The sequence below is a fragment of the Castanea sativa genome, chromosome 12, assembly GCF_040712315.1.
Source record: "Castanea sativa cultivar Marrone di Chiusa Pesio chromosome 12, ASM4071231v1".
NCBI lineage: Eukaryota > Viridiplantae > Streptophyta > Magnoliopsida > Fagales > Fagaceae > Castanea > Castanea sativa.
Genome location: NC_134024.1, coordinates 35,085,795 through 35,214,952, shown reverse-complemented (window position 1 = coordinate 35,214,952; position 129,158 = coordinate 35,085,795). Strand labels below are relative to the sequence as shown.

General features: G+C 36.8%; 5 protein-coding genes, 2 non-coding genes and 2 pseudogenes across 7 annotated transcripts; 7 read left to right on the top strand and 2 right to left on the bottom strand.

Moving 5' to 3' along the window:
• The first annotated feature begins 8,397 nt into the window (after positions 1 to 8,397).
• Positions 8,398 to 14,683, top strand: LOC142619491 (TOM1-like protein 2). The gene is made up of 3 exons (XM_075792610.1): positions 8,398 to 9,103; positions 13,285 to 13,560; positions 13,996 to 14,683. The coding sequence occupies exons 1-3, from the start codon at positions 8,591 to 8,593 to the stop codon at positions 14,437 to 14,439; spliced, it is 1,233 nt and encodes a 410-aa protein (XP_075648725.1). The 5' UTR covers positions 8,398 to 8,590; the 3' UTR covers positions 14,440 to 14,683.
• On the top strand, positions 10,478 to 10,574 carry LOC142621419 (small nucleolar RNA snoR99). Its single transcript, XR_012841798.1, has one exon. It is a non-coding gene; the product is annotated as a small nucleolar RNA snoR99 (small nucleolar RNA).
• An 8,863-nt stretch (positions 14,684 to 23,546) lies between the features above and the next one.
• Positions 23,547 to 23,619, top strand: TRNAE-CUC (transfer RNA glutamic acid (anticodon CUC)). The gene has a single exon. It is a non-coding gene; the product is annotated as a tRNA-Glu (tRNA).
• Positions 23,620 to 24,120: 501 nt separating this feature from the next.
• LOC142619163 (structural maintenance of chromosomes protein 1) lies at positions 24,121 to 49,297 on the top strand. Its single transcript, XM_075792242.1, has 18 exons — positions 24,121 to 24,826; positions 26,617 to 26,853; positions 27,896 to 28,129; positions 29,169 to 29,407; positions 35,743 to 36,009; positions 36,203 to 36,473; positions 36,883 to 37,007; positions 37,321 to 37,430; positions 37,519 to 37,626; positions 37,748 to 37,887; positions 39,903 to 39,992; positions 40,090 to 40,298; positions 44,239 to 44,408; positions 45,879 to 45,988; positions 46,086 to 46,462; positions 47,884 to 48,135; positions 48,716 to 48,943; positions 49,044 to 49,297. The coding sequence occupies exons 1-18, from the start codon at positions 24,389 to 24,391 to the stop codon at positions 49,090 to 49,092; spliced, it is 3,654 nt and encodes a 1,217-aa protein (XP_075648357.1). The 5' UTR covers positions 24,121 to 24,388; the 3' UTR covers positions 49,093 to 49,297.
• A 12,954-nt stretch (positions 49,298 to 62,251) lies between these two features.
• LOC142620584 (patellin-4-like) lies at positions 62,252 to 64,220 on the top strand. Its single transcript, XM_075793940.1, has 4 exons — positions 62,252 to 63,184; positions 63,275 to 63,399; positions 63,491 to 63,632; positions 63,957 to 64,220. Exons 1-4 carry the CDS (start codon positions 62,381 to 62,383, stop codon positions 64,218 to 64,220), a joined length of 1,335 nt encoding a protein of 444 aa, XP_075650055.1. The 5' UTR covers positions 62,252 to 62,380.
• A 19,630-nt stretch (positions 64,221 to 83,850) lies between these two features.
• On the bottom strand, positions 83,851 to 113,695 carry LOC142620583 (11S globulin seed storage protein Jug r 4-like; annotated as a pseudogene).
• LOC142619394 (uncharacterized) lies at positions 84,905 to 87,544 on the bottom strand (annotated as a pseudogene).
• Positions 113,696 to 115,141: 1,446 nt separating the features above from the next.
• Positions 115,142 to 116,494, top strand: LOC142618890 (uncharacterized). The gene is made up of 2 exons (XM_075791931.1): positions 115,142 to 115,452; positions 115,921 to 116,494. Exons 1-2 carry the CDS (start codon positions 115,283 to 115,285, stop codon positions 116,243 to 116,245), a joined length of 495 nt encoding a protein of 164 aa, XP_075648046.1. The 5' UTR covers positions 115,142 to 115,282; the 3' UTR covers positions 116,246 to 116,494.
• Positions 116,495 to 118,908: 2,414 nt separating this feature from the next.
• Positions 118,909 to 119,744, top strand: LOC142620001 (uncharacterized). Its single transcript, XM_075793433.1, has one exon. The coding sequence runs from the start codon at positions 118,974 to 118,976 to the stop codon at positions 119,538 to 119,540; it is 567 nt and encodes a 188-aa protein (XP_075649548.1). The 5' UTR covers positions 118,909 to 118,973; the 3' UTR covers positions 119,541 to 119,744.
• Positions 119,745 to 129,158: the final 9,414 nt, after the last annotated feature.

Here is a 129,158-nt window from a genome sequence, read left to right as displayed (position 1 = left end):
GAAAAAAAAAAATTTGTGTTTGATTTACTACATCCTTAAAGTATAGGGCTTAAAATGATCACCTTAAAAATTATTTATGTACTCTAAAATTTAGAAAATATTCCAGTTATTAGTAAATTGTTTTTAAATTCTTCAAATAGAATATGAAATGAAGATCCAAATATTAACCTGTAATTTGAATTATCCAAATATGTTTCTTTATAATAGTAATAAAAAAAAAACCCATATATTATTTGACGTAATTTTATTTTCTAAGGTGCCCTTATCAATAATCAAAATATGTAGACCTATATGGTGAAAGGTATCTCCTAAGACCATGGTTTTAAAAACCGGACTGGATCGGCTAGTCCAACCGGTTGAACTAGGAACCAATCACCAATCAAAACCGATGAAAATTGATCAAAACTAGGAACTGGAGGCAAATCCAATTTTGTTTCAGTCCCCTTTTTAATACCATGCTTGAGACCTTATTATTAGATATTTTTCCTCGAGTGGAATTGAAAGTTCCATAAACATCAAGTGTTGAGCCCAATAGTATAAATCAAATAGTAAAACAACAAATAGTTCACACTTCCCATGAGAGGAATTTTTTTTTTTTTTGAGAAGGAAGACATCAAACTTTATTAATAAAATTAGCCATGATGGCCTAGAAAAACAGAGTTCAAGTGTGGAGGAACATTCTCAGTCCACACTGAAATACCTCTAACATGTCTAGCATGTATAGCTAGGTTATGAGCTACTTTGTTACCTGAGTGGTGTACGTGGGAAAAAGAAACACAATTGCCTGCCACCAATAAGTCTTTTGTTGAGTTGAGTATGTGACCATAGTTAGATAGGGACTTCTCATCTGAGATCAGGGTGTTTATTACGTTAACTAAGTCTCCTTCCAAGATGAATGAAGTGAAACCAAGGTCTTGTACAAAAGATAGTGCTCTTGCTGCAGCCTTAGCTTCAGCTATCTCCGGGGAAAAAGGGAGGCTGGTTTGTTTGGACAGAAAGGCTATTGCTTGCCCATTATTATCTTGAACAATCACTCCTATGCCAGCCTTCCTTATATCTTTGAATAAAGCCCCGTCGAAATTAACCTTGATCCGTCCCACTGGAGGAGTAGACCACCTAATCGGAGTTGAGGAGTGCTGTCGGATCTGTTTTGAGGCAGTAGAAACTAGTGTTATGAATACCGTTTCGGACCCCGTTTCGGTTTGTCTAGTGGAATGAAATATTTCGGTACCGGCTTATTTCGATGTACCGTTTTAAGGTGTTTTGGGGTTCTTAAAAATTTATTTATATATATATATATATATATATATATATATATATATATATATATTCTTATACAACATTAAATTATCAATTCACAGATACCACAAATCAAAATCATTACACAAATCACAGATACCACAAATCAAAATTCAAAATCAAATGTATACCATTTCTTTTAAAAAGATACATATACCATATTATTTATTATATATATATATATATAAGTTTAATATTAATTAATAGAATATCTTATATATTTTACAGTCAAAAATCAAAATATATTTAAAATAAAATAAAATAGTATAATAAATTATAGTGCCTGGAGAGGAAAATTAATTGTAACTTGATAAGTTCTTAGGCTTTTAATTTTTTAGAGAAAGAGGAAACAAGTATAAAAAATACAACATTGCTACGTAAGACAGAGAGTAAGGAAAAGACAAATGAGAAAGAAGCAAATAAAAGGCAATAAATGAGAGAAGATGAGTAAAAAGTAAAGTTGTAGTACCAAACAATATGACGTGTACGGGAGAAACAAGCAAAAGAGAAAAGTTAAAAAAGCAAATGCAGTGTAACATTGTTTCGCCCGAAATTCAAGTTTCCGCCGGAATTGGCCGTAACAGTCCGGAATGGCCAGAATGCACCGAAATTCACTGGAATTGAAGCTGAGGTGGAACAAGGGGGTTTAGTGTGCTGGTTTCATGACTGTAATGGAATATTCCGCCCGTTCCGGCCGGAACATAACGGAACGGAATTTACAACAATGGTAGAAACAGAGTCTTGGAATGTGGTAAGGGCCTATGATGCTGCATGAACAATTTGTGACAGCGGATAATCTTTGGAGGAAGTTCGCACCCGGTTTCGTCGATGCCAAATAGACCACATAATTGATGCCATCAGCTCAACATTTGTCTGCTCTTCATAAGTGAACATAAGCACTTCTCGGATTGATGAACAGGCTTTTGATTGTCTAAAGGAGAACGATGGAATGGAATCCCATACTTGTGAGAGCTGATTACACCCCCACAATGCATGATGTATATCTTCCACCTCCACCTTACATAATTCACAAGTATCTTCACTCAATATGTGCCACCGTCGCAAATTATATTTGACAGGAAGGGCATTTTGGCAAGCCCTCCACAAGAAATTGCGGACCTTTGGTGGAACAGAGAGGCCCCATATCATCTTCCACAATCCTTTTTCATTAGGGATAGAACTTGGTAGTTGGCTTCCGAGGTGCTCCTCGACTAGGAACTTTGATCCTGACTTCACTGTGTATCATCCTAAAGGAGTGAACGGCCAAACCACTACATCTTCTACCTTATTCAAGCAGAGAGGGATGCTTGCAATAAGCTCTGCCTCATGGGGTATGAAAAGTCCATGTAGTAGATTTTGATCCCATCTATGTGTGACTGGATCAATGAGATCTGAGACCTTCATGTCTTCAAAACCATGTACTACTTGTGAAATGACCCGAGGCTGTGTTGTTGAGGGCAGCCATGCATCATTCCACACACTTATGGCCTTTCCACACCCAACCCTCCATCTGATCCCCTTCAACAATAAATCCCTTTCTTTTAGAATACTCCTCTATGCATAGGAACCAGTGTTTGAATAAGGCACTTCCATGATAGAGCAATGAGGAAAGAACCTTGCCTTAAAAACTCTATAGAATAATGAGTTTTTTTGGTGTAGTAATTGTTGGGGTTTATACCCTAAAATCAAATTTATTGGCATGTTATTAATAATTAATTTGTTTAATTATATGAAACTATTTATAAATGAACTAATGGGACATTATCTTAGTTCATGAGATGCATTGTATGTGATTTATGTGATTTAGTCACAGAAGATGTAAATCACAAGTTCCTTGTAAACTCAAAATGTAGTTCGTAGTCAATGATGAAATTGAGCGTTTCATCTGTGAAGACTATAACATATCAACTAAGATGATTTGTCTTGATCATGGAAATAAAGATTTCTAGTTAGTATGTTTATTTATTTTAAGAGTTAAGACATATTGAACTGGACCGCTGTGAGATTTATTATTCTCCTAACGACTGTCAAATGAATAATAAATCTCACAATTTCTATTTACATGAACTCTTAATTCTGAGAGAATAATGGACCTGGTCATGAGATGTAGGTTGCTTTGATATATCAGGAGTGAGATCTATTAGTCACGATCAAAACCTCAGTATGTTAGGCAGCCATATTTAGTGTTGATGGAACATGTATTCTCAAGATGGAATTCATAGTCTTTTAACGGAGATACAAAATATTCCCTTGAGATAAGTTTAATGGGTTTAGTTATTCAGAGAGTTGGACCCAACCACTTTAGTAAGAAGTTCCTAAAGTATATATTTGTGGAATTGGATTTCATAAATATATAATGAATAACATAAAGGATTAAATCGGGTACTCAAGGATTAAGATGTAGTAATCTTCAAAGTGGTGAGTATGTGAGTGTTGGACACTCTCCTATTCTCTCATTGGAAACTGATTGAGAGACCACACATCTTGAGCATTAAGTGGAATTGGAGTGAAGATTAAAAGTCTTCCCAAGTGCTTCTGATCTTCGGTTTTGAATTTCACCGCACCAAGGTACGCTTTCTTGTTCTCTAATTCTGAAACTTACATAGTACATGTTATCAATTGCGAGTAAAGTAGATCCGTTAATTTTTTCGCTGCGCATGTTTTGGATGAGATACAAACAAGCATTTTTCTTGCATTTTTCCAACAGTAATCTCCACACCTGCTTTGCCAAAAGTGCATCATTGAAATTAGCTAGGTCTTTAAAACCCATACCCCCCCCAGACTTGGGTTTGCAAAGAGTGTCCCATTTCACCCAGTGTACTTTTCTTCTATCTCCTTTCTGCCCCCACCAAAATTTTCTTGTGAGGCTCTCGAGGTCTGTGCAAAGTTCCAAAGGTAGTTTGAAGCAGCTCATTGTGTAAGTTGGTATTGCTTGAACCACAGCCTTGATAAGAATCTCCTTGACTGCCTGAGATAACAATTTTTCTTTCCACCCTTGAAGTTTTTTCCACACCCGCTCTTTTATGAAATTAAAACTGGCTTTCTTATGTCTCCCTATTAATGATGGCAGCCCCAAATACTTCTCATATTGTACAATCTCCGATACCTTCAATGCAGTTTTAATTTGGTTCTTGATTTCCTCAGAAGTGGATTTACTGAAGAAGATGGTGGTTTTGATTCTGTTGATTTATTGACCAGAGCATTTGCCGTATATATCCAGGATGTTCATAATCTGTTGACACTCCTGAATTGTGGCCCTGCAAAACAGTAAGCTATCATCTGCAAAAAGGAGATGGGTTAGTCTAGGGCTATTTCTACAAAGAGAATAACCCTTGATGTCACCTTGTGTTGTCGCCTTAGTAATGAGGCCATATAAACCCTCAGTGCACAGCAGAAATAAGAATGGTGAAAGTGGGTCCCCTTAGCAGATTCCTCTAGAAGGTTTGATCAACCTTTTAGGTTTTCCATTTACAAGAATGGAATATGAGACTGTTCTAAAACACAACATCATCAAATTTATCCATTTTTCAGTGAAACCCAACTGTCGCATCACAGATTCTAGGTAAGACCACTCCACCCTATCATATACTTTGCTCATGTCTAGCTTAATAGCCATATAATTCTCATTTCCACCATGTTTCTGCATGCTATGGAGAGACTCAAAAGCAACCAAAATATTATCAGATATAAACCTACTTTTAGTAAAAGCACTTTGATTCTCAGTAATAATATTTGGTAATATTTTTTTTTGAGTCTATTGGCCAAGACTTTAGATAAAATCTTATAGAGCACATTGCAAAGACTTATGGGTCTAAAATCTAAAGCATGCTCAGGGGCTTTATTTTTTGGTATGAGGGAAATAAAAGTAGGATTGAGATTTTCAGGTAGAGTTGTAGAGTTAAGAAAATGCAAAATAGTTTGTGAGACATCATTACCAAGGGTACTCCAAAAGTGTTGATAGAATAATGGTGGCATACTATCGAGTCCAGGGCTTTTAGGGGGGGCCATTTCTTTGATAGCCTTTTGCACCTCCCAAGTTGTGAAGTCTGCTGAAAGCTGGTAGTTCATATATGCACTAATTACTTTTTGGATTGAATTGGTGGCTTCCTCGCACTGTGTGTCTATAGCCGAAGTGAATAGCCCTTGAAAATAGGATACAAGTATGTCTACCACTTCCTCATCACATTTGCTCCATTGTCCTGTTAAAGGCCATAGTCTTTGGATTGTGTTTTTCCTTTTTCATTTAGTGACCCTACAGTGAAAGAATTTAGAGTTTCGATCACCTTGAGAGGCCCATAACACTTTGGACCTTTGAAACCACATTCTTTGCTCTTTGTCCATGAGGCTTGCAATCTCCTTTTTTAATTCTTGTAGCTGCCAATTCTGACCAGTTTGCATGGCTTCCTTTTCTACTTGTATCAAATCTTTTCTTTTTTGTTTTAGCATTGTTTGGACGTTGCCAAAGTGATCCCTATTCCAAATCATCAACTCTTTTTCACATTTCTCGATCTTATGCTCGTTCTAAAGGTTGGATCATCTACGCCTCTAGCATCCCAAACTGCCTCAACTATTTTAGCACAACCCCGGTCAGACAGCTACATCTCTTCAAATCTGAAAAGTCTTGGTGCATTGTGAAAGTCAAGTCCCACGGTATTGATCCATAGGGGGCAGTGATCCGATGAGTCTACGGTTAGATGTTGGACTTTTGTACCTGCAAATCTCAACAGCCAATCATTAGTTGGTAAAGCTCGATCAAGTCGCTCCCATATAGAATGGCTAGTGGAGAAATGTTTCTACCATGTAAACCGATGTCCTAAGTATCCAAGGTCAATAAAACCACATTCATCCACCACATCTCGGAATAACTGCATTTGTGATTGACTTCTATTGCTTCCTCCAAGTTTCTCTGAGCTCCCAAGAATTTCATTAAAGTCCCCAACACATAACCAAGGGAGATTAAATTTTTTTTGGAGTTGGCAGAGCTTATTCCATGATTCAAATCATTTATGGGAAACTGGTTCTCCATAGAAGCCTGTGAATTGCCATGCATCCTCTCTTCCCTTATTGATAATGGAATCAATATGATTCTTGGAAAAAGTATCTAGATGTACGTCAATAGAGTTTCTCCAATAAAGAGCCAGACCACCCCCTCTATTATTTCTTTCCACAAAGAATAAATTGTCAAATTCTATCTTACGCTTAATCCCTTGTAGCCTAGCTTAATCCCTTGTAGCCTAGCTTCATCCGCCCATGTTTCGGCTAAAAACACGACGAAGGGATCTTTAGCTCGAATCATCACTTCAAGCTCCTTCCCTATTTGCAAGTTCCTAAGCCCACGGCAGTTCTATACAATAATACTCATGGTGATTGGCGGGGCTGTTGAACAGCCTCCGCCATTGAGATGTCCTGTTCGTCCACTCTTGAAACCCGGTATTTTTTGCAAGGTAACTCAAGTTGGATTCCATCACCTTCCTCCCTTCCCCGTTTTACTGCTACCGAGAGTTAAGTATCTGTATTTGTTTTAGGAATATTACGTGCCAACTTCTTCCACCTCCTAAGTTTAATTGGATCGGGTATAATAGCTAAAGGCTGATTATCCACGTGTGCCAAATCCTGATATTCCCCATTGTCCACCTTGTCCATATTAATCCCAAAATTTTCTCCACTAAGGACCGTACCTATGGATGTACCAGCTGTCACATTTGGTGAGCGATAATCATGAGATTCAAACCTTTTAAAAGCCATATCAATCTCTTCAATTTGGGATTCAAAATCTCTCGGGTGAGAAGATGGATATAGAATAGGAATGTCATTTATTACCTGAGGATTTTGGGGGGAATTCTCACGTGAAATCTGCTGAATGGCGTCCCTGTTTTCTGTAGTTTCCTTATTTGGAGAGTTATGGAGGTCAACGCTCTGCTGTGACTCGATGGTGGGCTGATTCTGACCAGCGTTTGGTGTGACCATCGACTGCTCCTTCCTTGTCTTGGATGAATGCTTCATGGAGTTATTAACACTCGGACTTCCAAGGCCATCGCCCATACCTGAAACAGTCGTAAAGGATGATTTCCCTAGATTGTACGAAGTCGCCTTGAGCCATGCACCATACCCCTGTAGTTCCTCAGAGCTAGAGCCTCTCCCCGTGAGCCACTTCTCGCATTCTTTCTCATCATGGGACACCAAGCCACACCAATAGCAGAAGTTGGGGAGTTTTTCGTATTTGAAAGACACCCATCGTTCACTATCTTCACCTATATCAATTTTACAACCTCGACATAGGGGTTTTGAGATGTCCACCTCCACCTTCACACGGACAAAGTCGTTTCCCACCATCTCTTTCTCATCCCATGAGAAGAAGTTGATTAGTAATAGCAAATAGTTGATCCCATTGATAAAATTAAACTTACACAACACGGTAAATTTGGAGTTATTTTCCTCAAACCTATTTATGTATGTGATTTATTTAAATAGGTGTAATTACATGAAGTTACTCTAAACTATACATTAAATTATACTTTATACACTAAAATTTCAAAATACACAATTATCACCTTAAATTATAACTTGTATTACACTTTACGTCATGCCATCAATTCTACCATAATCTCGTACGAAAACTAAAGTTTATAATGCAAAGTGTAATTGCTAATATAATTCAGGGTGGTAAAGTGTAATTTTTTCTTTATTTTTAAAAGATTGAGAAGATAATTAAGTATTTTCATGTGATGTCATTCAAGATAACAACAAAATTTGACATGCAAAGTAATAACACAAGTTATAGTTTAAGTTAATAATCACGCGTAAATTGCAATTTAGAGTATAATTATAGGTGAATACGTAACTTTCCTACTTAAATAATAGATATTGTTTTTTTTTTTGTCTTTTTGACAACAAAATAATAGATATTGTTAGTTTTATAAATAGCGACGAAGTGGAATAGAGGAGATAAGTCCAAGCCCAAAGGGCGGCAAGTCGTTAATTTAATTCCTCGGTTTATTTCCAAATGAAAGTGGATAAAAGTCGCCTAATAAACGTGTCAAAAACGGGCCCACGACAATCCACGACTATGAGGCGGCAGACCAAGCCACGCGTATCTTTGATTCATTTGACATTTCCCATCTCTGTCTTGTCTCTCTCTCTCTCTCTTTCTCTCTCTCAATCTAACAACGAAGAAACAGCATATCACTAACAATAGTATAAAGCTTTAAAAAAATCTCTCAGCGCCAGATAGATTCAACCATTTCGTTTTTCCCTTTCTACACTGCGAAACACCAAAAAAAAAAAAAAAAAAATGGACAAGTTGAATCTAGCGCAACTGGGTGAGCGTTTGAAGAGCCAAGGAGCTCAAATGGGTCGAATGGTCACTGGAAAAGTGAAGGAAATTCTTCAAACCCCAACGCCGGAGTCGAAACTGGTGGACGAGGCCACTTCTGAGACGCTAGAGGAAATGGGTCCCAACTGGGGACTCAACTTGCGGATATGCAAGTTGATCAACGTGGAAGAGATTAGCGGGACCGAGATCGTGAGGGCCATCAAGAAGAAGATCTCTTCTGGGACTGGGAGCAGCAACAATGGCGCGGTGGTGAGCCAGATGCTGAGTTTGGATTTGTTGGAGACTTGTGCTATGAACTGTGAGAAGGTTTTCTCTGAGGTGGCTTCTGAGAAAGTGTTGGACGAGATGGTGAAGATGATAGAGAATCCGCAGACCCATCTTGGGAATAGGAAAAGGGGTTTGGATTTGATTCGGGCTTGGGGCCAGTCCGAGGATCTCGCTTATCTTCCTGTCTTTCATCAGACTTACATGGTCAGTTCAGTTTTATCTCATGCTGTTTTTGATTTCTGATTTTTCTATTCTCATGTTTGTAATGGCTTTTTTGTGCGTGCCTTAGATTTATTATTTTCTAACCGTTTAAGCTTTTGGGATAATAATAATTTATTATGGTATTAGAGTAGGTGATTTTTTATTTCAAACCCTATTTAAAAAGGTAAATTTTGGCCGTGTTGGGCCCCATTTATTAAGGGTCTGGTTCCGGAGGAGAGTTAGAATAATGGTTAAACAATGCTAGGTGACTTCTGGGTGGGTGCGAAATACCTAGTGGGTTGCTGGCTAGGGGATTGTAGCAAGGTTGGTTTGTAGGTGCTAATCTCAGATTTGAATTTGTGATTTTTCAGTGAACATCATTGAGTTATGATTTTAATATGTTAGATAGCAATAGCAACTAAAAATTAGTGAGAGTGAAGGCACACCCTGCAATACTGTAACTGTTGTAAGGTATATTTAGTGACCAATTGGGTAACAACCATTTAGCTATGAAGAACTTCCTGATTGGGTCCTTTAGTACATTTGGCCATATTGTATTTTCGTGTGTGATTATATGACCATTAACTTGAACGCTATGCTCCATCTATCTGATGGACCCCTGTATCCTTCTCCCGAAAGTTCTGCAGGGAATTTTCCGAATGGTGCCAACCTAATCTATCTTCTTAAGTATTCAGTTAAAAACTAAGGGTGTGTTTGGTTTAGGTGAAAAGGGGGAGGGTGGAAAATTGAGGACTGAAAATGGTAAGGTGATTGGTTTTTTCCTCCATTTGGCTGGCCTGAAAAGGGTTTGACCCGGTGCTTTCCACCGGGACCAATACAAATCTGCCTGATGGAGGAGAGAAAATGGAAAGGCAAATTAGGCAATCATACAAAATCTCTTATGTACCTCTTTTTAATTTGTCTTGTTTGCAACCAAGATATACGCACAGCATTAGAGGCAAATTTTTTGGAACATAAAAGAACTGTTAGGGACTTCTCCTTCATAATAACATTGCAGCTCATAGACCCTTTTTATCAAACAGGTTTTGTTGTTTGTTTGTCTGTTTGTTTTGGCAAGCTCAATGTTTTTTTCGACAATGTTTTGTTTTATTTGGTCCTCAAAATTCTTGCTTATGTGGGTCTCTCTATCTCTCTCTCTTTTTTTTCTTTTTCTTTTTGGGGGGGGGGGGGGGGGTGGTGGTAAAGTATATTTTTATATTTAAAAAATGTTTAGGAATTGAATTTGCAATGGTTACTATGCATTACTGTGCATAGCCCTTGGTATGAGATTTTCATGCTGTTAATATCTTTTTTTTTAGGAGGGGGGGTGTTCCTTTTATTTGGGGACTTCACATTTTCCCTTTAGCAGTGTTCTGAGTGCTTCAGGGATAGCAAGTCCCCTCATATTAATCCATCTAAATCACTTTGTCAGCTTTCTTTGTTGTCTTGCTGATCATTATAGGGTGGTACATACTGTCAATCTTACTTCCTAACTTTCCATTTTTGCTTCTTTGAGTTTATTAGTTTATTTACCTTGTATGCCATTATGATCTAGAACCTATAGTTGTTGCTGTGCTAAATATCCTTTTTGTGATTGCAAATGTATGGAGATATTAAGATGCTACTGTTTTTAGATACTGAGTAGTAACCTTTACATATGCAGTCATGTAAAATATTTGTCTCATTGAGAATCCCACAGTGGCTGCCTATGAGCTTTCACCTTTGATGGGTCTTGAGAGCTTGTGCTACTTTAATCCTTCCTTGGATGTCTATGGCCTTTAACACTGATGCACATTGATTTTTCAGCAGCTTAGTGTTGTTTTTAACCTTTTTGAAAATTGTATGATTATTTTAACAATTTAACCTGTTAGATTATGAGTAAGCATTTTTTCTTTCTTTTGTGGGTTCCTCAGGTGTTATACCTGGAATTGAACATTATTTTTCTATAGTTTTTGGACAAATGTTGATGATGACAACCCCAAAGGCTTTTTTCTCTAACATTCGCAGTGGTCATCTAAAGAGCTTTCACCTTTGCTTGGCTTGAGAGCAAGTGTTGCTCATTTGTTCCTTGAATGTCTGAAATTATTACCCACTTCACCTCAGAATACAGAAATTATTGGCAATGGTGTGGTTTGATCAAATTTCCTAGTTAGTCAGGTCCTTTTCTTTGTTATTTAGAATTCCCAATGCTAAGTTGCTTGAATTTAGTTGAAGTTATTTCTTATTTTTCCGCACAATTGTAAAAGTTTTATTCTCAAATTGGTTAATCTTATTGTCTTATCTTTTAGTAAGATGACATCTTTTTCTCTTCCCATTCTAAGTTCTAGGCATAGGGTGAGGTTTTGGGTTCAAGACCAATTGGGTGTGTGTGTAACTTACCAATCCAAAAAAAAAAAAATAGTGTAGTTATGTAGTTTGTTATATAATATGATGATAATCCAAAGACTTGTTTCTCAAACCTTTGGCAGTGGCTACCTAAGAGTTTTCTCACCTTTGCTATGCTAGAGAGCTAGTGCTCTTTCAATCCTTCCTTGTATGTCTGATGTGTTTATCTCATCATACTATCTAGTATTGTATTTATTAGTTTAAACTCCTTTCTAAATAGATTTTTTTTTTCTTTCCAATGTTTCCATTATGCCACTGAAACTTGTCATTCAAATGATTTTTCTAATGTTTGAAATTGAGCACCATATGTTTTTATTCTAATAATAATTAGAAAGCTGTGACATAGGTGCATTTTCTATGTTGATGTTGATGATGACAAATCCAAGGTTTGTTTCTCTAAACATTTTTGCGAGGGCTGTCTAAGAGCTTTCGCCTCTGCTAGGATTGAGAGCTTGTGGTGCTCAATCCTTTCTTGGCTTTATTAACATAATAATCTCTGCAGCCATTTTTTTGTTTTCTTTTTCCATTTACCATGTCTGGTGTTGAGATTTGAGTTAATTAAAAACAGGCTAAGTATTGCATGTGACTGCTTGGAGAAGCACCACTTAATTGTAACAATACCAAAGTATTTACTCTCAATATTACTGTAGCATTGATTTCAACTTCATACACTCTGTTGGAGGGTCATAGGCATTGCCACATCTTGAGATTGTAATTACCATGGTTCCGTTGCATCACAGTGAGCAATTATGAGGAATAGCCATTCTAAAATAATCATTTTGTTTGGTTCATTCTTTGATTGCTTTGAGAGTTTTTTTAATAATGCTCATTGGGTTCTGATTTTTATTTAGAAGTTGTAGGCTTACATTTGTTGGTACAATAAAGGGTATCATTTTTATTGTAGGTGTGTCAAATATGTCATAGTTGTGTAAATATCCATTATCTGTATAGATAAAAGATAAGGACGATAATTTCCTTTTTATGTGTCAATAAAAGATAAATGTCAATGAGATTAGTAAGGATAATGACTTTCTTTTTATTTGGGACTAAACAAAGTGGATGGGTAAAGAAACAAAATAAAATATGCGACAGGTTCACAGCTATAAAGTGTCATCTGAACTAATTTAGTTAATTACACTATTTTTTTCTTAAAAGATAATTAAAAAATTATTTCGTGTACAATGAACAAACAAATCTATTTTATGTAATAAGGGCAAAACAGTAAATGGATATAAACAACATTTCTTCCTCTCAATCTTCTTCTCAACCAAACAAAGAAAATATATATCCATTTTCTATACGCCCACTTTTTCATCCCTCCTACCAAACACACTTCATTTCAATCAGATGGGGCCCAACCCAAAAGAAATTTGAGATGTGGTAGAAATTAGTGCATATTAGATTACAGCTGGACTCCTGCACTGTTTAAACATTCTTAACAGACAAGCTAACCTATACTGGGACAGCTTATTTTCAGTTGGCCTGGATTTTGATACTTTTGAACCTTTTTTTTTTTTTCAAATTTTCTTTACCCTACCTCTCTTCTTCTCTCTTGATAAGGGGGAAAAAAAAAAAAATTGAAAATAAATGATAATAAGCAGGACCAAAAATGTGTTTGCCTTGGCCTGTTAAAAAGTATAAGTTACGTTCAACTTTGTTTTACTCATTAATGATGGTGCCTTTTGGTTTGTTACATTTATTACTGTCTGAATTTAATGACTCTTGACACTTTGTTTTATGGCAATCTTAGTTCTCGTGTCTAAAGATATGTTCTATCTCTATTCTGGATGTTATGACAGAGCTTGAAAGGAAGAAGCATACCTCCACTTGTACAAGAAGGGAATTCGCTCCCCATGCAGTATTCCTTGGAGTCATATGATCAACAACCTCTGTCTCCACCTGAGAGATACCCTATTCCTGACACAGGAATGCATGACACAGGAGGTAGTTCACTCCCCTTTAGTTATAGAATCCTATCCGTCGAAGAAAAGAAAGAGTATCTTGTTGTAACTCGAAACAGCCTTGAACTATTCTCCAGCATATTGAACACCGAAACAGAGCCCAAACCTTTGAAGGTATTTTTCTGACTTCTAACAAGAAAGTAGTATTCATAAATAAATAGATTGCCTTTTTACTCAAAAATTCAGTAGTTTCATCTGTTCCTCTAAGCATCAAATTGTACTCTTTAACTTCAAATAAATGCAAAATTCTATGACATTGTTCTCAGAGGAGGTCCTGTTACTCAATTTATCTAAATATAGCCTCCTAAAATAGATGAAAATCTTTTCGGTGTTTGGGTTCTTTTGATTTATGTGATGTCGTGTATGTGTGTGTTTCTGTATTATGGCATATACCTTGAATAGTTGAATGCATTGACGTAAATGTGCTATCCTGCTAGGAAGTTTTTTTTTACTTAACCTTGAGTTGTTGTGTGACTTCTCACCTTAATCCCCAGATGTGTATGGATGGAAGATAAGTGAGAACTGATAGAAGTTCTTGTGCTAATGCAGGAAGATCTTACAATAAGCATGTTGGAGAATTGCAAGCAGTCGCAGCCTGTCATTAAGGCGATTATAGAAAGCACCACTGATGATGAAGGGATGCTATTTGAGGCTCTATATCTTCATGATGAGCTGGAGCAGGTGATCTCCAAGTATGAGCAGTTGGAAGCTGCTCAAAAGTCCGGAGAACAACAACCTGAAAACTCTGACCCCATTAACTGTGAGGACTTGGAAGCTGCCCAAGAGCCTGGAGGAGAACTGCCTAAGAATTCTGATGCCTCTAAGAGTGAGTTAGAAGCTGCTCAAAGCCTTGGAGGAAATCTACCAGAAAAGGCTCATGCATCTGAGGCCAAATCACCTGCTCTTGTAGGAGCTCATGATGAGAACAAGTTGGTGGGTTTCCCAAAAGGAGAGAGTGCTGAACCAAGCAATGATAAGATAAATGCTAAATGAGGAAGTGGGTAGTGAGGTGGTTTTCCTGCCTGTATGTATGCTTTGTCAATGTTTTTCAGGGGGCACATCCTCTATTAACTCATAGCTCCTTTTTTACCAATGACTTGAGCATCAAATTATTGTAATCGGTGAGGACTCAGGAGTAAAATCTAATTTTAGGTTTTTGAATTTAATCATACATACTAATATCCATGGCATGGTGTATCTTTGACCGTTATAATGGCTACTGACTTGTTTGTGATCTTTCTTCTTAGTGCCACTAATATTCGATTACTTTACTGGTACTAGAGCTGCGTGTTGCCACTGGTATCTCATTTTTTCTCTTGTGTTTCCTTCCTCTTTCCAATACTCCGAACCATAGTTATCACTTATCATAACGGAAACATGCATAGATTGACCTGGCCGAAAGACTGGTTTATTGGTTTAACTAGTGGTTCATTGGTCGAATTATAGATTTATTATCGATAAATCTATAAATATAAAAATAGGTCATTCATCTAAATTATAACCATACTTATAAGTACTACTTCAGGTTGATCCTTAAAAACTGAGACTCGTTAGTGACTGCGGAATGGTTCATTGATAACACTGAGCAAAAATACTTTTTTTTTTTTATAAAAAAAAAAAACCCTTATAAAAGAGTGAATCAGCTCGGATGATAAAATTGTTTTGTGTAAACTGTGGGCTTTTTTTGGAAAATAACACTAAAACTCAAACTATTTTGTTAGTTAGCACACTTTTCAAATTATTTAGCTATTTACCAACTCTAGAGCAAGAGACTCGATTTTGTTGTACAAAATCGAGTATAAAGAATTCGATTCCTATGTCGTTGCAGTAGCTGAGGTGGACAAGTCATCCACATAGGCATGCAAATCTAGTCCTTAGGAATTGAGTTCTATTTTACTGAAATTGATTCTGTTGGACTTGAGTTTTCTTAAATGAAAATCGAGGCTTAGAAACTCTATTTCTATGTAGCGGTGCCTTTTTCACGCTTTTTAGCCACGTGCATACTGAACTCGTACCCTTTAGACTCGATTTTCATTTAATGAAAACCAAGTCTTAAGAACTCGATTTCTATACATGGTCACCAGCCCCACTACATGTAATGTGTGGATCCTAGTGCCATTTTCCCTCCTTATCCATCCCTCTCACCTAGTCACGCTCACCACACAACACTCTCTCCCTCACAACTCTCACAACACTCTCCTCACAGCTCTCATACACTCTGTCACTCACACAACACTCTTTCCCTCAACAAAATTAATCCACTCTCACAACACTCTCTCACAGTGGAAGTAAATCTACATCTCAAAGGTAATGTTTTATATAAATTTGTACTTGAGTTATGTTATTTATTTAGTGAGTTATGTTATTGCAACATATTGGGAATATTTGTTTATTTTTTTTGTTAGTGTAAATATTGTGATTATTTATTTGCTAAGTTTTAAAAAAATATTGTGATTATTGGGAATATTTTGTACTAAATATTGTGATTAATTATGTTATTACAACTGTAAGTGCACAATTTGTACCCCGTCTAATCACTAGATGGACTCAGGCCCAAATAGCCTTATACAATCAAATTTGTAGAGTGTGGGCTTGAAACCTAGGTTGTGGAAATTGGCTAAAAAGAAAAACATGCTAAATTGCCGTTATCCACGCATTCAATAGATGAAAATAGTAAAAAAACTCTCCTCGGACGTAAGCCGAGGACCACTTGTATTGTCTTTCTTTCTTTAAGCAAAATATTATAATTACAGTTCAAGTATTCAACCATTTCTCCCCTCTCATTCTCATTCTTCTTTTCATCCCTCTCTTGTTCTCTTATATCCATCTTTTTCTTCATTTTCTTCTTCCACGTGTAACACAGATCTTTCAAATAGATACTTGTCCCATCCGCCACCTTCTTGAAGTCATCAAATAATTGCTGAAAAGCTGAATATTACTGTTCAGAGGTCATTTCCCCATTAATGCGGTCAGGGAGGTAGGTGCAGGGTCTTCAATGCGGTGGTAGCAGTCTTTTCCCTCTGATATTTCTCATACGTTCTTCCTTCCAATAACTGTGTGGATCATGCCTTTACCCAACAGATCTTCCGGAATTTTCTCTCCAAACACTTTGACATGTCCTATGACTTTTACTTGGCCCATCCGTGAAGATACTCCTCCTCGGACAACTCCTCCAACCCTTGTAGCATGAACTGGCTTGCGGCCCTTACAAGCTCCGCTCGGACAGGTTTACACCACCAAATCAGGCCCAAGCCCCAAATGCATATTTTAGTCATTTTACCCCCACAACAACATATTGGTAATATATATTTTTTTTGTTAGTGTAAATATTGTGATCAATTATTTGCTAGGTTTTTCTTTAAAAAATTAATATTGTGATTAATTATTGGGAATATTTAGTATTAGGAATATTTAGTACTAAATATTGTGATTAATTATGTTATTACTACATATTGGGAAATTTTTTTTTTGTTAGTGTAAATATTGTGATTTGCTAGGTTTTCCTAAAAAATTAATATTGTGATTAATTATTGGGTATATTTAGTATTGGGAATATTTAGTACTAAATATTGCGATTAATTATGTTATTACAACATATTGAGAATATTTGTTTTTTTTTTGTTAGTGTAAATATTGTGATTAATTATTTGCTAGGTTTAAAAAAAATTAATATTGTGATTAATTATTGGGAATATTTAGTATTGAGAATATTTAGTACTAAATATTGTGATTAATTATTAAGAATATTTAGTATTTTTAGATTTTATCATGGTTATAAAATGGATTATGAGTTTGATATCTAAGATAGTATTTGTAGTCTTTTTAGCATAAATTATTTCAAGATATATTTATTTAAGATTTGTAACAAAGATGAAATGGATAATGAGTGGATTGGTATAACATTTTTGTTCATCATAAATTATTTGAATGGGCTTTGAAAGTCATGCCCCTAGAATTATTTGGAATTTTAAAAGAATATGAAGCAGGAAATGACTTTTTTTGTACGTGATCTAGGGTGAGTATATGCAAATTTGGTTGAGGTGTTGGGACATAACATCATAACTATACCATAGGTTGTAACAAGTTGTTGGCATTTCATATGCAAAGTCTTGTGATTGATGTTGATTGAGAGTTATAGATTTGTCACTAACATAATTGTACTTGATGATCAATAGGTTGACAATGATTCATATAAATATATACCACAGTGGACCCTTTAGCAATGTCAACCGTATTGACGAATTCCCATTTCAAGGTTCGGGTATCAAATGCTATTATATGATTGTACGTCGTAAGCTAAAGACCTTGAATGATTTGAAGATACAAATTATGGAAGAGCTGCATGTGAACCCTGCTTCGCATGACATACATATTAATTTTCGTTCTCCACATGAAGTCCTCAATTAACGCATTAATTATAGATATATGGTGATAATAGAAGACAAACATGTGAAGGTCATGTTTAACAGGATGCAGAACATGTCCCAAGTAGCAGCTTTTAAGTTGTATGTTACTTTGGAGCCACGTGCAGAAGTTGGCGTAGAGGAGATTCTACAAGCAATTACATCTCTACAATTTGCAGTCTCAGATGATCGATGCACCACATTGGGAGGCTATACACCCCCTTTTCAAGAGACACCAACAATTAAGAGCGAAGTTGGCAATAGATGTGAAGATCAATTTTGTGCACATCGAGGTGAACCCTCTACACTTCTAGTAGTTGAAGATGAAGACGAAGATTGTGTTGATCATGTTGCCATTAATGATGAAGATCTTGATGATAGAGATGAGTACAAAGAGAGAATTAAGCAAGATGACTTTGACAAGGGTGTTGCTAACCATGAAATTGCTCCCAATCCTCATGTTGATGATATGGCTAAATGTGATGAAGATGATGCGAGTACTACTATTGGAGTTCAATATGTTACAAATATGACCCGCTGTTTATGGACCTCCTACCTCATCATTTTATGCAAATACTTGGGAAAATATGGTTGAAGTTCTTCAGCAAGCATTTGCTTCTTCTTGGAATGTGGAGACGAGTTTTAGTAAAGGGTTGATTTTTGCAAATAAAGAGGCAGTGAAGTATGCATTAATAATTTATGCCACAGAACTTAACAGAGGCTTTATGACTAATAGGTCAACCAAAAGTAAACTGTCAATGAAATGCATGGATGAGTCATGCAAGTGGTACGTTGGGTAGTCATGAAGCCTAAATTTAATGGACTATGGATGATCACATTTTATGTGGGTCCTCATAGTTATATACCCCTTGCCATGCCAAAAGATGGTAGAATGATGGATTCTAATTTTGTTGCAGCAGAATTTGTTCCAACGTTGCAACAAAATCACAAAGCAACAATTGATCACCTCAGAGACATCATTAAAGCGAAGTATTATAACCATAAGTTTTCTTATTATAAGGTATGAGATGCGAAGCAAAAGGCTATTGCAAAGATATTTGGGGATTGGGAAGAGTCTTACTAAAGGTTGAGAAAATTGTTGTTGTCATACTTGGATCAAGATTCGGGCACCCGGTACTTCTATCACACTATATCTAGGGCGTGTCCAGTGATATTTTATTGCGCTATGTATTTTGGGATTTCACTCCATTCATTGATGGATTTTGACATTGTAAGCCAGTGATCAGTATTGATGGGACCCATTTGTATGGTAAATATAAAGGGGTGTTGTTGATTAAATGGGCCGCAACAGACCCACAGTTTAAAGTAAGAAAGTAAGGGGTTGATGGAAAGCCCATGAACCCTAAGGATGAAGGATATAGTAATTGGACCAGGAAGCCCAAAAGAGTTAGAAAAACCCATGGGAATGTAGAGTTGGAAATGGGCCAAGGACGCCCAAGGAAGGAAAATGAGCCCAAAATGCCCAATGAGGAAGAAATGGGTCAAAGGAGTCCACAAGCAATGTAATGGGTCAAGAAAGCACAAGGCAACATGACTATAAACCTAATGACAATATTGGGACATTGTAACTAAGAAAGGGGCCTAGCTGGCAGGGATCAATTAGCACCACGGTAGGAATAACGAAATGGCATGGTAGGATTACTAGAAAGCCATCAGAGGAAACAAATGGTAGGCTAAAAGAGAGAAAAGCCCACAATCAAGCAAGACCCATCCCTTGGAGCAGGGGGGAGCAAGTCATAAAGGGATCAGAAAATAGTTCACGCTACAAAAGGTCAAGAATAAGCAGCAGAATGCGCAGACAATCTTCCAGTCCACGACAAACGCATGAGCAGCAGACAAGTTTTGGACATACACGGAAGTAGAGCATGCATAAGGCCCAAACACCACCAACCTATAGCCAGCCAATACAGGGGTAGTGGGTCATGGGTTAGAAGTAAGAGAGGGTATGGTCTGGCAGTGGGGAGAAGGGAAGACCTATTCTAGGACTCTCGCTCAAACTCTTTTGGAAAAAATGTCTTACTAGGATAACATACTACCTAAAAGAGAGAGGATTAGTTGGAACCACTAGGAGCATGCCATGAGGGAGAGAGAGAGAGAGAGAAAATGGCCACCTTGCTATGGGTAGGAACGCCACAGTAAACAAGCAAACAAAGTAGAATTCTTTGTCTGGTAATGTGGTGTGGCACGACTAGCGTAGGTATAGTGGTAGCTGGGCAGCTGACAAGCTAGTAAGTGGTCTGGAAGTACACCCATGCCTAGACAAAAGTTGTTAAAGGGTAAAATAGTAAAAAACCAGTCACGGCAGACAGTATATAAAGGACTATCGCTGTGCACAGTATCAACGATAGAGGGGGAGCGATCACTAAGAAAGAATCACAGCACCACCTTTACCATAATACCACATAAGTGAGCACTAAAAAGAAAGGAAAAGGAGTGGGGGGAGAATCAAAGAAACAGAGAGAAAATTATGAAGAGAAGTAGAGAGTGTAGAATGACAGGCATGCACCAATAGGCCAATCCCTCCTCTCCCTCTCAAAGCCCACCCTCTGTTAAGTATAAATGATTCGTTGGAGGATAAGCCATTCAGGTCCGTTCCCTCAAAGTAGGTAATTTTTAATAGCAAGATCCTTCTGCGAAGTTACCCACGTTGAGGAAATGGCTCCCTCCTTGGACTTAGTTCCCTAACATAGTTTAATGCGGCAGACTAACCTCTTTCTTTTGCTTTTATTATTTATCACAATTATCCCCTCTCTTGTCTTTTGTAATTTCGCCCCTTAACGTGTTTTCTAATTGCCATATCATTCTTTTCTTAAGGATTCTTTATTTATTTCATCTTACAGGAAGTATAGTGTCTTTGTTATTGTCATCCTGCACTTGTCTGCCATAACCCTTTTGTAACAGTTTCGCATGCCATGGGCATGTGACCAAAGTTTCAGTAGAAGGGGCATAGTTTATGCACAAGTCGGTCCAAGGTAAGTTGCAATTGAACCGGTCCCAACTCTCCTATCTAGAACATTCAGGCCTCAGTACAGCAGGAAGCAGTCCAGCCCAAAATTACAAAAAAGGCCCACCACAAAAGCAAATAAAACAGAAAATGAAAGAAATATGGTTTTTGCCCAGACAGGTACATACGCATCCTTCTATTGATGTATGTATCTGGGCTTCAGACAAATTCCTAGGAAATAGACCAAAACATGAACCCTAATCACCTAAAAGATGTGTATGCAGAGAAGTAGATGTGTATGCATCTAATCTCATGCATACACATGATGCATATTATAAGGTTTTGACAAATTTGTAGAAAAACAATGAAAGCAAAACAAACAACAAATACTAAACATGTTATGGTGCATAAACACATATTAGAACATTAAAATAACATAAAAACGCAAAATAAACAAAAATCGAGGAGGAGAATATGGATCATGGGATAAATATACATCTCCTCCTCGTAGCACTTATGGTATCATTCATGATCAGCCCCTCAGTTGAAATCGACTACTGCCGTTGTGTGTATGGAGTGAAATGACTTGGAACGACTTAGCAAGGGTTTTCTGAATGACCCTAAGTGATTTGATAACAACTTTGAATGCAACACCAACTAAAATTTAGAACCTTAGTAGAACATTATCTTTTAACCAAGGAATGATTGAAGATCAATCAAATACTCACTTTTTCTGCCCTTCTAGCCTTCAGCTTTTTAGTTTAGGGTTTGGAATGGTGTTTCGACAAACTTTTGGTAAGTTGAAAAATCTAGACCCTTTTGGATGGTGAAAATGGAGGTTTTATAGACAAACTGAAGGTCTAGGGTTTGGTAGGATGTTTGGGTAGTTAATTAATCAGACTAGTTGCCATGGCATCTCACCAAAATGGAAATGGAGTGATTTGAGGTTTCTGTCCAAAAGATGCGTATGCCACAAATTGGATGTGTATGCATCATATACCCCGTGTACACACCTTTATATGCCTTAGCCAAATTAGGTTAGAAATGGGCTTTTAGGCTTGGTTCTTGAATCATAGTTAGAATTGGACTTGAATTGTATTGGACACTTTTGGGTTTATTGTCTCATTGAGCTCTACACACAATATTGATAATTTGGTAGAGAATAATTTTCTCATCATTGGATCTAGGGGGTTTAGGTATAGGTCATAACAAGATAGAATGTCTACATCATCGAAGAACTGAAACATGAGAAATTAAAGAAGGTTAGAGATATGATTGGCTCATTTGTACATGTACACAAAGGTTCCATACTTAAAGAAAAAGTTTAAAGGTTGGGGAAGCATTTGGTAATATTATAGCCATCCCAGCTACAGAAGAGCCTTTTTTAAAGAAACTCAATGGTCTTAAAAATTATGAATCTTTGATTGCTGTCCATCCTTCACTAATGCTTAAACATTTATTTAAAAAAACATATTTCTTTCTTTCTTACAAGCATGAATTAAAAGATTGAATCTTGAGGATGGAGTCAAAACAAAAATTGTAATGGAACTCATTCGGTTTACTAGTGTTATAAAAGAAAGGGCATTGGTTTTTAGTCAATTCGTAGAACCACTAACCTTTATAATGGAGTAGCTTGAACCTTGTTTTGGTTGGAATGAAGGAAAAAAGATGTTGTATATAGATGGAAAACAAGATGTAAAGAAGTGCCAAGCCTCAAGTAATGCTTTTAATGATTTAAGTAACAAAGTAAATGTATCATTTGCATCAACAAAGGCATGCTTTGAAGGAATAAATTTAGTCGGGGCTTCAAGGGTTGTTTTATTAGATGTAGTACGGAATCCATCAGTGGTAAGGCAAGTTATATCCTGTGTATAAAGTGGTGCACGTATACTCCCATTGCATTTGGTGCAAAGGAAGAAGGGAAGGGCCAAAATGGGTTTTTGCCCTTTTTCACAAAAAAAAATCAGCATGTTGCCCCATTTTCCAAACTAATTAGGGAAATTTCCTTATTTTGAAACTCAATTTTCTTAAAATCGAGTTAAGCCCTATAGTGACGTTTTTAAGGACCTATAGCGGCATTATGTAACTCGAGCTCCATGAAGTCAAGTTATAGGTAAAAAAAAATAGAAAAACTTGCATGTAACTCGATTTTATGGAGGTCAAGTTACAAAATGCCGCTATAAGTCCTTAAAACGTCACTATAGGGCTCTAGATTTTTTTTTTTGAAACTCGATTTTGAGAAAATCGAGTTTCAAAAGAGGGGCATTTCCCTAATTAGTTTGAGAAATGAGGCATTTGCCAATTTCTTTTGTGCGAAATGGGTATTTGCCCATTTTCGCCAGAAGGGAAGTATCATTAACAAATTGAAAAAAGGGTTTTTGTCCAAGTCAATATTTTTTTCTTCAGGCACAGTCTCATATGATGACATTTTGGAAGAGATTAATCAAATTGAACTCTTAGATGATAACATTTTGAAAGAGATGGTTGAACATGAGAAGCTTGACTTGTTTAATAATGTACCGTTAAATCAAGCATTGTATTCACAAACATATTATTATGTCAGAGCTTGACTTACTTAATAGTCAGATCTAAACTTTGGTTTGAGATTGATTTATTTGATAAATAAATGAACATAAATAAATTTTTTCTTCAACTAAGTTCTAGCTATTTAAATGTAACTCTAGAGTTACTATCTATTTCTTATAAAGAGATTTCAATCTAATGAATGTCATTCCGTTGTAGTCTAGTTGGTTAGGATACTCGGCTCTCACCCGAGAGACCCGGGTTCAAGTCCCGGCAACGGAAAGCCGTTTACTTTTTTTATCACCCTCACTTAGAGCATCCACAGCAGTGGAGCTAAAAATTTAGCAATTTAGCTACACTAAAAGTTACTTTATCTATTTTACCTACACACATGCTGCAGCAGTAGATCTATTTTAGCTTTCAACACAATAAAATAATATAAACATCACAATAAAATAATATATCTACCACAATAAAATAATACACCTCACTACAATAAAAACACCACAATAAAAAGGTAATGTGAACACAAAATAAAAAATTAATTTTTTTAACATGAATAGTGACATCTATATAGATAGACCGTAAAGAATGAATAAAAAAATATAGATATTTCCTACATCTTCTTTTTGGTGTTTTGGTGGAGCTAAAATAGCTATATAGCTATTTAGCTCCACTGCTGCAAGTGCTCTTATTATTATTAATTTTTTGTCTATTCTAATTTTGAAAAAAAGAAAAGAAAAGAAAAGAAAAAGAAAAGTCAGAAAAGTCACAAGAGTCACAACATTTAGTGCACTCGCTGTGTTGGTTGGGTCCTTCGATTCGAAAGATGCAAATGGAAACTCACGCTCCCTAAATTCCTGCATACACCTCACCTGCTCCTCCCGCCAATTCCCACCCCAAAAAACCCCATCCATCTCTCTCTCTCTCTTCAAACTCAAAACACTCTTCTCTTTCTCAAGTCTCAACGAACACTACCAATTTCCACTCTCTCACTTCAACTTCAACTTCAACTTCAACTTCAACAAAACCCTAATTAACCAGAAACGCCATGCCATCCCTAGCCTGCCCAGGCAAAATCCACCGCTTAGAGCTCGAGAATTTCAAGTCCTACAAGGGCTTCCAAACCATCGGTCCTTTCTACGATTTCACCGCCATTATCGGCCCCAATGGCTCCGGCAAATCCAACCTCATGGACGCCATAAGCTTCGTCCTCGGCGTTCGCTCCGGCCAACTCCGTGGCGCTCAACTCAAAGACCTCATCTACGCCTTTGACGACAAGGAGAAGGAGCAGAAAGGCCGCCGTGCCTTCGTTCGCTTAGTCTACCAACTCGCTAACTCCTCCGAGCTCCAGTTCACTCGCACCATCACCAGCTCCGGCGGTAGTGAGTACCGGATCGACGGCGCCACCGTCACCTGGGACGTCTACAATGCCAAGCTTAGGGATCTTGGAATTCTAGTCAAGGCCCGCAATTTCCTCGTCTTTCAGGTTTTATACTGATTCTCAACAATGCTTCTCTCTCTCTCTCTCTCTCTCTCTCTCTTAGGGTTTGTATGAATCCATGTGACTGTGGTGTTGAATTCTCTTAGTTTGCTCAAAATTGTATGATTTGTTGAGTTCTAAGTTGTTTTTAGGGTTTTTGAGTGCTATCATTTCATTCAGTTTGTTCAGTTTGTTTGTACTGTTAATTAATAATGATTTCAAATTTTAAGTTGCTTAGTAGTTTAGGAACTATATTAGAAATTATCTTCTCTTGATTTTTTCAATTTTTAATTTTTAATTTTTTTAGTTGTTTTAGTGATGATGAATTGAAGTGAAGAAGAACAAAAGATTCTGATATTTGGGACCATTAGTGGATTTTGAAAATGTAGACTAACCTTTTGAAATTGGATTTGGAGGGAGAGGAGAATTGTGGTTAAAATGTCTCTTATTTTATATGCATATATTTGTTATTTACACTAGCATATGCCTGTGAGATATAGGGGTTAATCAAGAATTATATGTAAACCAGTTGAAATTAAAGATTAAATTTTATAGTAAAAATAACAGAGCAAGAATTTCTTTAAAGTATGGGGTGAAAGCACAGGTGTGTGTCCTCATTTGTGTTGAAAATAAAAATTATAATAGTTTATCAAAATAGCTTAAAAAAAAACTCCATTTAAGTTTCTTGAAACTTTAGGTAATTGAATTTTAATCATAGTGTATAAATTTCTTGAAACTTGATGATGATTACTTAGAGTAAAAAATGATAATAATTTTAATGTGCTATAACTTATCAAAAGAATTTGAATGTGCTTATAGTAGACCACATGGTGAAAGCATGTCATGAGTGTAATACTGACTCAGATTTTATTGTTAAAACAAAAAAGGTAGATTATTAATACAATTTAAAATGAATATATTGCAATTTTTTAATTAAAATTTCTAGACTCTTGATTATAGAATTTTAATTGGAGTAGTGTTTTTAAATTTTGAGAATTCGTGTGAGTACTCTTTTGTCAATATGTAAAGTCTTTAGGTGTGTAAAATGAATGGATAAAAGGACAGTACATGTGTTATGAGGAGAAAAAAATGAAAATAAAGAAAAAATTTGAGTGCGTCTACTTTGCGAAACCGCAATGTGTAGGGTGCAATTTATAGTATATAGTATACAATTTTGTTATCGTTAGAAAATGGAGAATTGATTAGTAAAAAAGAGAACAGAGAATTAACTCAAATCGTTAATGTATGTCATGATTAGATCATGATTTGACTTTTTTTATGGTGGTTGTGATAAATAAGATCATGATTTGACTCTTTCTGCGCCCATTTTTTTATTATTGACTGCTGAACTCCATCAGATACTACTATCATTTCTCTTCCTCCAAATACACTGCAAGACACACTGGTTGTATATGTATGTAAGAGAAACATATTATTGTCTTTCCGAGAGGCAGAATAAAAGAAATAGTCATGTTAGTTTCAGGACATTGTCTAATGGGATCACTTTGTTACAGAGATATGTGATAACACTATATATTAATATGTATTTACCCCCTGGGATTGGTACTAGATTGGATGAAGTAGTACATGGTCTAATGGGGTCACTTTACTACAGAGAAATGTACGACCACTATGTTACTCTGTGCTTACTTGATGCGTTCTTTTTTCCCAGATTGGTACTTGATTGGATGAACCTTTTAGGTACTCGTCTTTGTGCATCTAGTAAATGGGTTGGATATTTGATTTCTTTGGAAGTTGGAGCTTACTTCAAATGACCAATTGAATTTGTTATGTAGGGTGATGTGGAGTCCATTGCATCCAAAAATCCCAAAGAACTTACTGCACTTATTGAGCAGATATCTGGGTCTGATGAACTCAAGAGAGAGTATGAGAAATGTGAAGAAGAAAAAGCTGGAGCTGAAGAACAATCAGCACTTGCTTATCAGAAGAAAAGAACAATAGTGATGGAGAGGAAGCAAAAGAAAGAACAAAAAGAAGAAGCAGAGAAACATCTACGCTTGCAAGAGCAATTGGTGCGCATTACAATTTTGCATGTGTTGATTGTATAAGTAGCTTTTTTTTTTTTTTGGTTAAATATTCACAGAAATTCCAATTTGGCAATTGAAGGTTTCTATTTTGCTTAGGTTCCCACAGGTCAAATCTTGATTCTTCCAAGGTTGAGCAAGTATTTTTTCAGGCGTGCTTTTCTGGTGCATTCTGAAGAAGCACTATGCACGTCTATGTAGTTGGTTTTATTTTTTAAAGTAAAATTTCATTGAGAAATATTTGTTTTTGTCACAATTTATGCCATTCTCCTTTTTGTCTGTGTATGTTCTTGTCTCAATTAAGTACCTTTTGAAAGAAAGTTCCATTACCTCTCCTTTGGAAATCAACAAAATTGCGTTAACTCTTTGTATTTGAAACAAGCTGACATAATATCTTTTTTGAGTGAAAATTGTAGAATCTTTTATGAGGATCTTCTTTTTCTCCTCTAGGTATTGTTTACATGTGGAAAGAGCGTTTAGAAAATTTTTTCTTAGAATTTCATCTTTTTATTTTTATTTTTTATTTTATTTTTATATTAATAAATTTGAAAGAATTTCATACTCTTCCTTTAGATGGTTTTCTGGATGCATAATGGCAGCTGAGAATTCACCTGTTCAAAGAGAAATCGAGAATGAATCTTAACTTGTGTCATTTTCGTTGTTGATGTTGAAGGATTGTTTTGTTTTTATTTTTGATTTATCTGATATATATATATATATATATATATATATATATATATATTTGTATATGCAATGTGAATAAACTCTCTCTCTCTCTCTCTCTCTTCTATATGCGTGCACGGTCAATGTAGTTGTTGGGCAAGAATGCCTTCACAGACACATATACAGATATTGTAGTCATAGCTAAATATACTTTTATCAAAAGTGACTTCAGCCTCAACACGTGGCCAAAAACTGTGTTTTTTACAATGCATTGTTTTGCTCAATCTCCAATGAATCTTCTAACTTAGAATCTGTTATATGCTTTTTATGTGGTGGATTAGTTCATTATCCTTTTTACTCCCCACAGAAATCTTTGAAGAAAGAGCACTTCCTATGGCAATTATTCAACATAGAAAATGACATTGCAAAGACGACCACGGAGCTTGAAGCTGAAATGAAAAGCCGTGAAGATGTTATAAAAGATCTAGAGAAGTTTGAACGTGAAGCAGGTAAAAAGAAGAAAGAACAGTCCAAATATTCCAAAGAGATTACACACTTGGAAAAGAAGATTGCTGAAAGAAGTAATAAACTTGACAAGAATGTGAGTTTCTCAATTTTTTCTGGCCTTTCTTCTCTCTCTCTTTTTTTTTTTTTGGGGGGGGGGGGTGGTGAGTTGGGGGGTTTAAGGTGTTTGCATATTGTAATAAGAATGTTTAATTACAAAGCTTAGGTGTGGTTTTTCAGTTGTGTTTTATACTTTAGAAATTTGTGATAGTGATGGAGAAAGGGAAGAGAGAGGACACAGGAGTTTATGTGGTTTGGACTTGTGGCCTACAATCATGGGACAAGATCCCAAAGGGCTAATTTTCTCATTCACTTTCTTTGATAATACATTACAATAGAACGCATATCTCTAATGGGGATTACTCTCAAAAGTCAATGATAATTTGAATTTGAATTACACATTGATTGTTTCAGTCCCATTGTTTTCTCTAGAAATCAATCACTTAATTTATTAACTGATCCAATAATTTTGTTTGGCAATCAATATCATGATTTGGTCTTCAATGACATGGAAAGTGAATTATAATTTCCAACATTGCATTGTTTGCTGTTATGCTTTAGGTGAATTTTGGCTCTTATCTTCTTGAAATGTTGGATGGTTTGTAGTCAGGAAGTAGAAATTCAAATTGGCGGTTGAACTTTGTTCTCAGCATTGTAGCTTTTGTTTGTAAAATGTGATAATGAAATTTGTGAAATAAAATGCTACTTCTTTCATGTCACTGATTCAATGGAGACTTGATGTATGGGAGCAGAGGTTGAAGTAGTTGTTTTAGATATCTTCTTTGTAGGTCTTTGTTGAACTTAATGAAGCATAATTTGGTTAACATTGCCAAAATGTTTAGTATCAATGCTTTGGGTTTTTGATTAATACAATTTTGTTATTTATAAAAAAAATAAAATTTGTTGCTTTGGGTTTTCAATGATGCTGTGGCATATATGTGCGGTATATGTCCAATGAGCATTTAGTACAATCTGTGATATATGGCCTGATTGGTGACGTGCTATACTTTGGCAAATTATGTGGAGTTCGGTTTGCAATATTTATGATCTTTGTTCTGTCCTTTTCTTATCTGCAGCAACCTGAGCTTCTAAAGTTGAAGGAGGAAATGTCCCGCATAAATTCAAAAAGCAAGAAACTCCAGAAGGAGCTTGATAGAAAAAGAGAAGAAAAAAGGAAACATGTTCGTGATATAGAAGAACTGAAGAATGGCATACAGGAACTGACTGCAAAACTAGAAGATTTACAAGTAAAAGGTTGTGATGGTGGGGAAAAACTTAAGTTAGATGACAATGAATTAAGGGAATATTTCCGAATGTAAGTATTCTTTGCTTCCAACTTTTATCATATTGTAATGTAAGTATTCTTTTCTTCCAACTTTCATATTATGGATGATACAACTTATAAAAGAAAGTCATATTGTGGATAATATGTGTTTGTTGTGATGGTAATGCCTGTTTCTTTACTTGAATGGTGGCTGGATTATAATTTATGGGAGAACTCAAGCTCTAGGTCAAATGGCATTTCATTCTTTTGTAAGAGCAAGGTGGAGGGTGTGGTTGTAGGTTCAAGACCCACTTAGTGCGTGTGTAATTGCCAAAAATATGTTTTTTTTCCCCATATTAGCAAAGGATTGCATTATTTTCCTAGCCACCCTTTTCTTCGTGGAAGTTTTGATGTTTAACAGAGTTATTTTTTACTTTGGGAAATTAATCAATAAAATTTTAAATTACATTTATTTTAATAAAAGATTTTTTTGATTTTTTTTTCATATCTTAGAAAAGTGTTTCTTTTAAAAAGTGTATCTTAAAAGAATTTTGCGACATATCCTCAGGATGAAACTACTCAAATAGTATCCATATTCCAGGCACTGAATTTTTTTTCCCTTATGAGGAACATGTTTTACATGTGTGCATGGACGTAGTTGACTTATATTTATGATATATGTTGTTATAATTGCTCTTTGCTATTTTTATATTAACTTATTATTTTTCTATTAGCATAATGTATTTTTGTATCCTTGTCATGTGACCCTAATATATATAAATATGTGCTATGGTAAGGGATTGATTAATTAAACCCTAAACCTTTTTTTTCTTACCCTTTCTCTCTCTCTCTCTCTCGCTCTTGCTATATATATATATATATATATTCTCTTCTTCCTCTCTTTACCCTAATATTTCATCTTTTACAACTTAACTTGATATCAAAGCATCCCAGTCCAACCCTAAAATGCGTTAGAACAATCTGGAGATCATTGTCAAATAGCAGAGGTGTGCTGACATCGGCATCTGTATGATGATGCCATCATCTGCATGGTCTCCAAAACTTGGTGGCTGCATAATCTGAATCTTTGGCCTCCCCTGATGTTAATGGTGATTTTTCATTTTTTTTTTTGAAGCCATATGATTTAATTTTTTGATTTTTCAAATGTTTGTTTGTTTTTTCTTTTCAAATATCGGCATTGATTTTGAAATATACTTTCTAGTGCTTTCTGGCAGCCTTTATCAGCTGCGCCCCTCTCTATGGGCTGGATGAGACTGGTTTGTTCATTCGTTGAGGATTTGAATTATTTATTTATTTATTTATTTTTTTGTGGTGTTTTTTTAGGGGTTTTGCTGCAGTGAATTCAGAGTTTCAATTGGTTTAAGCTATCTGATGGCTCTTTGGTTGAATCTAATTATTGTTTTGATTGCGCTTGGGGTGTATTGCTATGTGTAGGTTTGTTGGCTTGGCTTATTGTTATAGTTTGAGTTGTTTGAGTTCTATATGATTGAAGAAAAATCTGTTTTCATGATTGAGGACAAAAATCACTTATTAAAGATTATGATATGCCTAAATTGAATACCTAAGACAAAAGTTGAATGGTTTAAAGTATTTAGCTTGGGTACATGCAATGAAAGTTATTTTGCTTAGTGCCAAGAGCCTTGTAGCTCAACTAGTTGACATCTCCTAGTGTCTCCATGACATCATTTTGGTTATCAATTTTGTGATGTACTTGGGTTGTGGGCTCAGTGGTTTGGGGTGTGACTTAAAACCAGAGGTCCTAGGTTCTACCACACTATTGGTCCATGAGGTTTTCGGGGGTGTCTCATGGGTAAGATGAGGGATAGTTTGGCCAAAGGTTAGGACACCACTTCGTTATATTAATTATTAAATACATATTTATTTTTGTGAGGTCTATCGGTTCCTTCTAAAAGAGACAAGTCCTTTGTTGTCTTTTTTACTTTAATCGTACATGTTTGAAACTTAGAGAAAAGGCTGATGTGGGAGGAGTTGGCGGGTCTATATAGTTGGTGGAATTTGCCATGGTGTGTGGGTGGTGATTTCAATGCCATTCTCTTTCCTTCTGAACCTTTAGGGGCTGAAAACTTCACTCAAGTTATGTATTATTTCTTAGATTTCATCTCTATTAATGGGTTAATGAATATTGCTTTGGAGGGGGTAGTTACACTTGGTCAAACTCTTTGTCTGGCTCTAGGATAGATCGTTTTCTCTTTTCTTTAGAGTGGGAGGAGCATTTTCCAAACATTCATAAAAAATGGCTTTAAAGGGAGATTTTAAAAAGTGGAAAGAAACCAAGTTTGGAAATGTAGCCATTAAGAGAATAAAATTGTGCATGATTGGAATGCCCTGGATTCTAAAGAGGAGATGGTGTCTCTTTCTATTGATGAGAAGTGTGAAAAAGAGAGAATTTGCTTGGAAATTGAGGAGACTGCATTGTTGGAGGAGATTAGCTGGAGACAAAAATAGTGGGTGCTATGGTTAAGGGAGGGGGACAGCAATACGAAATTCTTTCACTAGATGGCTAATTTTAATAGAAGGAATAACAATATTGGCAGTTTGAATACTGATGGAGTGATGACATCAGATCGGGAAGTTATTGAAGAGGGTGTCTTTACTCGGAAGATAAGCTCATTTGTCCTCATTTGGAAGCGCTGAATTTTTCTAGGATTTTTGAGGATAAGGCGGGCTGGTTGGAATGACCTTTCGAGGAAGCTGAGATTTTTGGGGTGCTCATGGATTTTAATGGAGATAAAGCTCCTGGACCTAATGGCTTCCCTATGGTGTTTTGTCAAACTTGTTGGGCCATTATCAAAATTGATCTTTTGGAGGTTGTTCAATATATATATATATATATATATATATATATATATATATATTTTTTTTGATAATGCTCAGTTTGAGAAAAGTTTGAATGCTACTTTCATCTTCTTAATTCCTAAAAAATCTAATGCAGTGGAGGGAAGGGATTTTCGGCCTATTAGGTTAATTGGGGGTGTGTACAAAATTATTGCTAAAGTTTTAGCTAATAGGTTGAAAATGGTGCTTGGGGATATTGTCTATGAATATCAAAATGCTTTTTTTAAAGAAAGACAGGTCTTAGATTCTGCTCTTATTGCCAATGAATGCTTGGATAGTAGGCTGAAATCAGGAGTTCCCGGGGTGTTGTGAAAGTGTTGTGAAAGCTGGATGTAGAGAAGGCATATGATCATGTGAATTGGGATTTCCTCATTTATATGTTGGATCGTTGTGGTTTTCCCGAAAAATGGAAAAAAGGTGTTTTTTTTTTTGCATCTCTATAGTTAAATTCTCCATTCTTATTAATGGAACTCCACGTGGTTTCTTTGAAAGCTCTAAAGGCATAAGATAGGGTTGTCCACTGGTCGGGTTTGTGCCCAACCTGCAACCAACCCAATCAGATTAGATTGGGTGGGGAGTTTTCAGACCCATAGTTGACTTGTAGAACTATCGAGTTGGGCAGGTTGGGCGACTATTGGGTGGTGGTTGGTTTCAGGTGAAGCCGAAAATTGCCGAAAGCCATTGGAAACCGCCGAAATCTCTTTAGATCTTGTGAGATCTCGCTAGATCCGTCCAAGATCTGGTGAGATATAGCTAGATCTGGCGGTGATCTCATCGGATTAGAAGAGATTTTTGCCAAATCGTGCGGAGAACTACTCGGATTTTGTGTATCTCCTCTGGATCTAGTTGTTTTAGTTGTCGAAATCTATCGATCTAGCTGGAAAAGTCGTCGGATAGCTTAAAAATCATCAGATTTGATGTTTTATGGTTGGGTTGGGTTTCATGGGTTTTGAAGGTTGGGACCTGCTTTCGACCGTCGGAGCAGTTGGATTGGGTGGCTGCGGGTCGGGTAAGATCGGGTTGGGTGGGTTTACCGGGTGGGCGGGTGGGTTGGACACCCCTACTATAGGACAAGGTGATCCATTATCCCCTTTATTGTTTGTCATTGTTATGGATGCTTTTAGTAAAATGTTGGGGAAAGCTGTGAGGGATGGTCTCGTGTGTTTGTCATTGTTATGAATGCTTTTAGTAAAATGTTGGATAAGGCTATGAGGGAAGGTCTCATGTTTGGTGTTAGGGGTCTCATGGGTAATTCTTTTCACATGACCCATCTTCTCTTCGCTGATGATACCTTGGTCTTATGTGATGTTGATCTTGGCCAGATTTTGTTTCTCTGACTAGTGCTGTTTTGGTTTGAAGTTTTTTCTAGGTTGAAAATTAATATGGGAAATGTTTGAAATAGTCCTTGTGGGTGTGGTTCCAAATATAGTAGATATGGTGGATATGCTAGGGTGCAAGCAAGGCTCCTTCCCGATGAAATATTTAGGTCTTCCGTTGGGTGCAAATGTCAGAGATAGTTCTATTTGGAATTCAATTATTGAGAAGATGGAGAGGAGATTAGGATGGAAACAATTGTATCTCTCAAAAGGTGGTAAAGGTACTCTTATTAAGAGTATTTTGTCTAATCTTCCAACTTATTTTCTCTCTTTTTTTCCTATTCCAGTGGAGGTTGCAATGCAAATTGTATTGAACAACTTCAACAAAATTTTCTCTGTATAGGGAATGTTAAAAAAACTCACCTGGTGAAATGGGCTATAGTTTGTGCTCGTCTTCATTTTGGGGGCTTAGCTATTAGAAGTTTGAGAAGTTTTAATAAAGTGTTGTTTGGAAAATGGTTATGGAGATTTGGGAACGAGCGATAGGCCTTGTGGAGGAGAGTGATAGGGATAAAGTATGGTTGTGAAGGGGGAGGTTGGTGCTCTCTTCCACTTACTGGCCCTCATGGAGTGAGTTTGTGGAAGTCTATTAGTCGTGGTTGGCCTTCTTTTGTTTGTCACATCCAGTTTGAGGTTGGGGCTGAGCTTACAGTTAGATTCTGGAAGGACATTTGGTGCGGGGACACCTCTTTGAGATTGAGCTATCTAGAACTATTTACTATAAGTCGAAATAAGGAGGCCTATGTGGCTGATTTGATGAAGTTCTTAAATGGTGTTCTTTTCTGGGATTTAAATTTTGAGACAGTCAAGATTGGGAATTGGAACCCTTTTACAATTTCATGGATAGAATTCAGTAGTTTTTTTGAGAGGAGTTGGGGACGATAAGATGTGTTGGAAATCTGCTATGGGAAGAGGTTTTGCAGTTCATTCTTATTACCAAGTTCTAACAAAAAGTATAGATCGGTCTTTCCCTTGGAAGATTGTTTGGAAGCCTAAGGTCCCTTCTAGAGTTACTTTTTTTGTTCAGACCCCAGCTTTTGGGGAATATTTTTACTATTGATAATCTTCGGAAACATAAGATTTTGATCTTGAATTGGTGTTGTGTGTAAAAGAAATGGGGAATCAGTAGACTACCTCTCTATCCATTGCCCTCTTGCTTTTGATTTGTGGTCTATGGTGTTTACTTTGTTTGGATTTCATTGGGTTATGCTGAAGATGGTGGTGGAGCTGTTGGTTTGTTGGCAAGGAAAGTTTGGGTGGCATTAGAATGGTGCTATTTGGATGGTTGTCCCCCATTGTTTGATGTGGTGCACTTGGCGGGAGAGGAATAACTGGCATTTTGAGGATTTAGAGAAATTAGTTTTAGATCTTAAACTCTTCTTTTTTAAGACTCTTCCGGACTGGGTTGTGGTGTTAGGTTTTTGTTCTTTTTTTTGGTCCATGGTTTCATGAAATTTTGTACTCTATGCACTTGACTTGTTTTTTTTCCATGATGCATACCTCTTGTATACTCTGGTGACACCCTTCATATTTTTTTAATATATTTTATTACTTATACAAAAAAATGTTTGTGTGCGCATATTAAGGGCTTGGGGCTTATAATTTGGTTTGAGGAATTGTTTTGGGCACATAGTACGGTTTCATTCCCAACAAAATATCCTTTGGCAAATTTAGGGGCTTTCCAGAGCAAATTTTCTTATTGCCTAGATTGACTTGTGCATAGTTTTGAATAGTGAGGCTGATTATTTGCAGATGGGCTTCTCTATATTGAACATATATATGTATATATATTTAAAATTTTTGTGTGGGTATTTTGCATGTTTTGCTTGTTGATGGCAGTCAAACCTGGTGTGTGTTGTGCCATGGCATGTCTGTTAAATACAAACATCCCGGCAACTGCTATGTATCTTGTTAGTTGGTATTAGCATATAATATTTTGATAAATTGGACTATGGTGGTGGTTGTAAATTTTTGTCCTCTTTTGGGCTCTTTTTGTGGCAGCAGCCATTGTCTTAGCTTTCATACCCCCCATTATTTTTTTACTACATTCCTCTTCATAACAGGATATCTTAAATATGAATTTTCTGTTCTTTAAGAGGTTCTATAAATTTTATTGGATTGCTGATATTGCAGTAAGGAAGATGCTGGGACGAAAACTGGAAGGCTAAGAGATGAGAAAGAAGTTATGGATAGACAACAGCATGCTGATATTGAAGCTCAAAAGAATCTGGAAGAAAATCTTCAACAGCTACAAAATCGAGAACGTGAGCTGGATTCGCAGCAGGAACAGATGCGAGCAAGACTGAAAAGAATTTCTGATACATCTGCAAAACATAAGGCTGAACTTGAAGATCTGAAGAATCAACTGCGTGCAATGCAAGAGAAGCATCGAACTGACAGGTATGCAGCATGTTGGTTTACTTCTTTCACTGATGCTTCTGCTAAGGTCAGAGTGCATTCCTGCTTAGGCTCTGGCAGGCGTTTTTTTTTTTTTTCGTCTGCTCCTGTGTTTTCTGTAGTTTGGATGTTTTTCTACTGACATTTTTATGCTTTGAACGTTATGCCATTGTACCTTTTCCCCCTCTGCTTACAGATCTAGATATGAAAATTTGAGGAAGCTACTTAATGAAACAGAAGACCAGCTACGTGATATAAGGGCTGATAGATATGAAAATGAGAGGGATGCCCGGTTGTCTCAAGCAGTTGAGACTCTCAAACGCCTGTTTCAAGGAGTCCATGGTCGCATGACAGATCTTTGTAGGCCAACACAGAAAAAATATAATCTTGCTGTTACTGTTGCTATGGGTAGATTTATGGATGCAGTAGTAGTTGAGGATGAAAATACGGGAAAAGAATGCATTAAGGTACTAAACATGATTTTCTAGCTTGCTGTTTTTTTTTTTTTTTTTTTTTTTCTGGGGCATTTGTTGAATTAGTGACTTGAAAACATAAACATCATACTTACATTGCTGGATTTATGTATTTGGAGTGAAACATACTAAAGGTAGTCAAGATATAATATCTATTTAACCACTTGGGTCTACTGAAAACTTGTACCTTTTGATTCCCCTCCCTCAATATGATGATGCCAAATTTTTTTTAAACCTATTTTCCAATGTGGGGTACAAATTTTGTTTGGTGAAGGGCTTGTATAATAATAGTTTGAACGCACAAGATTTTATAAAATAATTCCGTTATTGATTTTTTGACTTAGTATTATAGATTTAATTGAGTTGATTAAGATTACTAGTTATTTCTCTTGCTTCTATGCAGTATTTGAAAGAACAAAGGCTTCCTCCTCAGACATTTATACCTCTTCAGTCAATTCGTGTGAAGCCAATCATTGAGAGATTGCGGGCCTTAGGTGGTACTGCAAAGCTGGTCTTTGATGTAATCCAATATCCTTTGCTAAAGCTTGTTTCTTTACCAGTTTACCTACACATTCTGATAGTGAAATTTCAATGTGTGCTGCACTGCCCATTGGCATACATCTTTCTGCTGATTTATATATAACAGACTGATCCTAATTTGGTGATTAAGATACTTCTCAATGCAATTTATCTAATGATTCTTTGCTTCTCTAACTCATGATAATCACTCCAGGTTTTTTTATCTTATGTATGTTGCCTCTATCTTGTCCATTTATTTCATCTTGAAATATATGTTAGTAAATCAATATTAAAAAATTCATTGTAAACTTAACTGCAACACGTTTGATCCTGTCTTGGAGAAGGCAATTCTTTTTGCTGTTGGAAATACTCTTGTTTGTGATGAACTTTCTGAGGCTAAGGTACTAAGCTGGACTGGTGAGAGGTTTAAAGGTAATTATCACTAATCTTTTCCCTTCTTTACCTGTTCCAAATCATCAAATTGATTTTTTATTAAAATATTTATTTGTACTTGAATCAGTTGTAACTGTTGATGGAATTCTGCTCACAAAATCTGGCACCATGACTGGTGGTACAAGTGGTGGAATGGAAGCAAGGTCAAAACAGTGGGATGATAAAAAGATTGAAGGTTTATTTCTTTTGTTTTGATTTTAAGTCAAACCATGGGATGATAAAAAGGTCAAAAGTTGGTTTCATTTTGCATTGGTTTCAAGTCTTTTGGCTGTAGCATTGCTGTTGCTTTTTTGTAGAATGGCAGAAAAGGAAGGAACGGTTGGAGTTGGAGTTGGAAGAGCTTGGATCAATTAGAGAGATGCAGGTAAAAGAGTCAGAAGCATCTGGGAAAATTAGTGGACTCGAAAAGAAGATTCAGTATGCGGAAATTGAGAAGGTGCTTTCAGTGATTAATTTATGATTTATATATTTTTCTTCCTAGATACCAATTTAGTTTTGTATACTTAAATTGTATTGCGATTTTTCATCCTTTTAGATTTATAATGGGGTGTGACAACTGGTATTTGACTTGTGCATCCATCCCCATTGTCATGTATTTATTGTTCTCATCTGCTACCCTCTAACTGTTGCTACCTCTATTGTGTACTTAAAAGAAAAAAATTTTGTGGTGCTTTAATTTGATTGAGGCTTAGGCTTCGTTTAGTTAGGGGATGGAAAAGTGGGGGATAAAAATTGGTGGGGATTGAAAAGTGGGTGGGGGGGGGGGGGAGAGTTTTGTTGAAAAGGAAAATGAGTGGATGGCAAATGCCGTTTGTATAAATTTACTCTCATGCCCCCCTATTACATTAAAAAAAAAAGTTTATAAGAAAAAATATCCTCGTTTTTACACAAAAAAACCCTAACGTTTAATCTTGAAAAAGAAAAAAAAAGGGAAAAAAAAGAAACGTGGTTGGGGCAGGGGGGGAGAGGGGTAGATGGGTATTTTCCCATGTTAGCCCACAATTGGAGAAAAAATAAACCTCTGAAAAATGTGGGCCTGGGGAGAAACAACCCCCCCTACCCCCACAGAAAATAACAAAATCCCTCCCTCCAACCAAACACACCCCAAAATCATTTTCTCTTCTAGTTTCAATCCCATCCTGCCAAAATCTCCCCAACCAAACGGACTCTTAGGTTTCTGCTTAGAGTGAGTTTTAAATGACTCTTAGGGTTCTGCTTAGGGCAAGTTTCGAATGACTGATTGTGTAATTGTTTCGAAAAAGTTGTGGAAATTGTACAAGCAAGCAGTGTCACCTCTTTTGGCTTTATCAAATTTAGTAGTATGATGCCAAAAACTATTGTTTTTATTTAAAAAAACTATTTGTTTCAAAATAATTATGGAGGATGGCATCTAATTTTTTCTTGGTTAGGCTAACATTCAAGTGTACGTGGGAAGTATGCTAGAGAAACACCTAAAAAGAAAATACAGCCTCTAAAATTTAGAAGATCCATATTTTCCAACAAGTTTGAGAATTGAAATTCTTCACAAATAAAGAGGCTCGTAGTGAATTTAGGACGTAGAAGATGTTCTGCATTGCTTGTAAGATATAGTATGTTTATAAATTATCTTGGGTGCATTCCCTTAAGGAGGGTGGTATTGATAGTGGATTGCCTATGAGCATGTAAGAGGATGGATGAATTATAGAATTGCTATTGCAGTATTAGGGAATATTCATGGGGCAGCATTTAGGCAAGTTAGATTTTTTATCACACTAATTTTTGAGCAATTTACTTCTCAAATAGCTAGATGATTAGGGGTAGAATGAGATGTTAATTCACTTATGAAAAGGAAACTATTTGCACGATGTTAGAGGTCATGAAATGATATTAAGATATCAAATCTATTGAGAATCAATAAGAACAGATAAAAAATAAGCATAGGAATCAGTACTGAGGTTTGCTTGGAATAGCTCCAAGCAAGAAAATGAACAAAACCTAAAATTCATTACGAAGCTAAGAAGGAAATTTTTTTTATTAAATTATATTATTTGGACTAAGCCTTAATCTTAATTGACTTGGGCTAAAGCCAATTATTGAGTTTCAAAAATAACCTTAACCATAGGAAAGTAAATAAAATACTAATAACCTCATAAACTAAAAAGACGTAAAACTAAATCCAATGAAGCAAAAATAAATACAAATGACTTCTAGAGGTAAATAAAACTAATATAAAATAAAATTTTCTTCGCTCCTTGCATCAGATATGGGGTTAAGGCTGTTGGAATATTCACCATGGGCTGTGGCTTAACAAATAACATTGGCGGAAAAACATTTTGGTCATGTAGATACTATTATGCTACTCATTTATGTTGGTAACTCTTGGTTTTGCTTCCTGCTATTGAAGCACCTTGTGTTATAAACTTATAATTGATTATCCACATTTTTTATTTTTTTATTTTATTTTATTTGCAGCGAAGCATTGAGGACAAACTTGAAAATTTGCGGCAGGAGAAGAAAAATATTGAACAAGAAATCAATCGCATAAACCCTGAACTGCAGAAAGTAATATTATGACAATGATCGTCCTTCATTTATTTTATTGCTGTTTATCTCTTCACACAATTGATTCCAATGATTTTTATTAATTTTTTGGATGCAGTTAAATAGTGATGTTGACAGAAGGAGAATTGAAATTAATAGGCGGGAGAAAAAGATCAATGAAATTGTTGACCGTATCTACAAAGAATTTAGTAAATCTGTTGGGGTGGCAAACATACGTGAATATGAAGAAAACCAACTAAAGGCTGCGCAAGATATGGCTGAAGAAAGGCTTAGCTTGAGTAGCCAGCTGTCGAAATTGAAATACCAGTACGCTTTTTTTCCTCTGTCAATTTGTCTGACCAATTAATTGGTAATGCCATTTTAAATTTTATAAGAAGACGATTGGTGTAGATTATGCATGGATGTCTTCATGCAGGCATCTGTGTTTGTATATACATGTATGCATGGACGTTTTCATGCTGGAATATGTGTTTGTATATACATATGCATGGATACATGTATATACAGGTATATTCTAAATATTTGCTTTCTGTGTGTGTTTCCATTCGTACCTATAGCACTTAATTGTGGTGTAACTAAGCATACATCCTTGTACTTGGTGCATTTGTTTTTTTATTTATAAAATTTATTAATTTGAAAAAAGTGTTTCTGTTCATGCATGCCCTGCTGAGGTTATGCTTCGCTGAATGTATGTACTGAACTTGAAAAGTCTGTCAACATGAAACTTATATGACATTCGTGTTTTTGTTTATCCGTGGCTCTTATTGCTAGAGCTTTTAGAAGTGGTTATTTGTTATAATTCGAAGTTCTTTTGCTAGTGCCATGAATATTATCTGTGGGGATGAATCTTCAATTTTTGTTGCAAACTACTTAAGTTTACGTGTGAGGATCTAAGCAAATGAGATTTCCTGCATTCTTCACTTGTAACACGTGGTAAAGTATCCTTGCAAGGTATTACGTACCAAACATGCTGCTTTTCCTAAATCATCAGTTGCCTACCATTTGAGTGACATTTGGAGTAGGTGTCAGTTGGCTACCATTATCATCAATATTATGATTATATATGTTAGTGAAAGCTTCTTTAGTATCTGCTGGAAGTGGCAAATGTTGTTTGACAGTAAAAAAGCACCCAGATAAGGTTTGTTGGAAGCCTGCAAGGAATAGAGGTTTTGAGGTTAGAGGCTATTATAGCTCCTTATACCCTCCTACTCTTGTTTCCTTTCCATGGAGAATGATATGGAAATCGAAGGTTCCTCCAAGGGTGGCTTTCTTTTCTTGGTCTGCTTCCTTAGGTAAGATCTTAACAACAGACAATCTTCGTCAAAGACAAGTGATAGTGCTTGACTGGTGCTATATGTGTAAGAGGTGTGGAGAGTCGGTGGATCATCTTCTACTTCATTGCTCTATAGCTTGGGAGTTGTGGTCGTTGGTCTTTTGCTTGTTTGGTATTCAATGGGTTATGCCTCATATTGTTCTTGAGTTGTTTGAGGCTTGGCAAGGAAAGTTTGCGTGACATCATCACATTGATGTTTGGAAATTAGTGCCTCATTGCTTGATTTGGTGCATTTGGCGTGAAAGGAATCCTAGAAGCTTTGAGGGTTGTGAACGTTCTTTGCTGGAGATTAAGTCTTTTTTCTTACACTCTTTGAATGGAGTGGTTTTTTCTCATTTTTCTTGTTCTTCCTTTTCAATTTTTCTTGACTGTTGTTCTTTTGTTTCCTGATTTGTGCCCCCATAGTACATCCCCAATGTACTCGGCTTGACAATCTTTTTATTATTAATAATATTCTTACGTTATTTATCAAAAAAAGATTAGTTATTGACACAATGGCAACAACAACAACAAAAACGAAGCCTTAGTCCCAACTTTTTTGTGTTGGCTGTGAATCCTTTATAAGATTAGTCAGGGTTGACCTAATGTATTTTTTTCTCAATTCTATTTTATCCAAACTCATTGTCTTTGTTACTTCCCTAATTGACATGTCCTTTTTAATTCTTCTACCTTTTATTTTTTTGATTAGTATTCTTCTGCCTTTATTCATTCCCTCACTTTGAATCAAATCACCATTTCTTCTGGTTTATTAATCACTCTCCCTTGAACATGAATAAACCATATCAAAAGAATTTCCTTCATCTTTTCGTCTATATGGGTCACTCCTATCTTTAAGCATTTTCCCTTATTTTGAATCCTATCTTTATGTGTATTGACTCCAGAAGTAAATTTATGATGGCGATTTTAGAGATTTAGTCTTGGGGATGAAATTTCAGATCTTGGAAGTAATTATGGAAGTTGAAAATGATGCAAAGATGAGGTCTTAAGAACTGTGAATGTGGAATGGCTTTAAGCTGGAGAGTGAAACTAATGAAAAATTGAAAACTTCTTAATAATGAATCATCTAAACAATGCATATCACGGTAATGATGTGAAGGTTTCAGATCCTAATGTAGGCAGCAACCGAGACATCAAGTTAGAACGATAAACAGTGTGCAAAATTCTGGACAGATTGAGAAGTGTGGCAGACATTTCCATTAAATTCTATAAAAAAAGGAATGCCCATTAATTTAATTATTACCAATCTTGATCAGGTGGTAGTTTTATGACATTATGTTGCAATAGATAATCCTTTCTAATGCTAGGCATATAGTTCTATTGAGAATCTCTTAGTTTCTAGGCTTTGAGTTTGTGCTTTTATGGCTGTGATAAGTTCTAATACTATAGAATCATTTTTTGTAAATCGGAATTATTCTTAGAAGTAGGAAAGATTTATGCACACAACAAGTTCTTTCCCTGTGTGGTGAATTCCAGTATATTTTATGGTTATCTAGGGAACAAATTTGAGAGATATCAGGGATTGCAATTGGTTTGGAAAATAGTTTTTGATAGGTTTTGGGGGATGGGGGAGTTGGAGATCAAACCACAGATATCAGGCACCTCAAAGGGTGTCACTACAACAGGGATATCACTTATACCCCAATTGGTGGGGAAAATAGGGAGCGTCAGTATCTTCCATCTTTGACTGCAATTGAGGGTACAATGATTTGATGTTTGTGGATTTTATATTGATTTTTCTTGGGATATGTTTAGGTTTTTCATATCTTCCATTTTTTCAGTAATGGGTTGTTTTGACATAAATTGAAATTAAAAAAAAGTAGATTATTATTATTTTTTGAGAATTTCAGCTCATGGTGATGTTTAGAGTATATTCTTAGTGTCCTACTAAAAGACTTCTAAAAAAAATTTGCATTTCTAGAAAATTTCATTGTCCTACTACTAAAAGAATTTGATTGGGTCTAAATATCCATGCATTGCATGGGTTAAATGCTAGTTTAATTTTATAATTGAATACATAACAAATGCACTTGCGCGGGATCGAATTGTATTTCCTCCAGCCCCTATTTATAAGTGGAGAAAATTCCATGTGATAATAGGTTACATATGGCACAATGATAAAATCACATTGCTTCATGACATCCAGCTTATAGCAGTGCCAAAATATGACAGGAAAGATGAAAAATAGAAAAACTTTCGCCAATGAGCTCTAGCTTGAATGACACCATCTCCATTTGTAAGAGCAAGGTAGTGTTTTGGGTTTAAGGCCTACTGGGTGTTCGTTTAACTTATCAATAAAAAATATAGAAAGGCTTCCATTCTTTTAATAAGAAGAATGGCTTCCAAAATATAATTTGGGTTCCAAACGAAAATTGAATCATTGCTTTGGAGGACTCTAAGTTGGGTCTTGGACTATAATAGCCACTCTGTACAAGTTTAGGCTGCTAGCCATTTTGATCTTTATTGGAAAATGCTTCATATAGCTTCCATTAGAGAGTAAAATGGAGCTTGAAACTGTGGAAAACTGATGTAAGCAGGCTTCCACCTTTCCGGTTATTCACCCATCCATTTTATTTCACTTTTAGAAAGAATATGTAATAAAAAAAAATTATTTTTAGAAAAAACATTGTCAACTCAAGAAGGAAGGTGAGAGGAAATATGAGTTATGAAATTTTAGTTCTTTCAAGCGTTTGATGCCCTATCTTGTTTTTCTACTATTTTGTGTGTGTGGTGTTTCCTTTTTTTGATAGAGAAGTAAAACTCAATCACACAGGTAATTCCATAAAGATATGGTTGTTCAGATGGAAGTTCCAATTTTTTCCTTCATTACATGAGTTGCTTGTAATGTGCTATACTTGTAGCTGCTTTGGCATTTGTTCAAAATTTTATGCGCCTGTGCCTTTTCTTTTTAATTAGGTTGGAGTATGAGCAAAACCGGGACATGGAATCACGAATTATGGAGCTAGAATCTTCTATTAGTGCTTTAAAAACTGATTTAGTACAGATTAAGGTTGGAGAGGATAAAGCCAAGTCAACTGCAGAGGAAGCTAATGCTGAGATCATTCGATATAAGGGAGAAGTAAAAGGTATGGTTTTGCTTCCACATGTTACCATAGGTATTTGTTGATAAAATAAATCTTGAAGTTTCCATGCCTTGAAGTCCTGATGCCATGATATCACATTCTTTTTGTTATATAATTTATGTTGTGAGTCAATTGGCTGGAGTTTATTTAGTAATTAGTGTTTGATTATTAGTATTTTTTTTTTGAGAAACTATTATTAGTATTTGTTTACAAAAGTTATTCAGGCTAATACAGGCCATGATTTATGGGACTGTTTAGCACAAAGGTAGGTTAAATTGGAAATTCTTCTGCTTCATATTTAAAGTGGGAACTTGGTTTTTGGGTTGTACTGGTAGACACTCAGAGTTTTCTCCCTTTATTTTTGGAGCTCTTTATTTATTTTTAAAAAATTATTATTATTATGCACGCACCTGGTGGATATTGAGCCCAAGACCTAATCCTCCACCTTGTTTTTTTACAAAGGGAGTAAGTACCATTTGAGCTAAGAATCATTGGCATTAACGAGGCTGGTATTAAACTAGGATGGTATTAAACATGAAAGTGCTAGATCATGTCTAGAAAGGCTTTGTTGTTGTTGTTGTTGTTGTTATTGGGTTTAGTCTATTTGTGTAGAACTCACTATGTAGCTTTTAGAAGTGCCTTGACCCAACCAATGAATTGCAATGTGGCTTATGGTTAAGTTTTTCTTTTTCTGGCACTAGCAGTTGTCATACATTACCTGTTGTTGGCATTAAGAATCTTTTACAGGGTCTCTTATGTGGATCATTTGGACATAAAGGAAAAATAAAGCATTCATTGGCTTTGAAACTTTCTAGAAGCACACGAAAAAAAATCCCTATTTTAGATCCTTGTATGATTGCAGGCCTGCCTTAAGTAGAATTCCTTTTTCTTCTATTTTAGTGTATCTTGATCTTTAATTTTTCAAGAGAACCTTAATATTCTCCTTGAGTAATATAGGTTTACCCTTTTTCTAATAAAATTTCTTATTACCAAATCAAAAAAGGGGAAGGATTCTTTTCTGGGTTTCTTATAATAAGTAGTGTGTTAGTTGTTAATATGATTCATTGTGATTGGTGTTAGTTTTCTATCACTATTGCTTTTTATTTTTATTTTTATGGGCTTCATGCTTCTCAATACTGACATAGTAATCAAAAAATTATTTTAGTAGCTAAGATCTTACAGAAGTCTTCATCTTAAGGATGTTTTCGTGTGGTGAGGCATAGTTCTGTTTATTCTTTTGGGTGGGAGGATGAGGTTGGGGATGGTGTCTGGGATTGAGGTGAAACTAAGTCTGATGTGTTACTTGTGTAGCCTGTGTCACTGTTTGTATTAAAATTTGGGACATAATTTAACTTTAGCGCTTGGGTGTGAATCTGTTTCTAATTCCTTTTTTTTTTTTTTGTGGTTAAATTATTGATGTTAATAATTTGTTGGCAGCTTATGTAATATTTTCTTCTGTTCATACTTTTGTAGATTGGAAAACTAAGTTGGAGGAGTGCGAGAAGGAGATGCAAGAATGGAAAAATCAGACTTCTAAAGCTACAACAAGCATTTCCAAAATTAACCGTCAGATATCTTCTAAAGTTAGTTTTGATGGGGATTTTTTTTCTTATGTCATAGTGTCATACCATGTGTGTTAATGAATTTCAATGCCCAACAAATGTTTCCTTGTTATTTCAGGAGACACAAATAGAGCAGCTGAAGTCGCGGATGCAGGAAATAGTAGATATGTGTGAATTAGAACATATAAACCTTCCCAGATCGGACCCAATGGAGACAGAGTCCTCAACAGCAGGCCCACTTTTTGATTTTAGTCAGCTAAATAGATCTCTTCTGCAGGACAGGAGACCTGCAGAACGAGAGAAGCTTGAAGCAGACTTCAAGCAAAAAATGGATGCCCTAATATCAGAAATTGAAAGAACTGCTCCAAATTTGAGGGCTCTAGACCAGTATGAGGCTCTGAAAGAAAAGGAAAGAGCTGTAACTGAAGAGTTTGAAGCAGCCCGAAAAGAAGAGAAGGACAAAACTGATAAGTTCAACTCCGTTAAGGAGGAGAGGTACAGTAATTGCTATACTACCATGGTAATCTCCATACTATTATGATAAAGGTTAAAAACTAATACAATATGACCTTTTGGTAAGTGTTACTTGCTTTAAGGTTGAGAGCTGGAATGTTGGAAATAGATGTTTCCTCAAACAACACTATAGATTAAAAAGATTCTTGGGCCTGTGTGATGGATAGAGCTGTAGGTTGAGGTTAATCTCTTTAGTTTTGTTTTATGTTTTAGTTATTATTCACCCAAAAGCTGCAGTATTTACAAAATGTAACTATTTAGTTTGTTTACATGCCAGTTTAGTTTACTTAAATTCGGATAATTATCATGCATAGTGGGTGATATGATATGATCAATAAAAAAAAAACCACGTGGCCAGGAAGGTCGGTCACTTTTGCGACGCCCTATTGGTGGAAATTTTAAATTCTTTGAGACATCTTATCTGCTTGTGACTTTTTTCACCTCTTTTAACTGCTTTCTTAAGGTTTTTGTCTTAAGATCCCCCCACCCTTTTTTTTTGCTTCAAAAGTTGGACCTGGCTTTTCTGTTTTTTCTTAAGATCTAAAATCTGTGCTTCAAGTGCTTTTAGTTTCCAAGTGAGAATATCTTGCATTTTTTGTGTGCCCATCGGAATTAGGAGCAATATTCTCAAAATCTGCCAACAAACAATCCCTTTGTTGCTGCACAATTCTTTTTTCTTCCTGAAGTTCTGTGGTTTTCTTCCCAAAATGCTGCTTGAGTGCTTGACTGTCAATGCCACCAAAAGGTTTCTTCTCAGACTCTTTTTGTGTGCCCATCAGAATTAGGGGCAAAATTCTCAACTTCTGCCAACAAACGATCCTTTTCTGCACAATTCTTTTTTCTTCCTGAAGTTCTGTGATTTTCTTCCCAAAGTACTTCTTGTGTGCTTGTGTGTCAATGCCACCAAAAAGTTTCTTCATAGACTCTTTCTGCTCCAAACATGTGTTCTATTCATTTAACTCTGTCTTAAGACCTGAACCTAGTTTCATTTTAACTTACTTTTAATCATCTGAAGTCGTAACTTTTGAAACTTCTTTGGTTGCCTTTATTGCTCTCTTAGGTAAAGTCATATATCCCACTAGATGGGTTGGTTCCTCGTTTTAGGCGGGATTTATAAAGTGTATTTCCTCCAGAGAGACCTAGGTCAACTCTGAAGTGTGTACCCATAAATCATGATTGATACTGTCATTTAAAATGTGAAATCTTATTTGCCTGTCCCTGCAAATCATCCATGCACATGGTTGTGCATATATCGCCCAGTTGTCTTTGGACCACATGGCATGTGTTTCCATCTGAAGAGATTAAGGATGGGGTCATATACTCATAGGTTCCATTCTGTGTGGGTGCGTGAGTTGTATTTACCTATCAAAAAGATGAGGCTGAGTATGTTTCTGTGAATGCAGGTACAGATTGTTTATGGATGCTTTCAACCACATTTCTAACAATATTGATAAGATTTACAAACAATTGACAAAGAGCAACACACACCCTTTGGGTGGGACAGCGTATTTAAACTTAGAAAATGAAGATGATCCATTTTTACATGGCATCAAGTACACTGCTATGCCCCCCACAAAGCGCTTCCGTGATATGGAACAGCTGTCTGGTGGGGAGAAGACCGTTGCAGCACTTGCATTACTCTTTTCCATCCACAGGTATGCCTTAGAAGAATATAACAGTTTTTATTTTTTCATCCATGCTACAAGATACCCATGCGCACATGCGATGCAGTCTTGCATGAACTGATCATATTTTAAGAGTATTTTGAATGGAGCTTTCCAAGATGTAGAGATGGCCTGCACTCAATGATGTTATACATTTGTAATTTGTGTTGTGGAATTGGGAATTTCTGATTCAATTTGCAAATTCCTTTAATCAATACATTGCAGTTTGGATTTGGATTCAATGTAATTTGTATAATAAATACAGGGAGTATTGTCAGGGATATAACATCGTCCTTAAATCTAATTCTCCTAACTCTTCTTTGTGGATATGATGTTAGACATCTTTGTGCCTCTGCCCCTTTTGTTTTTCTCTACCTTTTTAGATTCTACTCTCTCTCTCTCTCTCTCTCTCATTACTATTTGCTATGCTTTTTAGATGCTCTTAGCAATGTTCCATGGCCTAGATAAATACCAGATAAAAAGCACTTTTGTCATAAAAGTATCTTTCTTCTGCACAAAATTAGTTGCATTATTTGATGGGTTTTCACATTGTTTGTATGAATGGTTTCAGTTATAGGCCTTCACCATTTTTCATATTGGACGAAGTTGATGCTGCATTGGATAACTTAAATGTGGCTAAGGTTGCTGGATTCATTCGTTCAAAATCATGCGAAGGGGCCAGGGGTAATCAAGATGCTGAGGGAGGCAATGGATTTCAAAGTATTGTGATATCATTGAAAGATAGCTTTTATGACAAGGCTGAGGCTTTGGTTGGGGTTTTCAGGGATGCTGAGAGAAGGTAGCCTCTTCACATACATATTTTTTTCTTTCATTGTTGTTTTGACCCATAATATCAACATATTAATATGCGGTATTACCATTATGCTTACTTTTTCCAGCTGCTCAAGAACCTTGACATTTGACTTGACAAAGTACCGCGAATCATGAAAGCACTTGGAGCTGCAGCTGCGTGAATTGCTTGTTCTGTAAATATCTCGGTTACTTTTATTCCTAAAATTTCTGTAAATATGACTAATTTGCATTGTAGTTGATGTTCTGTTCTTATTAGGCATCTAAAGATCACTGGTTCAGGGTTTGATTTGTTCTATCTTGATAGAAAGATTCTTGAAATCATCTCATTTAAAACGTAAAATGCCCTCATAGAAGACCTAAAATGAATAGCAAGAGGAGATTTAAAATTACAGTCAAAAGCAAGTTATGCTATGTTCTTTGGTATTATCTGGTATTGCTAACAAAAAAACGAGTCTGTTTCCCTCTTGAAAATGCCAAGGGTGTGCACCCCCTGAATGTTTTTGGTTTTTTTATGACCCTAGGGTTAATTCTAACACAGTATAAGGTACAGCTTATGAAACCTTGCTGCTTGCACGGTTTGGCTGGTTCTTTGAGTCTTGCTCATGAGAGCAACTGTAGTCGTTTTTCTTATTGGATAGCCTCGGATACCGCTATGTATATTTTGAATGATATTATGTTCTGTCACATGACATTTGTCAAATTTTGATTCGGGTTTTGATTTTTTCAAGATAAGGGTGGGGTTTAATTTTGTGAAATCTTTATGAATACGTGGCTACGAATGTATTCTCAACTTTGGTACTAATAGCCTCAAGCTTTTCATGTCAATAAACCTTTTGTCTTTTTGGCTGCTTTGTTTTGCTTTCCGTAGAAGCCGGTGTCGCATCTCCTTTCGTCTTCAGGTGGGCTTATTTTGCGGATTGAAAAAAAAGTTTCAAAGATTTAAGAAGTTGAAAATTTGAAAATTTCTGCGTGTTTTAGAGGTATTGTTGCACGTTGTAGTCGGTGCAAGTGCAACCGTGCAAGTCTAATTAAATAGTGTTTATTAGTACTTTATATTACTACATCTATTTTAACTTAAGAGATACGTTTTATTGAAAAAAAATTATAGATACGTTTTATTGGAAAAAAACAATTATCCACAAATTCATTAATCAGTAAACAAGTACCAAACTACCAAATGGCAAAGCAAAGGAAAATGTTTTTCAAGTTCCAGGTTGCTATACCATAATAAGTTAAAATTAAATATATATTTCGTGCTTTCAGAAATAGTTTTTAAAACTGAACTAAAATAGTTTAAACTAAAATTTGCAAGAAAAAAATTATTACCAAACTATTAATGGAACGTGGCGATGTAACGCAATTTGTATCACCTGTATATTAATATATCTAAATGAAGACGTGAGGCACAAAATTTAACTTTTTTTTTTGTGAGAAGGAAACCTGTAATTTTAATTAATGAGAAAGGCAGACTTGGCCAAAATTACAGTTGGAAGATGTGGGGTAAGCTCTTCCATCCACACCGCAAACCCGCTAACATGTCTTGCATGTCTAACAATGTTATGAGCGATATTATTACCTTGCCTTCTAATATACGTATGGATCTTTTGTCCAGGAATACTCACCAAGCTCCTTCTCTGCCGCTAGGTTCTCAAGCCCGCAATAGTTCCTCACAAGAAAACTCATGGCTCTTGGAGGGGCTGCGCCACAACCTCCACCACTATTTCTAATGTGTCCTGATCACTCCCAAGAGTTTGACCATGCTTGTTTGGAAATTCGGATAGTGTGTGAGGAGTACTATTGAGTTTCCTCTTCCTTACACTGTGCCTTTGATTCATTGCTGTACTGGGATTTGTTTGCCTTAGCATGCGCTTCAAGGTCCTAAGGTTAGCTTCAAGGTCCTAAGGTTAGGTTCCTGCACCACGGCTTCAGAAGAGAGTTGGCTATGTGGCACAAAATTAGATCTAAAAGTTATAATTTTACGACAATCATACTATACAACAATTAATATAATATATTTTTTTTGGTCAGAAAAAGGTAATTATATATTAGAAGCAACGAGTCTATTACAAAAGGTGTTAGCTTTATCACGAGCTAACAAAGACTCCACCATAGACGGTGGTTCTACAAAAACAACAAAAGTGAAGTTAAGCCTAGCCCTTATTTTAGCTAGAGCATCCGTGCATTGATTTGCTTCGCGGTAGGTGTGTTCAATCTGTTTGTTGGGGATGGCTCTCAGGCTGGTCCTGCAGTCAGTCAAAAGAGGCTCCATTAGCATATTGACAAAATTGTTATTCATAAGTTAGACAACGCTCTTAGCATCCAATTCAATAATAAGGCCATTAAGATTTAAGTCCTTGGCCACGGTAAGACCATCTCTTAATGCCCACAACTCTGCTAGGAAGCTATTAGTGCAGCCAAGACTTCTAGCGAAACCAGCAATCAAGTCTCCATTATGATCCCTACTTAGCTCGCCTCCTCCAGCCTTTCTAGGGCACCCTAAAGCCGATCCATTAGTGTTGAGTTTGGCCTAACTCACTGGTGGTTTCCTCCAAGCAACAGGGATTAAAGTCTTAGATCTAGATAGCTTAGTTCTCATTCCTATGGCAAAAAATTTAGCAGCACTTTGTCTGCACTTCTCCACAGCCTTGTTATCAGGTACCCTAGTCCTAAACACACAAGCATTACGCTGCAGCCACAATTGCCAAATTCCCATAGGAAACACAATGCCCCAACAATAAGAGACAGTTTTTGTTACAATTAACTTCCAGCCATTCTTTAATGGGTTTATTTGATGGTTCCTTGAGCATGTGAGGATAATTCAACCTCTGCGAAAAGCTTTGTGCAAATTCACATGTACGCAGCAAATGGTCAATTGTTTCAGTCTCTTTAAGACAAAGAGGGCAATTGGATTAAGGTTTAAACCTCTTAAACCTAGCACTTCACCAATGGGGAGGCTGTTGTGCATGCATAGCCAAATGAAGAATTGAACCCGAGGAGGTGTAGTAGTCTTCCAAACCCATGACAATTAAACAGTATCCAGGTTCAAGGGATTTAAGCCTTTTGCCAATAAATAGGCTGATGAGAGAGAGAAAGAGCCATCTTTGGAGTAGGCCCATATGAGTGAATCTTTTGAATTGGTGTCACATGAGAAGGGGGTTGCTTTCATGCTCTCCAGAACTTGGTCAGGTAGAACAAAGGAGCTGTTCTACAGATTCCAACCCGTGCCAATATCAAAGCATTGGTGCAGCATCACTTTATCTTCATCTCTAGTAAGTGGTCCTTCAATGAGACTTCTAAGGGTTCCATTGGGGAGCCAAAAGTCCAGCCAAAGGTTGACTTGGAGACCATTTTTCATTGACCATTTCAGACCTTTGACATAAATAGGTCCTCCTTTCTTGCAAGCAGACCAGATTCGTGAACATGGGAGATTCCTGCCCTTTTCAGATAGCCTCCTAGGAGTGAGATATTTCTTTGCCAACATCTTTGCCTAAGGGGCTTCACTTTCATTAGCTAATCTCAAGCACAGTTTGGCCAAGATGGCTTGATTCCTATACTACATTTGGTACAGGTCCAGGTCTCCTCTGTCCTTTGGAAGTGTAATAGTGCTCCAATTCACCATGTGCATTCTTCTATTCTCAGCAATTGAACCCCACAGAAAATCTCTTTTTAATTTATCTATTGCTTCACAAACTTTGACTGGCAAGGCATGAGATTGCATGTAGTACTCAGCTATAGGAGCAGCTGCTGATTTGGCCAACATCATCTTCCCAGCTTTGGACAGGAACTTAGTTTGCCAACCACTGAGTTTCTTCTGGAATCTGTCTATGACAAAGTTAAAGGCATCTCCATTTCTGCCCTTGTAAATTAGAGGAAAGCCTAGGTAGTGACCCAAAATCTGTGTTGCATTTATCCCCAGCTTTCTGCATATGGATCTTTTGCATCTTTTAGCTACATTCAGAGAAAACAGAACCCTAAATTTGGCTAAATTCACCTTTCAACCAGCAAGGGTGCAAAAATTATCTAGCACTTCCATAATGGCTTCACAGTTCTTGGTATTAGCTTTTGCAAAAAGCATAAGATCATCTACAAAGAATACATGGGAGAAACTTGGACCATTCTTAGAAGCCTTAATTTTATCCCATCTCTTGTTTTCACACATAGAGTTAATCTATGCACCCAGGAATTCAATGCAAAGGAGGAAAATGTAAGGGGAGATGGGGTCTCCCTGTCTAATTCCTCTTGTAGGTTGGAATGAGTCCAATTTATTGCTATTGAAGAGCACAGCAGTTGAAGTACTGGAGATGCAACTCATAATAAGGTTGATGATATTGGCAAGGAAGCCAAAGTGATTCAACACCATCCTAACAAAGCTCCATTCCAAACGATCATATGCCTTTTCTAGATCAACTTTAACCACCATGTACCCATCATATCCTTTCCTCCTTTTCAGAGAGTAGATTAACTCTTGGGCAATTATCACATTGTCAGTACCCCTTCTACCAATAAGGTAGGCAGTTTGCATTGGAGATATCAAAGAAGGTAGCAATGGTCTTAGTCTTTGAACCAATATTTTTATCATAACTTTATACATTGTGTTATATAGACTAATAGGTCTATAGTGACTGACAGTTTCTGGCCCACTCTGTTTTGGGATTAGAGTAATCAGGGTTTGATTTAGGTACTCTGGAACTTGCTGGCAAGAGAAAATATTCTTGACCTCCATTCTGACTAATTCACCCATAAGCAACTAAAACCTCTGGAAGAATCCAGCATGCAGACCATCTGCCCAGGAGCTTTAAAAGGCTTCATGGTCTTCAGGGCATCCCAGATTTCCTCATCAGAAGGGCAGTATGCAATGGAATTGGCTTCTTCCCTAGAAAGGGTAGCACACCAACCATTATCCCATTCAGAAATGAGGGTGGGGGGGGGGGGGGATGCAAATCTACTCAGTTTGATACAGCTTCTTGAAATAAGTGGCAAAAATGTCTTTTACCTCTTCAATGTTGTGCACCCACTCACCACTCTCATTTAGAATACTTGAAATTCTGTTTCTACCTCTTCTCACAAGAGTAGACATATGAAAATAAGATGTGTTGCGTTCACCATGAATGATCCAATCAGTTCTGGCCTTCATTGCCCATAATTCTTCTTCAAGTTGGAGAATGAGGTTATACTCATCATTAAGCTTGTTTTGGAGGTTGATCAGGAATGGATTAGGATGGTTAGAAAGGGCATTTTGAGTTCCCAATAGCCTAGCCATGATAATCTTTTTCCTAGTAAACACATTACCAAAGACTTTCTTATTCCACCTAAGGGCTTTACTGGTAAAAACAGAAATGGCATAAGGTAGATTGGAATCTTGACCACTCCAAGCTTCTCTGTCTAGCACAGGGAATTCATTGTGGCTAAGCCAAAATGGTTGGAAGCGAAAGGGTCTATTGTTTCTCTCCCCCAAAGATGGGTTAAGGTTTAGGAGGAAAGGGCAGTGGTCAGAGCTTGCTCTGGCAAGGTGTGTCACATTAGCTTGTGCAAAATGAGCTTTCCATTCAGGATTAGCCAACACCCGTCCAATCTACACTGAATCAAATCACCTATATCCCTCTTGTTAGACCATGTGAATTTAGGCTCTAAAAACCCAAGGTCCATCATCTGACAAGTATCCATACAATCTTGAATGGCCCTTACCCTTCTTTGGCTAATGGTATTACCCCCTAATTTCTCATCCTCAGATAGAACTTCGTTGAAGAAACCCATAAGAGCCCAAGGAAGATTATGAAGGGAAGCAAGCATTTTAAGATTATCCCAAAGTAAGCATCTCTCAGCAAACCTAGGATTAGCATAAATTGCACTAAGAATCCAGTTAAAGTTTTGAGTTCTTACCAGAATAAGTGCGTGAATTTTTGCTCTGTTAAAGCCAGAACATCAACCTGGACCAAGTCTGAGTGCTAGAGCAACCAAATTCCTCTTGTAAACCCAATCGTGTCTGCAACCACAGCTCCATCAAAGGGAAGAGACTCAATAATCTCATCAGCTCATGCTCCACTCATCCCTCTCTCTATAATCACCATGATTAAAGGCATATGCCAATTAACAAGGTCCATGACCGTTTTCTTGATCTGGGGCTTCATTGCTCCTCTACAATTCCAAAATAAAATATTCATAATCTTAAATTGTGTAACAGCAGACTCAAAGTGAGTCAGTGAGGATTTATCCTCTGTGTCCCTCAATCTCCATGCTTCCATAACCTCCCTCTTCGACTCCATTCTGCCCCGAAAGAGTGTCGTTGAGTGCTTGATGATCCTTAGCGTTTCCTGTGAAGCCTTGATAAGAATGGTCCCTGAAATCATTGGCTCCGCAAACTGGATCAGCTTCACCCGATGCAAGTGCCCCATCATAATACATTCCATAGGCCTGTCCTGTAAGATTTTCCTTACAACTATCACCGGCTGTGTCCACTTTGCATCCGCTTCTGTCAGATATTTTTTTGAAGGCAACCTCCCTAATATTGGTTCTGATCATTCTAAGTTGCTCATCAGAGGCAATGGGACCGCAGGTCGGTCCATGAGGAACCTCCACCATGGGTTTAGAGTCAGAGACCATGCTTCGTCCTTCAATGGGAGATAACCTAGGTTCTTGCTCGTTTCTGTAAGTGGAAACATGTTCTTCCAAGCCTGCATCAGGTCCATTTCAAACCATCCCCATATATTCATGGGGTCTCTCCTTATCCAGTTTATCGTGTCGTCCCCAATTGGTATGACTTTGCCTTTGTAAAATATTGCCCATCTGTTCCTGGCCTCCATCACCACTGATTACACTAGCTGATTCCTTTTTAGGTTGCGAAGGGGTATACGACTTGTGGTTATGGTGGGATTGTTTATTGCTGGATGATGGGCTTGCTTTAGAACTGGGCTCAATCAACTGGGCCGTGCTTGCCCCGAATGTAGACACTCTGTTGTGGTCTGTAGGGCCCATAGCATCTTGTTGGCTTCCAACCATATTTTGAAAAATCTGGTTACCTTTGGCGCTAAAGCTCAAGTTCTTGTGGCTTTTGTCTGTCCCACCCTTCCTATGATTGGATTTGGACCTACCAGTCTCATCAGCCACCCTAAATGGTTCCGTGTTTTGAGCTACTGGAGCTTTTCTTTTTCCTTCACGTTGGCTTGTGTCAGACACCCTATTTGTATACCTGCTACTCTGTGATTGATGGGATGCATTGAATTGGCTGGGCTCCTCCACCAGCGTCCTTCCTTTGAGTTTGTTTGGCATTTTTCTCCGGTTTACCACCATCCAATCTCCATAATCATCGGACTTATCCTTCCTTTGCTCCTGGTTGTCCTGGGTAGCATTGTTTGCTTCCTCCCCTGCATCTTGCTCTACTATTTTTTCCTTAAGGTTTCCTCTGATGAAAAAGGGGCAAGCTTCCTTGTTGTGCCCTATCCTTCCACATGAGAAACATAAAGAATTAATACCCTCATATTGGATGGACTGGACGATTTTTCCTATATACACTGTTTTGATCAAGGGCTTATCCAGATTGACCTGCATGCATAGCCTTGCGAATCTACCTCTTGCTGCCATGGCCGTGTTTGAATCCATACGCAGTACAGGCCCTACCACCTTTCCTATCTTGAGTAGTATATCATGGTCATAGTATTCTATTGGTAATTTAGGGAATCTAATCCAAACTGCCGCTGAGGAAAGCATAGCTATTGAGGCCTTGAAGTCTGGTTCCCATTGCCTAATTGCTGGGAAGTGTTGGCCAATGAACCAGGGGCTTTCTTTGAGGACTCTGTCTACATCTTCTGCTAGGCTGAATTTAACTAGGTAGAAGTCAAACCCTAGATCAATACACTCCATGCTTCCATTTGGTTCCACATTGCTCTAATTCTGGAATAAAGGTAGTGAAAGCCAATCTTCCTTCCAAACGTTTTTAACAATAATTGTCTGATGCTAAGGTGCTCTAATTCTAGCTTTCTCTTCCTTGGATAGTGTAATTCTTGCATCTTCCCCTTGATTCTCACCAACTTCTGTGTCTAAGTCACTATCCTCTTGCATATAGTTTGAAAAACCAAAGGCTTGCTCAAAGGCCCCAAGTATTGCCCCAATCAGTTTGTCCTTGTAGCTGCCACCCTTAGACGAGTTATTTGTAGAGGGGTTAGAGTCATGTTCTACTCCTAGAATATGATTTTCTTTGAACTTCTTCGTGCTTCGAATTAGTATATATTCTTCTTCGTCAGAACATCACTCAACCCTAACTAATTAATATAATATATTAATATATCTAAAAGAAGATCTAAAAAAAGTGTTTGATAAACTATTATTATATAAGACAATTAGATTTTGATCATACTTGACTATAATATATATATATATATATATATATATATATATATATATATATATATATATGTGTGTGTGTATTATTTTTTAAATTTTATTATTATTTTTGGATATGTGATTATTTTAAATCCACAAAAGAATAACTTTGAATTAATAGTTTTGAGCTACAGACGCATTTACAAAAAGTTGCTATAGTTGGCAAAAATGAAAATGGAATATATGTAAGAAGAAAAAGAAGAAAAGCAAAATTAAAGTAAAATAAACTAAAACCAGAGGAATTGCGCTTTGGAAGTGGAAGACTAGTGAAGCTTAAGCTTGAAGAATAAAGTGAGATCATTTGATCGCTTAAAGATGATTTGATCTAGGGCTTTTTTTTTTTTTAAAGACATGTCTGAAGAGTTGTTGTTTCGGGACCAAAGCCACCTAAATAATTAAAATGCAATCAACATAATTATAAAAAAGAAAAGAAAAGAAAAAAGTAATGTGAAGCTAAAAAAGTCCGCAAAGGCTTGGATGGTAGTATATGTGTGGTCCTATCAATCTTACTCTGATCCTACTCCGCCGATTCTCCCCTATAATATAGATTGTTTGGACAAAGTGGGAATGTACGATCCTTTTTTTTATTTATTTATTTTATTAAAATTTTATATTTATAAATTTATAAATTTTTAAATTGTTCTAGTACTAGTACTAATCATGTACATTTAGTGAAAATTGAATTTTAGAAATTGAATTAAGTTTTAACGTACATGAAGTGGGAGTTTAGTAGTTTAGAAAAACAGCTCTTTAACGTCGTTGTCTTGTAAACTCTAGCATTTTTCAATTTTTATTTTTTATTTATACAAGATAAAATTTTTATTTTAGTTTAATCTAAGTGTATATGTGTGTAAAATTCTCTTCAAGAGACTTGAATACCGGCTCTTGCCCCCCACACTCCACAAATACTTATACTTGTGGAGTGACCACCGCACCAAGGGTGTGCGGTTAGAATTTTTCAATTTTAAATATATATATATATTTTTTTTTGAGAAGAAAGTGACCTGATTATTCAATAGCTAAAAAATCGGACAATTAACAATTATAAAAATCTGATGAAACAGATTCCATCCAGATCGACATAGGAAAAGAAAACTTTGCTCTCATAGCAAAGGCATTTGCGAGCGCATTACCTTGCTTACAAAGGTGAGCGAAAGAAAAACTCTTAAGAGAGTTAGTGGATAACAAGACGTCTCTAATAATATGACCAATGAAAGAATGGAGTAAGTGTCCTTTACGAAGCGCATTGATGGAGGTCTCATAATCACCTTCAAAGATGGAGCTAGAAATGCCCACTTCATGAACAAATTAGACTGGTATGGGAACTTTCTCAGCCACAGCTGCTAGGATCTGGCCTCAGTCATTCCGAATCACCAGACCTAAACCTGCTGCATTTACATTCTCAAAAATGGCCTCATCAAAATTTGTCTTTACACCACCTTGATCAGGAGGTTTCCACCGTGCTCTACAGGGATGCACCTTCCTTCTTGGGGTAGGCCGAGACTTATGAAATTCCTGGAGATGTTTTCGAGCCAAACCAGCTATTCGATGTAGCGGCCAGACCACCTCGTCAACCTGAACTTTATTCCTTCTATTCCAAATTGCCCAACGAGTCATAACAAACACTTCAGAGTTGATGTGTGAGCTAAAAACTAACATCACTAGATTAGAGAAAGATTGAATTCTGGAAAATTCCAAAGGCAGAGAAGAGAAGCAAGAATTCTAGATTGGTTGAAGATTTTCACAAGACCAAAGAGCGTGAATGGTGGATTCTTCACTCACTTTGCAGAAGCTAAAAATAGATGATTGAGTCACCTTTCACTTTAATAAATTCTGCATGGTAGGAATGGAATTATGAGAAGATTTAACTTTGTTCAGAACTTTAAATTTCCTCAGGTGTGACCATAAATTTTTTGTGTCAGCAGTATCAAAAGATGAAGCTGCATCTCTGCTACTCGATTCATAGAGCAAATTATACCCGACTTAATCGTATACAAACCATCTGTAGAATGTGGCCAAAACAGAACATCTTCCTGTGATGAGGAACGTAAAAGTATGGACTTAATTTCCTGAGCTTCGAAGGGTAGAAAGATAGAATCTATAAGACTTGAATTCCACCGTCTAGATTCCTTATCAATTAAGAGAAATAATATGTCCATAACATTTTCACAACAAATCCTAAGTGGCAGGTTGTTACTGATTGTTATTGTTAGAGCAAAAAAGTAATCTTCGTGTTAGGTTCAAATTTGAACTAATAACGACTAACCACCTGTGATTTGTTGTGATATTGTTGTAAAAATGTTGTGGACGTAGCATCTCTCATCAATTAATTGGTTCACTGTGGAATTTTCAAATAGCATTGAAACTGGAGATAGCACCCGACTAGAATTATTACTAGGGATCCAAGCATCTTGAGAAATATTTATGTTGGACCCGTCGCTTATCCTCCAACGTGCACCTATATTTATCAATTTCGAGCTTGAAGGATACTCTTCCAAGCATATGAGCCCGATTTTGCCTTAGCATCAAAGATTGAACCTATTGGAAAATATTTAGCTTTAAAACCCTGTAAAACAGAAACTAACCTCCACACTTGTTTTGCTAACATTGTTTCATTGAACTTTCCCAATTCTCTAAAGCCCATCCCTCCTTTCGATTTTGGTTGACAAAGAATTTCCTACTTCTTCTAATGAATCTTCCTCCTATTGCCTCATTGGCCCCACCTTAATTTACGAATCATTACTTCAATATCATGACAAAGGCCTCCAGGGAGTTTGAAACAACTCATAACAAAGGTAGGAATGTTTTGGACTATTATTTTACAATAATACCTCTCTACCCATTTGAGATAACAATTTTTCTTTCTACCCTTGAAACTTACTCCAAACGCGTTCTTTAATATAATTAAGACTTGCCTTTCTGTTTTTTCCCACCATAGCAGGATGACCCAAATAACGCTCATACTCCTTAATCTCCATCACACCTAATAGATTTTTTATGGCATTTTTGACATCCAAGGAAACTGGTTTTCCAAAGAATAGATTGGTATTTTCATTATTAATTTTTTGACTCAATGCTCGTTCATACTGTTTTTGAATATTTTGAATAAATGAGAGGACCATTCCGACAAAGAGAGAAACCCTTGATGTCGCCTGTTGTCACTAATTGCTGGATTAAATCATTAAGACCTTCAGAAACCAGAAGAAATAAATATGGAGACAAAGGGCTCCCCTATCTAAGTTTCCTAGTAGGCTTTATAATCCCTTGAGGTTCCTCATTTACAAAGATGGAGTAATAAACTGAACTAATATAGCCAAAAATTATTTGGATTCACTTATCATCAAAACCCATTTTTTCCATTAACCTGCATAAAATACTCCATCCTACTTTATCGTAAGCTTTACTCATGTCTAACTTCATTGCAATAAAACCAGATTTTTTTTCTTCATGTAGTTGAAGTTATTTAATTACTATAAAATAATAAAAATAAAAGTTTCAATATGATAATTTATATATTGTGAATAATTAGTTTTAAATTATTTGGTGAAACATATGTTTCTTTTTTTTAAATACTGAGACAGTTATAAAATCCAAAAGAGAGGGAAACAAAGTTAAAAGGAAAATTCTTTAAAAGAAAAATTTGCTAAAAAAAGGATCTTTATTTCTAATACTCTTTAAGATTTGCTGCAGTACCTGCATGTGCATAAATAAAAAAGGTTATTTGATACACAAAAATTGAGATTACAATAATTAAGGAGAAATATAACTGATTATTTTAGAGAGAGAGAGAGAAAGGAGAAAGCATTTCCTGAAACCTACATGTCAGTGAGACATGAGTCTTATGAGTTCGTCTCATACAAGATTTTTCCAAGAGAGAGGGGGTGGGGGAGGGGAATGAACAAGCTTGTCATTTGAACTAATGAGAGGGTTGAAGCTTTGCTGGATTGAGGTTTTTTATTTTTTATTTTATTATAGAAACGGCTGAACTGAGTTGATTTGTAAATTAATCTATACAATTAATCTTCTATATACGAAGTAATGATTTTTTTTAAATAGTTTTTTTTTTTCAAGGAATGAATGTTATATATGAAAATTCTCAATTGTATTTTTAAAAAGTATTCACGTCAGTTTCCTCACATATATCAGCATTAATACTTTCTCAACATTGAAATTTAATGTAGCGAGGATAGATGCTCACTATATATAGAGATGAGACTATTCTCTTTAAAAACTTTAATTAATTTAGAGAGACTGATGCACGCTTGTTTTAATTGAGTTTATAGATTTTTGCTGAAATATTAAATTGGTGAGACGGATGTGAACACTCTAATAGCAGGTATTTTAGAAATTAGAAAGCCTACCTTAATTTAAGGCCAATGCAGTAAATATCGAATAGGGATTCAAAAGAAAATGTAACAGCATTTGAAACTGTATTTCATTTTCTATACATTTACAGCCACTAATTTGATATATCTGCCAGATCATTAAAAGGTCAAACCTTACAAAACTAACTGTTTAGTTAATGTCAGAACACACTAATCCTAAATTTGGCAATTGACAACTAGCGGTTGGTATTAAGAAAACTCATTTTAGCTGAGTCAAAATAGGCTTTCATTTGGTTAAGTTTCCGATTAGGATTGTATATAATTATTAAGGTGACATGATCATATCGTGTTTAAAATCCTAATTATTAATAATTATATGAATGGTTTAGATTTTTCTGTCTCATGGATTTTTATGGAAAATATTAACTAGTACGGTTTTCACATCCATTGGAGTAATTAAGGATATATTACACGTTTAATAATAAATGGTAACATTGTAAGAACTTCAAGATAGAGTTATCTTATAAACCGTAGAGAATCTTAATCAGTTTTTTTCGCGAGAGGTTGTATTTCCTTGGTTCTATGAAGGATAATGTATGTAATTAAAGCACTCTCTCCCTCTCCAACCATTGAATTGGGGCCACTCCGGGCTCCAGTTTCTGGCGAGTCCCTTGTCAGGCCGGAATTCTGACCAGCAGGGAGGAGCTCTAGATCAACCAAGAATGGCGGAGGAAAATGACACAAGCCACTGTAAAAATGGAAATGAAAATGGGAAAAGAAACAATGGTAATGAGGTTGAGGACAATGAAAGTGAAGTCACCAACATAGACCAAGAAAGTGAACTAGGAGGTGAAAACACCTATTCTTCTGTTGAAATGAAGCACAAAAAGAAGAAAGCATTATTGGAATTCCGGTGCAGGGTTGAAAACGCAATTCTTGGGAATTATCTGCTTGGGAAACCACCCAAAAGCCTTTCACCTTTCAAAATCAAAAGGGCAAGAGAACAACTTAGAGATATCACCCTTTGGGGCGTGCCTTTATTGCCAAGTAAAGGCCACGAAGGAACCGACATTGTGCTTTTAAAATTCTTAAAAGCGAAAGATTTCAAGGTTCATGAGGCTTTTGGGATGCTCTGGAAGACACTGAAATGGAGGAGGGAATATAAGACTGAGGGAATTCTTGATGAGAAGTTGGATTCTGATCTTGAAAATTTGGTTTGCTTGATAAGTAGAGATAAGGAGGGTCACCCTTCGTGTTTCCTAAACTATGGGCCTTTCAAGGACAAGGAATTGTACAAGAAAGTGTTTGGGTCAGAAGAGAAATGTGATAAGTTTCTAAGGTGGAAGGTGCAAAACGTGGAAAAGGTTATAAAAAAGCTGAGATTCAAGAATGGAGGTGTGAACTCCATAGTTCAAATTATAGATTTAAAGAACTCTCCGGGGCCAGCAATGAAAGAGCTTCATTCTGTTAGCAAGAAATTTATGTTTCTGCTTCAAGACTATTATCCTGAGCTCATTGACAAAATTGTAAGTGTCTAAATAACTTAACTAGATATGATGATAATTAATTTAGCAGTTAGAAAATTCATTTCAAGAATTATAGTTATGCTTTCACAGATTGTCATAAATGTTCCATTGTGGTACTATGCATCCCATGTGCTGCTTTTACGGGTCATAAATCAAAGGACTAAAAGAAAGTTTGTCTTTGCCAGACCATCAAAAGCTACAAAAACCCTTCTCAAGTGAGTGTACTAATTATAATTTCTACAATTACATCTTATTTTCTGTGTATTTTCAAATTTTTAATTCTAGTTTGATTAAAACCCAATAAAGGATCATAGCCCCAGAAAACCTTCCTGTCGAATATGGTGGTCTCAAGAGAGAGAATGACGATGACTTCACGTCAGCAGACAATGCTTCTGAGCATACAATCAGAGCAAATTCAGTTGCACATATTGAATTTCCAGTCACAGAGGTACTTAAATAATTACTCATGTAAGATTCCAATGTCTTAGCACTTACATATGTGTCAAAGAAATCCATTTGAACTCGAAATTACTTTGTTGTTGAACTCTTTTTGATAAATTTATTTTCAGTAATGTTAGGAGCACAAGATATTTCACAATTCCTAACACAATCAATTTTAATTGAACTAATGTCACTTTCATTTGGGTCCTTTGCTAACACCAATTAATTATGCATCAATCACAACAGAGATAGTTGTGAAAAAAGTTTTAAAAAATGTTGTGGACCTAGACATTGATTACTTTTTCCTCTTTGGTTTTTGGACTGTGTTCAGGCCGGCGTGACAATGGTGTGGGATTTAACTGTTGTCGGATGGGATGTGTCATACAAGGAGGAGTTTATTCCAGACGATGAAGGATCCTACAAGATCTTGTTGCAAAATCAAGAGATAATGGGAGAGTGTGTTAGGAATTCCTTCTACATTAGTGAACCTGGGAGAATTGTGTTAACCATTGACAATGGGACCTTAAACAAGAAGAGGGTTTTATATAGATCTAAAGCAAAACCCACAGTGCCCATGTATATCTTCTTAAAGTAGTAGCTAGCTTCCATATATATATATATATATATATATATATATAGAGTAAAGAGTTTCTATTTTCTTCTGCGAAGTTGGTTGTAAACTAACAATTAAAATGATGACTATCGTATCACATGATTATCTCTTAAATTCTATAAGACAAGCTAAACCTTGGTTAGTTGGTTTGCATCAATGCTCCTTCATATCTTATTGTCATATTGTAGTCTCTTAATTTCAGCCCGGTTTTTGTTGGCTTCTTGATAGCAAAATAAGGATATTATTTTTATAGCCCAATTGGCATTAAGCCGTAGGAAATTCTTTAATGTGATTAACTTCATATAATTATATGGTTGAAAGGAGGGGAAAAGTCCTCTGAACTTGCTCATCCCCAAAAAAAAAAAAAAAAAAAACTCTGAACTTGGTAGAAATAATAATTCCCAAAATTTGAGACTAACTAATACACGTTTAGTTGTTTGTTTTTGTTTTAAAATAACCTTGAGTCAGAGCAGCCTAATAGAAACGGCATTCCAGTCTTTGTCTACGGCTTTGTTTGGTCAAGGAGGTTGGGAAATTAGGAGATGAAGAACATTTAAGTTTCCACAATGTATGTTTGGTTGGGAGGATGGACAAATTAAATAATAAAAAACTAAAATGAATTTCATTTGTTTGGTTGATAAGAAAAGTGAGAGAATAGGAAATGTAGTGTAGTGGTCAGTTTCCAACAGCCTTGGGCTTTTGGGTCTAGTTAGACCTCCAATTTACTTGTACTCTACGTTTTGGGCTTAATCCAAAAATGGAGGTCCAAGAAACGGCTCTAAAGGTTATTGAGGGAGTTAAACTGTTGTTTTTGACCCTAAACTCCCTTGATCTTGGCTCAACAGAGATGATGATTGTATAGCCGAGCCCCTACCTTGAAATCCGAACAAGATGTCCTAATCCCTAAGTTGTATTTTTTCCTTACTACTCCTGTGTTTCACTTCCCAAATTTTCCAACCTCCTAATCCTCCCTCTCTTACTCTATTTATATCCTCCACTTAGTGCAGTTGTCAAGATGAGAGGATATTCCCTACATCAGTAGGCCCTTTCGTATCATATCTCTGAACAGAGGGGGCTGTGGATGCAATGTGCGGTCGGTGCTGCTATTTTGTTTGTGGAGTACACCTCAGCCGAGTGGATTGGGGTGGAGAAATAAGGAGTCGCCACTTAATTTTATGGTCTAAGAACCATGAATATATCGCCTTTACATGGAAGGACTGATCTTACTATTAGAGTATGAGTTTGGAGTTTAGGTACGATTTTAGGAAGGTGTTAGGCACCTGAAACCAACCGACTCATGGGTCGGCTTTCACTCATTGTGTCCTATGTCTTAATCCTATTAAAGACACATTCAACATTGTATCTTAAACACACACACACACACACACACACACTAGCATACATCTAAGCATACAACATGGCACTTCATCCCAAACCCTAACATACATCTATCATGGCAATCAACCAACCCTAGCATACATCTATCATGACAATCATCTCATCATAAACCCTAGCATACATATCATATAATCTCTTCCAAAGCAGCAAGCAAATCATGGCAGAACATGGCAACAAGGTATTAATCATCAAATATGTTTCAAACTTCTAGACATGAAATCAAGCATCAAACAAACATATTTATCATACAAATGCATGTCTTACCTCACCTTACTGCATCACAACACCTATGGCATCAATGCATGTTCATGGTATCAAAGCAAGAAACAAAGAGAAAACTCTAATCTAGCATTTAAAGACAAGCAAAAAACTAAACAGAGGACCAACGACTTAGAAAGCATAAAGAAAGGACAAAGCATAAGCATATGATATGATTGGAAAAAAGAAACAGAAGTAGAAAAACTCATATTAGGGTTTTTGGGCATGAGTATGCGAGCACATACAGAGGCCTATGTATGTAGGGCAGTTGTATGTGTACGCATACTTCAAGCCTGTGTACCCATGCAGAAGCATGCGCACGCAGACACGCTAAGAAGAACCCTAACCCCGAAAGTACGAATAGAAACTAAAAGAACAACAAATCTAGCAACCTAGCATGCTTTGAAACAGAAAACAACTAAAACCTAAACTAAACAAACATGTTAACACATAAACAAACCAAAGAAACAAGATTAAAAGCAAGATTAAAGGTAGAAACAAAAGAAAAGAGGTTAGAACATATACCTCAAAACAAAAACTCTTTTAGCGTATGTTGATCGTTCCCTTCAGTTAAATCTATTCACAACCAAACAAAAATGATTAGTAAATTTCAAGACTCGAGGATTAAGACTAGAAAAAGGTCCCAATCAAAATAAAATTTACTTAAGGATGTTTTATGAAAAAATCCCTCTTTGATCCACTATTTCTAGTGAATCTTAGGTTTTCCCATAGGATTTTTTGTGTTTTCGAAATATAACATGTAAGGCTTTATATAGTTGAAAATGGGGGTTTGGAATGGCTCCTAGACGATATGAGATTCATTCCAAACCTCAGTCTTTAATGCAAAAAACTTGCATCTCATAGTTTTTTGAAACCTAGGCTGCGTGCGCAGGTTCGTACCTATGTACACATGCATTAGACTTGTGTACGCAGGTCCTTGCCTGCGTACATAGGCCGAAAATTTCCTTGGCCTTTTATTTTCTAAAAATAGATTCATTTGCTTATAAAAATTTATATTTTTCATTTTAACACCTCTCAAGTTAATTTGTAATCTGATTGGGCCCTAAACCAACATTATTAGGGAATGAAGGCCCGAGTCATAAGCGGTGCAAAATGCAGTTCTACAGATACCCCTCTTTTAATTCGTGAGTTTTGCTAACGGAAACCAACATTTTGTTTTGACGTACGGTTCGAGCCCAACCCATGCACACGACACACAACACATATATATGGGGCGGGGTGCAACTCCACAGAGTCGCATGGGATTCATATGTCCAAATTCCCACCTGTGTTGCTTGGGAAACGAGCAACAACAAGTTCACTATCCCAGAACTTGTTTTACCAATTTCGAGTAAAAGGCAAGTGACTTACTATCCTAGAGTCACTTAAAAGAAAAAAACAAATAAGGCCAATGGCCACAACTATCAACCAATCAAACAAAGTGCTCTTATGAGTGTAAGAGGCTATATATATATATATATATCTATGGTGTCCATCTGTGGCTCTTGCCTAAAACTTCTCTGGGTGGCTTGCACCTCTGGATATATAAAACTTGTATTCTCTATCTTTATCTATACCTGTTCTGGTGAGGCTCTTGCCTCGGGGTGACCTTGGTCTCTGTCTCTATCTCTACCTCTTCTATTGTGCCTGCACATTCAATTCCCTTGGGATATGTGCACAAGTTCTACATGATGTGCCTGCATATTCAATTCTTGGAGGATATGTGCACAAATTTGTATTATGACTTGTTCAACTGGTATGTGGTTGGTGCTTGCATATTCAATTCTCTTAGGATATGTGCACAAATGACCTTAGTGTTTTGACTCACGAGGGAGTCCTGGGTGAATAATCCACTAGGGATGATGAAAGACTTACTGGGAAATATGGTTTGTTGAGAAGTTTTGGTGACTCATGGGGGAGTCTTCTTGGTATGTAGTTTATTAGGGATGGTAACTTGCTAAGAGTGTGTTGTTGATTGTGACTTACGAGGAAGTCTTTAGTAATGTGTGGTCCACTGGGGAAAATTCTTCTTTTTCCTTCATGGCTCACTGGGAACTTGTGTTGATTTTACCGACAAAGGGGTTGCTACTAGCTTCTTTGAGCTAGGAATCCATTGAAGAGCACAAGAAGGCACAGAGAAGCGTAAAGAAAGATAGGCTTAGCCATGGTTCTTTTTTGAGGTAATACTGAAGTGGCGACTCGGAGATGCTGGTATTTATAGGAGAGAGTTGTTGGTTAAGGGACAGACACGTATAGCATGCATGTTATCTCTTTTAGTTAAGGTATCTTCAGCCATTCTTCACTTTGCATGTTTTATCAACCTGTATTGTTTTACACCTCAATATATTTGTTAGGGCAGGTGTCTCTAGCTGCCTCAGACAATAAGAAAAACACTATGTCGACCCGTCTTTATTTGTCTGACATCTGTCTTTTGTAGACTTCTAATTATTCTTGTGTGTTTGAGCCTTTAAGGGATACTCTTTTATAATTTACCCATAGGTCTTTTGTGGCTAAATTGCCTTGTGAATATTGATTAGTCATATTTGTTGTGCATGGCATTGCTGTAAAGAATGTGGGGTCATTAATTACTTGCAACTCATTCATTATCTTATTATGTTCAAATTTAGATTCACATTCTCAACATTCTTGCAATGCTACTTTCTTTTATTTATAATGATAAATTATGTGATGCAAAATAATTATGAATGAAAATTAAATTGTGCTCCATTTATTTCGATGTAATATGTTTGTAGAATGATAAAACGGAAGCGAGGCCTTAAGAAAAGGTATGAATACAAGATTATCTTATAAGAACACAATAGGGGTTTAGTGTTCTTCTAAAATTTCAACTAGAATTTTGATAAAGGACAAAGGGAAAATTAGGGTCTCATGGAATTGTACGTGAAAAATAATGTGAATAATTGTTGATTTGAGGGCTTGGACGAGGGATTTAGAATTAGAAAATGCTACATTTAGGTTTGCAAGGCTTTTACAAATTTCTCCAGCTGATTTGTGAATAAGTCTGAGCTTTTCGCATCTTGAAACCATAATAAAGCTTCTACCTCCATGTAGAATAAGGCCTTGAAGATTCTTTGGTACATCAGAGTGTTGTACTAATGAAAAAAAAATCATTGACCTTGTAGATCCAAGTGAAAGGGCCTTTGCCATTGAATTTAGGAAACTCGATCTTGATCGGTTTTTACGTATTAAGTGCAAAAGTCTCCTCATAATCAACAATAAATTCTTACTGTCTTTTCACTCCTTGGTCTCTCACGAGGATTGCCAAGCCTCTTTGATGTCATAAAATAAGGGTGAGGCTTAGGTCCAGTGTATGTAGTGCACTAGATCCGTTAATATGGTGACTTGTGTTCAAAAGTGGACACGTGTTATAATCTCAACGGGTCCAGTACAACTGGACACTAGACCCAAACCTCACCCTTAAAATAAAGATTTGATATCATCAATCCGATTGTTGATGGATTCAATTTCTCTTGATTGGGATGCAATGGTTTCAACAAGTTATGCAATTCTTCTACCTTCGAAGATTAAGGATTGATACTCTGATATCATTTGATAAGAGTACAATTGGAATTTGATGCTCTTATGGGATTTCATGGAATATTGGGTTCGATTTAGAAGTATGTGAGAAAATTAAGATGTGAATACATGTTGATACACGTTGATTTTACTACATGTTAATTTTTTATGTTTTAGTAAAGGAAAATGTTGTGTGATTTTATGCATCCACCAGCTTCTGATCCAACTATTATAAATATTATCAATTCATAGCACCCAATGAATATAATTTCTTTGTACAAAGTGTTCAAATATCAATATTAAATTGTTTATAATTGAGATTAAAATAAAAGCATAAATTAATGCACCATTATATATATATATATATGTTTTTATTTTGTTGACTTAATGTATAATATTATTATAGCTTTATGTTATTATTTGTTTATTTTAGGGTAAATTGCAAAGTACACCCCTAACGTTTGGGGGTGATTGGATTTTACACCCAACGTTTCAGATCTTTGATTTTACACCCTATTGTTTGGTCCCGTTAGCAAATCACCCCTTGGTTAGTTTCTGGAGTTATCTGCCATGTCATCTTGCTGACGTGTTTTTTTTTTTTGGTTGCCAAATAAGCTCAAAACGACACAGTTGCAAAGGAAAATGGCAGATGACTTGGCAATTGCAAAACGACACCGTTTTGCCCAATGAGAAAACAATCACTTGCTTTGGTCTACGACACGTTTATGAACTCAAATTCTAAAAACTAAACCCACGGCCACGAACCCAACCCTTAACTAAACCCAGTCCTCAAAATCCCTAACCCTTATGAACTCAGACCACCGCATTGGCTCTGCAACCAGCTCTTGCATCGTGAACTAGGTCAGCTCCAAGGCAGCAACAGCGGCGGTGAGTGAGTTCATCAAAGGCTCCAGGTCAGCTCCAAGGCCGCAACAGCGGCGGTGATGGGTACGGCCAAGTTATTTTTCTTCTCTATGGCTCTCTTTCTCTCTCTGTTTTTGGATTTTTTCTTGCCATTGCTGGATTGGAATTTTGGGTTTTTTATTGGGTTTGCTGGGGCTTTTGTTGTTTGAGTTTGTTGAGGTTTTTGTTCATTTTTTTATTTCGGATTTTTGTTGCTGGATGCCATAATGTTTGGGGTTTTTGTTAGATTTTTTGGGTGATGGATTTGTTTGGGATCCCATTAAGGCAGAAACTGGTTGGAACTGAAAATTTGTCATGTCGTCTTGCAGCTTTGTTAAGGGTAGAGATTATGATCCAAATCATGAACGGGTTGAGAAGAGAAAGTTGCGGAAACAAGTAAAACATGAAGCTAAGGGGGCGGCTCGAAAAAAATTGGATTTGGTGCCTGGATTGTAGTTCTTGAAAAAAATTGGATTTGGAATTGCATTGTTCTTGAAAATGGGTGATAGTTTGTAGAGTTTTTGAGTTCAAAAATCTATTTTGGATTCAAAATTTTGGTCACATCATCAGTTTTTTGGAGGACTGGTGTTCAATGACTCTCTGAACAACAATGCATTTTGAGTGTAATGGTGCAATGTTCATGTCAAAGTGCAAAGAAAAATAGGGTTTTGGGTGTTTTTTTTTTTTTTTTCTTGAGTCAGTGCAATTCATATAAGGGAGTTAGGGTGTTCTCCTATATGGGATGTAAATATAATTTAGATATTGTTATTATTATTGTTTACCAAAAGGGTTTGCAAATGTTGTTGAATGTTGTAATTTGTAACAAGGCTGGGTTTATTTTTATGCCCAGAGACTTGTGTTCTTGAATACTATATGGTTTGTGTCAGTAATTTAGTATATGTATAATTTGGATTTGCTTTTGTTGATGTTGAATATGTAGTTTTGGTTGGATTTTTATCACTTTTTTTTGTTTGTATGAATTGATGGAGGCTTGTGAATGGTTCACACGGTGGTATTTGCAATGAGAATGAGTTTATTTTATGTTTGGTTACAAGTAAAACAGGCTTGCTGGAATTATGAGTATGAGATAGAGAAAAGAGAAGCAGAAGACGGAAACATGATTAACATAGTTTGGCATGATGCCTATATCTGCAATAACAGCCTTAAAGCAACTAAGTACTGTATAGAATTGTATGTATAATGTACCGAATTGTATGTGCAAAGGATTGAACTCAATGTAGAATGAAATGGCCATGATATAGAGTAAAACAAATGATTACAGTTAATGGAATTACCTGCCATAACAACTAACAACATAGCTAATCTGTCATTACCTGGCACATTACCAAAACCTTGTATATTCAATATATGACCAAAATGATAATCATTCTTCCATAACAACTAACAATACAATCATTGTCATTACCTGGCACATTGCCAAAACCTGATATATTCAATATATGACCAAAATACTAATAATTCTTCCATAACAGCTAACAATTGTTCTCATAAAGTTTCTATAAATTATTGACCAACGCAAAATAGGATACTTATGTCCAGTATCACCATCATATAAGCTTATGAAAAGCTTTACAAAACAGTGACCACAAAAAGGTTGTAACAATTAATGGTCCTACAAACTACTATTGTTGTTGCTCCTCAACCTTTTCCAGCTCCACTTCCAGCTCTTCCTTTTCCAACACCAGCTCCGACACCTTTTCTAGATCTATCAACTCCATTGTTTCCAGCAGCACTTGTTTGGATTGAGACCTTTAATAATAGAAACATGGTAAGTATGCATGCACAACAAACTAAATGACCAAATATTGGCAATTTGCAAATAATAAGCACAATATATATAATATAGTATGGAATGTACTATAGTTGATTGGCTTCCAGCAACACTTGATGGGCAACAATCCTCTTCCACTCTTAAGCCCATAAACACATGATTGTCTCCTGTTCTCCTAATCTACAACAAGCTAAAAAAATTTGCAGTTAGTAATTACAATAAGTAGCATGTACCAAAACTTAGTTAGCAATAAGCATGTATTAATACATGATTTTGTCTCCCTATAGTAGATGTTGCTCCTTGTCTCTGCTCAGTCTGGCCCTCACTAGCATCATTAGATTTGGGGGGGGTACTTTGCATCCTCTTTTGTTGTGACCTAATTGTCCACAATTGGTACATTTTTGTGCGGTAGATGACTTCTTCAACTTATGTGAAATCCTTCATGCCTCATCAGCAGCTTTCTTCCTCTTGTTCTCCTTTGGTCTTCCAGGCTGTACTAGCATCTTCGGAGGCAAAATCTTATCACTTGCTTCCTTTGGCCAAAACTCCTCACCATTGGTAGGTTGGATAAGATGTGAGTAAGTTCTAAGGTAAGTCTCAACCTTGTAGTAGTGATGCACATAATTTTTTGCCTTTTTTTTCTTGTAAGCAATTGCTGAAACCACATGCTTACAAGGGATGCCTGGATGGAGCAATGTAAGTGGATGGGTCAATGGGGGAGGATGGTCGTTCATATCTATCAAATTCACTGTCACCTACCAAATCAGCATGGTCCTCATCAAAAAAATTGTCATCTACTCCAACTCCTTCATCAACTTCTTTATGAAACTCATGCTCATCATCACCTTCATTACCTTGATCCCCATCAACTTTTTCCTTAATAGCTTGTTCAACATGCTCCACATATATGTGTACTAACCTTTCAGGTGAAAATTCTAACCAGTCACGTACAGCCCTAACATCATCATCTTTTTTCAATGGAAATAGGCCATTATGAAGTTCCATATGAGGAATTCGGTAAAAAAATTCTGCTACATTCGTAATACCAAGATCTTTGGCATACTTAGGCATATCAAAAACAACAAAAGTGTCAGGATCAACATCTGAGACCCTTGATTCAGTCCCTCTAGCATATTCAACATGTGTGTCACTATGTGTAATGAATACCCCTCCATGATGAATAGACATATCAAATGGTTGATCCACATTCAAAGTCCTGCACACACATATAAATGCATTACTAAAATATTACATTTAATTAATAAATTAATAAAATATTACATCACCATCTTCTTTCAATGGACATAAGCCATTATTAAAATAAATATAATATTATATGCAGACAAGAGCTATAAAGCAAAACACATGGACCCCTTTGTTAGACCACAACCATTCCACTTAGTCAATTTACCAAGTAAAAATGTGCATTATTTTACACTATTCAATACACACAGCTCATCATCACAGATTGACCCACCAAAATTATATATCAAAACTCAACTAAATATATCATAACCCATAGAAAACAAACCCCACCATAAAGTTCCAATAGCAAAGTAAATGAGTTTAAATCACACACACATAGAGAGTTCTAGCAACAAATCCATCACCCAAAAAATCTAACAAAAACCCCAAACATTATGGCATCCAGCAACAAAAATCCAAAAAAAAAAAAAAAATTGAACAAAAACCTCAACAAACCCAAAGAACAAAAACCCCAGCAAACCTAATAAAAAACCCAAAATTCCAATCCAGCAATGGCAAGAAAAAATCCAAAAACAGAGAGAGAAAGAGAGCCATAGAGAAAAGAAATACCTTGGCCGTACCCGTCATTGCCGCTGTTGCTGCCTTGGAGCTGACTTGGAGCCTTCGATGAACTCACTCACCGCCGATGTTGCCGCCTTAGAGCTGACCTGGTTCACGATGCAAGAGCTGGTTGCAGAGCCGATGCGGTCGTCTAAGTTCATAAAGGTTAGGGATTTTGAGGTCTAGGTTTAGTTAAGGGCTGGGTTCGTGGCTGTGGGTTTAGTTTTTAGAATTTGAGTTCATAAACGTGTCGTAGACCAAAGCAAGTGATTGTTTTCTCATTGGGCAAATCGGTGCTGTTTTGCAATTGCCAAGTCATCTGCCATTTTCCTTTGCAACTGTGTCGTTTTGAGCTTATTTGGCAAAAAAAAAAAAAAAACACGTCAGCAAGATGACATGGCAGATAACTCCAGAAACTAATTGAGGGGGTGATTTGCTAACGAGACCAAACAATAGGGTGTAAAATCAAAGATTTGAAACGTTAGGGTGTAAAATCCAATTACCCCCAAACGTTAGGGGTATACTTTGCAATTTACCCTTGTCGGAGGCAAAAAAGTTTCATTTCCGACAAATGAGATTTATATTGGGTCGGGGCCCTAAACTAAAACTCGATGATGGGCTCGATACACGGCCCAAAGGCTATTGGCGAAGATCCAAACAATTCACCGTGTTTTCATGCCTTGGGCCTAGATTGAGACTTGCAATAACGGCCCTTAAACAATCCCTACAGCGAACACGTCAGCGGGGTTAAAAATTCTACTGTGAGAAATGGCCCAACGATAGAGTGTTTCTGCAGAAAATAACCCAGTTGTAAAGTACTTATGCAGAAAAGAGTGACCCAGCCGTACAATTATTTCTACAGAAAAATAACCCAGCGGTAGAGTGCTTCTGCAGAAAACGACCCAACTGTAGAGTGCTTCTGCAGAAAAGAGTGGCCCAGCCATAAAAGTATTTCTGCAGCAAAAACAACTCAGCAGTACAGTAAAGTAAGCTTTGAGTATTTCACAGGTTAAGAGGAAACGTCAGAGTCATCATCCATTAGCTCTAGGGAAGAGTCTTCTAATACAATAATATGAGGAAAAAATTCTATGGTAACAGTCACATCATAGCCATGAATAGTAAATGAATAGATAAACATTATGGGTTCCATGATAGCAAATAATGAGGAAAGCTTAGCGTGAGACTAAGGGAGAGAGAGAGATCCCAGCTAGTACAGCAAGGTCATTATGGTGCCAAAGCATGCTCTTGAGTGTAGTACTTATAATGGGCAGAGAGAGACACATGTGGGCAGTGGGCAAAAGTTTATAGTGGGCTGTTGGAACTCACTGCTGGGGAGGAGCTGAATATTTTAAACTTGAGGTATGAGAGATGTTTTTAAGTTAGGAGTGAGGGAATTCCGTTTCCATGCATAAGAATGAGAGCTTTATGACTTAGAATCTTACTAGGATTTTGAGAAGCTGATATGGAAAGGTTTTTGTGAGGGTTTTTCTCTATGAGTGTGTTTCTTGGCATCCTCCTTGTTCCCCCCTTGAGGCATTAACAGAGGGTTCTATTTATAGTTGAGATTTAGGGGGCAATTGGCAAATAACTCTTGCTAAATCTCCCCCAATCTTCAAAAAATCCTTAGGGATTCGTTTCTTGGAATGTTAGCTAAGAATGGTAAGCTTGACCATTTGAAGACTCTTGCTGTTTTTGATGCAATATTAGCTGAGTTTCTGATCTTGCATTAATGCTGATTGGTCATGACTTGCTGGGGTTAGAGCATGAATTAAGCTAATGACCTTGGTTGTGTTGCTTACTAGATTTAGAGCTCCCAAAGGCAAGTTAAATCACCCCAAGCCAGGTGTCAACCTTGGAACCTTTGCTGGGAACTCTGTTGGGCTCTCCTTGGTGCCCTCCAAACCACATTTCCCTAAGTTTCCCCATTAGGGGTTCATGTGCTTGGTCCATGAACCAAAAAATACGTATTTTTTAGCATGAAAAACGAGCTGATTTGAGCTTGCTTTGGGGCATTAATGGCTGCCTTGGATGCTTGACCGAATATGTTGGAGAAGAAAGAGGGGGTGGTTGGCTGAAGTGCTTTCAGCCCCCTGTTGGGTCTTCTCAGCCTTTTGTTAAGTCCATTTCAGCTTTGTGTCACCCAATGACTGATGATATTTCAGAAACGTTTGACCCTTGATGGACATGTGTCTTGTTCTGACTTGATGGGACAAGCTGATGCCTGACAGTAGTGGGCTCTAGCTGCTGACTTGTGCTGGATTTTTGGCTGATTAGCTCACGTGAGCTTCTGCTGATGGTGCCTGGGTTTTGGGTTGAGCTGGTCCAGCTGGGCCTCACGTTTGGGCTGCTTTGGGCCTAATTGTTCCCTCAAAATGAAGAATTTTGCCATGACACTCATGGGCTTTTATAAACTTTACAAGAGAGGTATTTTCTTGGAGGATAAATACTTATATTTCCCATGAGTAAAGGATTTTGTATATGTGAAATAATTGTTGAGATAATATTTAGGCTTTGTAAATACGTGCCAAAAATAGTATTTGGGCTTTTGGAAATAGTGCCAAAAATAATATTGAATTTTTAGAAATAGTTGCCAAGATGACGTTGGGCTTTAGGAAATAGTTGCCAAAATAATATTGGGCTTTAGGAAATAGTGCCCAAAACAATATTGGGCTTTATGAAATAGTGCCAAAACATTATTGGGCTTTATGAAATTATTGCCAAAATAATATTGGGCTTTAGGAAATAGTGCCCAAAACAATATTGGGCTTTATGAAATAGTTGCCAAAATAATATTGGGTTTTGGAAATAGTTTGCCAAATTAATATTTGGGCTTTGCAAAATAGTGCCAAATTAATATTTAGGCTTTGAAAAATAGTTGCCAAGTTAGTATTTGGGCTTTGGAAATAGTTTGCCAAATTAGAATTTGGGCTTCGTAAAATAGTTTGCCAAATTGGTATTTGGGCTTCGTAAAATAGTTTGTCAAATTGGTATTTGGGTTTCGTAAAATAGTTTGCCAAATTGTAGAAAATATCGCCGTGTAGCAACGGGCTTAGAGGTGCCGTGTAGCAACGGGCTTAAAGGTGCCGTGTAACAATGAGCTTTGTAAGGTGCCGTGTAGCAACAGGCTTAGAGGTACCGTGTAGCAACGGGCTTAGAAAAGGGTTTTTTCGGGCCTTTTGAGTCTTGTCAATGAGTTAAATGATTTTGGGCATTTTGTGGAGGGAGTATAATTTTGTGGCCCAACGTTGATAGATGGGTATTTTTGCGAAAACTCATGTTGGATAATATGTGGAATGTAGTGGGTAATATTTGTGAGATGACCCAAGGTAATTTGTGGGGCTTATATATGTAGGAAATATTTGTGTGAGCCCAATAACATGGAGAATATTTAAGTAGTATGTGGAAAATATTTACGTGGGCTTTGAAATAATTATTGGGCTTGTGTGGGTATTTTTCTGTGCGTGGGCTAAAGAAGTTAGGGCCCGAAAATTTGTACCTCAACAACCCTTTATTTAATTAGTCTAAATAGCTTAAACTACATACATAGCAACTAAATTGAAATTAATTAATCCTTGTTTATCACACGTGTTAAAGCTAGTAAATATATAAATTGCATTAAAAAATATGTGAGGCAGGAAGATAACAGTAATTGTATCTGATGAAGAAGGGGAGCAAAAAAAAAAAAAAAGAAGCTAATGGGAATGTGTGTTTTGATGGCATGTTAAATAGGCCACCGATGAAAGTAAATAGTCAATAATTATTAATAACTCATAAATATCCAAGAGCTAATTTACTAAAAAAAACCCAATTACTAGTTGCCCATAAATTAATGCCCAAACGGCTAGAAAAGAGGAAAAAAATAAAAGCATTTCGAACAAACACCTACACCAACAAGCATTTCAAGGACTTTGATTTATCGCTCTACCATTGCTCACACTTGCCCACCCCCTCCCCCCCTCCCTCTCTCTCTCTCTCTCTCTCTCTCTCTCTCTCTCATGAGTGAAGGAGTAAATAAATGGAACACATTTCTCTTTCTCGTGTTGGAATCCATTTTTTTGTCTACCAAGTTAGTAACATCACCAAATACTCTTATATTAAAAATAGTGTTTGCCAATAAATTTTTTGTCAATTTGACGTATTAAGCAAATACAAAAATTGACAAACTTTTAAACTTGTTATTTAATACTTTTTAACTTACTCATTATGTGCTAGTATTACATTTGATAAGTTCATTTGATACTCTGATATCATTTGATAAGAATACAGAAGGAATTTGATGCACTTATGGGATTTTAAGTAGAATCTTGATAGATAACAGAAGGAATTTGATGCACTAATGGGATTTTAAGTAGAATCTTGATAGATATATAACGTTGGAAAAATTAGGATTTCATGGAATATTGGGTTCGGATATAGAAGTATGCGAGAAAATTAAGATGTGAATATATGTTTGTTAGAGATATATTAGCCTATTAGAATAAGCCCAAGCCTAATTCTACTTTGTGTGCAAGCTACGTTTCCTACTTGTACTAGAAGTCTATTAATTTAGGGTTTAGTCTACTATATATACACATGTTATGGTTTATTGTAACACAGGATTTGTTCTACACTCTAATATATTATTGATGTAGCCCTTTAGAGTTTCTTCCGTGGATGTAGGCTGTTAGGCTGAACTACGTAATCCTCTTGTGTTATTGTGTTTTATACTTTATGCTTTCGCTTCCGCATCCATAATAGCATATTCAACATTGTGTATCAATGCTAATATTTAACATGGTATCCGAGCTGCCTTCCTATGGCCATGGTTTTCTGTCCTTACGGTGTATAAAGAGCAATCTTTGTCTTCCTCGGTGTTTCTTCGCTGCGTTCATCTTCTTTGGTTTTCTACTGCTGCCGTCAAAATTCTCCGGTATCGTCATGTCACCGTTAGAAGTCGCATCAACACTGCAAGACCATTGCCTTTCTCAAGCCACCGTCACAGAGCCAAACTTATTCAAGGGATCTTTTCAACCTAATCAAATCTCAAGATTTCATCAAGTTTCCATCTTGAGTTTGAGAGGGGGTGTTAGAGATATATTAGCCTATTAGAATAAGCCCAAGCCTAATTCTACTTTGTGTGCAAGCCAAGTTTCCTACTTGTACTAGAAGTCTATTAATTTAGGGTTTAGTCTACTATATATTCACATGTTATGATTCATTGTAACACAGGATTTATTCTACACTCTAATATATTATTGATGTAGCCCTTTAGAGTTTCCTCCGTGGATGTAGGCCATTAGGCTGAACCACGTAATCCTCTTGTGTTATTGTGTTCTATACTTTATGCTTTCGCTTCCGCATCCATAATAGCATATTCAACATGGTGTATCAATGCTAATATTTAACAATGTTGATACACATTGATTTTACTACATATTATTGTTTTATGTTTTTAGTAAATTAAGGAAAATGTTGTATGATTTTGTGCATCGACCAGCTTATGATCCAACTATTATAATAGATAAATATTTAGATATTATCAATTCACAGCACCGATGAATTTCTTTGTATGAAGTGTACAATTTTAATATTAATTTTTTTTATAATTGAGATTAAAATAAAAGCATAAATTAATGCAACATTATATATATATATATTTTTTTGTTGACTTAATGTATAATATTACCATATCCTTTTGTTATTATTTGATTATTTTATCAGTCTAAATAGCTTAAACTAAATACATTACAAATAAATTGACATTAATTAAGTCTTGTTTATCGCATGGGTTATAACTAGTAAATATATAAATTGCATTAAAAAATATGTGAGAGAGGAAGATGACAATAACTATATCTGGTGAAAAAGGAGAGCAAAAAAAAACTAATGGGAACCTGTGTTTTGATGGTGTGTTAAATAGGCCACTGATGACAGTAAATAGTTAATAATTACCAATAACTCATAAATATCCAACAACTAATTTACTCAAAAAGCCCATGTGGCCAGTTGCCCATAAATGCCCAAAACCGGCTAGAAAAGAGAGAAAAATAAAAGCATGCATTTAAGCATTTTGAACACTCACCCACACCAATCAGCATTGCAAGGACTTTAATTTGTTACTCTTACCATTGCTCACACTTGCCTCTCTCTCTCTCTCTCATGATTGAAGGAGTAAATAAATGGAACGCATTTCTTGTTCTTTTTTTTTTTGGTAAACAAACGATACATTAAACAAACTAAACAATTACAACAGGTTCATTGAACATCCTATTAAAATACACACCATTCAAATCATCCTCAAACGCATTGCAAATGTCCGCAGGTGGACTAAACAAAAGAAATAAAATCAAGTTCTTGAATAGCACCCATTCTAGCAAGCAAATCCGCACACTGGTTGGCTTGGCGATAGCAATGGTTAAACTGGATCCGCTGGAAGCGCACTGCCAAGTGTCTGCAATCATCCAATATGGGAGAGACAACGTTATTTACATAAGCATTGTTCTTCAAGACATCCACCACGGCTTGAGCATCCAATTCAACAACAAGGGATTCAATGTTTAAATTGCAGCAAAGAAGAAGACCCTCTCTCAGCCCCCATAACTCTGCTATGAAGCTACTTGTTGAGCCAATGTGTCTAGTAAAACCCACAACCCACTCCCCCTGCTCATCCCTTACTATGCCACCACAACCAGATCTATCCGACCCTCCCAAACATGATCCATCAGTATTAAGTTTCTTCCAGCCCGTTGGAGGCCTTTCCCAACGAAGACTTTTACTGATTTTGCGATTCGGGCTCCTGGGAGAGTGCACACAGTAGATAATAGACAAATGTGTTGAAATAACTGCATGTCGATATTTTGTTGAATTATTTTTAGTTAATAGTGTCATAGATAAACAGGTATGTAGTTTGAGTTAAAACATTCTTTAAATTGTAAAGCTTTTGATAACATTAGATTGAGAACTAAATTTGGTTACACACTTGGTTATGCCCAAGGCTATAACTCCCACTAATAAAAATTAATATGGCTATATATTTTAAAAATATAACCGTTGGATTGTGTGTGTGTATATATATATATATATATATATTTTATGTTTTTAACACATATGTTAAATTTTATACCAATCGGATGTTAGTTACTATTCTATAGATAAATTTATTTTTTGTGTATAATTTTATATTTTTAAAATTTGATTGATAACATAGTTATTAATTTTTAATTTTCTGAAAATTTTGCAAGCGTGGAAGATATAAGAAAAAAATGTAATTTAATAATGAATTTATCATAATTCACACCAAATAAAAATATATTGAGTGTATTTGTAGCCTTAAACTAAAATTAAGTTTATAACGAAGTAAGTTTTAGTTAGATCAATTGGTAAAAAATTTTATAGTTGAATAAGAGATCTGCGGTCGATCCCCGCCCATACCAAAAAAATTAATATATGTCTTAGTCTGATAATAAAGAACAATTATAAGCAATCATCAGGAGTGACAGTATAGGTTAAAACTCAAATATATATATATATATATATATATATATATATATATATATATATATATATATATATATATATATATATTGATGAAGCAAAGGTTCGTCAGTTATAGTGAGATCGTCCAGATGGGGCCGAGCGCTCGCTTGCGTCACCGTGGAAGTAAGAGCTCCCTAAAATGGTCATCGGTGTGGTGCCTGCCACAACGCCTCCGATGCCAAAGTCAGCACAAGGGAGCTTATAATAACAGTTCAGAATATTTTAATATATATTCTTTTTTGTGTATTTGTACCTGGTGTTGGCTATGTGAGGGTTTTATATATGTTGTTCCGGATCCTAGCCATTGTGGTTGATATTGTGATGTTAATGCCTTCTTTGATAATGCTTCCTGCTTAGTAATGAGGTTTAATATGCCCTCAACGGTTTGTCTAGCTGATTTTGTAACCGTCTGGGACATTATTAGCGGCATTGAATGATCCTGATATCCTCGTCGGTGATGTGGACACTTGTTTAGGCTCTTCTCTGGGAGCGGTCTCATTTGTCTTATTGACCTTGTCTGTGGTTGATTTCGTCAGTCACATCATATATATATATATATATATATATATATATATAATATAGCCAAACATTGTCCTTGGATTAATTTGCAATCACTTTTAAATTAAGAGATTTAAAGTATCCGTAAGTTATAATTCAATTTATTAGTTTAGAGTTTGTAGACCCGTTTGAAAAGATGTGTACGGTCACAAATGTTTTTTTACAATGGTTAATATGGTTGATTGCAATTTGTGTATAATGGTTGGGAAATTTAGACCTCGGTTGACAGAATTAACAAGTTTTAAACCCAAATTGTTAATTAGATTTATTATGAATAAACCTTGTTAAAACGAACAAACATTAATATCATGTCAATATCTTGTATAGTGAAAAAGTAAATAAGACAAGATATAATGACTCAGGAAAACCAATTAAACAAACTAGTTTCACAGTAAAAAAATTGGGAGAAAACCTTCCCGAAAAATAATTCATTATAGTAAAGAAAAGTTTCAGATCTAGTACAAAACTTTTGTCCCTAGACTCTACAATCCCTGTAAATGAACTTACAGAAGAAACTTTTTACCGCTTCAGAACCTCTGAACTCTTCAATATATGAATGTCACCCTTTTGCACGGATCCCAGTACGTGACTAACCAATGATGCACGGCTCCCAGTATGTGACTAACTTATCAACTTGAAGAAGATGTTGGCTGTAAAATTCTTCACTTCATTAACAATGAAGATCAAGAAGCATTTGGTTACAAAACCCTAAGGCCCAAAGACACAGTAGCTTTTGTCAGAGAGAATAAGCACTCAGTCACTTTTTGCATGTGTTGTCCTTGTGTTCTCCTTGTATTCTCTTATGTGACGGCTTTTAAAATAAGCCTTATATATGTCTAGGATTGTAAGAAAAGAAACCCTACACATACATGTTAGTATGAGCTGAAAATCAAATCTGAAAATCTGAATTTCGTAATTCTCGATAGATACAGCTGTCGAGCTATCTGTCAAGACTTCGATAGATATATCTGTCAAGCTATCTGTTGAGATTCATTAATCCTCGATAGATATTATCTGTCGGCAGTTATCGAGAATTTGTCTAGCTTTAATGAACAACTTTTCTTCACTTGTTTCTTGGTCCAATCTCCATGACTTTAATATTAGACTTGAACAACATTTTTCTTAAAAACTAAACCCATCCTAGATCTACCAAATTACAAGTAAAGTGTGTTTTGTCAAATGATTATCCAATTCTAAATGACATATATTCATAACATGTTCCACATATGTCCTAACAATAATAAAAATAAATTGTAATTTTTCCCACTTAAGTGATGTTTTAGTGTGCATTTAGCAACAAATTATAAGTTAACTTTTTACTTAAATTATCCACCACTTGTAGGTCACACAATACTTTTTATATTAATTTTATTTCAAATAGTATAAATTTCCTCTTTTTTAAAAACATGTTAATTTTTAATATTTTGTCTCATATTATACAAATAAACTAGTGGCAATAAACAATTCTTAAATGGACACTATACAAAACCTTTCACGTTATATAGGTTTATATTAACCTATTATAACCCATAAAGGTTCATGCAATAGTTATTTACTTGACCAGAACCTTTCCTCAACATTGATTATTTAAAGGAAGACCATGAAAATATGAAGGAAACAAAATAAAAATAAGTAAAATATGTAAACAAGATTTAGCCCAAGGAACCATATATAGGATTTTATTAACTTTTTATAAGCTCACAAAGATACACATAGCAGTAATTTATTTTAGTAGACACTCTCCTTGGCATCGATTATTTATTAGAAGAGCCTTTCAACCTTACAAAATGCAAAAAGTATGTGTCGCATGATCTAGTTTCGACACATTTACATTAGACTTTGCATCTAAGCTATAGCCTTCGTTTGAGAAGAAGATCTAGAGGGTCTTATTACACTGTCCTCTTGCTGCAGCAAATTCAATTTCAATTCTGAAATATCTTCTTTTCGAAGTTGGAAAGCGTTGGCCAATACGTCCGCTGGAATGGCCCTAAGGACAGAGGTTTGTCCGGCAAGAGGAGAAATTTGGGCATTGTCATTTGTCTTGAAGGCCACCCACTCGAAACCCTCACTGCTAGCCCGTTTCACTACAGCAAAGTTTTGTGGCACAGTTAAGATCTGATCTTGTTGGAGCTCATCATCAAATACAGTTCGACCAAAGTTGTCAACTACTTGAAGCTGGGCACGGCCGCTTACTACATAGATGATGCTGTGTGCATTCCGGTTCCAATGTGGAACATAAATAGCATCCTGTAAATACAAGTTTTTATTTTAATTTTTTTCAATTTCATTTTGTTCTTAACATGTATGAAGTAGTACTAGTATTTCGGTAAACTAATTAAATTTAAATATTAAGAAAAGAAATTATAATTGTTAAGTTAATCTCGACATTCACAAACATTACCCTGTGGAGCCTTCCGAACTCAGCACTAAGTTGGAGCCAGCGGAGGACTGGGAGGTTGTGCCTATTGAGGGTACTGATTCGACTGGCTTGGGGATTGTAAATATCGGCACGTGAAGGGTCATGGATGTTCTTCCCATGGTTTTAAAAATCGGTACGGTGAAAGAACCGAAAAAGGAGCTAAATACCGGTTTTAAGGTCGAACCTCGATGGTCGAACCGGTAACGTCATAAATAATTTAATTATTATTTATTTAAATTATATAAATAATTAATAATTTTTTTAAAGAAGTATATAATATTTTTTTAAAGAATTTAACATAACAACATTACAAAACAATCATCCTTAACAAAATAAACTTTCAACAAAACCAAATAAATAACTTCATTAGTCATTATATTTACATCCAAATGGCAAATAAAAAATAAGTTCATTACATCCAAATAGCAAATAAGTTTTAAAGTTCCAAACAAATAACTAATAAGTTTTAAGACCCAAGCCTCATTTGGTATGAAGAAAATTGAAATCAATGTCATCATGTGAACCAAATGCTCCGCCACTAGCATCATTATCATCATCCTCATCCTCATCTTCATCTTCAATAGGAATAGGATGATTTTTATCTCTAAATCCGGGAGGAGCATCATCTTCATCACCAAATGATTCCAAATTGATGTCATCATCATCCTCAATCACTTCATTGTCCATATCTATACAAATTCCAAAACCAAAGAACAATAAATGAAATAACGATTCTAATAATCATTTCTCATAAATCATAAATAGTCTAATTAAAATATGCAATTAGGCAAAGAATTGTTATAAGCTAACCTCTTTGTACATGGCTAGATGATCCTTCTTCGATTGGATGAGCTCCCTCTTCATATAATGTATTCTCTATCTCCTCATGATCCAGAAATGGAGGCTCCTCATCTTCCACTACCCAAAATTCAGTTTTGTCGATACTTGCATAATCAATAGGATCAAAATTTAACTTCTTCCTTTTGACTCTATATCACAAGATTAACATAATGAATAATTGATAACCAAATCATTTATATTTCACAATCACAAAGAACCCACTTGACCAAATTAGTGAATCACTCATATTTTCCCACAAAAACGTTGAAACAAAAAGATTATATAATATATACATTTCTTTCAATCGGTAGTTATAATGAACATACACAAGATCATTAAGTCGTTGATGCTCCAATCTATTTCTTCTTTTGCTATGTATTTGTTCAAAAACACTCCAATTCCGCTCACATCCCGAAGAGGAAGCTGTTTGGCTAAGGATCCGAATTGCAAACTTTTGTAAGGTTGGAGCACAAGATCCAAACAACTTCCACCACTCATCTAAGTTCCATATACAACATAAAACAAGGATACAATGAATCAATAAACATACTTATCCCAAAAATATAAAAAAGATCTATGATCTTTAAAACATATTTTCATTTTATTATCAGTTAAAATAAACAATATCTTACCCGGCTGAGATGTCTTGGCTGATTCTTGAGCAAGTTGGGTTCCAAAAGTTTGTTCACGCTCTCGAAATAGCCTTAATTCCTCCACCAATTTCAACCGGCCAACTGAAACTTTTGATTCAATAACATCTGTCACAGCGGATTATGTCTCTAGCCTCTTATTAAGAGTAGACGAGTCATGATTCAACCAAAAAGCAGCAGCATGAATATCTCTATAAAATTGATTATCCCAACGATCCTTGATAATATTAACATAAGGCTCCCATAATCTCTTCTTGTCCTTAAAATTTTTTTTGATTCCATCAATTACTCTATACATGCCATCATATACATAACCCATAGTTGGTTTTTCATCAGAATCAACAATGCGTAATAAACGAATCAATGGTGACATAATATGCACAATTACATGACAATCATTCCAAAATTGATTGTCAAGAATGATTTTCACTACTGCCTTTGCTTTCTTATCTTTTGCATATCTTGATTCAACATAAAATTTGCTAGTCACCAATGTTTGTAAGTCATGCTTATGTTCCTTAAGACTCCCTAAGGCAATGAAAGTAGTAGCAAACCTAGTTGGCCCTGGACGCACAATTTCCGTCCAATTTTTTCTAGTTCTCAACCAAGCTTGCAAAGCCACATGATTATAGATGAACACTGTGATCTTGGATGCACGCTTTGCAAGTTTAGCTACATGATCCATCTTCCCAATCTCCTTAAAAATTAAGTTTAGGCAATGTGCTGCACAAGGTGACCAACTAATGTTCCTATATTTTCCACACAAAATTCTTCCAACAGCTACATAATTTGCAGCATTGTCAATGACCAAATGCACTATATTTGCAAGACCAACCCAATTAACAATTTCATCAAACAAGTTACTCAAATTAATAGCATCCTTAACCAAGTCAGAAGCATCAACAGAACGTATAAAAACAATTCCTTTAGGACAATAGACAAGGAAATTAATCAATGTTCTATGCCTAGTATTAGTCCACCCATCAGCCATTATTGTACAACCAGTATTAGCCCAATATGAACGATGAGAATCAATAATCAATTGGACTTCTCTTTTTGCTTCTCTCAACAAAGGCACTCGAAGGGCATGATAATTTGGGCCTCTATATCTAGGACCATAAGAAGCTACAGCATTAAGCATAGGTTGATAATAACTAGAATTTACAGTATTAAGCATAGGTTGATAATAACTAGAATTTACAGCATTAATTGGAATGCAAGCATCATACATCCATCTTGCTACAGCCATATCAACCCTCAACTTCTTTTCTTTGCCAGCAAGAACAATTTTAATAGAAGGTTGAGCTCCCGGTGTTGTTCTAGGAGCAAAGTAATTACCAATGTCACCAACCTTTCTCTTGCCAAGATTGGATCTTAGTGGAAAATTACTAGGAGCACCACTTTTATTTCCCCTACCTAACCCCCTAGCTCTAGGAGTAATTTCTTGGACATCTTCAAATTCTGGTGAGTCCTCTAATGGCGAATAATTAGATGTTTCTTGATCCTTTTTTGCTTGTTCTTTAGATTTAGCAATGCCTTTCAAATTCTCAACCATTTGAAACCTAACATCATAAGGTACACCCATACATGCAGCCACATCACCTTTAACTCCAGCTAGATGTCTTTTCATCCTATTGATGCCCCTCTCCTTTATAACTTTTCCCACAATGTATACATCTATAACTACTTTTTCCGTCTTTAAACTCTTCAGTTACATGATCCCATGTGGGATCACATTTCGCTCTCACAGATGAAGAATTAGCATTAGACCCTGTTGTAGAAGCATGTTCATTAGATGGTATAGAGACTGACTCCATTTCACTCAACAATTTCAATTGGCAGCAACTATTTTATCAACAAATAAATTCATCAACACAACATACACAAACAATAGTCAATAATTTCAAACTAATAGCAACCAATTTATCCACAAATAAATTTATCAACTCAACATACACAAACAATAGTCAATAATTTCAGACTGGCATCAACCATTTTATCAACAAATAAATTTCTCAACACCAACATACACAATCAAAAGCATAATACTTTGTAAACTATATTTCCCAAACAATAATACTTTGTAAATCAAATCCACAACATACACAAATAAACTAAAATGCTATTGTAAACTAATAATTGAAATTACCACTTACTAGTGAAGTCACGGGAGGAGAATCTGAGGTGAAGCCGAGAACATGAACTATGAACTGAGAATTTGAGATGAAAAAAAAAAAAAACAGAACCGAGAAAATGATCAAAATGAAAAAATCAAAATCATAAAATAGAAAAGAATACTAATTAAGTAATTATTAGTTTATTACCTGATGAAGCTGGAAAAAAATTAAAAAAAAAAACAGAGGGCGTGAGGGAGTGAGGGGCTGAGGGAGCGAGGGAGAGAGTGAGGCAGGGGAGGGAGTGAGGGGCTGAGGCCGTGAGGGAGAGAGTGAGGTAGGGGAGGGAGGGCGCGAGGGCGCGAGGGAGCGAGGGAGTGAAGGCATCGGCGCGAGGGGTTGAAGGGCTGAGGGGCTGAGGCCGTGAGGCCGTGAGGATGATTGGATGAAAGAAGAAAGCTTGAGGAATGAGGAGGCTGGACTGCTGGAGGCGTGACTGAGGAGAGAAGTGAGACTGAGAAGTGAGAAGGCTGAACATAGTTTTAGGATTTTAGGTTTAGGGTTAAATTTTGAGGGGGGCCAAACGACGTAGTTTAGGGGGCTTTAAGGCAGATTAAGCAAAACCGGTTCGACCGGCCGGTTTTACGGTTTTTACAGTTGGACCGGCCGGTCTACACTATTTACTGTTTTTTTAATTGTATTTCCTGTTTTATAGCATAACCGGACTGGATTTAAGGTTGGTTCCCGGTTGAACCGGCTGGTCCGGTTCGATTTTTAAAACTATGGTTCTCCCTAAGCCTCAATGTGCATAGAGTCTCCTCAATGCCATTGTCACGTCCTCGTCGCCTCTCACGCCGTTCCCTCTCTTTCTCTCGCTCTCCTCTCTCTCGCGCTCGTCACGCCCATGTCCACCTCGATGGCTCTCGCGTTGTTCCCTCTCTTCTTCTCTCTTTTCTTGTCTTTCTAGTCGCTCGCATTCCTCATGTGACCTTGGTGGCCTGGCCACTTGAAGCCTACCTTTCACTCTCACTATGTTCCCCCTGTCCTCTTGCAAGCCTTGAAGGTTTCTAATGGTGTCCTCATGCACGTTGAATATTTCAGCCAAATCCTCAGTACAGAAACCACTGAAGACATTGTTGCCCTGTCCCTATTGCTGATTCCTGCAACGCTCATCACAGCCTTGGCCTTGTTGCTGCAGGCGTCGTTGTCGTTGTCCTCGTGGGCTTCGATCTTATAGCTGAAATTCATCTTCTAGGTTTCCGGCAAGGTAGAAGTGCTACATATATACAAAGTCAACCGTGATACAACATCAGTTTATACAGTTGGATATGTTGTTATTATTAATTGGAATTAATTAATATATATTTGGATTTCTAATTAGTTCTTACTCTAGGGTTCTCGTCAAGCTAGTTGGCTTGGTTGTTAGTGTCAAGGAGAGTGACTGCGACAACCTCAGACTCGCCGTCATTGTACAGCCAATGGGCTACTTCGGCAGGTAATGCTATGATGTCACCCTGTCGGAAGTTTCGGATCTTCTGGTGCTGGTCTCGTTCCTCTCGTTGCTGGAACCTACGATCCTGTCCTTGTTCTCGTTGAGATTCTTGGTATGTGTTAGGGCAACCGGGAAGTATGGTACCGCAGATACCATAACCTGTTTTACATTACACAAATTAAATTACAATTTGCACATGCACAAGCACAGAAATGTTTTAAATTTAATTTCAATGTTGCTTAATTTTTTTTTCTTTTCTTTTTGAATATAACTAAACTAAATATGTATGTATGTATATACCTCTCTGAATGTAAATGAGTTGAGGAGCATTTGTGTAGTGTGGCAAGAGAAGGCCATTAGGCTCAATGGTACGGCGAACGACGGCCACTCCGCAGTGGTGGCTCTAGGAATTTTTTCTAAGGTGTTCCTCAACAAGTATAAATTACACGATCTAATAAAAAAAAAATTTTATATATTGACAACAACAATCAAAAAACATGTAAATACATAAAATTTACAATTGCCTTCTACGATTTTTCATTTTTTGAAATCGTTGCATGATAGTCTCATTATCAATGCTACAAGCTACATCTTTTTCAATATACACAACCATGCAATCATTCATCCACTGATCTCCCATTCGATTGCGCAGTTCATTCTTTATATATTTCATTGCTGAAAAACTTCTTTCTACTGTTGTAGTAGCAACAGGAAGGGTCAAAGCTAACTTCACAAGCAAATAGACTAATGGATAAGTCTCATACTTCCTCATGCTCACTAACTTTTCAGCAAGTTCACTAACTTCTTGAAGCTCTAAAAACAAGTCATTGTTGCGCATATCAAAAATGAAATTCTGAAGTTGAGAGTCAAGTGCCAAGATATCTGTCCCAGGAAAATCATATGGATAGAACTTTGCTAGATGTATTAACTTTTCCTTATCAAAAGCCACAAATGAATTACTTGGATTCAAGCAAGCCATACAAATTAGCAAATCGATATTCACCTCTGAAAAACGATTGTTTAGCTCTTGAAGTTGCATATCTATGACTGTGTAGAATAGCTTAACACGATAATGATGTAAATTTGTATTTTGTTGGTTGTTGCGTTGCGGCCTCCTACTAACTACAAATATTTCATCCATGTTCAAGATAGGAATATCATGTGTGGCACAAAATGAAGACACTTCAGTCAATAAAGATGTCCATTCATCATCTCTCGTCACTTGCAATCGTTGCTTAGACACTTTAACAAGATCTATAGCATTTACTATATCTTGATTTTTTTTTTTTGCAATGCTATTGACAACTCATTTGTGATCCCTAAAATGTTTTTCATCAGGTGTAGAGCAAAAACAAATTCAAAAGATAGAATTGATCTCATAATAGATCGAGCTTCAACTTTTTGGTTAGAGAGCCCATATTCTTCAATAATCTCAAGTACATCAGCAACAGCAGAGAACATCAAAATCAAGTTGAGAATAGTCCCATAATATGATCCCCAACGTGTATCACCAGGACGTTTAAGATTTGTCTCTTGATTCAAACCTTGTCCACTTCTTCGTACACCATTCTCTAAATCTTCTTTAATTTTGACAAATTGAGCATCTCGAAGAGCATCTCGTCTTTTACAAGAGCCTCCAACAATAGTTACTAAATTACTAACCACATAAAAAAAATCAACAATGTTAATGTGATTTTTAGCAACGGCAACAAGTGTCAATTGAAGTTGATGAGCAAAACAATGGACATAAAATGCTAACTTATTCTCTTTCAAAATTAAAGTTTTGAGACCATTGATATCACCTTGCATATTACTAGCTCCGTCATAACCTTACCCATGTAGTCTCGATAAACTCAAATTATGTTTACAAAGTAAACCTTCAATAGCACATTTGAGTGACAAAGCGGTGGTCCTTGCTACATGTACAATACCAAGGAACTGCTCTATAATAATTCCTTGTTTGTTCACATAACGAAGAACGAGTGCCATTTGTTCTTTCACTGAGATATCACGTGACTCATCAACTAATATTGAAAAGAACCCATTGCCAAGATCCTCGATGATGGCTTTGGATGTTTCATGTGCAATTGCATTCACCATGTCTTTTTGAATATCAAGATGGGTAAGCTTGCAATTTTTCCAAGTATTTTGCATCACTTCATTGATAGATTCATTGTGATCCCCCAAAAATTGTAGAAGCTCAAGGAAATTTCCTTTATCACTTGAACCTTGAGATTCATCGTGACCACGAAAAGCTAATCCTCGGAATAAAAGGAATCTTACGCAATCAACTATTGCATTTAATTGAATCTGATATTCAGCTTTATCTTGATTTGATTGCTTAACCAAAACACTTTGAATGTGTTGCTTTTCCTTCTGTAAATCTTCACTCTTCTTGACAGCTTGGTTATGAGCACTATTAACTCCTCCAACATGGGAATCTAACTTCCCAACCTGATTCCAAAGTCGGAATCCCTTCGTTACAAAAGTGTTACCTCCTCCTTACTTACCAACATCTTTCCCAAATAGGTAGCAATAAAAACAAAATGCTGCATCTTTGGCTATACTATATTCCAACCAATTTCTAGTTTCATACCATTCGACTCTAAATCGACGGGGCTTTCCAGGAAAATATGATACTGGGTAATCATGAGGAGGTCGACAAGGGCCTTTTCCTAAATAATGTCTTCTTATTTCATCATGATTATTAGGATGATAAGATGATATCTTTTGTCGTAGCCCAGGATCTGAAGGAAGATTTTCTAAGTTAAAGTCAACACGACTTCACTTAGAAGATGGAGATGAATCTTGCACAGGAGATGAATCTCGCACAGGACATGAATCTTAGGTACGTGGTTTTTTTATCAAGTATTTGTCCATAATTCTAGTAAAAGAATAAACAATAAATTATAAGTTTATTTGAAATATTAATAAATTATTAATTATTGTTGTTTAGTTGTTTCATTAATTTGTTTGTCTTTTATAAATTATAATTTGTTATATTATTGTTTCATTAATTATAAAATTATTAATTGTTGTTTAGCCTAACATAATTTAATTTTTTTTGTCTTTTATAATGTATTGGTTAATTAAATTATTAACGCTAAAAAATAATCAGAAAATTTCACAAGAACTAGCTACCAATCAGAAAATTTCACAATCACAATTTCACAAATCACAATAACGCTAAAAGACAATTAATGTCTTTGAGTCCAATACCAACACACACCAACAGTCCAACATGGCAACACCAATACCAAGACATTACAATTTACACACCAACCAACGGATAAGAATCAATCATAAGATAAAGCCAAAAGCAAAATGCCAAATTCAAAAAGTAAAAATAATAATAAAGTTAAACTGAGTGCTTGTTTCTTAAAAAAAAAAAAAAACTGAGTGCTTCAGCCAGCCAATCACAGTTCACCAGTTCAGACAAGGAGACAAAGTCATAAATTTAATAATGACTAAAAAGAGAGAGAGTCATAAATAAAGTCATAACTGTGTTCATTATTTCATTTTCATTTCCTATATCATTTCAGATTTGAGATAGAGAGAGTGAGAGAGAGAGAGAGAGTCAGAGAAAAAAAGAGAATGAAATACCTGGGCGACGGCGGCGATGAGCGACTGCGACTGCGATTGGGACGATGTGGACCGATCTTCGTCTCTGATGCGATGAGGGGCGACGAGTCCGATCTCCGATGAGCAACTGCGATTAGAGCTGGATCGATCTGGCGATCTCCGATGTCCGATGAGTGACTGGAACCGTGGATCGATCTAACTTCTAAGGGGAGCGTCGTTCGGTCGTTGCTCTATTTTTCCTTTTTAGGTTTGCTTAATGCTTTAGCTTTATTGAATTTTTTTGATTTTTTTAGAAAAGCTTTAGTGATGTACTGAACTACTGATAACTGATTTGAGGTTTCTGATGGGTTTTTTTTTTTTTTTTTGTTGAGAAACTGTGGGTTTGCTTCCTCTGTCATCTGTTGGGCTTGCCGTGGGCTTGATGTTGGGCTTGCTGTGATCCCGTTTGATGTTTCGCTCTTACAATTTTTTTTTTCTCTGTTACAAATTTTTATATATATATATTTTTTTTTCAGATTTTAGTTGAAATTTTTTTTTGGGCTTTTTTTTTTTTTGGGCTTGAATGTAGAACAAATATATATATTTTTTTAACGTGAGGGTGTTCCTAATTTTGAATGAGGGTGTTCCTATTTTATATTTTAAGGGTTAAAAAAAAAATTAGTATATATAAATTTCAAGTCAGGGTGTTCTTGGGAACACCCTGACCATAACGTGGCGCCGCCACTGCCACTCCGACGCACTGGAATTGCTGGTCATTGGGGTCCCAAGACTCGATCACACCGGCATCTGCCTCAATGCGGTTGTTGGGTTCAAGGGCATTAAGCCTGTCAAGTTGGCACTGGTTGAACTGTTGTTGCTGCCAGCTTCTTTAAGCTGCTAGGCATCCATTGAAGAGCACAAGAAGGCGACTCGGAGATAGACTTAGCCATGGTTCTTTTTGAGGTAGTACTGAAGTGGCGACTCGGAGATGCCAGTATTTATAGGAGAGAGTTGTTGGTTAAGGGGTAGACACGTATGGCATGCATGCTATCTTTGTCGGTTAAGGAATCATCAGCCATTCTTCTCTTTGCATGGCTTATCGACCCTTATTGTTTTACACCTCAATATATTTGCTAGGGCATGTGTCTCTATAGCTGCCTCAGACAATGAGACAAACACTTTACGTTTTGAGTTAGAAACTAGAATGTTGATGCATGTGAGAATATGATTATATTCAAACTTGTCCAAGACAAGAATAGAATTCAAACACAAAATAATCACAATAGTAATTAATTTTACCATATCTATATCTTCTATATATAAAAAGTGTCAATACTTCCGTTTGTACTTTTTTTTCTTTTAAATATTTGTATGAACAGGCATATATATATATATATATTGTTATACTGATACAATAAATTTCACAATATTTTCACAATTATTGAGATGTCGATTTTTTATAAGTCGAAATAAAATAATAAAATATGAAATTGTGACCAACCACAACTGAAAATAAATATTTTGTGAAATTTTGTGACATTTGTTGGGTGAATGTGTAAAAGCTACAGTATGTACTTTCGGTTTGTTCAATATGTACTGTTCATCGTTTTTTTTTAGTCATCAATTTTTGCTCTTTTTTTTAAAAAATATTTATAAGAGCTTGCATATATATTGTTATACTGACATAACAAATTTCACAATATTTTCATAATTATTGAGGTGTCAATTTCTTATAAGTCGAAATAAAATAATAAAATATGAGACTATGACCAACCACAAATAAAAATAAATGTGAAAATGTTGTAACACTTGTTGTTATCACAATATTTTCACAATTTTTGAAATATCAGTTTCTTATAGATCAAATAAAAAAAATGCTAAGTTAACAACATTTTTACATTAATTTCACAACAAATCATAGGTAAACTACTATTGATGGATAAAAAAGTGATATCAGTCATGGGTCTATTTTAAAACTAGTAACAACTTGTCAACTAGAATTTGTTATGAAAATATTATAGAGATAGCATTTCTATAAAATAAATAATAATATATCAGACTGAAACTTAAAACAGTTGAAAATAAAGGTATTGTGAAAATTTGTTGTGTTCATTGATTTCTTTTTTGGTTTAGTCAAATTTGGTAAGCAAAAATTTACTGTTTTATGCACAATTTTCTTTTGTTGATTTTTTGTTTGTTGTTATTTTAGTGCATAGTTTAAAGTGGTTGTTCCAATTAAAACTAATAACAATTTACCACCTAGGATTTGTTATGAAAATGTTGTGGATGTAGCATTACTCTAAAATAAAATTATAAAATATCATACCAAGGCCCACCATAGCTAAAATAAAGTCGTGTTCCTGACTTTTTTTTAGTCAATTTGTTGAGCCAAAACTCATAGTTTTATGGACAGTTTTCTTGGGCTAACTTTTTATTTTATTTTATTTATCATATTTTTTAAAGTAAAAAAACACATAGTTTTACCAATAAAAAGAATTATGGAAAAAAGTATTTTTCCCCTTTATGTTTGGGGTAGTTTCATCCCCTCCAATTTTAAAGTTCAATCATTTATTATTTTATATTTTGCAGACAAGTATATAGTTCCTATTACTCTCTTAGTTAAACCCTAAAAAAATCTTTTGATTCCTAGAATATTTCATTGTGCAAAAACTAAAATGCGTCATTAAATTTTAATGTCCCAAAAATTTTCTACATGTATTTTGAGTTTTATGTGTTTGTCATACTTAGAAAATAAAAATGATGATATATGGTATTCTATTTGTTACCTAGAGAACACTAATTTATTAGTGGTTTAAATATTCTAGATTTATAATTTTACCTAATAAATACTTTTGTAAGTGCACAAGTGCACCTGGCCCCAAGAACAGTTATGGGCCCAGGCCCAATGAGCCTTAAACAATATGAATTTGTAGAGTGTGGTCTTGAAACCCAGGTTAGAAGTGTGTGGGGATTAAATGACAAACTAAAGATTGCAAATACTTGGAAACAACAAGGGATATTGTAAATCGGCCTCCTCGGACGTAAGCCGAGAGCTGTTCTTATATTATATCTTTCTCCTTGTCTTTTTTCTTTTTAGGTTACAAAAAGTCCGTCCATGTTTCTATTCCAGGTTCCTCCTTAAATACTCCTCTTTTTAATACTTTGTACACGTGTTGCCCCAACTCCTCCCTTAGCCTATATATTTCTTTTCTTAGTGCCTTTGAACAAGAATCAGAAGTTTCCTTTCCACCGTTTAAGTGTCACTTCCCCATTAATGCGGGGTGGTAGGTGCAGGGTCTTTAATATGGAGGTAGCATTTCTTTATCTTTGACATTTTTCCAACATCGGTGCTTCTAAGACATTCAAGGGTTCACCCCTTTAACCATTGGTCTTGTCCGTGTCCTTTACTAACCTTTACCATGAAGTCCCGGGTTCTTCGGTGTCATCCGAAGGGAAAAATCATCCTCACTGGACCCTCGACCCTCGGCGTATGGGCCGACCCGTAGTACTAACAAGTCCTAAACCCAAGAGCAGGGTCGCCTTTCCTTAGCATGACCCAACGGCCCATATTCCTATCAAGGTCTTTTTACTCCCCACAATAGCCCCTCAAAACTCTAATTTTCGACATCCGAGGAGAAAAATAGGGTTTTGATCTAACGAGGATCCACTCCACACACTTTATAAGTGATGGCACGTGTGGAAATCGTTTCGCGTCCCAGAAGATGCCACTTGGCGGTTTTATTTTCAAAAACGCGCACATTTATTACTATAAGTTACTCTTTGTCTCCCATGTTCAACGGTGATATGGGCATCCAACGGTCCTCGCTACTCCACGAAATTTTAGGCGGGACAAATATAATTTCGAGGCCGCCTTTTCGCACGTCGTGACGCTTCGGGAACCTGCGCCTTCATTTAATTCATCAGGGATCAATCCCATCAAAACACCAACAATCATTCTTTACCAGCAGAAAACCGTGGAAACCTGTACCTTCAACTTTGTAAGTTCTTGCTCTCTCTATTCTTAACCCTTTCTCCTCGGATACAGTCCTCGGCTGTCTTCGTAAACATTCTCCCCTTTAGATTTTAGCCTTTCGTTCTTTTCTAATGGGTAGGTTTAAGTGTCTAGTTGATACCGCCGCTGGGATGGAAGGCTTTAGGGCCAAATACCGTATTCCCAGCGATGTAGGACTAAAATATTGCCCGGCAGAAGCCGTGGCCGGTTCTAGGAAAGAGGGAGAGGTTATCATCCCAATGATAGCCTTTATAGAGGGTGGGATGACCCTCCCAATGAGACTCGTAACTAGGGAGTACCTTCGCAACCACCGGTTGTGTCCCGACGTTGCCTCCCAAACGTTTTTAGAGTTTTGGGTAAGTGTAGATGCTCTAAACGAGCAGATGGGTTTAAACCTCACATGGCACGATGTCGTGTTCCTATATGAGTCCCATAAACTTTCTAAGGTAGGTTATTATATTAAGTCTCGGTCCAAGACCGTTAGGCTAATCTCCGTCTCGCCCAAATCCAACAAAGGCATGAAGGACGACTACTTGATCGTGTCCGGAACCGGCACGACGGCCTCCACCGCCCCGCCTGAGCGGGGGGGGATCCTGTGCGATGCCGTAGGATTAATCTCCCCACAACACAACTTCTTCTAACACACAGAAATGCGTATTCATACTTACTTAAACTTGTTAAATATCTGTGTGAATCTAACCAAGTTTGTTTGTTTTGATGCCTTTTTTGCAGATAAGAGACAAGTGCGTCCTCGTCTGAGTCACTGTAACGTCGCGGATCTAAACCGAGTACTTCGCTCCGAGGTGTTCGTCAGCGAGGACCTACAACTTAGAGCCGCCCATCTGATTTTAGGATACGATCCCATCTCCTCAGATTTCCAAGAAATAGAAAATGCCATAATCGCGGGTGACCGGAGACGAAGAAAAATAAACGTAGCCCGGCCGAACTTTTTAGACGACCGCGACCTCCCGGACGCTCCTAACACCGTTTTGTACAACCAACCTATAGCAGCAATTCCCCTTGCTGTGCACTCACAAGCAACTGTCGTTCCAGAAGAGCAGGTGTCTTCTTCACACACACTCGACGACGAGATAGATCAATTCCATCTCGAAGACACCGAGAGACCTCGCGGGAACCAGTTTATGGTACTTTCCGACGAGGAGGAAGAAGCCACCGAGGCCTCTGGAATTGCAGGGTTTGTGGTTGCCCTACCCGAGGACGAATCCGAAGAAGATATGGGAAGAATGCAGGGTCTCCTCACCAACAGAGCTGCTAAGGTTGTAGAGAAAAAGACGGGGACGTCCCAAGTTCCCCCAGCTTTACCACCTCCTCCTCCTCCAAACTCGAGCCAAAACTTCCACGAGGATCCAATGAAGAAGAGGAAGGGGATAACGAGGGGACGATTAATAAAGACCCCAAGAAACCACGACAACAACTCCCACCGGCCCAGCCAGCGGAGCCGGGATGCGGCGCGGTGGGCTCGCTCGGTTGAAATCGGGGAATTCAGGGGACGAGGCCGAAGTGCGCCGAGCACCGACCACCCGGTCCCCCGATCTAAGACTCGGACGGCGCACCCATCTCCCGCGTCCCGCATAAGGGCGGTTCAACAAGGCCATGCCCACCACCCGGCCGAGGTCTTGGAACGCCTTCCCGCCGCCCAAGGACATGGAGACCTTGGAAAAATGGGCCAGCCTACAACTATTCCTCTCACTAAAAGAGATTTACACAAGTGTTGTTTCTCCTTTTATAAGATTCCACTTTTAACAATATTTATAAGTAAGTTTGTTTTTTACTATTCCTAACTCCATCATACTTTGTTACAGCTATTCAGAGGTCTTTGTAGCTAAGAAGTTTATTGAAGACACTCGAAAATAGCCGTAACCGAGCTCGAAATCAAGCCGAGATCGAGAAGTCCTCGCAAGTACCCCTTGCCGAGAACGAGAAGCCGACCCCTGAGGTGGCGGATCCGAGGAGAGAGAAAAATGGGGTCGAGTCAAACTCAAGACTATGCGAAGACCCGTATAGAAGGACGCCGCAAGCTCCTTCGTGAAAGAGATGAAGAGCTCTCCCAAGCTCAAAGGGAGTGCTCCTGGATCCGAAGAAGGAACTCGGCGTGATGAAGAAAGTTAAGCCCCTCCTTCCAACTTTCTCTCCAAGTTGCCAAGCTGCAAGTTTCGATGAAGGGGTAGCAACCACAGAGGAGCAATGACAGAGGAGTTCGCGGCTTTATGCCGCGAATATCGTCAAAAAGTAATGGGGGAAGCTTTAAACGTAGGAGTTCCCCAATCTTTCTGGATTCCGAGGAAGTCCGAGAACGTTTGGCTTCCCTAGAAATACAGGAGATTGAAGAGGCTCCCGTCGCTACTCCTACCCCCGAGACAACTCTTCCCCGCTCTACCTCCGTGGTCCCACAACAAGTTCCTTGATCCTACGAACCTCTCGGTTCCAACAAAGAGAAGGAAGGAGAAGTGGGGATGCAGAGAAGGACTCGAGCCGTATAGTGGAACCCAACGTCCTTCCAACGAAGACAAGCAGAGCAAAGGAAAGCAAGTTTTGACTCCTTTCAGCCGGAGTTGAGAAAGACCGAGGGCACCAAGCATTCTCAGAAGACCCCCTCTAAAGGCTTAGGACTTATCTTTAGGACTTCTCTTTTCCATGTTTGAATTATATATGTAATGTATATTTGACTAATTAATGAAGAACAATTTCATTTTGCTTTTCACTTGGGTTGTATCTGTTTTTACTTTATACTTTTTGTTCTTATTACAGAAGTTTCTCAGAGTAAACAACTCTAACACCAAGGATTGCACAATCATAAATTTCATATAATCACACGCATATTATTAAAGATTTAATAAAAGGTGGTATGGTTGAGACATTTAAACAATGCCTTGATTAAAAAGAAGAGAGGACTTCATATAACGATTAAACCCTTATAATGCATAACACTGTTTCTAGTAGGATGTAAGATCCGAGGACCATTCCTTACACAAAATTGCTTAACAACCAAAAATATGAAACGTAAGATCCGAATTTAATAAACAGTAACGCATTAACATCCAGTCATAATAAGGAGACAACCTTGATCAAAGATGTGGTCCGAAGATAAGACTTAATCAATTTTCCGTTTGATTCTTCAAAATTATAAATCCAAATGTTCATTTTCCCAAAGTAGGAGATCCAAGGACCCGACATAACTAAGGTTCTGTTTAACAAATGACAAGACATCAATTTCCACAAGGTTTATGGTCCGAGGACTGCATTTAACCAAGTTTCTGTTTGATTCTTAAAAATGATAACTTCAAATGTTAATTTTCCCAAAGTAGGAGGTCCGAAGACCCGGCATAACTAAGGTTCTATTTAACAAATGACAAGACATCAATTTCCACAAGGTTTGTGGTCCGAGGACTGCACTTAACCAAGTTTCTGTTTGATTCTTAAAAACGATAACTTCAAATGTTAATTTTCCCAAAGTAGGAGGTCCGAAGACCCGGCATAACTAAGGTTCTGTTTAACAAATGACAAGACATCAATTTCCACAAGGTTTGTGGTCCGAGGACTGCACTTAACCAAGTTTCGTTTGATTCTTAAAAACGATAACTTCAAATGTTAATTTTCCCACAGTAGGAGGTCCGAAGACACGGCATACCTATGGTTCTGTTTAACTAATGACAAGACTTCATTTTCCACAAGGTTTGTGGTCCGAGGACTGCACTTAACCAAGTTTCTGTTTGATTCTTAAAAATTATAACTTCAAAAATCAGAGCTACTCATAACTTTGAAATATTAATTGACAAAAGCTCATTTTCATTAATAATAATACCTTCTAAGATTATTTACATTCCATGGACGTGGTACAATTCGTTCGTCTAGGTCAACTAGCCGATACGACCCTATGCCTTCATATTGAAACAATGCGATAGTGGGCCTTCCCGCTAGGTCCTAGCTTACCCTGCCGGGGTTCTTAGGAAGTTGCCTACAACTTTCCTTAATACAAGATCACCAGCGCAAGTGGCCTTAGCTTCACGTGGGCATCATATCCTCGTTTTAGCTTCGCCGATAGCACAGGCCATTTGGACCATACCGCCTCACGCCGTTCCTCAAGTAAATCAAGATCTTTCTCTAGAAGTCCCTTGTTATTCTCCGGGCTAAAAGAACTTGTCTTTAGAGTAGGAAAACCAGCATTCCAATGGTATCACCGCCTCGGCTCCATAAGTCATAGAGAATGGCGTTTCTCCAAGGTGGATCCGTGCGTGTGGTCCGATACGTCCACAGATTACGAGGGAGCTCTTCTACCCATTTGCCTTTCGCATCATCCAACCTCTTCTCGAGCCCGTTGACTATGACCTTGTTAACGGCCTTGGCCTCGCCCGTTTCCTCGAGGATAAGCTGGGGTAGAATATCTATTTATGATACCCATGTCACCACAATATTGCCTAAAGGCGTTGCCGTCAAATTGAACGCCATTGTCCGAGATAAGTGTATGCGGTATACCAAATCTAGTAACAATATTTTTCCATATAAATTTCTTTGAATCAACATCTCGGATATTGGCTAAGGGCTCGCCTTCAACCCATTTAGTGAAGTAGTCCGTTCCCACGAGCAGCCATCTTTGTTGCCGCCAGCTCTCGAAAATGGCCCTACAATGTCCAAGCCCCACCGTGCGAAAGGCCAAGGGCACGGGAGAGAGGGTTAAGAACCCTCCAGTTGGTGGGATATTAGGGGCGAACCTCCGACATTGATCACATTTTTTGGCATAATCCCGAGCCTCCCTCTCGCATATTAGGCCACCAATAACCCCGAGTCGTGGCTCTATGGGCTAAGGATCTTCCCCCGGTGGCTCCCACAAATTCCCTCATGCGCTTCCTCCATTAATGTTTCGTTGATTCGTGGTGCACACACAACAAATACGGTCCCGAAAAGGATCGTTTGTATAGCTTCGGGTCCCTGGACAACCAAACGCGGCGCCTTTTCGACGTACCTTCTTCTCGCTTCAACCCCGTCTACGGGAAGAATGTCATTTTTAAGAAAAGATATGATCGAATCCATCCAACTAGGACCAGGCCTTATTAGATGGATGCGAGGTGCATTAGCAGTTACAAGAGAAGGTTCTACCAGATCCTCAACGAGAATAACCCTTGGTAGACCTTGAGCCGAGGATGTTGCCAACGTAGCCAAAGAATCTGCATGAGTATTTCCACTCCTAGAGACATGAGCTAAGGCAAAGGAGTCGAATTCAGCCTGGTGACGCTTGACCTGGGCCAAATATTCCTGCATTCTGGGGTCTCTAGCCTCCATGGTCCCCATGACTTGGCCGACCACTAACTGAGAATCCGAGAACACATGGATTTCCTTGCCCCCCATCTTATGTACCATTTGCATGCCTACCAAGACTGCTTCATACTCGGCCTCATTATTAGTAGCCGAGAAGGCCAATCTCAAAGATTTTTCGAAGACAATTCCTTCAGGGGACATTAGAACAAGTCCAACACTGCACCCTTTTTGATTAGCAGCCCCATCCACATAAACTCTCCAAGCCGAGGGCGATACGGCTGTGATCACACCAACTGATTTTTCACCCATGTGTGCTTCTTTTGAAGTTTCTTCTAACAATGGTTCAGTAAACTCTGCCACCAAATCAGCGAGGACCTGTCCCTTTACCGAAGTGCGAGGCTTGTATTTAACATCAAAGGCTCCCAAAATGGTTCCCCATTTTGCCACCCTGCCAGAATAATCAGCACTACGCAACACAGCCTTAAGAGGCAACTGGGTCAAAACAACCACAGTATGAGATTGGAAATAATGAGGAAGTTTGCGCGTGGCGTGGACTACAGCCAGAAGTGCTTTTTCCAAGGGCAGATAGCGCACCTCGGCCTCATTCAAGGACTTACTAACGTAGTAGATCGGTCTCTGTACTCCGCTTTCATTCCTTATAAGGACTAAGCTCACCGCGTGAATAGCCACGGCCAGATAAGCGAATAAAACCTCGTCCACCTCAGGGCGAGATAAAATAGGTGGCCGAGAAAGATATTGCTTAAGCTGTTGGAAAGCTAACTCGCAGTCCTCGGTCCATTGAAACCCTTTCCACTTGTTTAACAACTAAAAGAAAGGACGGCACCGGTCAGCTGACCGAGAAATAAATCTATTCAACGCAGCAATCATTCCAGTCAATTTCTGAATCTCTTTTGGGTTCCTAGGCGGCTGCAAATTCTGAATAGCCTTAACCTGCACCGGGTTTACCTCTATGCCCCTATGAGTAATCATATACCCCAAGAACTTTCCAGACCCCACGCCAAAAGAACACTTGGAGGCGTTAAGGCGCAACTTATACTTCCTTAGCATCCGGAAGGTGTCGGCCGTATCCGTCATGTGTGAAGGTACCGTCTTACTCTTCACCACCATATCATCCACGTATACTTCGATGGTTTTCCCCACCGTCGTTCAAACATTCGGGTCATCATTCTTTGATAAGTAGCCCCGCATTTTTTAATCCAAATGGCATGACCTTATAATGATAGTTCCCGTTGGAGTAATGAAAGCGCCTTCTCCCGATCCTCTAACGCCAAGGGAATTTGGTGGTAACCCCGGAAGGCGTCCAAGAAACTCATCCGAGGATGTCCAACAAGAGCATCTACCGGTTGATCAATCCGTGGCATTGGGAACGAATCTTTAGGACAGGCCTTGTTCGGATCGGTAAAGTCCACACATACTCTCCACTTGTCGTTCTTCTTTTTAACAACAACAAGATGAGCCAACCATTCGGGGTAGAAAACTTCTTTGATAGCCCCCGCCCTTTTGAGTTTAAGAACCTCTTCCTTCACGGCCTCGAATGTTCTCGGAAGATCGCCGAGGTGGCTGCCTCCTCGGAACAATGGCAGGATTGACGTTTAAACGATGACAAATAAAGTTCGGATCTACGCCCGGAGCCTCATAGGGGTCCCACGCAAAGACATCTAAATTATCCTTCGTAAATTTCAACAACTCCATCTTCTCTTGGTGTGGCAAAAGTATGCCAACTTGGAAGAACCTCTCTCGGATCATCCGTTATTACAAACTTCTCTAACTCCTCACAAACAGCCTCGTCTCCCGTCATCGCTCCAGTGCCTCCGGAGCCGTTAATTGCTATGACTCCCGGATGGGCAAGGTTGATGACTCAATTTCGACCGACGAAGCACCGCAGCCGATATGCATTGCCTAGCCACTACCTGGCTGCCGAGGATTTCCTCAACATGCTCCCCCGAGGGGAATTTCACCTTAACATGTAAGGTAGAGGAGACAGCTCCCAAAGCGTGCAGCCATGGCCTGGCGAGGATGGCTGTATATGGAGAGTACGCGTCAACCACAATGAAATCTACCTCAACCGTTTCTGTGCCGGATTGAACGGGTAAACGGATCTGTCCCTTCAGCACAACGGCCCTTCCTTCGAAGCTTATAAGTGGGGAGTCGTAAGGGGTTAGATCTTCCAACTCCAATCTTAGCCCTTTAAATAGATCAGGGTACATGATATCTGCACCGCTGCCCTGATCTATCATCGCCCTGATCTATCATCACCCTTCTCACATCATAGTTCCCTATCCTGAGGGTAACCACAAGAGCATCGTCATGGGGCTGGATAGTCCCTACTTTATCCTCCTCGGAGAAACCCAAGACAGGTAAAGTGCCCTTTAATCTCTTCGGCTCGCTACCCACATCCTCGGCCTCGCGGATGGGAAACCGCCATCACCCTAGTGGGACCCGAGCCGGTCCTACTGTGTGGCCGAAGATAACATTAATTGTTCCCAATGCCGGCCGAGATGAACCGTTCCTCCGGGTTGTTTGAACCAACTTGACCGACCTCGCCCCGTTGGCCGACACAAGTGCCGCTTTAACTTTCCCTCACCGACGAGCCGCTCTAGATGGTTCCACAGGTCCGACGCTCTCGCAGTGTGACCCACATCCCGATGATACCGACGAAAAGGTTTTGATTTCTTCTCGCAGGTCCCCCGCCATCTTGCCGGGCCATCCGAAGAAGGGCTCTTTACGAACTTTTTCTAATAACCGATGCACCGGTTCTCGGAACACGCATTTACTCGAGGTGCCGCCGAGCCGGATTGTCCGAAGTAATCCCTCCTCGGCTTGTTGTTGTGATATCCGTCCGACCCGAAATCCCTTCTCTCCGTGGGATAACCTTCTCCTTTCCTTTCCCCGCTCGCTGGTCTTCCTCTACCCTTTTGTATTCATCAATACGATCCATAAGACGGCGTACGCCGTGGACGGGCTTTTTCGTCAAAGACTTTCTTAGGTCGTGATCGCAGGGAGACCCACCTTAAAGGTATTAAGCGCCACCTCATCAAAGTCGCCGTCTATTTCATTAAACATCTCCCGATCGGTCGGAGTATGCTTTCGTTGTCTCCCCTTCCTTCATGGCCATGGATAGCAACGAGTCCAATGGCCGAGGGACTCGCTACACGTAATGAACCGCGAAGCAAATGCCATAGTTAGCTCCCCAAATGAGCCTAGCGATCCCGATTCGAGACCGTTAAACCATCTCATAGCCACAGTCCCAAGCTGGAGGGGAAGACTTTACACATCAAAGTCTCGTTGTGAGAGTGCACTGCCATCCTTTGGTTAAAGTGACTCACGTGCTCCACCGGATCAGTCCGGCCATTATAGATGGTAAAGGTGGGCTGGGTGAACCTCCTGGGAAGCCTCCCCCTCTCAATCCTCCGTGAAAACGGAGATTTAGAGAGTTGGTGCAACGCCCTACTCATGGTATCGTTGCCTAAGCCCCTAGAACGAAGCTTCTTACGTCTGCGGGTTGGCTGGTCGTCCTCCTCACCGGAGGATGTTGCGCTGGTGGGGGAACATGACCTTGAATTGTAGCCAAGTCCCCTATCCTTCTCTGAGGAAGAACTAGACGAGGACGGGGAAACCTTACGTTTAGCACGGCGTAACTTCCTCTTCAAACGATTGATTTCCTTCTGCATGGATCTAGAACCCTCATCGTGGGTAGTGCTACCCCCTCCATGAGTATGGCTAGACCCTGGGTATTCTGTATGGATGCTTCCCTCACAATCCCTACGATGTTCAAGACGTTCGAAATGATCTTCCGGTTGTGATCCTTGTGACTCTGCATGGTGAGAGCCTAAGCCTGCCATAATATCCCTACCTCTTCTAGACTAGATTCCCACAGACGGCGCCAATTGTAAGTGCACAAGTGCACCTGGCCCCAAGAACAGTTATGGGCCCAGGCCCAATGAGCCTTAAACAATATGAATTTGTAGAGTGTGGGCTTGAAACCCAGGTTAGAAGTGTGTGGGGATTAAATGACAAACTAAAGATTGCAAATACTTGGAAACAACAAGGGATATTGTAAATCGGCCTTCTCGGACGTAAGCCGAGAGCTGTTCTTATATTATATCTTTCTCCTTGTCTTTTTTCTTTTTAGGTTACAAAAAGTCCGTCCGTCTTTCTATTCCAGGTTCCTCCTTAAATACTCCTCTTTTTAATACTTTGTACACGTGTTGCCCCAACTCCTCCCTTAGCCTATATATTTCTTTTCTTAGTGCCTTTGAACAGTAACTAGAAGTTTCCTTTCCACTGTTTAAGTGTCACTTCCCCATTAATGCGGCCAGGGTGGTAGGTGCAGGGTCTTTAATATGGAGGTAGCAGCCTTTATCTTTGACATTTTTCCAACATCGGTGCTTCTAGGACATTCAAGGGTTCACCCCCTTTAACCATTGGTCTTGTCCGTGTCCTTTACTAACCTTTACCATGAAGTCCCGGGTTCTTCGGTGTCAGTCCGAAGGGAAAAATCATCCTCAGCTGGACCCTCGGACCCTCGGCGTATGGGCCGACCCGTAGTACTAACAAGTCCTAAACCCAAGAGCAGGTCGGCCTTCCTTAGCATGACCCAACGGCCCATATTCCTATCAAGGTCTTTTTACTCCCCACAACTTTAATGACATATGTCTTTTATTATTTTGTTCTTTTATTATTTGTTTTGTTTCTTAAAAAGGTGTTCATTAAAAATTAAGGAAGCTAAGCATCGTAGTTAAACTCATAAAATAAAATGATAAAGAAGGAAGTATGAATAACAAAATATTCATTGCAAACAGTTGTAGGTATTTAATTTGATGAAGATTTTCAATTGTAGCATGTCATCATTTATTGCGAAAATTTAAATATTGTGACAATGCTTTATCAAAACTTAGTTGTTAATTGTTGAAAGATGACGACATTTGTTACATTTTTTAGTAGAATTTTTTTTGTGAGTAGATACTGTCTTTAGTATGTGATAAAGAAAGAAGTATGAATAACAAAATATTCATTACAAACAGTTGTAGGTATTTAATTTGATGAAGAGTTTCAATTGTAGCATGTCATCATTTATTGCGAAAATTTAAATATTGTGATAATACTTTATCAAAACTTAGTTGTTAATTGTTGAAAGATGACGACATTTGTTACATTTTTTAGTAGAATTTTTTTTGTGAGTAGATACTGTCTTTAGTAAATAGGTTCTAAGAAATAAAAAAAGTATATTTTGTATCAAATAATACCACGTCATCCATATCAAAATTCAATAAACGAGAGACATGTGTACAAAAATAACTACCCACTAACATATGTCTTTCAATTGTTAGTAAATTAATTATTTTTTGCTGACATATCTCATACTTATTAGATTTTGATACTCCTAACATGGTATCATTTGATACCAAATACCTAAAAAATTATCATACTAAATATATAGTCATACGTTAAATAACTATTTTAAATTTAAATACATAATTTGATACTACTTTAAAATATATATATATATATATATATATCTTAACTTTTCTCACTCAAGGAAAACACGTGACTTGCATGGGCAACCCTTACTAGTATGTAATATAATGTCATTAACTAAACTTAACGATAATGGACATTGTTGAAAAGACCAATTTGATAGAAATGTTTAAAATATAATATAAAAAAAATGGTAAAATTAAACCTTAAAAAAATGACAATCCTTCCAATCAGTCAGATACAGTCCCAGTGTTTAGTATAAATAGGTATAGAGGTACTTCAGTACTTTCACAAACCACCTGAAAATAATTTGAGTCTCCTGGATAAGTGAATATATGGTCCCCAAGGCGTTCATCAAAAAATAAATAAAATAAAATGGTCCCTAAGGCTAGAACCCCAACACCTTTAGAAAGGCACATGGCATGGGGCCATGGGGCTAGGATTCTGATTCCTAAAGAATCTGATTGTCTATTCAGTATTTCAGTGCGTCGGTACGGTTCTCCTCCTTGAACTCTATAATTTTCTCGAAAGTAAATAATATTACCTCAATTTTTGTCACAACTTGTTTAAGTGATAAGTTGTGAGCGTGGAGTAAAATTCGTAGGTCTATATAAATTCACAGCTCCACCACTTATGACTTACCACGTAATTAAGTTATGACAAAAGTTGTAGTCATAGTACTTTTCCTCAAATGCCACCTAAAACATACGACTCATCAATTGATAGGTTATAAAATTTTGAGGGTTAGCTATGAATTTTCAATATATTAATATGTGATGAATCTTATTATAGAAAAGTAATTAAATTTTATACTGATTGTCAACTTATTTTAACCCTCTTTCTTTTTTTGGGCTACGAACAAAGACAAATATATCAATTGTTTTTTTTTTTTTTCAATTGGTAGGTAAAAAAAGAAAAAATATATATAAAAAAGGGAAGCTAGCAACTAGTTATTTACTCATAGTATTAGACACAACTGACATTGTAGTGGGATTGTATGGAAAATGGTGGATTTTGACTTCAATCGTTACCAGTGGCTTGTTTTCTTGCAAGTAATGAGTCTGGGTTGTACTCGTCCCACCATGTCTTACTCCGGAATGTATGTAATCGTTACCAATGGCTTGTTTCCCTGCAAGCAATGAGTCTGGGTTGTACTCATCCCACCATGTCTTACTCCGGAATGTATGTAATCGTTACCAGTGGCTTGTTTCCCTACAAGCAATGAGTCTGGGTTGTACTCGTCCCACCATGTCTTACTTCGGAACGTGTGTGTGTACATATATATTATTTCATTTATATTTAAATTACTCATATAATTCAATCTTTTATATATATATATATATATTTTATTACCATATTCAAAAAACTTGTTACTTATTTTCTTGGTACTATTTCAGTTAGTAGCTTACTTAATGTTTTATTTTCATCTTATCAATAGCGAAGCCATTTCATTTAAATTAGTAAAATATCTCCAACTCACCCGACTTATCCCATTTCAGATCCTCATGAATTTTTCTTACCCAAAGAGGAGGAGGAGGAAGGGACACCTATAATTTGTCCCTACCCCGCTTTGTTGCCATGTTCATATGGTGGGGTGTTGGGTTTTGGACTTTGGTGAATGAGGTGGGTTATATAGGAGATGAGTTTGGCTTGAAGGAGAATATTGCACGTGATATGGGGTCAAAATGGCAATGATGGTCTAAAGAGTGATGGTTATTGATATGGGTATGAGTGGAGTGGGTTTGTCAAGATGGTGAATATTTAAGGGTTTTTTTTTTTTTTTTTGTGAAATGAATATAGAAGATTGAGAAAGGGTCTTTAGTTGAGAAATTAGAGTACCTACAACACCTTTTTTTTTTTTTTTTTATAATTCAAATTTGGAGAAAAAAAATCAATTTTTTTAAAAAATTTTATCTACTTACTTTTTCAAATACACTTTTTAACATATATATATATATATATATATATATATATATATATATTTTTACCCCATTTATTATGGTTTCTTCACTATTTCTTTATTCTTTTCTAACAGTCATATTTTTCAAAATGTTATGTTTTTTTAATAGTATATATAAGACCATTGACTCTCTAATTTTCATTACCCAATTTTCTCTATTATTCTCATTATTGTCACTATGGCTAGCAATTATATATGCAATATTTTTCTTACTGAATCTGTCTCCAATGATGATTTTAAGATAAATCAACTTCTTGTATGGAGAAAGAACGATGGGAAAGTAAGACGACACCATCATGTAATGGTTTTGATCACGGCCACACATTCATTTAGTGTGATTCTTCGCAAAGCAATCAATGACTTTTTCTTGACTATTTTGCTAAATAACTAGTGTATCCTTCTAGCCAGTGTGTTTCATAGGAGGTTTCATTTCAAGCCATTGGGAAATATCCTAAACATACCCTATCTCAATATAAAACCTAAAACTTTAAAATGAAAATTCAAGCCATTGGGAAATTCATTAGTTGTAGGACAGAGAAGGTTAAGTTGGAGGACCGCACCATTTGTTCTTGGTTGCAAGTAGTTGTTATAGGGACAACTTGTAGTGGTATGTAACAATGGACCATATTCCAAGACAAATGCACATGGTGTAATAAGTTCAAGTTTATGCTTTATTTGTGAGCATTGTTCCTTGATTAGGACATTTTACATTTCAAATCGATCTACCTCAAGTTTCTTTATTTTCATCTTACAAGCACACAAGGAACAAACATTGTATGATGGTTGTGCAATCAATGGAGCTCATTTTAGAGAGTCATTCTGTATACCCATGGTCTTGGCCTTCTCTCTAAGAACAAATTTTTGTTTCTTGCCAATTGAATTGAGTGGCAAATCCCCAAAAACAACATTATGGGGAACCATATACTTTGACAATCTCTCCCCACAGAACTCAATAATCTCTTCTGGCACACAATTATCACACCCTTCCTTCAACTTCACAAATGAACAAGGCTTATTTGTTCCCACCACAGCAGCTTCAAACACCTTTGGATGACTTAGCAACATTGCCTCTACTTCAAGTGAGCTTACAATCTCAACCCCACAAATGATCATATCCTTTGCACGGTCTTTCATTTCTATACAACCATCTTGATGTCTAATTGCAAGGTCCCCTGTACGGTACCATCCACCCCTAAAAGCTTCTTGACTTACTTTGGTTTTTTAAAGTACCCCAACATCATAGTATTGCCTTTAAACATTACCTCACCAATGGTTTTTCCATCATGAGGTATGCTTTTCATGGTACTCGGATCTTTTACATCGACCCCATCCATTATAAGGTTGTGAAGCCCTTCAAGACGTTTTGTTTTGGCTTGTTCATCCAAGGTTGAACTATATTGCAACTCGAGTGTACATGGGGTAACAATGGCTGGGCCAAGAGCCTCTGTCATACCATAGCCATGGCTCACATTGAAGCCTAATTCAATAACCTTGGTCACAACTTCGGGTGGTGGTAATGGACCAGCAACAATAATTTCCACTTTGAATGGCAATGGCCTAGCAAGAGTCTCTGCTAGTTGCACATATAAAAGAGAATATAGCCCTTACCCAATCTTAATTATTTAATACTATGTATACAAATTATTTTACAACATTTTTACAAACTACTGATATGACTTTAACATTTTCTAAATAGTTATTGTAAGTAAAAATGTGATATTAGTGATGAACCCATATTAGAACTAATAAGAATTTTTCACATCAGCAATTTATAAAAATATTATAAAATAATTTGTGTCTATAGCATTATTCATATTAATTTATACAAACCCAACTTTCACAACCAAGGGCTTGTTTGAGATTCGCTTATTTTGTTGAAATTGAAAACTTTTTGCTAAAAGTAATGTAGATAAAAGTAAAAGTTAGCTGAAATAGTACAGTAGAACTCATGAATAGTACTAAAAGTGCAGTGAAGCCCATAAATAATAGCAAAAATAAACTGAATAGTAAAATAAGCTAGTTTTTCAAACCGGAGCCAAATGCACGCCAAATAACACATTGTCTGTTAAGTAATTATGCTTCTCTTTTCTAGATGTTGGGCATTTATGGGGAAGTGGTAACTTGCTTGTGGGCATTTATGAGTAAATTAATTGTTGAACATTCATGGGTTATTAGTAATCATTGAATGTTAACTCTAATTAGTGGCCAATTACAAATCACCATAACACACGTTCCATCAGATTTTCTTTTGCTCTCCTCCTTCATAAAAAATAGTTACTGTTCTCTTCCTCTTCCACATAATTTTTAATGCAATATATATATATATATATATTGAGTAAAGGCATTACAAGATTGTTCTTAAACTTTTATAAGCAGTGGAAATACGTCCATCACAAAGATTGACCGTCTGATCTTAGGGGGTTGTTTGGTCAAAAGAGTTATTCATATTGAGTTCTATTCCGGATGACACGAATTAACTTTTAAGGACAACGTTTTCACAACGATTCTATAGCACAATGAGATAATTCTAAACTTTTCTTTATTTTTTATTTTTCTAATTATTTGAGTTATTCTATTTTATATCAAACTTGTTTATTCACTAAAATATATCTTGTTAGAGATATATCAAGCCCAATAGTATAGGTCTAAGCCCAATTTCAATCCTACTTTGTGTGCAAGCCAAGTCTTCTACACGTACAATAAGTCTATTAACCGTAGTTAGTGTATAGTCAGTCTAGAGTTTAATTTATTATATAGAGTCCACATTTTTTAATAAAGATATGGTATAAAAACACTCTGTTTTACACTCTCTAATCCTAGTGTGCCACATCCGTATTGTTAATGAATAAAGGGTGCCACAATGCCACACACAATCACACCTCCCTAAACACAAAGCTCCACCCATCATAATTCGCATGCACTCTCTCTCTCTCAGATTTGACCACCACCAAGCTCCTTCCATCACCGATTACCATTATCGTTGTCCCTAACAATGGCTACCACACTCACTTCCCCCTCTCTCTCTCTAAAAAGTTTCTCCTTCTCTCTCTAATTCTGACACCCAAACCCTCTATGTCACTGATCACCACCACCATCATTGTGGTCCCTAAGCTCAAAGAGGTCATGGTCAACAACCTTGACGCCATAATGATTCAAAACATCTAGGTTTGAAGGATGATGGTTGGGAATTTTTGTTGATGTGGGTTTGAATAGGTGGTTTTTGAAATGGGCGTAGACATTGCTATGGAGCTATGGTCTAGGGGTTTGAAAGATGATGGTTAGGGAATTTTGTGAAAATTGTCGTTGATGGGCTTGAAGATCAAGTTTTGAAGGAAGAATTGTTAGTTTTGAGTTAGTGACAAACAAGAATGGATTTGAGAAAGAGAGAGAGAGAGAGAGAGAGAGAGAGAGAGAGAGAGAGATAGGAGTAAGTGTGGGAGCTATAGCCAAGAACAGTCACAATAATAGCTGTGGGGAGAGCTCAAGAAGTTAGTCATGGTGGCTAGTCTGATGAGAAAGAGAGAAAATGGGGTATTATTGATGATTGATTGTGTGTGACATGCTATTTATTAATTTGTAAAATGCTAAGGTAGCATGCTAGGATAGTTCCTTATTGATTTTTTTTTTTTTGTGGTTAAAAGACGAATTAATTAAAACACAAACTAACAAACAGAATTTAGATCAGAATCAAGTCTGACCGAGTACAACCAAGAACCATCAAATTCCAATCTACTTCCAATGTCCTCAGGCAGACAAGGAAAAAATACAAATCTTCTATCCTGCTTAGCACCCATCCTAGCAAGAGTGTCTGCACAGTAGTTAGCTTGGCGATAGATGTGTTTAACTTGGACCTGATCAAACCTGGACATGAGTTGCTTACAGTCATCCAAAATGGGAGAAAGAACATTATTCTCATAATTAACATTGTGAAAAATATCAACAACCGCTTTTGCATCTAACTCAACTACTAGAGAAGAGATATTTAAATTTCTGCACTAAGTAAGCCCATCCTGCAGCCTCCATAACTCTGCCTCAAAGCTGTTAGTAATCTCGATCCTCCTTGCAAACCTAGACAGCCAATTGCCTCTTTCATCTCGCACAATACCACCACAGCCTGCTACACCCGGATTGCCCAAGGAAGTCCCATCCGTGTTCAATTTAGTCTAGCCGCTTGGTGTCTTCTCCCATCGAACCAGCTTGCTTGTTCTGCCGATAGGAGCTTTAGAATACGAGCAGCAATACATGAATTCCATTGCTTGGTTAATTATCTCAATAGTTAGCCTTGGATTTGCTGGATTCCCTTTGAACACATAGTTGTTCCTGCTCTTCTAGATATGCCAGACAGCAAAAGAATAAAGCAACTTCTAGGGAGAGTGCCCATCAATGATACTCTTGCTCAACTTTCCATTTAAACTCAACCAATCCTTTAACTCTAACCGCCAAAAGCCATGATTGTTGTCTTGCACTCCTAGTTGCCTCCAAGTAAGCTGAACCCAAGGGCAGTCCCTTAAGGCGTGAAGTATGGTTTCAGCACCCCCTTGGCATATAGCACACTGATTATCACTTCACACCCCTCGTCCTACCAAGCAATCCTTCACTCCAATACTATATTATGGGCACATTTCCACAGAAAAAATTGAATTCGAGGTAACGTAATTAGTTTCCAAATCCAATCTGCATTGAAGGCCAGACTTGCATCATCTCCCATTGCTATCCTATACGTACTTTTCAAATAAAAAACGCCCCTAGGATTTCCCACCCAAGCTACTCTGTCACTACCTCTTCCTTGAAAGGAGATTGGAATAGCTTGAAGCATTAACTTGCAATCCACAAGAAATTCAAAAGGCAGCTTGCTCCAGTTCTAGCCCGTATCTTGAATCACATCCTTGATTTCTAACATGGATGCTTCTTGAGTTAATGGTCATTGGATCAGCTATTGAATAGAACCTAATTTCCATACCAGAAGCTGATCTTGCTATCCTTACCAACTGTCCACCTACTACCCTTTATAAAAATCTCCCTTCCCTTTTTGATGTCCACACGAATAACAACAGATTAAATTCAATAAGGAAGTTGGTGGTTCCTTATTGAATTTAATATGTTGTTACTGATTTTTTCAATTTGTGTATAATAAAAAAGAATTATGATTTGTCCGGTATGTGATATTGTATTATTGTTGGGGGCATGTTTTGTTATTTTAACAAGAGGAGGGGGTTAACTTGTCAATAGTGAATAAAAAAATGTTTTCGAACAGAAAGACGTACAACTGCTCCTTTTAGTTTTTGCGGTTATCAAGGGACATGGGTCAGGTTGTCTCAGAGACAAGCATTTGAAAGTTTAAACCGAATCAAGAAAAATCTCAAAGTGAACTCAAATGCCCAAATCCCAAATACCACGAACTCAAATAATGAGAGGACCTTAATTATTACTAAGTTCAGTAGGGAAAACAGAGAAAAATGGAGCTTCCTCCACTCCTGAGTCGACTCGTTCTTCTTTTTCTTCTTCTTATTCTCTTCCTTTCTAGCTTTCCATCTTCAAAAGCCGCAGCAACAACAACAACAAGAACCACTCAAAACAGAATGCCAGGGTTTGTCTTCACAAGAACCAGAGGAAAGTGTACTCCACAGTAAGATCTCTTCCTCCCTTTCTCAAATGTCAATACTAACTGTTTAAATAGTCTTTGTACCTATATTTCCATTATTTGTTTACATTTTCGCATATAGTTTTAGAAGACATTTTCCAAATACCCAGAGAGGGATTCCATGAAAAAGAAGAAAATAAAAGAGAAAACTTGCAAAACTAGGCCAAAACTCGGTCAGTTCTGTAAGTGACGAGTCAAATCGGATGAAATCGTCCGAGTTGGACTAAATAACTCGCTTTCATTTGTCTCAAAAACACAAGTAACCCTTCTTTTTCTTTTGCTTTTGCTTTTACTTCTTATTTTCTGTGTTTTGGACCATTTCGTTGGGAGACAAGATTTTATTTTATTTTTATTTTAAAAGAATACAATTTGACTGAGTCAACTCAAAGACTCGGCCGAGTGGACTCGGATCTGACTCGGGTTTTTATCCGGTGGTGTGGATGAACATTGCAGATTCTGGAGTAGCGGGAAAGAGGCATGGCCGAGGATGGTCCCACAGGAATCAACGGTGTCTAAGGTATTTGGTTCAAGGGTGAATGAAATGTACGGATCTGATCTAACTTTGTTGGAAGCAACGGTTAGGAATTATGATGAGGAGAATGGTTATCCTAGGCTGCTGAAGCAGGCTAGCGCAGCTCTGCTCAACTCGTATGCAAGAAAAGGGTTTCCATACTCGGCTTGGGAAATCAAGACTTTGGTTATACAAGCTTTGGTCTCTGAGGAAGCTGCAAATCTTCAAGCCCAACTCTTCTCTATTGCCAATGAGGATTGTGATTAGTGTGACATCTTATTTTGTGTGCGCGTGTGTTTGCTTGGATTTGGAAGCCCTTTGTTTTGGTTTGTCATTTCTAATTTGTGGGCTTAATGGAAACAACCCAGCATATTGGCTTCATTATTGGGTAATCAACTTAGCATGTAAATACGAAAATCAACCCAATTAGGCAATTAGCTGTTTAGTGTTTTTAGTACAGAAGGTCATGTAATGTCTTGAGCACAAGTAGCAAATGAAGTCATTTTCCTTCTCACATATCTCGTGACTAAATGAAATTTTAAGAATTAATCTGACATTTGAATGACTAATATATCAAGTTTAGTCCTTTTTGTTTATATCTTTTTCCCTGTAGCACTTTGTTTTCACCAATTTCGTTTCGAGTTTTCTATGTTTACACTCTCTACCCACAACATCCTTAATTTCATGCGCAATGTTCACATTTTTCATTGATGCTTGCATTTAACAAAGATGAGTATGAGATAATCACTGTAGTTTTGCTAATCATCACGGGTGTTAGCTTTCTCTCTCTCTGGTTGACGGCGATGACATGGATCAGTGCGGTTGTGGGTTTGGGTTCGGCGTGGTGGTTGATCGAGTGGGTCAAGATTGTCGAGCAGTGGAGATCGGCGTGGTTTGTGAGTTTTGATCGGCGTGGTTTGTGGGTTTTGATCGGCGGTGGAGATCGGCGTGGTTCATTTGATCGAGCAGTGGAGATCGGGTGGGTCGTGACTAGGTTGGTTTGGATTCAAATTGGTTGGTTTGGATTCGGATTGGTTGGGTTGGTGGTGGTGTGGTGATGGTGCGGTGATTGATGATGGTGGAGCCGTGGAGGTGGGGGTTGCAATGGGCGGTGAAGGGGTGGGTTTACTGGTATGGGTTTGGGTTTGCTGTCATGGGTGTGGGTTTGGGTTTGGGTTTGCCGCCGCGGGTTGTGGGGACCATAGGTTGCTTTTTTTATTTTATTATTTTATTTTATGGTGTTGATTGTTGGAGATGATGGTGTTGATGGTTAGGGTTTTTATTTTATTTTATATATATATATATATATATTTTATTTTTGATGGTAGATTATGGCTTGGTGGTGGTGGTGTCAGGTGTGTGTAGTGCAACGGTGGTGGGCTTGTGGTGATGGTGGTTTCAGTAAATTTGTGGTCTTTCTTGAACAAAAAGAACGAAGGAGAAAGAATAAATAATGTGCTGTATTGTAAATAATTGTAATTTTGAGATATATTATTTTATTGTGCAGAAATATTATTTTAATGAGTAGAATAGGAAAATAAAAGTTAGGATGTTGAGAGTGTTGTAAAATTGTATGGTATAATTGATAAAGTAGCTTCTTGAGATAGTAAAATAGCCTAGAATAGCATTATGAGATGTGAATGCTCTTAGCCGGAAAGTTCCTTGGTCAGATTTCAAGATACTCTGATAAGGAATGGCCAACATTTGAGTTGTCTAGCTACTTTCAGCTCTCACGCAACCGGGGAATCCTGGCAATTTGAAAAAGGCAGATACTCCTACTTTTTTTTTTTTGTTGAATAGCAGATACTCCTACATTAATCGCCATTGGACTCACTTATATACTGCCAAAAGTTGGAAGAGCAAACAACAAAAAGAGAAGAAAGAAAAGGCAAATATACATATATATCTATTTCATTTTTGTTTTTGTTTATAAGTTTCAATTCTATTTCTACCAAGTGGGTTAGCTTGTATTCTAATCAAACTACGACTAGCACAAAAAAGAGGCACAAAGAGGCCCAAAGTTGAACGCCGGGGTTCACCACACGATGACACTCTGCCATTAACGTGACAAAAATGGGTGGATGATTATAGACCCCAAAATGGAAAGGGGAAAAGAAAAAAAAAAAATTAAAGACAACTATGGCAGTAATTATATTTCAACAGTAATTAATACTTAGATAACTTTGCTGAATCACACTTACTAACTCAATTCATTATAAAACCTTATATACATAATAGATGGTTCACTATTATTTTCTTGTGCAACTAATTAGCAAATGGATTCTCATTACGAATCTAGTCACCTTCCTATAATTCTTGAAATTTTTGGAAGGGATAGCATTTTTTTTGTTTTGGCATGTTGATGTTGCCTAATCTTCAAAAGTATTTCCTATGAACATATTCTAAGTGAAGCCCTTTAAGGCGATGGAATAACAAGTGGAGCAGTTAGCATAAATGCATAACTAGACAAGATGGTTATCAAAATAACTAAATTAACTATGAGATTTAATTAATTCAACAGAAAAGTCATTGGTGTTTTAGCGTAATGATCATAATAAAAACAATTATTATGGAGTAAATGTCATAACTAAAAATTCTATTGTATTTAAAAAATAAATTAATTAATTAACTAGAATAAAAACAATTATCATGAAATAAATGTCATAACTAAAAATTCTATCGTATTAAAAAAAAATTAATTAATTAACTAGACAACTTTTTATCCACCAATGCCAGGTCAAACAATCAGCGTAAGAACTAAGCTGATCTTCAACTTTAGAATTTTAGCTGCTTTTCACACTACTTTTGCTTAGTTTCCCGTCGCGTCAAATTACATATAGCGTAAGAACCAAGCCAGTCCACAAAATTGCACCAAACGAATACAAAGTATGTAATAAAAAACAATATACCCACATTATAAAGCACCAACTGAACACATTCACCTTGAACCCTGCGTTTCTCATCTCTCTTTCACAATAAGCACATAATTTCTGGCATGTCTTGCCTAAGTCTGAGGCTTCCACCTGCTAGAAAGATATGGAAGAGCCTCACCTCCAAATTACAAAGCAAAATTCACAAGATCCAGAGGTCTAAAGCCATCTTGAAACCCCGAACCCAGATCAAGAAAACCACTACTGGTGTTGTTTCTACCTCCCTTTCCACCAAGCAACGTTTTAAACGCAAAAGAAAACTTGTCCATTCATACCAAGCCAACCAATTTTACAACCATCATCAATACTTGTTCGAGAAAAAAACTGCACCTATATACGTAGACAAACTCTTCAAAGAGCCTATCACTGGGCTGGTGGAACCTGCAAAGCCAGAGCTAATAAAGCGTCCAATAAGAGCAAAGAATAACAAGCTCGTTGATCACCCGGCTGCAGTGCCAGGAGCAAGCAAAGTTGGCAGCTTGGCTGAAAAAGCTTGTTCAGGGGATGATATGTGGGAGTCATTGGGATTGGCCTCGCCTCAAATGCATGGAATAGATGAAAGAGCAGAGGAGTTTATTGTGAGATTCCGAGCTGAAATGAAGGTTCAGGAGATGTTGGCACGTAATTTGTAGTGTATGCTAGTTTGTTTATCTTTCTTTTGTTTTTAACCAAAGATTTTAATAAACAATGTTCTAGGGGAGACACTAGGAAAAGAGGGAAGATTAGGTGATGTATAGGTTGTACAGTTGAAATATTTAAAGTAATCAGTTTGCTCAAATATATTTCATATGAATCCCCAGTCCTATTTTGAATTTGTTCTGGACTGAGAGGTTGGGTCTACGGTAAGTGTCTTCCACAAAAAAAATGACATGTTGTAAATCCGAGTTCACAATCAGTCTTTTAACACAAAAACAAAAATAGGTAAGACTTTCTACTAATCAATTCTCTCATACTCACAAAAATGACGGAAGCTTTGTGCTGCATACAACCTTTATTTGGATTAAGAAAAGAAAAGGGAAAACATAAGTGAAACTTGAGTTTTGGGACTCCACTGTCCTATCCAACTAATTCATTTTCTTGGATGCTCAGAAGAGTTCAAACTGTTTACAACCCTAGGTTCCTTCGTTGACTTCTATTAGGAATACAATTAGGCTCGAATGCTTATTGAAGATTCAAGTGAGTTCTTGGTCTAAAATGGTTAAGCATGTGCTTCAAAAAAACATACACATGATTAATGTGTTAGGTATGCATGAGCCATAACTAACCCTATCTACTTGCAAGTAACTAACCCTACATGTGCCAAACTTGTAATCTGATCTAACCGAGTTCATCACTGATTAACCAATATTGTTCAATGTTAACGTGTATAGTGCTGTGGGCTTTAAGCCCAACTAGATTACTTGTATAGCACACATTTTTGTACTACACTTTTACTTGTAGTGCACTCATATGCCTCCTATATAAAGACACTTATGTATATTCTTTCACTGAGAAATACAATACAATCTTTGAGTATTTCTAACATGGTGTCAGAGTCACTGCTCTAATTTTCTTGTGTCTTGCAGTCCTGTCTTTGTCGGTTTTTTTGCTGCCTCAGCTTTTGTGGTCAATAAGCCCTTTTAGTGCCCTCTCCCAACTGCTTCGCCACTATTAGAGGTCCTCAGGGTTGAATCTTTGCCACCAAGACCACTGCCATCATCGGATCTGTTACCTCTAACCTCTGATTAGGACAAAAGACATATCATTGTGTAGATTTTCAATCGCTCTACACAACTTCGCCAAACACATCCTCACTTGAGCATCCATGCACCGCCACGCGCCGGCCAAAGTTTTGACAAAATCTTCCACGCCCTTCACGTGCCACTAGGGTTGCTCCGATCTTGTTGCCGTCGCCACCATCAGGATCGCCTTTCTCCGATCTAAATCTTTTGGAAAGAATCGGCTTCATCAGATAGCTCACGCACTCCCACGCGCTGACAGTATACACTGCACCGAGATCACGCGCTGTCACTACTGGCTCACGTGCGCCATGCACCATATGTGCCAAGCAGCTCTGCCTCGTCAGCCCTAGCTAACTTCAGTGTCTTGTCATTTGCTGACGTCATCTCCTAGTTAGCCTGCTGACATCATCCATTGACTGCGTCTATTGACCATTGACTTTGACCATGATTGACCGTTGACTTTTTCATGGTTGACGTTTTGCAGTCTAGGTGCTCATTACCCAGTTTTTCGCGTAAATTTCATTTTTGCATATTCTGCTTCTAAATGAAGAATAAGGACAAGTCTTCTTCCTTTTACAATAATTGTCGTCGTCGACAATCCAACAAACGTTTTTGCAAACTTTTGGCCATAATATTGAGACTTGCTATCAACGCAACAAATCAACTGTTTCCATTTCTACTGCTATGGTTGCTAACACTAGAGTGTTCCACCCATGGCTCCCGTCTCTGCATAGTCTCAGTATTCTGGATCCACTTTCACCATTTCCAAAGATGACCTTATAAACATCATTGATAATGTCATTCGTATGGTTAATAATGCATCTTATTCCTCTTCTCTCTCAACTTTATTGGTATGTCTCCTACCTCTTGGCTTATGGATTCTGCTTGTTGTAATCACATGACACCTCACTCATCCTTATTTTCTGACCTTAAACCTGTACAACACCCTTTTAATATTCGCACAGCAAATGGTTCCACAATGTATGGTCATAATATAGGTTCCGTTTCGACCTCTAGCCTCTTGGTTCTTGGGGTCTTTAATGTTCCTGACCTTTCTTACAATTTATTTTCTATGGGACAATTATATTTGAGTGGGGTTATCGCATTATATTTGATTATTCTGGGTAAATTATGCAGGATCCAAGGATGGGGTAGGAGCTTGGGATCGATCCCAGAGTTGGGCGTATGTTTCCTGTGAACAACCTTTGTCTTCCACTTGTTGCTCCGTTTTTGTTGTTGTAGCTACTGTTATTTCTTCTATTCTTTCCCTTGCACTTTGGCATACCCGACTTAGTCATGCATCTTCCTCTCGGGTTTAAGAATTGGCTTCTAGAGGTTTATTAGGTTCAGTGTCTACAAAAAATTTTGATTGTGTTTCATGTCAGTTAGAAAAATAAACAACTTTGCCTTTCAATACTAGTGAATCAATATCCACTGATATCTTTGACCTTATTCATTTTGATGTTTGGGGGCCTTCCTTTGTCTCTAGTATTGGTGGATCTCGATATTTTGTTGTCTTTGTTGATGATTACTCTCGCTATAGTTGGATTTTTCATATGAAACATCACTCTGAATTATTGCAAGTATATTGTAATTTTGCAAAAATGGTTGAAACTCATTTTTCCAAACGCATCAAAATTTTTCAATCTGATAATACTCTTGAATACACTCAATATGCTTTTCAAGCTATTTTGCATTCCTATGTCACTGTTCATCAACTAACTTGTCCAAGTACCTCTCAGCAAAATGGTAGAGCCAAACGAAAACTTTGTCATATTCTTGACACTGTTCGTACTCTCCTTCTCTCTGCCAAAGTTCTTGCTTCTTTTTGGGGCGAAGCTACACTTTATGTTATTCATGCTATTAATCGCATTCTCAGTCTTGTCATCCAAAATCAAACTCCATATGAGCGCCTTTTTGGGTCATTTCCAGATTATCATCACCTTCGCTCCTTCAGTTCTGCCTATTCTTCTTTAGCCACATGAGCATAACAAACTTGAGCCTCGATCAAAGCTTTGTTGTTTTCTTGGCTATGGCGAAACTCAAAAGGGGTATCGGTGTTATGATCCTGTTTCTCATCGTCTTCGTATCTCCCACAATGTTGTCTTTTGGGAACATTGTCCCTTTGTCGAGCTCTCTCACTTCCATGCCTTCCTATCTTCCTCCTCTGTCTTAGATATTTTCCAAATGAGGCACATATTCCTTTTGTATCTGCTCCTAATCCTCTTGTAGTTGCTCCTGATTCTCCTATAGACTTCTTTGTCCAACCACCAGATAGCATTGATCCCTTTCCTAGTTCACCCTTTAATGAACAGGTGGAAGATGAACAGGTCAAAGACGAGCTACCCAACCCTAACCCTAAGCTTGGCTTCCTTGCTCTTGCTCCACCTGAAGATCTTGCACAAGACATTCTACCTCGTCACTCACCTCGGGTAAGATCGATTCCTACATATTTACTTGACTATCATTGTTACACTACTCTTGCTACATTGCACGAGCCTCACACCTATCGTGAGGCTTCCACTGACCCTTTATGACAAATTGCAATAAAAGAGGAACTTGATGCATTATCTAAAAACCATACTTGGGATTTGGCGACACTCCCCCCTAGGAAATTTGTGGTTGGTTGTAAGTGGATCTACAAGATTAAGACTCACTCTGATGGGTCCATTGAGCTCTACAAGCTCATCTTATTGCAAAAGATTTTACACAGGAGTATGAGATTGATTATAAAGAGACCTTTGCTCCGGTTGCTCTTATCTCATCTATTCGTGCCCTCTTAGTTGTTGCTGCTGCCAATAAACGAGACTTTTTCCAGATGGATGTTAAAAATGCATTCCTTAATGGGGATTTAAGTGAAGAAGTTTATATGCAACCTCCTCCTGGCCTCTCTGTTGAATTAAACAAGGTTTGTCACCTTTGACACACACTTTATGGCCTTAAACAAGCTCCACGAGCTTGGTTTGCCAAATTCAACTCTACCATCTTTCTTGGGTTACATGATCAGTCATTATGATTATGCCTTATTTTTTCGTCGCACTGACAAAGACACTATTTTACTTCTCTTATATGTGGATGATATGATCATAACTAGTGATGACCTCAGCGACATTCAAGAACTCAAGGATTTTCTTAGTTAGCAGTTTGAGATGAAATATCTTGAACATCTCAGCTACTTTTTGGGTCTTGAAATCACTCATTCTACAAATTGACTTTATATTACTCAAGCCAAGTATGTCTCTGAGCTCTTGTCTCGAGCTGGACTCACTGATATCAAGATTATTGACACTCTAGTTGAGCTTAATGAGCATCTGACTCCCTTAGGGGGGAAACCATTGTCTAATCCCTTTCTTTATAGATGCTTGGTTGGCAGCCTAGTTTATCTCATTGTCACTCATCCACACATTTCCTATGTTGTTCACCAGGTGAGCCAGTATTTGTCTGCTCCACAATCGACTCATTATGCTGATGTTCTGCGCATTCTTTGATACCTAAAGGGCACTTTCTTCCATGGTCTTTTCTACTTCACTCAGTCTGCTCTTATTCTCCATGCATTTTCTGATACTGATTAGGCAGGAGATCCCACTGATCGCAAGTCCACCACTAGTTATTACTTTCTTCTTGGTTCTTCTTTGATTTCTTGGCAAGGCAAGAAATAAACTCATGTGGCCCGCTCCAATACTAAAGCAGAACATCGTGTCCTTGTTGATATCACATCTGAGCTCCTTTGGCTACAATGGCTTCTCAAAGACTTAGGTGTGTCTACATCTTTTGCTACTCCTTTTTATTGTGACAACTAGAGTACCATTCATATTGCTCACAATGATGTCTTCCATGAAATGACTAAACACATCGAGATCGATTGCCATTTAATCCATTATCATCTTGTCCATGGTGCTCTCAAGCTGATCTCAGTCTCCTCTAAAGGTAAACTTGCAGATATCTTCACCAAGTCACATTCTAAGGGACGACTTTGTACTTTGGTTGACAACCTCAAGTTGGTCTCACATCTACCTTGAGTTTGAGGGGGTTGTTAATGTGTATAATGTTGTGGGCTTTAGGCCCAACTAGATTACTTGTATATCACACATTCTTGTACTACACTCTAACTTGTACTGCACTCATATGCCTCCTATTTAAAACACTTATGTATACTCTTTCACTGAGAAATACAATACAATCTTTTAGTATTTCTAACATTCCATATTCACTGTTGTGAGAAGGAGTTGTGATAGAATTTTTGAAGCCATTGGACAAAGTAATAATGATTGGAATTCTAATATGGGGTGGGACTACTAACCAGACTATTCTAAGTGCTGATCGGCAATCCCTTGACACTCAAGTTTCTATTGTTTTTTCGCCTTCTCGTGCACTCCTAACAACTCTTACCTCCACGCTTCACAATCTCCATCTCCACTAGCAATTATTAAGGATGCCAAAGTGCCAAACCATCCAACCCTCTATTGTTGAGGCAACACAGGTATCTCTAGAACCAAGTTGCTTCTTTCAGAGAATTTGGTTGGTCAGGCAGAAAATAACAATATTGAGGACTCAGAATGTTCCCGGGCATTATGCATATGAGATCCCCTAGTCAAATGTGACGGCTCGTCTCAGGAGAATCCTCTAACCATAACTCTGATGTCGTTGAAGGGACACTGCAGGGATTCAATGGTTATATTTTTTTAGTTTTTAAAAATAAATAAAATCCTTATTAAGTAGTAAAATAAGTTAAACGCATAATGTAGAATACAAAACATAATTTGGTTAAAATGAAATGGTAGAAAAATCTTAAATGAGAGTGAGAAAAATAAGAGTGCTATAGAGTTGGTTATTTGTATTTTTGAAATCAAATGATCTAAAACTATAAATACTAGTAGTAGCTCTGCGCGTTGTGCGTAGTAATTTTTTTTAGGGTAGTCTTATTACTATTCATATTTGTAATGTTATTATGACTTAAGTTGTGTTATATACGTATCACCATTAATATATAGTAGGAATGTAGGATTCATGTTGAAGGATCTTTTTTTTCATGAAACTGTATTTTTTTTTATATTAGAGATTACTATTTGAAACAAAATGAGGATAATTTATAGTAGAATTTATTTTTGTTGGGAAAAATTAATTCTACCATATTCGAATGACTAATTTATACATTTTCAAATCAATTGAACACATTTTACATGTTACATATAATTCCTTGTTTCTATAAGGGTAAGGACATTCACAATCCCAACTATCCACTCCAATATTTTTGCATGCTTGGTTTTTTAGGATGTGAAATGTGTTTGTTCTGAAAGTTGTACATTGAAGGATTTGTCGATAGATTTGGAGTAGTTGTTTTCCATTTGGTTGATTTAGAATCGATAATAGTAGTTGTATTTCCTCGTCATTTGATTCACATAACAGTGCAATTGCTAGTCCATATTTTGCTCTTTTGTCCCCTTTTATGTTGGCTTGAAGAAGGATTTCTTTTCCCCTTGTAGTTTGATTTTATACAAAATATTTGCAATCGTGTTGTATACTCATTTTGTGATTGTGTAGTTGTATGATGTTTTTAGTTTATAATTTTTAAGTTGTTTAAGATTGTAATTTATAGTGTTGTGTGTGTTTTAAGTTGCTTTAACCCTTCTAAAAAAAAAAGTTGTTTTCCAAGCCTTATAGAATTTAATAAAATTTTCAATTATAGCTGATGTTTAATGTCTTTCTCAATAAAGCCCAAGCCAAATAGTCTTTCACTCTACAATACCTATTCAATTGCCACTTTTCTTAAAAAATCAAAAGACAATATATATAAACTATCAAAAATCTCTTATAATTAAATTATTCATAATATTGAAATAGCAGAAACAATCATTATTATCCAATTCTTTGGCTCTTCCTCTGTCTATTTAACTGAATTACTTCTTCATACCTATTCAATTGCCACTTTCCTTAAAAAAAAAAAAAAAATCAAAACACAATATATCTAAACTATAAAAAAATCCTATAGAATTTAATTATAAATAATTTTGAAGTAGCTGAAAATTTTTTAATATCCACATCAATTATTTTACCATTACATAGTAAAAGGTGAAATAAAATGTTGGAAAATGGGATTTTATGTAATTTATAATATTGCTGAAGGACATTTCCTTGGTAGCTATGTTTTAACATTTCATGAGAACAATTTATGTGGATTATATATATGTATATATTTGAATTTAAGTGCTTCCAAAAATTGTGTAAATTTCAAGCAGCAATTAAAAAAAATAATTGATGTTGTCTATTCATGCTTTGATTGTGTAGTTCTATTATGAATTTGGGTTGTAATTTATATATACTTTAATAGATTTTAAGGATGTAGTTCAATTTAAATGTTAAATAAAATGAGCCAAGATTATATTTTAATTATTATATAATGAAGTTTTTATTTCTGCATAAATGAGTAAATTTCATGGAATAGTAGTAACCACAGTTGCCAGCTAGTATTGACGTGATTCATTATTTTTCTATATTTTATAATTTATTTTTATTAGTGCTAGTGTTTAATTGGATACCTGATGTGTATGAAATATATGTAATAAATTGCTCTCATATATGCATTTTTAGTTGCACATTTATGCTATTTTGTGGTTGATTATAAGTTGTCTTTGTCTTACAGGTAATAAATGATTTACATGCTAAAGAGAATTGGTGGAAGAATAAAATGGAGAAAAAGAGGTCCAGGCCTATTGATTCAAACTTCAAAGCCAACATGAAGAGAAGAAGGACCTGGAGACATTTGAAGGAGTTAAAGAAAAAGAAATAAAATAATAACAATAGAAGTGCTTTCGTGGGACTTAGAGATATACAATGGGCTTGGGGTTTTAATTGCTCTTTGTTTTAACTTGGGCTTCTATCTTGGGCTAGTATTTTGTTTAGGCTAGGTACAACTTGAAGCGTAGAGTGTGGCTTACAATCCTAGTTTTACTTGTGTTGCGAATTTTCATAGAGTCAGGCGGCTTCTCTTTGAAGCGCGTGTCTTTGTGTGATATAAATATGAGCAAACATAAAAGTAAGGTAGACGGCTTGGGCTGGAGCACAGGCAGCCGCATGGGGTTTCCTTTATGGCTTTTTTCTAGTATTGTGACTATTTTTTTTTTTTCTGTATTTTATTTGTTTAGTTTAACGTTTAGTATTTTATTCTTATGTTTTATTTCAATTACAATGAATAGCTAAATTTATAATTAGGATTGAGGATGAAACCTTGTTAAGGATTATCAATAATATTTATGTGATTTAATTTTTTCCACAATAATTGTTCTTTAATGATTTAAATTGTTCTCGCTTCATAATAATTGACTAAGATGAGATTCTAGATATGAGTTCAATCATATGTTTCTCATGATTTAGGATTTGTCTTAATTAATTGAATACTTGATTTTAAAATTGGATATCTCTTGTAATTTGTTTGGCTATGAATACAATTGATGATTTGATTTTATACCTAAGAAGCAAAGAAGAGCATGCAATTCTCCATAGTAGCAAGATTGATTTCTAGATTATCATGCAGTGGTTGAGAAAAATTAATGATCATAAATATATGCTAATATGAATTAACAAGGCGGATTTCAAAACTTTAATTCCTTTCTCTAGATTGTTTACATCTTTTTACTGCTTTATATTATATCTTTGCTTACTTTAATTATTTGTTTAGTTTATTTAATTTCAAAACAACCAATTTTTATTAAACTAGATTAGGATTAATTTGGTTAAGGTTTAATTAATTTTCCTACGTTCATTCAAGTCTCTATGGGTTCGAATTCGTTCTTGTCAAACTATACTTTGGTACAGTTCGTATACTTGGGAGTACTTTAAAAGTTCACAATAATACCCTTGGTTCATGTACCTCATGGGGTTAATAATTTTTCTTCTTTATTTATTTGTTATTTTAATAATAATTAAAGTAGGTAGAAGTTAAGAATATAGGTAGTGTAATTTGTATAAGTTTCGATTTTTCAAAAAACTTTTATTATTAATGGAGCTAATACTTTTATTTGATTGATTTGACACAATATGAATTCCTATGTTGGAATTCCCTTCCTCCCTTCTAGTTATAGTCGTCACGCTTTAGTTGAAACGCAAATGGTTTTTCAATGTGCTTTTCTATTTTCATTAAGTAGGTTGAAATTTGCATTCATCCAATAAAATATTGAATATAATTTAGCATATTTTTGTCAAAGTAAATGAAAGATCATATATGCTAATTGTATGGTTTTACAGTTACACATTTTTTTGATTGTTCTCTTACAGTTATTTAAAGTAATTTTTCAGCTTCTTTATCAAACAAAATAAATACAGCACACTCTATTCCATCATCAACATTAAGATGAATTCTATACCTTCATGTATAAATATCTAATTTGATTAAATTTTTTTATTAAAAGATTTACTTTTATGTTTACATATATTGTATGATTGGAAAACTGATAATTTATATTTTACCTTGGAATTGGAAAATCAAAGTTACTTTTGCAATGGTTGCACCAAAAGTCATTTTCAAATTTAACT

Bases quoted from the DNA above. Each gene is read 5' to 3' on its own strand.
- LOC142620001 (XM_075793433.1), top strand. From the start codon at position 118,974: ATGTCTTGCCTAAGTCTGAGGCTTCCACCTGCTAGAAAGATATGGAAG.
- LOC142618890 (XM_075791931.1), top strand. From the start codon at position 115,283: ATGGAGCTTCCTCCACTCCTGAGTCGACTCGTTCTTCTTTTTCTTCTT. The intron at 115,453-115,920 runs GTAAGATCTCTT...TGAACATTGCAG, and splicing joins AGAGGAAAGTGTACTCCACA to ATTCTGGAGTAGCGGGAAAG.
- LOC142619163 (XM_075792242.1), top strand. From the start codon at position 24,389: ATGCCATCCCTAGCCTGCCCAGGCAAAATCCACCGCTTAGAGCTCGAG. The intron at 29,408-35,742 runs GTAAGTATTCTT...CTGATATTGCAG, and splicing joins TTAAGGGAATATTTCCGAAT to TAAGGAAGATGCTGGGACGA. The intron at 36,474-36,882 runs GTACTAAACATG...GCTTCTATGCAG, and splicing joins CGGGAAAAGAATGCATTAAG to TATTTGAAAGAACAAAGGCT.
- LOC142619491 (XM_075792610.1), top strand. From the start codon at position 8,591: ATGGACAAGTTGAATCTAGCGCAACTGGGTGAGCGTTTGAAGAGCCAA. The intron at 9,104-13,284 runs GTCAGTTCAGTT...ATGTTATGACAG, and splicing joins TCTTTCATCAGACTTACATG to AGCTTGAAAGGAAGAAGCAT. The intron at 13,561-13,995 runs GTATTTTTCTGA...GTGCTAATGCAG, and splicing joins CAGAGCCCAAACCTTTGAAG to GAAGATCTTACAATAAGCAT.
- LOC142620584 (XM_075793940.1), top strand. From the start codon at position 62,381: ATGGCGGAGGAAAATGACACAAGCCACTGTAAAAATGGAAATGAAAAT. The intron at 63,185-63,274 runs GTAAGTGTCTAA...ATGCTTTCACAG, and splicing joins CTGAGCTCATTGACAAAATT to ATTGTCATAAATGTTCCATT. The intron at 63,633-63,956 runs GTACTTAAATAA...GACTGTGTTCAG, and splicing joins TTGAATTTCCAGTCACAGAG to GCCGGCGTGACAATGGTGTG.